Genomic DNA, 144,179 nt, shown 5'->3' with positions numbered 1-144,179 from the left:
AAACTTATGACATTTCATAACACTCTATGTAGTATTCTCATGGTGGGTCAATCCGATATAAAGTTACCCTTAACATTTATATCTATGTGAAGACTTGATAACTCATTATCCATGATCAGTGAGATATGATCATCAGTCTACCAACATAATAGTTTTTATGCTTTAACGTTATCCCATTTCACAATAAAGCTTGACTATGGATATGTTTAAGAATAGTGTTCTTATATTTAATGGAATCTCACGATTAAGTCATACTTAACGTTCCATAAGTGAACTGACTATTCTAGGGACTTTATCATTTTAACATATATAAAATTAATAAAGAAAAGCCTTTTATTTGATAAGTAAATTATTCAATACATTTATTGGCCTCTAGGGCTTACACCAACATTTATCTAGCCTTATCATTCAATTATAAGTTCTAAACATATATAATCGTATACCAAATCATCAATTAACAATTATTACACTTAGCAAAGTATGTGTCACATATCACTTATCACATAATGCACACATAACCTAATGCAATTCTAATGCTTCAACTTCATGAATGTCATCCTAGACATCTCTAATGCATGTGGTACCATCTTCTTTATTAGAGTATCTCACCTGTAATATCCTTATTTATCAGATAAATATAATCCGATATACTTCTTTATTGGAATATCCAATATCCTATTTAATTCATGAATGCATGTATGTTTTTTCATGAATTCACTCACAATTAGTTAGCATAAAGCTCTTCATTTACAATGTGGAACACTGTCCAACATTCTTCATCATTAAGATTAAACAAAACCTTAATATTCTTCATTTATAACTTCATACATGATCAACAATCATCAACGATTAGCAATGAGCATTATAGGCATCAATAAGCATTAGCAATCATGTAAGAATACCATTAAACCATGTTACAAGTGCCTAATTGCACTTAAAAACATCAACAAAAGTTGCAGTACCAGTGCTGTTCACTGAGCGAATAGTGGCGAGCCACATCAGGGAAATACTGGTTCATGGCGAGCAGTGGCGAGCTGTTCGCTGAGCGAAGGCCTGGCGAGCAGTGGCGAACCACACGAGGGGAACACTGGCTCCTGGCGAGCAGTGGCGAGCTGTTCGCCACCCGTTCGTTGAGCGAAGGCCTGGCGAAGGCCTCCCGACAGGAATGCTCAAACCTTGCATTTTTCCCTCCAAATCACCCAAAAATCCCATTTTTCATGTTATAAACCCCAAATAAGTTTATATTCGAGTGCAACAAACATATGTAAACACAAAAGGATGGTTTGTTTCATAGATCTACATCATAATCATCAAAAAAGTAAAGATTCATCACTTTTACTCAAAACTCACAAAAACACAATGTTCTTGAGTTCAAACATCTACAAATTCCGTTTTTACTCATTAAATTCGTTCATACATCATGCTAAGAGTATATTAAACATGTCATGAACCTTAGATTCGATTTCCATTAAGAAAAACTCATCCAAACTAAAACGAAAATGGGGTGGAGAAAGTTCGGGTAAGGAGAAATCGACATTCTCCCCTTCCTCGTGTCACCCACGATTATGAAACCTACTCTCATTCCTGGATTCGAAGAAAACTCTGAGATTTGCTCTTGAATCTCTTCACTTTCCTATGCCCTAGCTCTTGAAACTCCCCCTTCTCTCTAACTTCTCAAGAACAAAGAGAAATGAATGTTTCTCTCTCTCCCTCTTAGGCCATATGGGCGCCCCCCACAAAGTTCACAAGGCCCATTGGGCCTCAAGCCCAATTGCTTGGCCCAATTCGCGTTAATACTCACTACTCGTTTAATAACTAAAGTATTCGATAAATAACTAAAGTTACTAACTTATTTAAAATGCCACGTCAATAAAATATTTTAAACACACAAAACTAATAAAATGAAAATTTGGTCGTTACAATCATTATCTTCCGCTTCCATTGTCTATACCGACAATCATTGTCTTCACGGACAATCATAATTATCATTGTCTATACCGACAATTAAATTATCATACTTCACCATAAAAAGTACGCTGCACTTGGAACTAAACCATCCAAGAATTTTCTTCACTTGGAACTAAACCATCCCAAGAATTTCCTTCACTTGGAACCAAGCCATCCCAAGAATTTTATCTCGAAACCTTGCTGAAAATTTATGGTGCAACTTCCATGTTGGCTTTCTCCGAAAGTTCATCAGCCATCGAGATAAACGTGTACCTTGCATCAATGCCAACCAATGCCCGCACGCTATCATCACACACCTTGCATCCATGTCAACCGATGCCCATGTGTCACCGGAACAACTTCAAACTGCTCTGAAACCACCTTCAGACCATTGTTAGGCTGCAACTAAACTCATGTCACTAACAAGTACCCACCCGAAGATCCACAATTTAACCAAAACATGAGAATTACCACTAGTAACCGATGTATAACCAATAATAGTAGAACTATCTAACAAGTATCTACCTACTATCTATGCATCAAAGTTAAGAAAATACCTCGCATCGTGTTATAAGAAACTCACCCATACCTTGAACCTTACAAGTTTTCCCGTCTCCAAGATGAACAACTCCACCTTCAACTAACTCTAGGGATTCAAAAGTATTTCTTCTTCAAACACATGTGATAGGAGCTTCCAAAGTCCATGGCTCAACACTCCACCGATTCCCAACTTTCACTAGCACCTCCGCATCCTCATAATAAGTTGTTGTTTCAGACGTAACCCGAGTATTCTTAGCACCGCCTCTCCAGACTGATGTTGAGTATTATTACCACCGCCTCTCCAGGCTGACCTTGTGTAACCCTGATTGCATCAGCACATCCTTGACTTGATTTTCCACAAGCCAAACATGATTATTCCATCAATTTTCTCTAACCTAAACTTCACAGCGGAACTCCTCCTCCCTTAATCAAACCAAAAGCTCTGATAGCAGTTGTTGGGAAAAACAGGCATAGAGAAAATAAAAGAATGCAATCAACAACACAAGAATATAACGTGGAAACTCCAAAAATCGGAGAAAACACCACGACCGTTGTCAAAACCAACAACCAGAGAATAAACACTATGTGAAAATTATTACAACACATAGACTTCACTCTCATCCACCCATGCACCAGCACACCCACACTCTTCAAAGTAAATATTTGAACTACATCTCAAATACTCTTAAACAAGAGCATAAGAGAAAAGAAAAAGACACAAATATAAACTTAAAGTATTTACAAGTGCTACTGCTCGGTGTATTGAAACAAGGAACTTAAGGTCTCTATATATAACATTGAGCTCACCCACTCTTCACTTTTTTAACCAATGTGAGACTTCTCAAAAATAATTTCCTTAACCTTTTTTTCCTTTATTAGCAATGTGGGACTTACATTGCAATCAACCCCAACACCTTGCAAGCGGCGATCCAACAGAGCAACGGCAGAGTAGGTTTAAACGGGATGGATGATTGGACACCGGAAAAAGATATGCGAAATCGAAAACTACTAATAAGTTATGTTAAGTTGTAAAAAAGTAATTAAAAGTGCATTAAAAATTGAACATAATATTTATAGATTTCTTAAACAAAGTCGTTAGAACACTCCTTATGATACATACTACTAGTAATATTATGTAGAGTATTGTTTTGCCTTCCTAATTTTTTAAAGGGGCAACCTAGCAATAATTGAGATCCTAGGTTAAGAGGGGACATTATTATTGTGTCTAAAATTGAGAGGCCTAGCTGTAAGCCACAATCGATTCATCGTAGGTTGCTAGATAGATGATATGATAACACCAAATGCCTTCAAATAGTATAATCTTGCAAGATCTTCCAAAACATATGCTGCAATCGAATACATTAAATAATAAAATAATTAAGCAAATGATACTCAAGTCCACTATGATGATTGTTTTGATAATAAAATAACAGGCTATGTTAGAGTATCCACAATGGAGCACTCTAACTTTGAGTATTTAAATGGGTCTCACATGAAAACATCACTAATTTATTATTTTTTAATAATAGTATCTAATATGTATTCAATCCCTCAAATGAAGCACTTCTTAATTATATATTTTATAATATAAATTGATTGAATGATAAAATTACAAAATTAGTTCCCCTTGGATTAGTCGGTCCTAAGGCCGGATATCAAGTTTTCAAAAAAAAAATTACAAAATTAGTATGTACTATTTTTTTTTATAATTCGAAAAATAATTAAAATTCAAAATTTAATTTAAAATAATATTGCCAAATTTTAAGAATCACATAATTAAAAAATAATTTAAAATAACATTACATAATTTTAAAAACAATTAATTTTGTTGATCATGCCCAAAACGTTGCCAAATATGCTCGACAAGATCATGTTGAAGTTGAAGATGAGCTCACCTATTTTGAATTTGTGCTCTTCTTTGAAGGTATGGTGCGAGATTTGGATGAGGACCATTATGTCTGTCACTTGTTGAAACATCATTGTTGGGGGCTGAACATAAGAATAATTAAAATGACCAGCATACGTGTGTCGTTCGTCTTCCACAATCATGCTATGCAATATAATGCATGCATATAATATATGTTTAATTGTATCCATATGCCAATTACATACCGGGCCACATATAATTGCGAATCGAGATTGAAGCACTCCAAATGCACACTCCGCGTCCTTTCTTGATGCTTCTTGATGTTGGGCAAACAATTTTCTTTTATCTCCTTGTGGCATTGGAATTGTCTTGACAAGTGTAGCCCATTGTGGATAAATACCACCGGCTAAATAATACCCATATTATATTGGGTTCTATTTACCGAATATTGCACCAACGTCTATATGGTTGGCATTAAATTTTTTTAGAGGCATGCCAATTCAAAAATTGTGCTTTTGTGATGTACAAAAAAAAATTGTGTTTTTGTACCATTAATTCAAATTGAATATATAAAATAAAGTGGACCCATGAAAAGAATATTTTAATGAAAAATAAGGTGGGTCCAAGAGGAGAGAGAGGGTTCTTATTTTAGAAGTAGTACCTAATAGGCACTCAAATGAGTGATACTCCAATGGTAGTACATAATAAGTACCCTAAGTACCTAATAGGTACTACACCATTGGAGATGGTCTTATTGGGCCTATTAATTTAGAGTCCATTAGGTTATATATATATATATATATATATATATATATATATATATATATATATATATATATATATATATATATATATATATATATATATATATATATATATATATATATATATATTCTCAAGTAATGCAATTGTAATGTTAAGTTATTGGTATTCTATTGAAACCATAGCCGTCTCTTTCTCTTTTTCGTATTTGTATCTCTGATTCTAACATGGTATCAGAACCGAGTTAAGGACCGCAGTGTGGGCATTTGACCCAGGACCACGTTAGGCGTGAGGGTGGGTGTTGAATGTATTGTTGTGTTGTTGGAGATTGTTTGAAGTCTCACATTGCTTAGATTCCCGAGATGTGAAGTGTATAAATATGTGAGGACAACCTCACCCTTTGAGCTAACTTTTGGGGATGAGATCCTAACATATTTAACATTGTATCAGAGTTTGTTTCGATCCGCCTTGAATTTGTTTGTTATTGTTGGATATGCCTTGAAATCTCAGTTACAAGAAGTCAGAAATATCTTTGTTGAATCTTTTTGCATCTTTGATGTTTTGAAGATTTTTTGGGAAAAAAAATATATATATATATTTTTGGAAGATACTTTGACTTGGATTTGTTTTATTTTAAAACAGATTTGTTACTAGTTTTTTGGCATATATTTTTCTATAAATAGGGATCACTTTATTCATAGAAAAATAAGAGAGTGAAAGGAACAATAAGGATTTGCCACCATCAAAGGCTAGGGTTTTAGAGAGAGAACAAAAGGGTTTTCTTTTGGTATAATTCTAGGGCAAATGTTTATTGTTTGCTTTGTTCACCTTGGGTAGACTAGGTCAAATTGAGTTTCTTCATCACGGGAAGGAATTCGGGATTTGGGTAGAGTTAGGGTTTGCTAATTCTTGTAACCCAAATTTGGGAATTGCTTGTAAGTGACTTATTTGATTCTAGTGGAACGGAGGGCTGCTCTCTCCCCCAGACTAGGTTATTTTAACCGAACTGGGTAAACAAAGATTTGTGTCTCTTCTCTCTTTTATTTGTTTACTTGCTTTTGGATTATTATTATCATCATCTCTATCAACTCTTTGATATTGGTTGCTTGACTCAATTGCTCCACACATCAAGTTTCGTATTGGTGTGATTTTATTAACGAATTCACAACAATTGGCGCCCACCGTGGGGCCAGGATCATTCGATAATCAAGTACCATGGGTTCGAAGTTTGATATTGAGAAGTTCACTGGTAGTAACGACTACGGGTTGTGGAAGGTGAAGATGAGGGATGTTTAAGTCCATAACAAGTGTGTTGAGGCCTTGAAGGGGGAAGCACGGATGCCGGCGAGTCTCTCCGCCGCGGAGAAGGCTGAATTGAATGATAAGGCAGTTAGTGCTATCATCTTGTGTCTCGGAGACAATGTGTTGAGAGAAGTTGCAAAGGAGACCAACGCTGCAGCTATGTGGGCTAAGCTTGATTCATTGTATATGACTAAGTCGGCGGCACATAAGCAGTTTCTGAAACAAAAGCTCTTCTTTTACCGAATGGTGGAGACGAAATCCATGACGGAACAACTGGCGGAATTTAATAAGATTATTGATGACTTAGCCAACCTTGAGGTGAACCTAGAAGATGAAGATAAAGCACTACATCTACTATGTACGTTACCTAAGTCCTATGAAAGTTTCAAGGATACCATGCTCTACGGCAGGGAAAACCCTGTTACCTTGGAGGAAGTTCAATCGGCCTTGAGGTCGAAAGAGCTAACTAAGTCAAACAACTTGAAGGTGGAGAGCGGTGTGGATGCCTTAAACGTTTCAAGTGGGAGATGTGGAGGTAGAGGTAGGAAGGCTAAGGGAAAGGGCGGTGACAAGTGGAATTGTTTCCATTGTCAGAAGAAAGGTCACTTCAAAAGGGATTGTCCGGAGTTGAAGGACAATAATTCTGCTCATGTTGTTGAAGGCTCATCGGAGTATGAGGGTTATGAGTATGGAGAGGCACTAGTGGTGCCTGGTGATGATGCTCGTGATGGTGGAGAGTTAGGAGATTTCGGGGTGGCTGTTTCAGAGGAGTTGGAGAGGTCTTGCTTGTTACAAGGTGGAGATCATGGTGGGTATACTTTGGTGGAAACTCAGTTTGAGGTGGAGTCTTCCAATAGTGGTAGACAATCAACATTAACCCTTGGCTATCTAATCGGAGATAGGGAGGAGGGTGGTAGTGTTGAACCAAAGGGGGATGACCATGGAGACCTTGTGGGTTATGTTTCAATTGTATCTGAAGAAGTGCAAGACCTTGAGAGAACCTTCAGGGAGGCAATTGAAAGCAACGATGATCAAACTAGGGAACTTGTAGGACTGCTGGAGGTAGTTGGATGCAAGGGGAGTTTGATGTTGCAGCTTGTGGAACCGCCTAAAATTCCAGGGTGGGTTCGGAACCAAGCAATACTTCGAGAGGACGGAAGGTGTAACGCCCGTTTATTTTATTTTTGGTAGAGTTTAGAGTCCTATTTAATTGATTTATGTGATTATGTGATTTGTTTATTTAATTAAATGGTTTTATTAATAGTTAGTAAGAATAAGATAGGAATTAGAATATTTTAGAATTAAGGGGGCAGATGTGTAATTAAGAGGAAACAAAAGAAATTAGTGGGAATTAATCAAAATTAATTAGAATGAAGGAGGTTAAGAAAAGGATAGTCAGTGAAAAGAAAAATCATTTTCACGTGAAAACAAATAAGTTTGAGAAAAAAAAAGGGAAAAACCAAGAGCAAGAGAGAAGGGGCAAGAGAAGCTAGGACCTTTGTAATTCAATCAAACCAGGTAAGGGTGGGGTTTCACTTCTCTAATTAAGGGCTTAATTCTTCATGTTTGATTAGTGGTTCATGAGAAAATGGGTAGAAATGAGTTTAGGGTTTAATTTGTGAATTACCATGAAAATTGATGAATTGTGTGTTGTTACTGTTAATTTTAATGTATGAAATGCTGCTTGATTATTCTATAATGATTGGTGTCAGAATTGTTGAGAATGATAGAGTTTAGAAAGGATAGGGTTGTTGGTAAAAAGAATAATTGATGATGAATAGAACTAATGAATTGTGCATGAATTGGAGTTGGATTGTTGTGTTTTGTGTTGTATTAAGTTAGGTTATGTAAGAGTGAACTATAGGGTCAAGTTTGGTGAAAATCGGAGTTAAAACGAAGTTTTTGGGTGGAGAATGTCATTTTGCCGAGGGCTGCACAGTGACAGCATCCCCTGTTTCATGTTCTTGCGCTTTTTCAGACGTTTTCTGTTTTGAACTGGGTTTTGGTGTAAACATGAAAGTTGTAGATAATTGTGTTAGCTTTTTAATGGCTTTGGTTTGACTTCAAAATCATTCTTAGAACTTGAGTTATGGTCAGATTACTACACGTAGGTCACAGTGAAATTTCAGTTTATGTACCCGAATTTGAAATAAAAACTGGTATTGATCGGTACAGAATTAGCCTTAGTTGAAAACACGAAAGTTGTAGATAGTTGAATTGTCTTTCCAATGGCGTTGGTTTGACACAAAAATACATTGCGAGTAATTTTATATGAATTTATGAAGTTATGTGACGAATTGAGAATATTGTAGAGAGAAGTCCTTGTCAACGTAAAGGTCATCGAGTCGTAAGACATTGTTGTCTATGTTGTAAACCATGTTGGCCTAGTTTTGGGCATTGAGTTGTTGTTGTAAAGTTGTTGTTAGTCGTCGTGTCGCATATTGGACGTTGGGGGCTTGATGCTCCGTATTCTAAGATGGGGGCTTGATGCTCCGTTTTTAAGATGGGGGCTTGATGCCCTGTAGCCGAATTAAGGCATTGGAAGTTGGGGGCTTGATGCTCCGTTTGGTACCACATGCGTAAGAGTCTTGTATAGTCGAGTCGAGTCGTGTTGTTGCATTTGTTGAGTCAAGTCGAGTCGTGTCATGAGATGAGAAGATGGATTTAATGAAGGATAATATGATGAAGCTTAAAGCTAATTTTTATGATTTTGTTGAATACTGAATTATGAACTATTGATGAGATGATGATTATGTTGTTAAGTTGATTTATATGTTGCATGATTTATTATGCTTTTAATTATTGAATTGTGATCTCACCCTTCTGTTGGAATTGCCGCCTTGTGGGCAAGTGCAGATTTCCAGGACTAGCTGTTGATGTGAGTGGACTCCTCACGTGTCTAGGTGCTCTGATACGTAACGGGGCGGGCTTTGATTATTGGATTTTCCTTGTTACGTATTAGTTTTATGATTTTATGTTGAAAAACAATTATGTTGATTTTACTTACTACTATGAATCAAGTTGAGACCTTAGTGCAAAACTTTGATGGAACAATTGTTGAATAAATATTGTTATATTTCCGCCGCGATTTCAGTGAATATCGTTGACAGGATTGTTTTAAATAAATAAAAATTTTCCTATTTATTACTTGAATAAAATAGTAGCGTAATACTCCATTTTTTTTTAAGTTACTCTGATTTATCTTTCCGTTGCGATTTTTGGGAAACGGGGTGTTACAATTGGTATCAGAGCAGGTCGGTCTGTCCGGCCAATTAGAAGAGTCTGCCGTGTCGCGTGACGACTAATTTGTGTCATTTTTGTTGCTTATCTGTTGGTTCTTGTTGTAGAACTTTGCTAAGATGGCTGGTAGGGGTGGACGTAACGATGCTGCGATTGCTGCTGCACTTCATGCTGTTGCCCAAGCTGTGGGTCAACCTCAAGTTGTTGGTGCGGGTGTGAATGACGGTGTGAGGATGCTGGAAACGTTCCTGAGGAATCATCCGCCTACTTTCAAGGGCAGGTATGATCCCGATGGGGCTCAGAGTTGGTTGAAGGAAATCGAGAGGATCTTCCGGGTGATGGACTGTAGTGAAGCGCAGATGGTGCGTTTTGGTACGCACATGCTTGCTGATGAGGCCGACGACTGGTGGGTGGGTATTCGCCCAATTCTGGAGGTTGGCGAGGAGGTTATTACATGGGCTGTATTCAAGAGGGAGTTCTTGAACAAGTATTTTCCGGAGGATGTTCGAGGGAAGAAGGAGATAGAGTTCCTGGAGCTGAAACAGGGAGACATGTCGGTGACTGAGTATGCTGCGAAGTTCGTGGAACTTGCCAAGTTTTATCCTCACTATTCAGCTGACACCGCAGAGTTTTCAAAGTGTATCAAGTTCGAGAATGGTCTGCGTCCTGAGATTAAGCGGGCCATTGGGTACCAGAAGATACGCGAGTTTTCTGATTTGGTGAGTAGCTGTAGAATTTATGAGGCTGATACTAAGGCTCATTATAAGATTATGAATGAGCGGAAGAGCAGGAGCCAGCCGAGTCGTGGGAAACCTTATAGTACTCCAGCTGATAAAGGGAAGTCGAGAGTGAATGATGAGAGGAAATCTGTTAGGAAAGCTGTGCCTAATGAGGTTGTCTGTTTCAATTGTGGTGAGAAAGGCCACAAGAGTAATGTTTGTGATGTTGATGCAAAAAGATGTTTCAGATGTGGTAGAAAGGGTCATATGCAGACAGAGTGCAAGCATTCTGATGTTGTTTGTTTCAACTGCAAAGAGGAGGGACATATTGGGTCTCAGTGTACAAAGCCTAAGAGGGCGCAATCTGGGGGAAAGGTGTTTGCATTGGCTGGTACGCAAACAGCGAGCGAGGACCGTTTGATCAGAGGTACTTGTTTTATTAATCATATTCCTTTAATCACTATTATTGATACTGGTGCTACACACTGCTTTGTTGCTGCTGATTGTGTGTCAAGGTTGGGTCTTAAGTTGTCAAGCATGAATGGAGAAATGGTTATTGAAACTCCAGCTAAGGGTTCAGTGACTACTTCTCTTGTGTGTTCGCGGTGTCCGTTGTCTATGTTTGGTAAGGATTTTGAAGTGGACTTAGTCTGCTTGCCGTTGAGTGGGATGGATGTGATTTTGGGTATGAACTGGTTGGAGTACAACTACGTTCATATTAACTGTTTTAGCAAGACGGTACGTTTTTCTTCTGCTGAAGAGGAAGGGGAAGTGGAGTTGGTGACTACCAAGCAGTTGAAGAGGTTAGCGCTTGAGGGGAATCAGTTGTTTTCTTTGATGGCGTCCTTGTCGATTGAGAATCAGGCGGTTATCGATAAGCTACCCGTGGTATGTGAATTCCCTGAAGTTTTTCCTGATGAGATCCCTGAGGTGCCACCAGAAAGGGAGGTTGAATTCTCTATTGATCTCGTTCCGGGAACGAAGCCTGTGTCCATGGCTCCTTATCGTATGTCAGCATCTGAGTTGGCGGAACTGAAGAAGCAGTTAGAGGAGTTACTCGATAAGAAGTTTGTGAGACCAAGTGTATCGCCGTGGGGAGCGCCAGTGTTGTTGGTAAAGAAGAAAGATGGTAGCATGAGACTGTGTATTGACTATCGGCAACTGAACAAGGTAACGATAAAGAACAGGTATCCATTGCCAAAGATTGATGATTTGATGGATCAACTAGTCGGTGCACGTGTGTTCAGCAAGATTGATTTGAGGTCAGGTTACCATCAGATCAAAGTGAAGGATGAGGATATTCAAAAGACGGCGTTTAGGACACGATATGGACATTACGAATATAATGTGATGCCTTTCGGAGTCACTAATGCGCCAGGTGTGTTTATGGAGTATATGAACCGAATTTTTCATGCTTACTTGGATCTTTTTGTCGTTGTGTTTATAGATGACATCTTGATTTATTCTAAGTCTGAGGAAGAGCATGCTGAACATTTGAGAGTTGTGTTGCAAGTGCTGAAAGAGAATAAACTTTATGCTAAACTGTCGAAGTGTGAATTCTGGTTGTATGAGGTGAGTTTTCTTGGGCATATTATTTCGGGTAATGGTATTGCAGTGGATCCTTCCAAAGTTGATGCTGTATCACATTGGGAGACTCCGAAGTCGGTTACAGAAGTTAGAAGTTTTCTGGGTTTGGCAGGATATTATAGAAGGTTTATTGAAGGTTTCTCCAAGTTAGCACTTCCGCTAACGCAGTTGACTTGTAAAGGTAGAGCATTTGTATGGGATGTTCATTGTGAAAGAAGTTTCAACGAATTGAAGCAACGTTTGACGACCGCTCCGGTCTTGGTTTTACCTAAGGCTGATGAACCTTTTGTGGTGTACTGTGATGCGTCCAAATTGGGCTTAGGTGGTGTGCTTATGCAGAATGGCAAAGTGGTGGCTTATGCATCACGACAGTTGAGAATTCATGAGAGAAATTATCCTACTCATGATCTTGAGTTGGCTGCAGTGGTTTTTGTGTTGAAAATCTGGAGACACTATCTGTATGGTTCTCGATTTGAAGTATTCAGTGATCACAAGAGTCTGAAGTACTTGTTTGATCAGAAAGAGTTGAATATGAGGCAGAGGAGATGGCTTGAGTTACTGAAAGACTATGATTTTGGATTGAATTACCATCCGGGTAAGGCTAATGTTGTTGCTGATGCTTTGAGTAGAAAGACATTACATATGTCCGCTATGATGGTGAAAGAATTTGATTTGCTTGAACAATTTAGAGATTTGAGCCTTGTTTGTGAAGTTACTCCGCGGAGTGTAGTTTTGGGTATGCTGAAGATTAATAATGAATTTCTGAATAGTATTAGGGAAGCCCAGAAAGAAGATGTAAAATTAGTGGATTTGATGAATGGTATTACTCAGACTGAAGGTAGTGATTTCAGAGTGGATGATCATGGAGTGTTACGGTTCAGAGATAGAATTTGCATTCCTGATGATGCAGAGATGAAGAGATTAATTTTAGAAGAAAGTCATCGTAGTAATTTGAGTATTCATCCGGGTGCTACCAAGATGTACCATGATTTGAAAAAGTTGTTTTGGTGGTCTGGGTTGAAGCGTGATGTGGCACAATTTGTGTATTCTTGTTTGATTTGTCAGAAATCGAAGATCGAGCATCAGAAGCCAGCTGGGTTGTTGACGCCATTAGATGTGCCAGAGTGGAAGTGGGACAGTATTTCTATGGATTTCGTGACGAGTTTGCCGAGTACCCCGAGTGGTTTTGATTCGATTTGGGTGATTGTCGATAGATTGACGAAGTCTGCACACTTTATTCCGATTAACATCAGTTTTCCTGTGGCTAAGTTGGCAGAGATTTATATTCGAGTGATAGTGAAACTGCATGGTGTCCCTTCTAGTATCGTTTCGGATAGAGACCCAAGGTTCACTTCTAGATTTTGGAAGAGTTTGCAGGAGGCATTGGGTTCTAAGTTGCGGTTGAGTTCAGCTTACCATCCGCAAACAGATGGTCAGTCAGAGAGGACGATTCAGTCGCTGGAGGATTTGCTGAGAGTTTGTGTACTTGAGCATGGTGGAGCTTGGGATAGTCATCTTCCATTGATTGAGTTTACTTATAATAATAGTTACCATTCTAGTATTGGAATGGCACCGTTTGAGGCGCTCTATGGTCGGAAATGTATGACTCCTTTATGTTGGTTTGAGTCTGGTGAAAGTGTGGTGCTTGGACCTGAGATTGTTCGTCAGACTACGGAAAAGGTTAAGCTTATCAGAGAGAAGATGAAAGCGTCGCAGAGTCGACAAAAGAGTTATCATGATAAGCGCAGGAAAGATCTTGAGTTCCAAGAAGGTGATCATGTGTTTTTGAGAGTCACTCCGGTGACGGGTGTAGGACGAGCGTTGAAGTCAAAGAAGCTCACTCCGAGGTTTATTGGTCCGTATCAGATATCAGAGAGAGTGGGAACAGTTGCTTATAGGGTGGGTTTGCCACCGCATCTTTCGAATTTGCATGACGTGTTTCATGTGTCTCAACTTCGGAGGTATGTTGCGGATCCTTCTCACGTGGTTCCGAGAGATGATGTGGAGGTTAGGGACAACCTTACGAATGAGACTATGCCAATAAGGATTGAAGCGCGTGAGGTGAAGAAACTGAGAGGCAAGGAGATACCTCTTGTGAAGGTCGTGTGGAGTGGAACGACTGGTGAAAGCTTAACGTGGGAATTGGAAAGCAAGATGCGGGAGTCGTATCCTGAGTTGTTCGCATGAGGTACATTTTCGAGGACGAAAATTCTATAAGTTGGGGAGAGTTGTAACGCCCGTTTATTTTATTTTTGGTAGAGTTTAGAGTCCTATTTAATTGATTTATGTGATTATGTGATTTGTTTATTTAATTAAATGGTTTTATTAATAGTTAGTAAGAATAAGATAGGAATTAGAATATTTTAGAATTAAGGGGGCAGATGTGTAATTAAGAGGAAACAAAAGAAATTAGTGGGAATTAATCAAAATTAATTAGAATGAAGGAGGTTAAGAAAAGGATAGTCAGTGAAAAGAAAAATCATTTTCACGTGAAAACAAATAAGTTTGAGAAAAAAAAAGGGAAAAACCAAGAGCAAGAGAGAAGGGGCAAGAGAAGCTAGGACCTTTGTAATTCAATCAAACCAGGTAAGGGTGGGGTTTCACTTCTCTAATTAAGGGCTTAATTCTTCATGTTTGATTAGTGGTTCATGAGAAAATGGGTAGAAATGAGTTTAGGGTTTAATTTGTGAATTACCATGAAAATTGATGAATTGTGTGTTGTTACTGTTAATTTTAATGTATGAAATGCTGCTTGATTATTCTATAATGATTGGTGTCAGAATTGTTGAGAATGATAGAGTTTAGAAAGGATAGGGTTGTTGGTAAAAAGAATAATTGATGATGAATAGAACTAATGAATTGTGCATGAATTGGAGTTGGATTGTTGTGTTTTGTGTTGTATTAAGTTAGGTTATGTAAGAGTGAACTATAGGGTCAAGTTTGGTGAAAATCGGAGTTAAAACGAAGTTTTTGGGTGGAGAATGTCATTTTGCCGAGGGCTGCACAGTGACAGCATCCCCTGTTTCATGTTCTTGCGCTTTTTCAGACGTTTTCTGTTTTGAACTGGGTTTTGGTGTAAACATGAAAGTTGTAGATAATTGTGTTAGCTTTTTAATGGCTTTCGTTTGACTTCAAAATCATTCTTAGAACTTGAGTTATGGTCAGATTACTACACGTAGGTCACAGTGAAATTTCAGTTTATGTACCCGAATTTGAAATACAAACTGGTATTGATCGGTACAGAATTAGCCTTAGTTGAAAACACGAAAGTTGTAGATAGTTGAATTGTCTTTCCAATGGCGTTGGTTTGACACAAAAATACATTGCGAGTAATTTTATATGAATTTATGAAGTTATGTGACGAATTGAGAATATTGTAGAGAGAAGTCCTTGTCAACGTAAAGGTCATCGAGTCGTAAGACATTGTTGTCTATGTTGTAAACCATGTTGGCCTAGTTTTGGGCATTGAGATGTTGTTGTAAAGTTGTTGTTAGTCGTCGTGTCGCATATTGGACGTTGGGGGCTTGATGCTCCGTATTCTAAGATGGGGGCTTGATGCTCCGTTTTTAAGATGGGGGCTTGATGCCCTGTAGCCGAATTAAGGCATTGGAAGTTGGGGGCTTGATGCTCCGTTTGGTACCACATGCGTAAGAGTCTTGTATAGTCGAGTCGAGTCGTGTTGTTGCATTTGTTGAGTCAAGTCGAGTCGTGTCATGAGATGAGAAGATGGATTTAATGAAGGATAATATGATGAAGCTTAAAGCTAATTTTTATGATTTTGTTGAATACTGAATTATGAACTATTGATGAGATGATGATTATGTTGTTAAGTTGATTTATATGTTGCATGATTTATTATGCTTTTAATTATTGAATTGTGATCTCACCCTTCTGTTGGAATTGCCGCCTTGTGGGCAAGTGCAGATTTCCAGGACTAGCTGTTGATGTGAGTGGACTCCTCACGTGTCTAGGTGCTCTGATACGTAACGGGGCGGGCTTTGATTATTGGATTTTCCTTGTTACGTATTAGTTTTATGATTTTATGTTGAAAAACAATTATGTTGATTTTACTTACTACTATGAATCAAGTTGAGACCTTAGTGCAAAACTTTGATGGAACAATTGTTGAATAAATATTGTTATATTTCCGCCGCGATTTCAGTGAATATCGTTGACATGATTGTTTTAAATAAATAAAAATTTTCCTATTTATTACTTGAATAAAATAGTAGCGTAATACTCCGTTTTTTTTTTAAGTTACTCTGATTTATCTTTCCGTTGCGATTTTTGGGAAACGGGGTGTTACAGAAGGCATTCCGGGGGTCGAAGGATGGTGAAGCTTGTTGGGCTATCTAAAACGCCGGTGATAGTGGGGAACAAGCATTTCTTCAGGAGGACGGACTTAGCTACTCCGGGGGCTGAAGAGGGTGCGGTGAATCTTGTGGGTGCTACCAAACATCCTATGGTAGTGGGAGGCAAGATCTTCATGAGGGCGGAAGGCATTCCGAGGGATGAAGGTGAGGTACAGCTTGTGGGAAGCAAGTGGAGGATGGTGCCTAGGTCAAGGTTCAAGTGGGACTTGGACTTGGCCGGTGATCTTGAATAGAGGTTCAAGATGGAGAGAGCAGCACGGTGGTTGATGGGATCACCATCGATTTAAAGGCAAGGTGGAGAATTGTTGGATATGCCTTGAAATCTCAGTTACAAGAAGTCAGAAATATCTTTGTTGAATCTTTTTGCATCTTTGATGTTTTGAAGATTTTTTGGGAAAAAAAATATATATATATATTTTTGGAAGATACTTTGACTTGGATTTGTTTTATTTTAAAACAGATTTGTTACTAGTTTTTTGGCATATATTTTTCTATAAATAGGGATCACTTTATTCATAGAAAAATAAGAGAGTGAAAGGAACAATAAGGATTTGCCACCATCAAAGGCTAGGGTTTTAGAGAGAGAACAAAAGGGTTTTCTTTTGGTATAATTCTAGGGCAAATGTTTATTGTTTGCTTTGTTCACCTTGGGTAGACTAGGTCAAATTGAGTTTCTTCATCACGGGAAGGAATTCGGGATTTGGGTAGAGTTAGGGTTTGCTAATTCTTGTAACCCAAATTTGGGAATTGCTTGTAAGTGACTTATTTGATTCTAGTGGAACGGAGGGCTGCTCTCTCCCCCAGACTAGGTTATTTTAACCGAACTGGGTAAACAAAGATTTGTGTCTCTTCTCTCTTTTATTTGTTTACTTGCTTTTGGATTATTATTATCATCATCTCTATCAACTCTTTGATATTGGTTGCTTGACTCAATTGCTCCACACATCAAGTTTCGTATTGGTGTGATTTTATTAACGAATTCAAAACAGTTATTGTTCCGATGTTAAGTTCCCAATGGTAGGGAATTTGTTCGATTTATGTTTTGAAGGATTGGTTGAATTTTGTGCTACCGCCGCTTAAAAAAAAAAAGAAGATCGCATATAAGGGTACTTGAATTGTTTGTCTTCTGATTGTTGCTTTTTCAAGCCTTGCAAAATATTATCGATATTGGTTTTCCATGGATGGGAATATTAGATTGGTTGGTATGTTTCAGAATCAAAGCTTTGCGTCCAAGCAGTTGAAGATTTGGTGAAGTTCTATTGATATAAATATGATTGTGTCCAAGTTTGTACGTTTGGCATATTAAAATAAAAGAAAGGAAATATTTTTATTTTTATAGTAATTTCATTGGTTCCTTCTTGAATTTCGGTGCAGTGTGGTGTTTGTTTGATGATCAGTGCTTCTTTGTTTGGATTTGTTGGTTCAATTTGATTTTGTTTGGTTTGGTCAGTTTAGCTTGGTTCAATTTGTCTAATTGATTCCATATTGATTCTTCTTCTGGTTGCATTGCACTTCTCTCTGCCTTCTTCTGATTGATTGCACTTCTTCCTGGCTTCTTCTGATTGCATTGCACTTCTCCCTGGCTTCTTCCGATTGATTGCACTTCTCCCTCTATTGGTTGATTCTTCTACTGAATTCTTCTGATTGATTGCACTTCTCCATGGCTTCTTCTGATTGCACTTCTTCCTGACTTCTTCTGATTGATTGCACTTCTCTCTGGCTTCTTCTGATTGCATTGCACTTCTCTCTGGCTTCTTCTGAATGATTGCATTTCTTCTTGGCTTCTTCTGATTGCATTGCACTTCTCTCTGGATTCTTCCGATTGATTGCACTTCTGCCTCTATTGGTTGATTCTTCTGTTTGGTTTGGATCTGTTCGTTTAATTTGTAACAAGTTTAAAGCTTAGTGTTTGAAGTTTATAGTATTTAGTATGTTTTTCGTATTTTGTTTGAAAAACTCACAATGCTTCTTGTTGATGCATCGTGAGTTTGAGAGTAGGTGTTAGATAATAAAATAATAGGCTATATATTGGGCCTATTAATTTAGAGTCCATTAGGTTTTATATATATATATATATATATATATATTCTCAAGTAATGCAATTGTAATGTTAAGCTATTGGTATTCTATTGAAACCATAGCCGTCTCTTTCTCTTTTCGTATTTGTATCTCTGATTCTAACAATGATAACTTTATTGGATTTTTGTTGGGGACTGCTGCAATATAATGAAAGTTGAACAAATAATTTTGAAAAAGTTCGATTCACCTTCACGAATTGGGTAAATTGGAGAATTTTCGTCGTGATACTTCAGAAACTTTTACATATATTGCTTCAAAATAAAATAAAATGAATCAATGATAGTTTACAGAATAAAATTCTCTTAATTGTTCTCGTACATTAGAAGAAAATAAAAATAACTTAGAAATATTTTGATAAATTTTGACTCATAAACTCATAATTTTTTTTCCACCTATAAAATGTCTCTATTTATATAGAAACATTAAAAAGATCAAGAACAATGGTAAGAGAAGAAAAAAATTACACATCAAATTTTTATAATATGGTAAAATGTGGGGTTGCAAACCAAGAGTGATGTAAGAAGTAAAATTAATTCCTATATTACCTGAAATTGACCGGGTTTGTTTACTGGGATGACGAGATCTAATACTCTAAGATCTTGCTTGTCGTCTTGGTTTGCCAAATACGCAATGGTGCCAGCAGGAAGTTTAATGGTATCACCGCGCTCAAGGTTAAAGGATTTTCTATCATTGGAGTTCAACACTGTTAGAATGGCTCTCCCTGCAAATTCCAATTAACATTAAATTTTAATTTCAAGGTATGAAATGTTTGTTCTTCGCAAAATTTCTTTATCTATATAAAATCTTACATCGTATTCAATAGAGTATGATATTTAAACGGCTTAATGGCATTTTTAGTCCTCCTATTTTATCAAACTCACAAAAATAGTCTCTTTATATTAAAATCGAACTTTTTGATCCTCTATTTTCATATTTGTTGCAATATATATTGATCTCACCCTATATTTTTAGGACTAAAAATTGTGATTTTTGGCATTATAAAAGGTAATTTATTGTCTGCGACATTGAATCTAAAGATAAAATATCACATTTGAGCCTAAAATTCATTTTTATTGCCATTAAAAGTTGTAATTTTCAAGGCAAAAAAGAAGAAGAAAAAAATGTGTTAGAATCAAAATTGCAACAAATATGAAGATACGGATCAAAAAGTTCGATTTTAAAATAGAATGACTATTTTCGTAAGTTTGATAGATTAGCGGGACAAAAATGCAATTAAGTCTATTTAAACCTTACATAATAATTTTACTACATAATATAAAATAAACTACTTGAGATAAATATTTCATTATCACTTAGAACTGCAAGGATAAAGTCAGCATCATTATGTTGTGGAAGAAAAAGTGTGTGAGGCTTAGAATTATATTCCAAAAGACGATAGTTTTGAAGATTCTCAAATATCTCGGAACGTTTGTCGAACCTTTGAAGGAGACGGATGTGACCATTTTCATTTTCGAAAAGAGTTTGAAAACGGTTATACTTAAACAAAAAAGGGTTAGGGTTTTCTTGATCATGTCTAGAAGAGACAGAAACTGAGGAAGCTAGGGAAATAATTCCCAACAGCATCAAAAGTTGAAATGGAGCTTTGATTGCCATGTTGATTTTGAATTAATGTCACTTATAGCTTGGATAATGAGATGATGGAGTACACTGAGATATTCAAAGGTATTTATAGCCATAGAAATTAAAGATATATATTGTGATATATGAACATTTGGCCATGGTGTTGCATGCATGTTGACGAGTGTTTTGAATTGAACAAAATTGAGGTGGCAAAATGAAAAGAACAGTGTGGTACTGAATTTGGGTTGTGGACTTTTGTTTGAATTTGATGAATTTGGACATTCTTTTGGTTAAGGGGATGCTTTATATATATATTTGTCTTCATCACTGACCAATTGTTAGACTTGGATTTTCGATCATGCATATATTAATTAAGGATGCAGACCGTATTAAAGAAAAAAAATGAAGGATGTGATGGATTATGGAACTGCTTGTTGGAACAAAATTGATTTAAAAATGTTTGCCCATAAATCTATTAAGGTTTTGATGATAACAAAGTATTAATATACAATTGGAAGGACTAAAAATTTATTTTAAGTGTGCAGAACTTAGCTTCAGACAAGCTCTGAAGAAAGCTCAGAAGACAAGTCCTCAGAAGTTCGCAAGAACTCAGAAGATAAGAATCTTCAGAAGTTACTTACATCAGAGGATGAAGACATCAGAACTTACTAAAGTCTGAAGTGAATCAACTCTGAGGTATATCTTGAATGGAGTGAAGATTCGAATTTGAAGGTCAACTCTCTTACCTATGAAGAAAAGGACCTCTCAACCTTGATCAGAACAGCTACTTACATTTTGTCTGTCCACAATGGAGAACGTGGGCTATCAGACTTATTAGCTGAATAAGGAAAGTCTTCTCTGCACATGGTCAAAGTGTCTGAAACTCTTACTCTATTTTGGAAACGACCAAACTGCATCAGACAAGTTGCTTGAAGACAAAAGTTTATCTTCATCAACGGTCATCTTTGCAACGACGCTTTCTCAGTCCTATATATACTAGAAGAATCAAGTTGCAAAGTAATCAACAATCTTACACGCGCTCGAACAAACTCTGATTTGCGAATACAAGCTCTGAACCTCTGAACTAGTGTTTTTAACTCTTAGTCCAAATACTTTGTACTCATTGTATTTGCTTATTAAGGTTCTCTTAAGAGCAGTTGTATTCTTTCAACAACTTTATTATCTCTATTATTTGAGAAGTCTTAAGCTTGTGTGCTTAAGTGAGAAGTCTTAAGCTTGTGTGCTTGAGCATTGTTGTGAAGTCTCTTGCTTGTGTGCTTGAGCATTGTTGTGAAGTCTCTTGCTTGTGTGCTTGAGCATTTGTAATCTTGTGTGATTATAGTGAAATCCCTTGGAAGTGCAAGGAGACTGGACTACTCTCGTTTTGTGAGAGGAACCAGTATAAATTGCTTGTGTGATCTCTCTCTCTCTTATCTTGTTTTATTTGTGTTACTTATCCGCTGCTGTTGTAGTTAAGTTAAGAACTTTGAAAAAGTTTTAACTTGGCTAAAACACAATTCAACCCCCCCTTCTTGTGTTTTCACACCTTCAATTGGTATCTAGAGCACTGGTCTGTTACTTTCACTTAACAGTGAGACAGTAAAGATCTTGTGAAAGCACTATGTCTGGAGGAGACGATAGTACTAGAACAACTGGTGAGGCCAGTGGTGCTGGTGGTGGTCCTAGAAATGCTTTTTGTTTTGACTACTTAAGTAATGAGTCACATGAACATAGTGGCAATAGAAAAACCCCTATATTCAATGGTGATGCATCATTATTTGAGTGGTGGAAGGAAAGACTGTATAGCAATATTACTGCTATTGATCATGAGTTGTGGGATTTGGTTGAGCTGGGAGTAACTTTTAAAAACTTAAATGAACATGGAAGGTTGTCCATTGAGCACAAAAAGTTACTCTCACCAGCTAACCTAAAAACCTACACCAAGCATCACAGAGTAAAGGACATTGTTGTTGGTGCTATTAGACATGAAGATTATGTCAGAATAGAAAACAAGTCATCAGCTAAATCTATCTTTGACTCTATGTGTGCTACCTATGATGGTAATGAAAAGGTTCAAGAGGCTAAGGCTAGTCTCTTGATAAGGCAATATGAACTCTTCACCATGCAGCAAGATGAAAGCATTGAGACTATGTTTACAAGGTTTCAAATCCTTGTATCTGGTCTTAAAGCTCTTAAGAGGAGTTACTCTACCTATGACTATGTTCAGAAGATTCTGAGAAGTCTTCCTATTGCATGGAGACCTAAGGTCACTGCAATAGAGGAAGCTCAAAATCTCAAGACTCTGAGTCTTGAGGCTCTGATAAGCAATCTCAGAAGCCATGAGATGGTTCTGAATGCTGATTCAGAAGCTAAGAAGAAGTCCAAGTCTGTGGCTTTACAGTCAACTAGGACTCCTTCTAAAGCTCTTAAGACTCAGCTTCTTGACATTGAAGAGGAATCTTCTGCAAATGGTCAAGAGGAAGAAATGGGGGAAGACGAGTTTGCCTTATTCACCAAGTTTCAGCAATGGAACAGGCTTAACAAAAGAAACTTCAGAGGAAACAGCTCAAGAAATTTTGTCAGCAAAAAGGATGATCAGAAGAACTGCTTCAACTGTAAGAAGCCAGGACACTTTATTGCTGACTGTCCAGAAATGTCTGCCAAAGACTAAAGCAAAAGATACAGCTCAAAGAAGCAACAATTTAAGAGCAAATTGAAAAAGAGTCTGATGGCTACTTTTGAGGAGCTATCATCTGAGGAGGAAGTTGAGGAAGAGGAAGAGGCAAAGCTAGCCCGAATGGCTTCAACCGACTCAGATGCAGATTCAGAGGATGAATCAGAATCAGATTCAGAAGTTACAGATGAGGTATTTTCTGATTGCTCTAAACCTCAACTTATAACTGCGCTTAACAAGGTCATTGAGAAACATCTCAGAGTGTTAAGCAAACAAAAAGCTTTACAAGAAAAGCTTAATACTCTGACTGAACAGGAAGGTCATTTTCAAGGTCTATATCAAGAAACTCTGAACAGAGTAAATGATCTTGAAAAAGGCTGTGTTGTGTATCACAAACCTATTGATGAGCAGGAAATGGCTCTTCAACAGTTTATGCATCTCAACCTTGGGAAGAGCAAGGCTGCTAATTGGATTTATAATGTCATGAGACATAGAGGAGAAGGAGTTGGCTATGAATATGGTAGAACATATTCAAAGCTAAAGACCTTTGCCAAAAAGGTTGGAAAATCTTGGGTTTATTATGTTGTTCCACAAAGTGAAGAGGGAAAGAATTTTGGTACTCTGGGAAATGAGGATGATGATCTGAGAAAATTAGAAGCTGACAGCTCAGAGGAACCAAGTTCCTCAGGATCTGGGAAGAAAAGTTCAGAAGATAGGAGTTATTCAGAACCTGAGAATATTAGTTCAGATGTTCTGAAAACTTCAAAATCTGAGACTTCAACTTCTAGAACCAAAGGAACTTCAGTACCTGAGGCAAGTCAATCTAAAAGCTCAGAAGTTTTTAAAAGAAAAAATTCAAACTCCAAACCTCAGAGGCAATACAAGACTCAGATTATTTATGATTCTAGAGTCAGTAGATATAACCAACCAGAACAAAGGATTGGTGATAAATACAAATTCTGGAATCATAAACAATCCAAATCCTGGAATAATAACAACTCTCAAACAAAGAAAAAGTTCCAAAAGAGTTATTATTCCAAATCAAAATCTTTCTCTAACACTCAGCAACATAGTAAGCATTTGTGGACTAACAAGCGTGGACCCAGAAGAAAATGGGTACAAAAAGCTGAAATAATGTACCATTCAGATTTACCAACTAGGAAAGGATATGTCCTACCTAAAGCATGGAAACAAGTCCAATGCAGAGGAAGAAGGGCTTATGTCCTAGACAAATGGCTGACAGGTTCTCAAGTTTGCAATCAGAACTTGAGAAATGAAGAGAAAGAATACTGGGATGACTTTATCATTAACTGTGATGAAGAATTCTACCACAATGATTAAGTTGTTTCTCTTACAGCCTACCACTCAAGGAAGTATCATGAATCACTCATGGTATCTGGACAGTGGATGCTCAAGGCATATGACTGGTAACAAACAACTATTTTCTAAGTTGACTCTGAAAGAAGGAGGATCTGTTGGCTTTGGAGGCAATCAAAAAGGAAAAATAATAGGTACAGGTACAGTAGGTAACTCTTCTCTTTCTATTAATGATGTTTGGTTAGTTGATGGACTCAAGCATAACCTATTGAGCATAAGTCAATTTTGCGACAATGGTTATGTAGTTGACTTTAATAAGGAATCATGTACTGTGTCTAAACAATCTGACAACTCCATTGTATTCAAAGGTTTGAGAAAGAACAATGTTTATAAAATAAATCTTTCTGATTTGAATGAACAAAAAGTGGTGTGTCTTTTGACCTTGAGTGAAGAAAAATGGATCTGGCATAAGAGGTTAGGCCATGCTAACTGGAGGTTAAACTCTAAGCTTATCAAGCTTGACCTTGTGAGAGGTTTACCAAAAATTAAATATCACTCAAACACACTTTGTGGTTCTTGTCAAAAAGGAAAGATTACAAAATCTTCTTTTAAACCCAAAAACATTGTTTCTACCTCAAGACCATTGGAACTTCTTCACATTGATTTGTTTGGGCCAGTTAACACTGCCTCTATCAATGGAAAGAAGTATGGATTAGTAATTTTTGATGATTACAGTAGATGGACTTGGGTAAAATTCCTAAGAACAAAAGATGAAGCTTATGATGAGTTTAGCATCTTCTGCAAACAAATTCAAAATGAAAAAGGCTACACTATTTTAAAAGTTAGAAGTGCTCATGGTGGAGAATTTGAAAATGAACCTTTTGAAAACTTTTGTGAAAAATATGGCATCTTGCATGAATTCTCTTCTCTTAGAACTCCTCAACAAAATGTGGTTGTAGAAAGGAAAAATAGAACTCTGCAAGAAATGGCCAGAACCATGATGCATGAAACTAATGTAGCACAGTTTTTATGGGCAGAAGCTGTAAACACAGCATGCTATGTTCAAAATAGAATCTATATCAGATCTAAGTTGAACAAAACTGCTTATGAATTGTTCAAAGGAAGAAAACCTGACATTTCTTATTTTCATCAGTTTGGATGTACTTGTTACATTTTAAACAACAAAGTCCATCTAAAGAAATTTGATGCTAGAGGTTATAAGGGTATCTTTATAGGATACTCTGAACGCTCAAAAGCATACAGACTGTATATTTCTGAAACACATATTGTGGAAGAAACAATGCATGTCAAGTTTGATGACAAAGAGCCTGACCAAGTGTCAGAGCTTGTGGAAGGTTTGTCTAGATTTCAGGTATCAGAGGATCAGTATTCAGATATTCCAAACTACTCAGAACATCCATTCTCTGAAGAACCTCTGAACATGACAGTTCCTACAGACCCTGAACATCAAAGCAATGAAGCAACTGCTGAACCTGCTGTTGATTTGTCTGAAAATGATGAACCCCCTAGAAACACCTTCAAATACAAATCATCACATCCAGAGGAACTGATCTTAGGCAACAAAGATAGTCCAAGAAAGACAAGATCTCAACTGAGAAATGAGGAATCTTTAGTTGGTCTTATTTCAATGATGGAACCTTCAAAGGTTGATGAAGCTCTGAAAGATGATGCTTGGATAGTAGCAATGCAAGAAGAGCTGAATCAATTTCAAAGGAATGATGTATGGACTCTAGTGCTCAAACCTTCACACAAGAACATTATTGGAACAAAATGGGTATTCAGAAACAAGCTAAATGAACAAGGTGAAGTGGTAAGAAACAAGGCTAGACTGGTTGCACAAGGTTATAGTCAGCAAGAGGGGATTGACTATACTGAAACCTTTGCACCAGTAGCTAGACTTGAAGCTATCTGGTTACTTCTATCTTATGCTGTTAATCATGGAATAACTTTGTATCAGATGGATGTTAAAAGTGCCTTCTTAAATGGTTTTATTTCTGAAGAAGTGTATGTTAAGCAACCTCCTGGTTTTGAAGATGTCTCAAACCCAGAACATGTTTTCAGATTAAAGAAATCACTGTATGGTCTGAAACAAGCTCCAAGATCTTGGTATGATAGACTCAGTAATTTCCTTCTTGAAAAGGGTTTTGAGAAAGGGAAGGTTGACTGCACACTCTTTAGAAAAACAACCAAAGAAGATATTTTAATCATTCAAATATATGTTGATGATATTATTTTTGGTTCAACTAATGCTTCCTTGTGCAAGAATTTCTCTAAGATAATGCAGGATGAATTTGAAATGAGCATGATGGGAGAATTGAAGTTCTTCCTTGGAATTCAAATTAATCAGAAGAAGGAAGGAACTTATGTTCATCAATCAAAATACACCAAAGAACTTCTGAAGAAGTTCAACATAGATGATTGCAAGATTATGAACACTCCCATGCATTCAACTACCAACATGAGCAAGACAGAAGATGAAGGAAAAGTAGACCAAAAAGTCTACAGAGGTATGATTGGTTCCTTACTCTATCTGACAGCCTCTAGGCCAGATATTTTATTCAGTGTTTGCTTATGTGCAAGATTTCAGTCAGATCCTAGAGAATCTCATCTTACTACTGTAAAGAGAATCTTTAGGTATCTGAAAGGAACAACTAATCTTGGACTTCTCTATAAGAAATCCAATGATTATGTGCTAAATGGATTTTGTGATGCTGACTATGCCGGAGATAAAATTGAAAGAAAATCCACAAGTGGAAATTGTCAATTTGTTGGTGAAAACCTTATCTCCTGGGCTAGTAAGAGACAAACTACTATAGCTTTGTCTACAGCAGAAGCAGAATACATTTCAGCAGCTAAGTGTTGCACACAACTACTCTGGTTAAAATATCAGCTAGAAGATTATCAAGTAAGCAGTCACAATATTCCTTTATATTGTGATAATACTGCAGCCATTCATCTTTCTAAAAATCCTATTCTTCACTCTAGAGCCAAACATATTGAAATTAAACACCATTTCATCAGAGATTATGTTCAGAGAGGCATTATAGATATTAAGTTTGTTGATACTGAAAATCAATGGGCTGACATATTTACTAAAGCCTTACCTGTTGAAAGATTTGATTTTATAAAGAAACATCTGAACATGTTTTCAATCTCTGAATAAAATTTTTTTGGCTTCTAAGGTGTAAGAGGTTATGTATCTCAGAACTTCTGTTTCAGAACATCTGAACACATATGATCTGAAGTACTTGACTCTGATAGAATCTTTTCAACTCAGAGGCTCTGACCTTTCTAAGTGGAAAACGTTCAGTATTCGCTACTGAACAGTTAATCACTAAGTTGGCAATTACCAAGTAATCTTTTGCACGTGGCTCATGTGTGTCAGGTAGTTGGTGGTTAATGATGACTTTTGTTATTCAAATTTTTGTCAATAAGCGTAACTTCCCATGTTTGCCATTTTTGTGTTAACTGTACGCATTTAAATAAACTTACACAATACACTTGCACACTTTTCACTCTCACAACCTACACCTTTATTTCTCTCTAAACCTCCAACAAAAATCTTCTTTCTCTCTCGTTAGTTCCTACCCTAACCCTAAACTTCATCATGGCCGCTTCTTCTTCAACTTCAACAACTAAGATCCCTCCGTTCATGTTCAAGAATCTTCAAATAGTTCGGAACGAGATGGAATTCCCTGAATCTCAATTAACTCTACTTCCTGAGAAGATGGTCGACTTCGAAAGTTTAAAAGCAAATGGATTTGATGTAAAGCCATACTTTTCTGCTCAAGGCTGGGATAGATACTTTGAGATGCTAAATGGTCCTATCTACCCAGATCTTTTGAAGAAATTCTGGATGAAAGCAAGAGTGTTTACTAAGGTCGAAGCTAGGCAAGAAGAACTTGCAGCTATTGAAAGGGATCCTAGCATGAAGGGTAAAACCAGAAAAGAAACGAGTCTTTTGGAATTTACTGGTACACATATTAGGTCTAATGTCTGTGGTATCAATCTCACCTTTTCTAAGATTCATTTTAACGCTCTTCTGGGTTTGGAAAACTCTGGGTTGGTCTTAGACAAGTATGAGAAGGATACAAGGTTTAGAAAAGATCTTCTGCATAGGATGTGTGTGGATATGGAGCTGAAGGGAAAGGTTAAAGGTTTGACGGATGAATGCAGAGTTTTATTCAAGATAATTTTGTCCTCTATCAGTCCAAGAGTGGGTGGTACTGATACTATCTCCTGGACTCATCGTCATCTGATATACTTTCTTCTGACTGAAAAGAAAGTAAATCTGGGAGATTATTTCTTTGAGAGGATCTGTGAAGCCATCTTCTTAAGCAAGTCTCAGAGGAAAACAACTATTGTTTATCCTAGACTGATTTCAGATCTTCTCTTTCAAGGTCACATCATAGAAAATCTGAAGAAGTTCTATCCAGAACTTGTGACTTGTAAGATTACTCCAGAAGTTCTGACTGCCAGTTTTCTGACTAAGATGCATCTGATCAACACTAAAGTGGTTCAACCTGCACAAGAATTCTCATTTCGTCTTGATGATAGGTTGTATGTGGATGGTTATCCTCTAATCTCTGAATTGGATGCTGAGCACATTATTTAGGATTATCTGAAGGATCTACAAGCTGAAGGTTTTGAAGTCACTAGGGGAATGATTCCAAAGGCTCCAGTGAACATGTACAATCCTAAGCAGAGGAAATCCAAGAGGAAAGCTGATACTCAAGAGGATCAAGTTAAGCCAGATCTTCTTGCTCAGAAGAAAGTCAAGGTTGAGCAAACTCTTGCTGAGCAAAGAACTAAGAAGAAGCATGAAGCTGCTGCTGACAAGTTTGCTGAAGCATCGTCTAAAAAGCCAATCATTCTTGATGAGGAGGAAAGTGAATCAGATGAGACTCAGTCTGATGAAGAGACTCAGTCTGATGAGGAAACACTTGGTGCCAGGCTGCGAAAGAAACAAGTTCCTGATTCTAAAGGTAAGACTCCTAAGTATGTATTCAATGAAGCTGAAATTGGAATAGGTTTTACCAAACCCCTTAGAACTATCCATCCCAAACCCATCAATATTTCATCTTCTGACAATTCAGAAGAAATTGCTTGTTCTTCTGATAAATCTCAACAGAAGGGTAAACAAGTTTCTTCTGATAATCCTCTTTCAGAACTAGAAAAACACCTAAGCCCTGACCCCTTAAATAACCATTCTTTTACTCACGAAACCAACAAATCATTATCACCTCCCAAACCAAAATCACCACCAAATCAACCATCATCTGAACCTCAACCAGATATCTCTCCTGCACCCATTAACTCTCCCACCAAACAACCCTCTCCCAGCAAATCTCCTGAACCAATCTCTGAACCCGCTCCATCTGAACAACTTCATGAGCTTAACCCTAACTCAGGTGCTGAACATGTTTCTCCTGAACGTGTTCACACTTGTGCTCCAAGACCTTCAGAAGTAGATGTTGTTCTGGTTGACAACTCTGCTCCTGAATCACCAAAACACTCAACCATTCCCTATATCTCTCCCACACCTTCTGACCTTTTTAGCAACCTATCCAATCAGCTTTATGATGATCTTCTTAGGTTGTCTAATATTATGAACAGGTTCTTGGTATGTCTTTCTGATGTGGATGTTGAAGTATCTTCTATCAAGGCCAAGGTTTTTCATGCTCTAGACTTGGTTGGTAAGGATATCAAGGCTGTGATTAGTAAGAGGGATCTGGAGGTTGTTAATCTGATGAGAGAAGATCTTGCAAGGGTCAGTCGAAAGAGGTTAACCATGTTCAATCATGAGGAAACTTAGCTTGCTAGGATTGCTGCTTTGACTGCTAGGGAAACTGCTGATGAGTTGCTACTGAATGTTTTCAAGAATTGCTGGGTGGATTCCAAGTTGTTCAAGAGTTTAGACGATCAGAGGATTGAATCTGAACGACTTGCTCAAGAGACTGAGAGGATTGCTCAAGAAGCTGTGATGCTGTCTCAGGAAGATGTTCTCATGCTTGACTATTCAGAGGATGGTGGATCCTCCTCTGATAAAGGAAAGGCTCCAATGGAAGCAGATCAGCTGAGTGTCTTACAGGAAGCTAATGAGCAACAAAGGGCTGATCATCAGAATCTGGAATCCAAAGTGGACAAGCTGGATTCTAAGGTGGACAATCTCAACGACAAATTCGACATCATCATAGCCCTCCTCAAGAAACCCTAGGATTCTAAGCACTGATTATCTGTTGTTTAAATTATCTTTTGTTTGTTTTGTTTATCTCCTTCTGAACATTTGATTTTAACTTTTATGGTTTTAACTTTGGTTTTGTTTATCATGTTCTTGCTTATTTTGCGTGTTTGTGTTTTGATTCTCTTATCTTTTCAAAATTTTTGTTACAACTTATTTATAGACAGAAACATAAGAACCAACAGAATTTAAAGAATTTTTTTTTATTAAAATCGCTGAATATGCTCTGAATACATTAGCAAAAGAAAAAGACAACCTAATCCTATTCAGATAGACTCTCAGAGGAAATCTCAGATTTCGCCTCAGAATCACCTGAAGAAATTTCTATAGGCTCTGGGCTTTGTTCTTCGTCTTCTTCTTCTTGTTCCTCTTTAGGAACATATCCAGCTAAAAACTCAGCATAGTCCGCATCTATCTCATCCTCTTCAGATTCAGACTCTGAAGAAATTATGATAATTTCTGCTTCTTCTGGTTTCTTGTCATCTTCTTTCTTTTTCTCCTCTCTTTCACGTTCCTCATCTTTCTTTCTGCGGAACTCTGCGATACGAGCACTAAATCTCTTCATTCTTCTTGATTTCTTTTCTCTGAATATTGTTTGCGTTTTGTTGTGAAGAATGTTTGTCAAACTTGTGCTCTATTTATAGTCTTTTTGGCGCTTTGGTTTTTGTTTTGAAATAAATTTCACCTCCGTAACAACCAATTTCTATCTTTAACTGTCTTGGTTTCCTAACTTTTTGCTTTTTACTTTTTGATAATGACAAAAGGTGGAGTAGTTACGCATTAATTGATATGTTTCAAAACCTGAAACCACGCTTTATACGCTTTATGTTTGTTATGTTATTAAAGTTGTTAGCAAATAAATTTGTTTTATTGTGGAGACTGAGTACTTTAAACTGAAAATAAATTTCATTAGTAAGGATAAGTTAAGAGTGCAATTTTAACTTAACCTTATGAGACTCAGGGGGAGAGCTTACAAACCTCTCGTTCTGAAGAAAAATATGAAATTTAATTTTACTTTAATTACTTAATCTTATACTAAATTAAAATATCATGGATAAATCTTAAAGCTAAGCTTTATGGAATATCAATCTTAGGGGGAGCTTGCAAACCTCATAAACCTAAGAGAAACATGATAAGTTAATTTAACAACAATTGTCAATTAATACTTATGTTTGTCATCATCAAAAAGGGGGAGATTGTTGGAACAAAATTGATTTAAAAATGTTTGCCCCTAAATCTATTAAGGTTTTGATGATAACAAAGTATTAATATACAATTGGAAGGACTAAAAATTTATTTTAAGTGTGCAGAACTTAGCTTCAGACAAGCTCTGAAGAAAGCTCAGAAGACAAGTCATCAGAAGTTCGCAAGAACTCAGAAGATAAGAATCTTCAGAAGTTACTTACATCAGAGGATGAAGACATCAGAACTTACTAAAGTCTGAAGTGAATCAACTCTGAGGTATATCTTGAATAGAGTGAAGATTCGAATTTGAAGGTCAACTCTCTTACCTATGAAGAAAAGGACCTCTCAACCTTGATCAGAACAGCTACTTACATTTTGTCTGTCCACAATGGAGAACGTGGGCTATCAGACTTATTAGCTGAATAAGGAAAGTCTTCTCTGCACATGGTCAAAGTGTCTGAAACTCTTACTCTATTTTGGAAACGACCAAACTGCATCAGACAAGTTGCTTGAAGACAAAAGTTTATCTTCATCAACGGTCATCTTTGCAACGACTCTTTCTCAGTCCTATATATACTAGAAGAATCAAGTTGCAAAGTAATCAACAATCTTACACGCGCTCGAACAAACTCTGATTTGCGAATACAAGCTCTGAACCTCTGAACTAGTGTTTTTAACTCTTAGTCCAAATACTTTGTACTCATTGTATTTGCTTATTAAGGTTCTCTTAAGAGCAGTTGTATTCTTTCAACAACTTTATTATCTCTGTTATTTGAGAAGTCTTAAGCTTGTGTGCTTGAGCATTGTTGTGAAGTCTCTTGCTTGTGTGCTTGAGCATTTTTAATCTTGTGTCATTATAGTGAAATCCCTTGGAAGTGCAAGGGGACTGGACTACTCTCGTTTTGTGAGAGGAACCAGTATAAATTGCTTGTGTGATCTCTCTCTTATCTTGTTTTATTTGTGTTACTTATCCGCTGCTGTTGTAGTTAAGTTAAGAACTTTGAAAAAGTTTTAACTTGCCTAAAACACAATTCAACCCCCCCTTCTTGTGTTTTCACACCTTCACTGCTGCCTGCATAAAATAGAGATATTAAAAATACATTAGTTGAAGATCATCTTTTAAGATAACAATGAAACAATGGAAGGAAGGCATTACTCTGAACTTCAGAAGCTCGTGGGGGTACAGGAAATCTTTAGGGGGATCATATACATTACCAGCAACTGTTAATTATCGATAATACTCTTAAGAAATAAAAATTCATAATATTCATATAATTTACGGTTTAAACTGTAACTCAATTGATCACGGTATAATACCTACTTATACATATTTGTTTGTTGTTTTATTTTAAAATTTTAACGATTATTAACCAATAAATCTAAAAAACATACTCAGGAGAAAATACCAACTCAAATGGAATGGATTCAAAACGATATTACTATATAGATCCGTCCTAAAATATAAGAAACAATTAGTAAAAAAAAAGTATATATATTTAATTATTTTTACTTATATTTTAGAAATAAGGGGTGTCGTTTATATTTCCAACATTTTTTTCGCATAATATATATTTGAATTGAATTATTCTTAGATGGTCACGTGACCAAATATAATTTCTTGGATTACTCACAAATTTAAATTTTTTGTCTCATTCTTTTAATTATTTCATAAATATTCAAAGAGAGAGAGAGAGAGAGAGAGAGAGAGAGAGAGAGAGAGAGAGAGTTACACAAAGACGAAAAGAGAGGGAGTAAACGGAACAAAGGACAATTTGATTGACGTTTTACAATTTTTGAGTGTATTTGCCTATTTCCAAATTTCAGGGAACGTATTTGACAAATTTTGAAATTTGAGGAGAGTATTTGACATTTCACTCATTTTATTTTTCTTTGAATTCTATATATTAATTATTTAGCTGCAATCCCGGTCTTCTTTTTTTTCTGGTAAAGATTCATTAGGTAAGTCTTCATTCTACGGTTCAATTTAGTCTCATAAAAAATAAATACTAGAATTGATAAGTGATAATAAAGTGTTGTGAATTATTTAATATCACACCAATAATCTTGATGTGTGGAGCAAATCGAATAAGCAATCAAAACGTGGAAATGACAATAATAATCACGAACAAAAGATAAGCGATAAAACTGTAAAGAACACGAAGCAATTGTTTACCCAGTTCAGTCAAAACCAACCTACTCTGGGGGAGAGAGACTCTCGATAGAAAAACTTGATTACAACGAGATCTCAATACAAAAGAGTTGCAAGAATTAGACTTCAACCCTAATTCTACCCTTTTCCCAAGGTGATAGAATGATTCCCCAAACCTAGAGTCTTCCCAAGATGTTACTCTTATAACCCTAATCTATTTGTTGGCCTTAGAAACCCTAAAAACCTCTTACAAATATCAGAAAACGTGTTATATTTATAAACGTGCGCAATTTTTTGCCTGAGGCACGAGATTTTCGCCTGAGGCACGAAAACAGAATCTTGCCCCTTTCCCTGCTGAAATTTTCGCCTAAGACACGGGTTTTTCGCCCGAGGCACGAAAAACAACAGATTTGAGTTTTTTCACGTTTTCAAGGCAATTCCCAACATAAAGCATAAACAGTACTTGCATATCAAGATCTAGAAAATCATTAAATTATTTTAACGATATTGAGAGTAAATTGTATGATGATATTGAGGGTAAAGCACTTGATATCATTCGGGAGACGGGGTTAAGATTGGGCGCCTTGTTTTGAATATTCGGAAGACTGACATCTTTTGCCTATAGGTTTTGGAAATAAACTTTGTGATGGATTGTTTCCTCCGTACATTGGGAGACCGAGGGTGGGGGTGACCTTGCTTGCGGGGGCTGTTAGTTGAGATAGAGACTTTATCGCAGGGGTCGGGTGGCTATGAAGAGAGCTCGTCAAAGTTGTTGAGCTAATGCATCTTCTTCCTCAATAATTAAAGGCTCCCCCAAACTGAGCTCCTTTTACTTCGATCATGCATGGGTATTGCCAAAAAAAAATTCCTGTCTAGGATGTGTCAACCGATTTACATGGAGTTGAAGACATTGTGGTTGGTGAAGGTCCTTTCTTTGAAAACTTTAAATGGAGGTTAGCTTCCCTACCTATTAAGGTCGTAGGACCGAGTTTGTACTCTGCAGTAAATGCTGCCTCATATGCTTTTGTGGCTTCAAAAACATAATCTTGGGTGTTACAAGATCATATATTGAGTGGGGTATGTGGTATCGACTCTGATTTTGTCAGTGCTTTGAATAGTCTTCGTGAAATGATTCATAGTTTTGACTTGAGCAGTTTTACTATGAAGGACATTGTCCCCTTAAAGCCAGAAATGTTTTGGTCGTGTTTTGTTTGGTAAATTTCCAAGCTTGGGATTTGGTTGTTTTCAAAATTTTAAGTTTAATATAACCACAAGATAGAAAGCAGTTTTTGGGTGTTTGGAAGCAGCACATGTTCAGGTTTTTCTTCCTGCTACTCCTATTGATGAATTAGGCCATCATATGTCACCAGTTGAGTATCGTATGATACTTAAGTATTGCCTCATGATTCATTTATTTCTCATTGTTGACGTTTTCCATGTTTGCTGGAAGGCATGATTGGATAAATTTTGGTAGCACGCAGTACATTGTAGAGAGCTTTCAAGCTTAAAATACAGGCACGACTGTATCCGAGATGTCCTTTTTGATATTTTTAGGCATACAAGAATATTTGTGAAAAAAGATGTGCTTGTGAATTTTTTGACCGACGCACACGAAGACCGGTCGACTCTTAGACCAACGAATGTTATGAAATATGTGTGGGTAGGCGAAAAGCATGAATGTGTGGATTTGACTAGGGTTTCACCACTTGTTGGATTGAGGGGCGAAACGTTTACTGTGGGTCAGGCCACCCTCAAAGTTGCTTTATGTAAAGTGGCCAAACATGAGAAAGCATATGTTCTGACAATCAACATGCTTTCATACCATTAGCATTTGACATTTTTGGCTTCGTAGCACCAGAGGTCGTGAGTCTTCTGCAAAGAGTTCAAATGGTTATGAATAACAATGTTGTGTCCCCTTGAACTATGAATGTTGTTTTTAAAAGAATTGATTTTTGTCATTCAAAAAGCGTTAGCGGCGCAGCTTATTGCTCGTTTGTCTTTCATTCATATGTAATTATCATATATTTATTAAATTAGTATACGTTATCAAACATGTCTGGGCTAATTTAGGACATGGCTAACATAGATAGGGTGAATTCTTTTACTCCTCATGTATCCAAGAACAAGAGTGCAAATACTAATTACTCCTTCCGTCCCTTAATATAAGTCCCTATTGAAATTTTTCACGCATATTAAGAAATGTTGATAGTGTAATAAATGTGGACTTTTTGGTATTACAATTAATAAATTGTCCTTTGTGAAAAGATGTATTTGTAGTTGACTTTTTGTATTCCAATGTAAAGTAGGGTTATGTTTGAAAAAATAATAAGGGTTAAATATGTTTTTGGTCCCTATAGTTTTCCAGAATTTTCATTTTAGTCCCTGAAGTTTTTTTCATCAATGTTTTTAGTTCCTACTTTTCATTCAACTCGTGTATACTTTCACATTTTTGACTGATTTTTTGTATTCATGTTTTTAGTCCCTATTTTTGGTATTACAATTAATAAATTGTCCTTTGTGAAAAGATGTATTTGTAGTTGACTTTTCGTATTCCAATGTAAAGTAGGGTTATGTTTGAAAAAATAATAAGGGTTAAATATGTTTTTGGTCCCTATAGTTTTCCAGAATTTTCATTTTAGTCCCTGAAGTTTTTTTCATCAATGTTTTTAGTCCCTACTTTTCATTCAACTCGTGTATACTTTCACATTTTTGAATGATTTTTTGTATTCATGTTTATATTATTGTAAGAACAACTCCGGTAAAAATTTAGAATTTTTAACATAAAATGAATTATTTGTGAATTTTTATGTTCAAAAAACTAAAAAATTCACATTTATTTAATCTTTTGTTAAAAAAATTTAAAATTTTGTAACAGAGATTCATATAATGTACTGTACTAAACATGACCGCATAATTTTTTAAAAAAATTTCAGATGGTATACACGAGTTGAATGAAAAGTAGGGACTAAAAACATTGACGGAAAAAACTTCAGGACTAAAAAGTGTGAAAAAAAATCTTCAAGGACTAAAATGAAAATTCTGAAAAACTATAGGGACAAAAAACATATTTAACCCAAATAATAATAAATGTGTCTAGGGAATTGAAAAGAGAGGCTTATATTTAGGTACAAATTTTATCTTTAAAATGGTACTTATAATTAGGGACGGAGGGAGTATAACACTCGATCGGAGGAAGAATATACATTGCACTCTCTTTATCGGGTCGGAAGCGTGTCAGTTTTCTTCGGCCCGATAAAATCAAGTGGCAGGACGCGAGAAATACTTTGGAATTTTTTTTCTTTCTATAACAAACATTCTTTAAATTTATTCTTTATTAAATACAAAATTTCATTTGTACCCATATTAAATAAAATTAGATAATTCATTCCAGTCTATTAATTAGAGAGACTTATTTCTCATACCAGTCCAAAGTTAGTTGTGGAATAAAACATAAAATGTACCGGTACATATCCACATAATATGCGTACCGAATAATTCACCATAATTGAAAAGTAAAATGTATTAGTACATTAAGTCTTTAAGTTAATAGTTAATAGTTAAATGGTTATTTTGTCCCCGTAAATTTAGTTCGAATCCTGGACATGCCACTTATTTATTTTAAGGGCTGAATTTTAAGTCACTTTACTACTTGACAAAAAAAAAGATAGATCGATATTTTCAAATTAATGTTTCCTTTTTTTTTACGCACATGTTTTCCTATTTTATTTCTACAAAAATTACCCCTCAATATTATACTTTATACTATATATATATATATATATATATATATATATATATATATATATATATATATATATATATATATATATATAGTAAATTAACATTGACACATCAACATTTTTATTAGCCACGTCAGCGGTTTAAACGGAGTTAAGTTTAAGTTTAACAGAAAAAACTAACTTATCCTTACGTCAGAAACGTAACAGATCAATTTGAAACATTCAAGAGACCAAATTTAACTAAAATAAATGTAAGTGATCAAATGTGTAGTTAAGCCTAGAATAAACACGGTGGACGAGGTTTTTTTTGCTAGTAGCCATTGCCAAGAGAGATCCGTTTAATTTTCTCTACCGCTTCCGAGACATCATGTGTTTTTTGAGAGAAAATTGAGTCATTTCTTGATCTCCAAATGACCGTTTGCCAAAGCATTTCTATCCCCTTGTGAGTCTACTCCGCCCTATAATTGTATATATTTTTATCTTTTTTCATTAATATATATGAACACTTGACATAGGATTAGGGCTTACTAGAAGGGTCAATATAGTTGGAATGCCTACTATTTTCTTTGATGTCATTATTCTCTTAATTTACAAAAAAACAAAAAAAAAAAAAAACTTGAATTTTGTTTTGGTCAGAAATTAAATTGGGACGTTAAGGAGGGTCAACATAGTTGGAATGCCTACTATTTTCATTATTTTCGTAAAGTCTCCAATATTATTTACAATGGAAGTAAATTTATAATCACAATAACTAAAATATAAGCTTATTAATTGAGTCAAAAAATTAGTTTAACGACATGCATCAACATTTATGCTTGTTTTAAGTTAGTCGTACTTTTTTAGTATAAAACGAAATCGTCGTTTATATTTATACTCGAAGAGTTTCAAATAAAACAATGAGGAGATTCAAAAACTTATTCTCAATTGATTTATTTATTCATGGTAGAAAAGTAGAACTCTAGTTATTGCTACAAGAAAAGCCGTTTTATTTTTTTTGCTCACTATGAGCTAGTAGTATAGCTCTTTATAGCATACATTCATATTATTTGATCACTCATTGAAAACTCCCTAAATTGAAGATACATGACCCCTTTTCCTCTGACTTTCTTCCTTTCTTTGTTGAGGCTGGGCATTTGCAAAGTAAGATTGCTTTTGATTCTTTAATAGTCTATCAACTTGTTGAGCAGATCCTGGGAATGCAAGCTCTTTCACTGGTCTATGTATCTGGCTTATCACATTGTCCTCCTCACCTTCAAATTTTCAATCACAACCAAAAAACTTAATTAGCTTTATCTCATTCAATAAAGTAGAATAAAATATTGTAATCAATGTTAAAATATCATGAGAAATATAAATAATATTATTGAATATAGTATACCTGCGAGGAAGTTTCTCTGATTGTTCTCAGCATTGATACCAAATCCAACTAAATAGAGATTTGAAGAAGCACTCACAGCAACTGGATGACCTGCTGGAATCACAAAGACATCACCTGGAGACAATCTAGCTCTGTACCTTTGCACTTGTCTGCTTCTGTCTTGTCCTTCTTCTTCCTCTTCCTCATCTTCTTCTCTTTGCTCCTGTTGATTCTCATTTCTTTGGCCCACAAGTTCAAATTCTCCTTTTCCTTCAACAGCTGCTACAATAAGTGTGGCCCTTGAATTGTAGTGTGGCAACAAAAGAGATCCCTAGAATTAAATTTCAAAAAAAGAATGATTAATTTTTTTAGCTATATATATGTTCTCTAATTAAAGCATGTTATTGTATATACATATATATTATAAATTAATTTTGTTATACCTCTTTAATCTCCACTGCATTGACAAGTATACCTAAGTCTTGTAGTTGTGGATTTTTCTCTGGGGTGATTTCAACGAAGTTGCCAAACTTGTTGGAATAAATAGGGTCGCGGTTTCCCAAGTTGAATGGTTCAGATTCAGAAGATGCACTTTTTTTGGAGCTAGACTTAGCATTTTTGCTCAATTCCTCAATTTGTTCCCTTGATACTTTGACTATTACATTTGCTTCCGAGCTTTGATGTCTCCTCCTATCCCTAAGGTCTCTTCTGTGTTGTGGCTCTTTCTCTCGCTCTTCTATAAGGACCCTCTCTATCTCCTCATAATCAGCCTATATTTATAATTAATAATATATACAAGTACATATTAAATATCTACATAAATTAAACAAAATGAATAAATAAATGGTGTGTTGTATGCTTACATTGAAGGAGGCCTCTAGAATGTTCTTGCTGAACCCAGATAAGAAGGATTGTTCGTTTTCACTTCCGGAAAGTAAGAAAGACTGTTAAAAAGATCAAGAACAATGGTAAGAGAAGAAAAAAATTACACTTCAAATTTTTATAATACGGTAAAATGTGGGGTTGAAAACCAAGAGTGATGAAGTAAAATTAATTCCTATATTACCTGAAATTGACCGGGTTTGTTTAGTGGGATGACGAGATCTAATACTCTAAGATCTTGCTTGTCATCTTGGTTTGCCAAATAAGCAATGGTGCCAGCAGGAAGTTTAATTGTATCACCGCGCTCAAGGTTAAAGGATTTTCTATCATTGGAGTTCAACACGGTTAAAATGGCTCTCCCTGCAAATTCCAATTAACATTAGATTTTAATATCAAGGTATGAAATGTTTGTTCTTTGCAAAATTTCTTACATCTTATTCAATAGAGTATGATATTTAAACGGCTTAATTGCATTTTTAGTCCTCCTATTTTATCAAACTCACAAAAATAGTCTCTTTATATTAAAATCGAACTTTTTGATCCTCTATTTTCATATTTGTTGCAATATATATTGATCTCACCCTATATTTTTAGGTCCAAAAATTGTGATTTTTAGCATTATAAAAGGTGATTTATTGTCTGCGACATTGAATCTAAAGATAAAATATCACATTTGAACCTAAAATTGATTTTTATTGTCATTAAAAGTCGTCTTTTAAGGCAAAAAAGAAGAAGAAAAAATGTGTTAGAACCAAAATTGCAACAAATATGAAAATATGGGATCAAAAAGTTAGATTTTAATATAGCATGACTATTTTCGTAAGTTTGATAGAATAGCGGGACAAAAATGCAATTAAGTCTATTTAAACGTTACATAATAATTTTACTGCATAATATAAAATAAACAACTTGTGATAAATATTTAATTACCACTTAGAATTGCAAGGATAAAGTCAGCATCATTATGTTGTGGAAGAAAGAGTGTGTGAGGTTTAGAATTATATTCCAAAAGACGGTAGTTTTGAAGATTCTCAAATATCTCCGAACGTTTGTCGAACCTTTGAAGGAGACGGATGTGACCGTTTTCGTTTTCGAAAAGAGTTTGAAAACGGTTATACTTAAACAAAAAAGGGTTAGGGTTTTCTTGATCATGTCTAGAAGAGACAGAGAGTGAGGAAGCTAGGGAAATAATTCCCAACAGCATCAAAAGTTGAAATGGAGCTTTGATTGCCATGTTGATTTTGAATTAATGTCACTTATAGCTTGGATAATGAGATGATGGAGTACACTGAGATATCCAAAGGTATTTATAGCTATAGAAATGAAAGATATATGATTGTGATGCATAAACATTTGGCCATGGTGTTGCATGCATGTTGACGAGTGTTGAAATGAACAAAATTGAGTTGGCAAAATGAAAACAACAGCGTGGTAGTGAATTTGGGTGGTGGAGTTTTGTTTGAATTTGATGAATTTGGACATTCTTTTGGTTAAAGGGATTCTTTATGTTTGTCTTCATCACTGACCAATGGTTAAGAACCTCAACATGCAGTCTGTAAAAATAGAGGTATACATTAATTGAAGATCATTTTTATCTTTTCATAGATAATAAATTTAAGGAAAAAGCTAATCTCGGGCATCAGTACGTTAAACTTATTAATAAGCAAATTTTATTTTGGAATTTGTGTATTTAATATTATAAAAATATAAAAAGTTATCTTTTTAATATTAATTTTATCTTTCCTGAAAGAAAAGTGGTGTGGAGAGGTTCCTTTTCGACATCTCTTTCCTAATTTATTTTGTAAGGAATCTGATCCTAATGTTGAGGTAGCTAAGCGGCTGATTGGTAATAACACAAATAGACAGTGGTGTTGGTCTTGGTGTGGTGAATTAACGGCAAATGAAGAGGAGGAATTGCAGGGTTTGCAACATTTACTTCTTGATGTGGCGCTGGTGGGAGAAAGCAAGGATAAATGGAGATGGATACCGGAAAGTTCTGGACAATTTTCTGTAAAATCTGCTTATTCTTTGATGATGGATGGGAGAGTTATGCAGGGTTTAAACCCTTCGGTGTTAACAACTTTGCAGTCTCTTTGGGAAAATGATATACCTTCAAAAGTAGGTGTCTTTGGCTGGAGATTGCTACTCGAGAAATTACCTACAAGAGCAGCCCTTGCTTCTAGAGGTATTTTAACTAATCTACATGAGTTACCTTGTGTTTTTTGTTTCAATGAGGTAGAGGACTGTCCACATCTCTTTTTCAAATGTCATTTTATGCAACAAGTTTGGAGAAGAATTTTTAATTGGTTGGGATGTGCTTTTTATCATTATGATGTGGGGTGGAAGCACTTCAATTTCTTTGGAGATATTGTGAAATCTAAAAGGGGATTAAAAGTAAAACATTTGATTTGGCTCGCGACAACGTGGTGTGCTTGGAAGTTAAGAAACAACATTGTTTTTAGGGGAGCTATAGCAGATTTGGATTTGTTAGTAGATCAAATTAAACTCATTTCTTGGTTTTGGTTCATAGGCCGTTCGGGTAGATTTAGCACTTTCTTGTATTATGATTGGTGTGCTAATCCCTTAGAATGTATTCTTAATATCTAAGGGTTTTTCTTTGTATTGTAAGAATTTGAGTACTCCTTATACTCCTTATTAATACAAATTTTGATTATCAAAAAAAAAATAAAAAATTTATCTTTAATTTTTTTATTAATAAGAAAATTAATTTCTTTAGTCTATGTGATTTTTTAAAAGTATTCCTCGTAAAAAGAATTCCCAAAAACGAAACCCAAAAACCAAATGTTAGTTGGTGTCATGACCCTGCCCAGCCCATGAGGGGCTCCGCCCCTGACCACATCTTCTACAAGATGAATAATAGAAGAGAAAATAACATAATTCCTAATTTTATTTTATTTTTATACAAAAAAGGGCCTTTCTCAACAGGACAATGATTCATATACGCGCAGTCCCGGACCCGAGAAACTAAATATAAATCACTCTAGGGGTAGCAATTCCCATTACATCCGAATGCAATAAACTACTTAAAGCAACAGGACAATGATTCATATACGCGCAGTCCCGGACCATGTTCACATCCCATGTTAGCAAGAGCATCTGCACAAGCATTTGCTTCCCTGTATGAATGGCAAACAATAATCTCCCAATCCAAAGCTAAAAGCTTCCAAATTTCTTGTACAAGTCTCCATCCAGAGACACTAGATTAGGGTTATTCAGTGTCTGAACCACAACTCTATAGTCCACTTGAACCTTAATCTTTGTAATACATTGTTCTCGTGCAAAGCGAAGTCCATCAAAAACACCTCATAGCTCAGCTATATAAGCGCTACATCTTTCTAAATGGCGTGAGAAGCCCGCCATCCATTGACCATTAGAATTCCGAAGCAAACCACCACAACCAGCTGCTATATACCTCCTACTCGCTCCATCCGTGTTGAGAACAACCCAATCCTCTTCTGGCCATTGTCAGGCTATGTCTACCTCGACCTTATGCCTAGCTGGAAGCGCTATATTGCTAGCATAAGCTGTCATGTACTGCATGATGCAGTCCAGAATGTAATGCCAAGCATGTGTAGGTTTCAACCGAGCATCGTCGTGCATCTCTCTATTCTGCCAAGTCCACGGAAATGACAGCTTGTTGCCCACACACAACACCAAGTCATGTTCAAATCTCGTCCTAACTCTTGCTTCAAATTTATGTGAGTCCAGTGTCGAAGGTCTGCAGCAAAGAAAGGGACTCGAGCATCATGATTCAATAAATTACACCAGACACTCTTAGCTAAGGGGCAATCCCTCAAAACATGAAGTATATATTCAACAACATTAATACATTACTTGCACCAAGGCTCTCCAATGTGCATTTTGCTTTTTCGGTAATTTGTTATTAGTCGATCATGCCGAACAAGCCACATGAAACTCCTTATACGCTCTGGAACTTTGAGTTTCCAGATATTGAGCCACTCTATTTCCCAATTGTCATCACTGAACCTGCATAACAAATTGTAGGTTGAAGCAATTGAAAATTTCCCATTAGCAGTGCCGCTCCAGGCCTTCTGTCATCATTATCGCTGTCATTATAAGGTGGTAAAAGTGCATGCATTTTGCTAATAATGTTAACATGTAGCCAAGTTTCCAGCATATCAAACTTCCAAACTCCATTAATATCAACTAGATCTTTAACCATTAAGAACTGCATGTCTGCCGGAACTGTAATGCCAATATCTATTATAGATTTTCCTGGAAATAACCACTTGTCAGTCCAAGCACGCACACAATCTCCTTTGCCAATGTTCCAGAAATCATAAAGGTCAAAACAAGTCCAAGTGTTCACTTTGATTAAGTCTTCTAATGCCCAAACCTCCAAGACCCGATATAAAGCCAAGTGTTCACATTTTCCCATCTCACTGCATGGTATTTTTTACTATTATTGTCATTACCCGATATAAAGCCTCTTTGAATTTTTTGAATCTCATTAAGACATGTTTTAGGGATTGCCGTTGTCATCATGGGATAATGGGCCATTCCTTCCCGCTCTCATTGGTCTCCACTTTTGTTCATGCACTTCTTGCGTTATTAAATGATAAAGTTTATCCATGTATATTACAAATAAGTAAGGTGAAATAGGATCACCTTGTCTTATACCTCGTTGTGGATGAAATATTCTGCTCTCGCTGTTCCACTTCACATTGGTACGAACACTAGTGACTGATGTCATAACCACATCAATCCACTCCATTGGATAACCCACCTCCATAAGGGTATTGTAAATGAAGCTCCAATTAAGTCGATCATACGCTTTGGACAAATAAACTTTAATAGCAAAATAGCCCACCTCCCCCTTCATCTTACTTATATTGTGGGCCATCTCTTGGGCTAAAACAATGTTTTCATGGATGCTCCTATCCGGAATAAAACTTGTTTGGTGAGGAGATACAAAGAGATTGGTCGGAATTGCTGAATATATTCTGGATGATCAACTTTAGGAATTAAGCAAATATCAGTGCAATTAAACTCCCTGATGATCAAGGGGCTCAACCAGACCTTCTTGACAAAATCACATACGCTCTTACCAACTATACTCCAAGACTTTTGGTAAAAACCAGCAGGGAAGCCATCCGGTCCCGACGCTTTCCAAGGGCTCGTGCTAAAGACAGCTCTAAATGTCAACATCCTCCATGGAACTTCGTATCCGCTGTATCTCATCATCAACTAAACGTGAGTAAGTTATTTTGGTCTGGAACCAACTAACCTCATTACCGTTATTTGAGAAAAGATTTTTATAGAAGTCATTTGCTCGTTGTTTGAAAACCTTTTCTCAAATCACGATGCATTAAGCCTCAATTCTCAACTATTTTGTCTATTTGAAAAATCACGATGCGTTAGTGAAAATCACTGTTCTCAAACCGTGATTCTATTCATTTGAAAAACCTCAAACTCAAACTCGTTCTCCTATTCTAAGGATCGGAGGGAGAATTATTCTTTCATTTATTTATACATTTTTAACATATGTCGCAAGACCGGATAAATAAGTACTCCCTCTGGTCCTATATATATATAAGAAAAAGTTTAGTTTTTAGATTCATTGTAAAGTTGATAAATCTAGACAAGTCTAAATACATCAATCAACTTTACAATGAATCTAAAGAGCAAACTTTTTCTTATATATAGAACCGGAGGGAGTACTTATTTTAATGAGTAATAATTTATTTTTCATTCGCAAGTTGTTTTCTGTCCCTAGCATTACATGATTATAGTTTGTCTTTGTCCACCATGTAACGCGATGTTTCATGTGTTACTCTTATATCCCAATTAAATTGATTGATGTATGTTGTCTTGAGTGAGTGGCAAGGAGTATATTTTGTCACCTTGTTACCCTTAATTAACACCATGTCTCACTTTTGTCCTTATTATCCCATTAAATTAAATTAAATTAAATTGATCGATATATGCTTGTTCTTTTCTCTTTTGTTGGCAAAAATTGGCAAACATGATTTGAACTCACAACCTATATTGATTGGTGCTTGTTGTCTAAGTAAGGAGGTTTTTTTTTTTTTTTACGAATTAAGAGTTGAATAATATATAATATTATATATTGATTGGTTTAGAACGTGTCAAAGTTTCCAGTGTTGAATCTGATAAAGGAGCTGTTACCCGCGGTTGAAACTGACATAGGAGTAGTTACTCCCATATAGCATGTTGGAAAAATATGACATAGAATTATTATCTCATATAAAGAAATAGTAGTACAAATAAATATGATGCATAGTAAAATAAAATTTTGAAGAACAAATGGTTATCGAAATTGACTGAGGCGTGCAATGTACTGGACATAAGAGTATATCACGACTACAGGTAAGTTACCCGGTTCAGTTTGTCTCATAGCTAAAACTCTCAAGGATACAACAGTCACTTCTTGCTAGCACGACACGCGAATTAGCAATGTCTCATAGAACTACTTTTGGATGGTGAAGCGAGCTTATAATTTATGAATCACTCATCATTTTTCTCTATATATTTCTCTCATTCTCAAACCCATATATATATATATATATATAAAAGCAACTAAAAACATATTGGTGTAATTAGCAATGCGCACCTTTTCTAATATGACAAAAAATCCTTGATATTTACTTATGGGTCATGCTAAACAGTGCCCTTAGGGCACTAGTTAAGACATGTTGGTGTAAATTTGCAATGCGCACATTTTCTAATATGACAAAAAAATCCTTGATATTTACTTATTTAACACTAGGAAATTTGGGGTTAGTTAGGTAAAATTTATTAAATAATGTGCACTCATTTGCTAATTTACACCCAAACAATTATAAATATATACAACCATAATAAATACAAGACAACCTAGGAAATAAAAAAAAAAAAAACAACTTGAGAAAACATATACAATCCAAATTCATCTTTTATTCAAGTTCAAAAAAAAAAAAACCTGAATATTCAAGTTGATGGATTAATTAAAGCCATTAATTTATGTGAAGTATACTTAATTTATTTTTTCATGCTACAGAATTTTTTTTTAATTCACGTAAAGTGACTAAATTTTCAATATATATGATCCATATTTTCACTATAACATGAATTCCATTTTTTCACTATACATGCTCCAGCTCCGTAAAAGAAAAAAAAAACTCCATTTTTTTTAATTCACCGAATGCTGCTTCGATGCTTTTTTTATACTATAATTAAACAAGTTTGACTATTATAAAAAAAGAAGTTTTGTGCAATATTTCTATGATTTCCATTTTAAATCTATTACTTGCAGGATCAAACTAATAAATCATAGGATATATTTGTGCAATATTTCTCAGAAATGTTTGAGTGTCATCGTGTTAGTAGATTTGAATTAATATGAAAAAACTTTAAAGAAAAAACATTCAATTAAATGATTTAAAGACTACGGTGTACAAAAAATCATACATTTGTCTTGAAGAACTCGTTTCTCGTTTTGACATGGACAATTTGAGTGTTTTAAGGTTTCTATGATGATTTGTTACACTTAATCCTTACTAAATAAGAAATAACTGAAAACAACTGTCATAAACAAGATATTTAACTTGTCGGTAATTAATTGGTTTTTGATAAAAACTTTCTAAATATATGTCTTTTTAAATTGTAAATACTAGATTATTTTTACTCTTTTTAAAAGGAGATTAAATTATTTGATCATTTTCTTGCATTTCAATTAGTAAATCACAGTTTTATTGTGGCTAATAAATTGCAGTCTTGTACAAAATTGCTCCAGACATCTGGCACATTTGTTCATGATTTGTCAAATGAAGGAATAGCAATATCTCTATATCATTGATTAGACCCTAGAGCTACCACTTCATTAAATCATTCCCTGTTAGTGTTTTTTTAGTAGATAGATGAAAATAAGAAACTATATTTAAACTCACATGCATAAAGTGCTCGAATATTTGAAATTTAGTAATTTCAATATTTTTACTAATTAAAATAGAATTTGTTTACATCATTCCCTGTTATTTAGTATAAACCAATATGTATAACACAACCGAACAAATGTTGCACCTTAGTCAGTTTCTCCAATTGTGCAATTTATTACTACCCGCAATTTTTATTTTACTAAAATAAAAATTGAAAAACTTTAGTGTGGATTAATGAAATGGGTTTTTTTCACTCTCAACATGAGTTTAGGATCTCTTTATTTAACTAGAGATCGAACTTGGATTCGAATCCATCCTTGGAAATGTAGCAATGTTAAATTGTTTTGAAGGAGAATTAAAATGAAGTAAACTTTTAAAATATATGAAGTTTTTCACAAGTTGAAGGGTAAAATGTAGTAACCGGTAGTAGATTAATTAGTCTATAGAATGTAGTTGAATAGTGCAAAAGATTTTAGTTGATAGTATAGTAGCGTGAAAATCACTTAGAGCAAGTCTAAATATATATATATATATATATATATATATATATATATATATATATATATATATATATATATATATATATATATATATATATATATATATATATATATATATATATATATATATATTATGAGAATGGTAAACATATATGAGAATATGAGAATGAATTTCAGCCTTTGGATTGAAAATACATATATTAGATTAAAATGATGACTCACATGTCATTCTCTCTCTTTTTTTATTTTTCTTTCTTTCTTTCTTCTCCGTACTATCTCTTCTTCTTTTCCTTGTTTAAAAAAAAAAAACTCTTATTCTTCCTCTCCCACTCCCACCGTGCAATTCTTCGGCGCTTACTACTGGGTCATCGTCCTTATTCCTTCGCTGCGTCTTTCTACCCTTCTCTCGCCGTTCTTCGTTGGTGTTCTCCGCCGTTGTTTGGTTTCCGTTTTTTCTGCATCTCGATCCCTACCTCTGTAACGCCCCTAAAATTAGAATTCATTTTATTTTATTATTTAGTTGTTGTAGTGTTGATTGACGGTGTTTATTTAATTATTTTGTGTGGCGAATAATTAAATGGTTGATAAATAAAAATAACGATGTTGCTAATTAAAAAATAAATATTAAAAGAAAATAAGTAGAAAATAAAATAAAGAGTTGTTGGAAGCATAGAAGGGGTGTAGATAGGAAAATGGTAGAGAAAGGAATAAAGAAGAAGAAACATAATTTTAATTATCATTAAAACATTTTAATAATAATAATAATGTCATATTTTAATAATGATAATGTAGTTGTCTTTGGACATTAGTGGATAAAAGAAGAAAAATTTCAGTAGGATGATTCATAAAAAAAACAAACACACATAAAAATAGTGCAAGGATGGGAGAAGAGAGAAAGCTCGTGGGAGAGTGAAGAGAAGCAAGGGAAGGAAGAGTTTAACCTCAATATAGGGAATTCACTGCAATCCAAGTAATGAAGCTTTATATACTCTTGAAATTATGAATTCAATAGACATACTTGTGTATTCATTATGTGTGTGATTTAAGTTGTTGCTGTTATGCTTCCTTTTCCCATTATGTGATGTTGTTGTTGTTTCTATACTTGTTCTTAATTTTGATTTCATCATCTGGTATGATAATGATTCTATGGTTCTGTTGTTGCTGCAAATTCGTGTTCCGATGTTGAGTAAATAAAATTGTGGATTGACGTTGTGCTTGAGAATTAACATAAGGGGTATAATGATTTTTTTTGGGATTTTGATGATAATTCAAAAGAAATAGTTTCATAAAGTGTTGACCATCAAATGCAATTCTAAAGCAATTCTGAGATTTTATGGGTTGAGAGAATGTCAAAACTGAAGCTTTTGAACAACCATCAATGGAGTTTTTTGTCAAAATTCGTGTGAAGCTTTTGTTATGTAAAACATTCGATTCGATTGTCATTTCTAAAAATAAATACCGGATATCTTCCTAGAATTGAATGACGATCAAAACGATATAAAATACGTCAAATTCTGTTGAGAAATGAGGGAGAACCGACCGGGTCAAATTGCGGGTCGTCGCGACCCGTTTTCCTGCAACCGGGTGAAGGAGATGATGAACAGTGCGCGAGTGGCCTCGCCCACTCGCAGCACCGGCGCGTGCGGGAGCGTGTGAGGGCATGGAGGATTCGTTTTTAAAAATTGTTTTTACAGAAAAATAGTAAATAATTTTCTTGAAATTATGGTACCTTTTTGGAAATTGTTGGACACCTGTAGCTATTTTTAATTAATTATATGATGTAATAAGGTGATTAAAAATATTATAATTTTATAAAAGTTTCCCAAAATTTTATGTAGAGTATTTTAAATATTTTGGAACCCTCTGGTGTAGCTCACTCTCCCTGGTTTTATATGCTATTAAGATTTGAATTTATTTCTTAATTTTTATTAATTAAATTGACTTAAAATTCGTACGTTTCGTCAGTAAACTAAATCAACATGATTTGGTTTATGGGTACTGTTAAAAAGGAGTAATAGGTTGTTGTTTTGGAGAGGAGTGAATGATTAATTGAGTTATGGAGTTTTAGTTGGTGTTGTAATCGAAGTTGCTAATAATTGGTGTGTATCGGTGTTGTTTTAAGTCGTTGCTCGTTGATAGTAATTGTGTTGTTTGAATTGTTGTTTTGTTGAATAATGACGTTGAGCTACGTGGTTATAACGATGTTGAATTATCTATTTTAATGATGTTGGAGTTGTGCCGAAATTATGATGTTGTAATTTATGTTGTTGTAGATGTTTATGGACGTTGTTTATTGATGTTGTTATAATGATGATGAAGTTGTCTATCGAAGTTGTTAAATGATGTTTCCTATTGACGTTGCTTATTATAACATGACATGCATTCATTCATGTGTTCAATGACGTTGCTTATTAAAGTGGTATAAATGATGTTGAAAATGACGTTGCTTAATGAAGTTGAAAATGATGTTGTTTATAATGATGTTGATCCTCCATGATGTAAAACTGGAAATGACGTTGTTATCGGTACCACATGCGTGTAGCGAGTCTAGGCGCATTGCATGCATTTTAATTATATTGGTCATTTAAATGATGTTGTTTATTTCTCTTTATTTAATTGTTAATTGATGATTGTGGTTGACTGATGAATGTGCATGGCCATCCGCTTAGGTGGTCTTGTTGTTGTTTATGATGTTGCTAATTATTACGTTGTTTTAATTCAGTTACTTTCTTGATGTATTGTCGCTCACCTTTACATTCCCCCTTCTGGCTTGGCCCTACGGTGTGCAACCGTAGATTTTCAGGTAGGAGATGAATCATAGCTGATGTGTTCGGATAGTTGTTGTTTTGCTATTTATTTGGAGTCGCTTTATTAGGATGTTGTTGGGGAGAAACTTATTTAATTATGCTACTAATTCTTTATTAACAATTGGACTAAGTCAATTGATTAAGTATTTTCAATTCGGACCTTGAAACATATATTATTTTGGTTTAATTTGTATTCTCCGCTGCATAATTTCTAATAATTCGACGACATAGTTATGTTGAGTAAGTGTGACATCCTTATTAAATAAATGAAATTAACTATTTTTGAAAAATAAAATAAAGGAGTAAATTAAGGGTGTTCCAACCTCTCTCTGTGATCAAATCAATTTTTGATTTCATGAATTGGAGTTTGTTTGTTGTATTTTGCAATCAATCAACAAGTAAATTAATAGAGAGAGAGAGAGAGACGAATATGGTGGGCAGTGGTGACCGGAGCGGAGATGGTTCGAAGGTCGTGAACACTTTGCTTGGTCGGTGTGGGTGAAACCGTGTGAACTGATTTTTTTGTTGTATTTGCAGTCTCAAAGAAGAAGAGGTGAGATGATACATTAATAAGTAATCAAGTTAGTGTAGGAGGAGAGAGTAATAGTGTGTTGAAGCGTCAATGTTGTCATTGCATCTCAAAGGCTTAAGTACAATTGTACATAAGATTTAATTATAGGTGTGAGAGGTATATTATGGATATTAAATTCTAAAATTTTCAGGATTTTTTCTATTACATGTGTGGTATTGATTTATTCTATGCAATACTAAAGTATTCTAGAAGATTATAAACCTGTATATCACTACTTAGTTATTCTATAAATTACTAATGTGTTTTACAAACATATCTAGAAATGTACATCATATTTCAACGCACCCTAATGAAACATGGCAGGGGCAGCTCTTATGCAGGTGCCGCATGTGCCATGACATATATATATATATATATATATTGTTAAAAGTCCCATATTGGTTGAGAGATGGCCTGACTAAGTGTTTATATACTAGAGGCAATCCTCACCTTACATGCCGGTTTTGTAAGGTTGAGTTAGGCCCAATACTCATTTCTAAGATGGTATCAGAGCCTCTCCACGATCCGTTGGGTCACCTGTTATCAGGTTTCCGTTATCGGACCATCTACCGTTTATATCCACGCACCAAGCCCAATAGTGCTGGGCGTGAGGGGGTGTGTTAAGAGTCCCACATTGGTTGAGAGATGGCCTGACTAAGTGTTTATATACTAGAGACAATAATCACCTTACAAGCCGATTTTGTAAGGTTGAGTTAGGCCCAATAGTCATTTCTAAGATATATATATATATATATATATATATATAATGGGGGCCTTAACAAAAAATTATATGATAGTAGTATTATAGTAAATGAAAGGTACAAAATCGGGGATTGTGGGATGCCAGTATTTGAGATTCTCTTTATTCTAAAACGAAAGATTTATTAGTTACAAAAGGTCATAAAATAGATTGATTGATTTATTGTGAAGGGTACTGAGGATAAATTTTCTAGACGCTTTATAGCTAATTGATTTACTATAATTTGCTCAAATAGAGAGACGTGTGATAGAGATTGACTTGTTTATCAAACTTTTCTTATGTTAGTGACAACATTCTGACATTATTTTTTATATATTATTGATGTTGCTTAGAATTTAAATCGAGAATAATTCTTTTTATTTTTTTACTTTTTTTTATTAGAGTCTATTTTTAATATTCCCGCATGACTCGAAGAATCGTAAACGGCCTTAAAAAATAGGTTTTAAATTGTTTTGCCCAAATTAAAATTGGCCATAAAGCAAGCACACAATTACAGGAAGTAACATTGGCCTACCCCAAGTAATTAAGGACAAATTCTATTCTTGTGGGGTGCAGATAAAAGTTACTTACCTTTTAACAACCAATAGGGTTCAACTAATCACTACTAAACCATGTAGTCAAACTTATTGAAGACAGGAGTACTTGTGAATTTCACTGGCGAAACACAGTAAACACTTTTCTACCCACCGTGTCGAGATCATGATCAAAACCATGTATGAAATGTATGTCCCGCCTCTACTAGTTTAATAGCCATTTTTTTCTAGTATACTCCAAAAAATAGATTATATACCAGTATATATTGAATTTTTCATCATCAACAAACTAAAATATGTCTTTTAGTTGGACCCAGATTCCATGCATTCGTTTTTTGGTGCAGTCGTGCAGTAACTTTATTTATAGCCGTTCGATTAAGATCGGACGATCATGATTTAAAATTCATTTACTGATTGCATTTATTTAAACCGTCCGATCATGATCGGACGACTTTAAAACGACTGCATCGAAAATTCAATTGCACCTAATCCATTTCCCTTTTAGTTCCATGTTTTGCCGAAGCCAAATAGTAATTTAATTTATTAATCTTTTTGAACTTCACTAGTGTGCATAAATTAATGGGTCATGCTAACATATGCCCTAAAAACACATGTTAAAAATATAAAAATAGTAATATTCTCTAAAAGTTTGTCCATTTAACTTATGAAAAATTTAAAAGTTAATTAAATACACATATTTTAATAAAACATTACTTTTATTATCGTGTACTCTTTTTCCTAAATGAATTTACAACAATGGTAGAAATTGGGTTAAGTTTTTGACAAAGTCTATTAAAGCTCTTACAATTGAAGAAGTGTTAGAATGTTTTCTACTCAATTATAATGTTTTCTACTCAATTGTCATTCTAATGAAAAGTATGGTCTAAGAGTTAGGGCCGTTTAGATTAGTTTTATTTTTGAAATTATGCGAATAAATAAATTTTTATGTATTATTATAAGTTAGTTTATGATAAAATAGCTTATAAAAATACAATTTTCACTAGTGGAAACTTCTAAAATAGCATAACACCTAATTTATATTGAATAAACTGTTTGCATAAGCTGAAAAATAAGCTAATCCAAAAGGACTCTTAGCTTTTCAACGTCTATTTTGATCGTTGACTTTAATTGAAATATCATTGAAGTGTAGTCAAGTCATTTGGTTCGTTTCCTCTTATCTGAGATTACTTGGTTTAATAACTGAACTTCTCGGATACAGTGTGAAATCCAACACTAGTAACAGAACTTGAACTTAACCACATCAATCCACTCCATTGGATAACCCACCTCCATAAGGGTATTGTAAATGAAGCTCCAATTAAGTCGATCATACGCTTTGGACAAATAAACTTTAATAGCAAAATAGTCCACCTTCCCCTTCATCTTACTTATACTGTGGGCCATCTCTTGGGCTACAACAATGTTTTCATGGATGCTCCTATCCGGAATAAAACCTGTTTGGTGAGGAGATACAAAGAGATTGGTCGGGATTGCTGAATATATTTTGGATGATCAACTTTAGGAATTAAGCAAATATTAGTGCAATTAAACTCCCTGATGATCAAGGGGTTCAACCAGACCTTCTTGACAAAATCACATACGCTCTTACCAACTATACTCCAAGACTTTTGGTAAAAGTCAACAAGGAAGCCATTCAGTTCTGACGCTTTCCAAGGGCTCATGCTAAAGACAGCTCTTCTAATTTCAACATCCTCCATGGAACTTCGTATCCGCTGTATCTCATCATCAACTAAACGCGAGTAAGTTATTTTGGTCTAGAACCAACTAACCTCATTACCATTTTTTGATAAAAGATTTTTATAGAAGTCATTTGTTCGTTGTTTGAAAACCTTTTCTCAAATCACGATGCATTAAGCCTCAATTCTCAACTATTTTGTCTATTTGAAAAATCACGATGCGTTAGTGAAAATCACTGTTCTCAAACCGTGATTCTATTCATTTGAAAAACCTCAAACTCAAACACGTTCTCCTATTCTAAGGATCGGAGGGAGAATTATTCTTTCATTTATTTATACATTTTTAACATATGTCACAAGACCGGAAAAATAAATTATTACTCATTAAAATAAATACTCCCTCCGGTTGTTTTCTGTCCCTAGCATTACATGATTATAGTTTGTCTTTGTCCACCATGTAACGCGATATCCCAATTAAATTGATTGATGTATGTTGTAAATGTCGAGTGAGTGGCAAGGAGTATATTTTGTCACCTTGTTACCCTTAATTACCACCATGTCTCACTTTTGTCCTTATTATCCCATTAAATTAAATTGATCAATATATGCTTGTTCTTTTCTCTTTTGTTGGCAAAAATTGGCAAACATGATTTGAACTCACAACCTATATTGATTGGTGCTTGTTGTCTAGGTTTTTTTTTTTTTTTTTACGAATTAAGAGTTGAATAATATATAATATTATATATTTATTGGTATAGAACGCGTCGAAGTTTCCAGTGTTGAATCTGATAAAGGAGTTGTTACCCGCGGTCGAAACTAACATAGGAGTAGTTACTCCCATATAACATGTTGGAAAAATATGACATATAATTATTATCTCATATAAAGAAATAGTAGTACAAATAAATATGATGCATAGTAAAATAAAATTGTGAAGAACAAAAGGTTATCGAAATTTGACTGAGGCGTGCAATGTACTGGACATAAGAGTATATCACGACTACATGTAAGTTACCCGGTTCAGTTGGTCTCATAGCTAAAACTCTCAAGGATACAACAGTCACTTCTTGCTAGCACGACACGCGAATTAGCAATGTCTCATAGAACTACTTTTGGATGCTGAAGCGAGCTTATAATTTATGAATCACTCATCATTTTTCTCTATATATTTCTCACATTCTCATATATATATATAGGGTTTCTAATTTAAAACCAACTTAAAACATGTTGGTGTAAATTAGCAATGCGCACCTTTTCTAATATGACAAAAAAATCCTTGATATTTACTTATTTAACACTAGGAAATTTGGGGTTAGTTAGGTAAAATTTATTAAATGATGTGCACTCATTTGCTAATTTACACCCAAACAATTATAAATATATACAACCATAATAAATACAAGACAACCTAGGAAATCAAAAAAAGACAACTTGAGAAAACATATACAATCCAAATTCATCTTTTATTCAAGTTCAAAAAAAAAAAAAAACCTGAATATTCAAGTTGATGGATTAATTAAAGCCATTAATTTATGTGAAGTATACTTAATTTATTTTTTCATGCTACAGATTTTTTTTTTAATTCACGTTAAGTGACTAAATTTTCAATATATATGATCCATATTTTCACTATAACATAAATTCCATTTTTTCACTATACATGCTCCAGCTCCGTAAAAAAAAAAAATACTCCATTTTTTTTAATTCACCGAATGCTGCTTCGATGTTTTTTTTATACTATAATTAAATAAGTTTGACTATTATAAAAAAAAAGTTTTGTGCTATATTTCTATGATTTCCATTTTAAATCTATTACTTGCAGGATCAAACTAATAAATCATAGGATATATTTGTGCAATATTTCTCAGAAATGTTTGAGTGTCATCATGTTAGTAGATTTGAATTAATATGAAAAAACTTTAAAGAAAAAACATTCAATTAAATGATTTAAAGACTACAGTGTGCAAAAAATCATACATTTGTCTTGAAGAACTCGTTTCTCGTTTTGACATGAACAATTTGAGTGTTTGAAGGTTTCTATGATGATTTGTTACACTTAATCCTTACTAAATAAGAAATAACTGAAAACAACTGTCATAAACAAGATATTTAACTTGTCGGTAATTAATTGGATTTTGATAAAAACTTTCTAAATATATGTCTTTTTAAATTGTAAATACTAAATTATTTTTACTCTTTTTAAAAGGAGATTAAATTATTTGATCATTTTCTTGCATTTCAATTAGTAAATCACAGTTTTATTGTGGCTAATAAATTGCAGTCTTGTACAAAATTGCTCCAGACATCTGGCACATTTGTTCATGATTTGTCAAATGAAGGAATAGCAATATCTCTATATCATTGATTAGACCCTAGAGCTACCACTTCATTAAATCATTCCCTGTTAGTGTTTTTTTAGTAGATAGACGAAAATAAGAAACTATTTAAACTCACATGCATAAAGTGCTCGAATATTTGAAATTCATGAAGTTTGATTTAGTAATTTCAATATTTTTACTAATTAAAATAGAATTTGTTTACATCATTCCCTGTTATTTAGTATAAACCAATATGTATAACACAACCGAACAAATGTTGCACCTTAGTCAGTTTCTCCAATTGTGCAATTTATTACTACCCGCAATTTTTATTTTACTAAAATAAAAATTGAAAAACTTTAGTGTGGATTAATGAAATGGGTTTTTTTCACTCTCAACATGAGTTTAGGATCTCTTTATTTAACTAGATATCGAACTTGGATTCGAATCCATCCTTGGAAATGTAGCAATGTTAAATTGTTTTGAAGGAGAATTAAAAAGAAGTAAACTTTTAAAATATATGAAGTTTTTCACAAGTTGAAGGGTAAAATGTAGTAACCGGTAGTAGATTAATTAGTCTATAGAATGTAGTTGAATAGTGCAAAAGATTTTAGTTGATAGTATAGTAGCGTGAAAATCACTTAGAGCAAGTCTAAATATATATATATATATATATATATATATATATATATATATATATTATGAGAATGGTAAACATATATGAGAATATGAGAATGAATTTCAGCCTTTGGATTGAAAATACATATATTAGATTAAAATGATGACTCACATGTCATTCTCTCTCTTTTATTATTTTTCTTTCTTTCTTTCTTCTCCGTACTATCTCTTCTTCTTCCTTGTTTAAAAAAAAAAACTCTTATTCTTCCTCTCCCACTCCCACCGTGCAATTCTTCGGCGCTTACTACTGGGTCATCGTCCTTATTCCTTCGGTGCGTCTTTCTACCCTTCTCTCGCCGTTCTTCGTTGGTGTTCTCCGCCGTTGTTTGGTTGCCGTTTTTGCTGCATCTCGATCCCTACCTCTGTAACGCCCCAAAAATTAGAATTCATTTTATTTTATTATTTAGTTGTTGTAGTGTTGATTGACGGTGTTTATTTAATTATTTTGTGTGGCGAATAATTAAATGGTTGATAAATAAAAATAACGATGTTGCTAATTAAAAAATAAATATTAAAAGAAAATAAGTAGAAAATAAAATAAAGAGTTGTTGGAAGCATAGAAGGGGTGTAGATAGGAAAATGGTAGAGAAAAGAATAAAGAAGAAGAAACATAATTTTAATTATCATTAAAACATTTTAATAATAATAATAATGTCATATTTTAATAATGATAATGTAGTTGTCTTTGGACATTAGTGGATAAAAGAAGAAAAATTTCAGTAGGATGATTCATAACAAAAACAAACACACATAAAAATAGTGCAAGGATGGGAGAAGAGAGAAAGCTCGTGGGAGAGTGAAGAGAAGCAAGGGAAGGAAGAGTTTAACCTCAATATAGGGAATTCACTGCAATCCAAGTAATGAAGCTTTATATACTCTTGAAATTATCAATTCAATAGACATACTTGTGTATTCATTATGTGTGTGATTTAAGTTGTTGCTCTTATGCTTCCTTTTCCCATTATGTGATGTTGTTGTTGTTTCTATACTTGTTCTTAATTTTGATTTCATCATCTGGTATGATAATGTTTCTATGGTTCTGTTGTTGCTGCAAATTCGTGTTCCGATGTTGAGTAAATAAAATTGTGGATTGACGTTGTGCTTGAGAATTAACATAAGGGGTATAATGATTTTTTTTGGGATTTTGATGATAATTCAAAAGAAATAGTTTCATAAAGTGTTGAGCATCAAATGCAATTCTAAAGCAATTCTGAGATTTTATGGGTTGAGAGAATGTCAAAACTGAAGCTTTTGAACAACCATCAATGGAGTTTTTTGTCAAAATTCGTGTGAAGCTTTTGTTATGTAAAACATTCGATTCGATTGTCATTTCTAAGAATAAATACCGGATATCTTCCTAGAATTGAATGACGATCAAAACGATATAAAATACGTCAAATTCTGTTGAGAAATGAGGGAGAACCGACCGGGTCAAATTGCGGGTCGTCGCGACCCGTTTTCCTGCAACCGGGTGAAGGAGATGATGAACAGTGCGCGAGTGGCCTCGCCCACTCGCAGCACCGGCGCGTGCGGGAGCGTGTGAGGGCATGGAGGATTCGTTTTTAAAAATTGTTTTTACAGAAAAATAGTAAATAATTTTCTTGAAATTATGGTACCTTTTTGGAAATTGTTGGACACCTGTAGCTATTTTTAATTAATTATATGAGGTAATAAGGTGATTAAAAATATTATAATTTTATAAAAGTTTCCCAAAATTTTATGTAGAGTATTTTAAATATTTTGGAACCCTCTGGTGTAGCTCACTCTCCCTGGTTTTATATGCTATTAAGATTTGAATTTATTTCTTAATTTTTATTAATTAAATTGACTTAAAATTCGTACGTTTCGTCAGTAAACTAAATCAACATGATTTGGTTTATGGGTACTGTTAAAAAGGAGTAATAGGTTGTTGTTTTGGAGAGGAGTGAATGATTAATTGAGTTATGGAGTTTTAGTTGGTGTTGTAATCGAAGTTGCTAATAATTGGTGTGTATCGGTGTTGTTTTAAGTCGTTGCTCGTTGATAGTAATTGTGTTGTTTGAATTGTTGTTTTGTTGAATAATGACGTTGAGCTACGTGGTTATAACGATGTTGAATTATCTATTTTAATGATGTTGGAGTTTTGCCGAAATTATGATGTTGTAATTTATGTTGTTGTAGATGTTTATGGACGTTGTTTATTGATGTTGTTATAATGATGATGAAGTTGTCTATCGAAGTTGTTAAATGATGTTTCCTATTGACGTTGCTTATTATAACATGACATGCATTCATTCATGTGTTCAATGACGTTGCTTATTAAAGTTGTATAAATGATGTTGAAAATGATGTTGCTTAATGAAGTTGAAAATGATGTTGTTTATAATGATGTTGATCCTCCATGATGTAAAACTGGAAATGACGTTGTTATCGGTACCACATGTGTGTAGCGAGTCTAGGCGCATTGCATGCATTTTAATTATATTGGTCATTTAAATGATGTTGTTTATTTCTCTTTATTTAATTGTTAATTGATGATTGTGGTTGACTGATGAATGTGCATGGCCATCCGCTTAGGTGGTCTTGTTGTTGTTTATGATGTTGCTAATTATTACGTTGTTTTAATTCAGTTACTTTCTTGATGTATTGTCGCTCACCTTTACATTCCCCCTTCTGGCTTGGCCCTACGGTGTGCAACCGTAGATTTTCAGGTAGGAGATGAATCATAGCTGATGTGTTCGGATAGTTGTTGTTTTGCTATTTATTTGGAGTCGCTTTGTTAGGATGTTGTTGGGGAGAAACTTATTTAATTATGCTACTAATTCTTTATTAACAATTGGACTAAGTCAATTGATTAAGTATTTTCAATTCGGACCTTGAAACATATATTATTTTGGTTTAATTTGTATTCTCCGCTGCATAATTTCTAATAATTCGACGACATAGTTATGTTGAGTAAGTGTGACATCCTTATTAAATAAATGAAATTAACTATTTTTGAAAAATAAAATAAAGGAGTAAATTAAGGGTGTTCCAACCTCTCTCTGTGATCAAATCAATTTTTTATTTCATGAATTGGAGTTTGTTTGTTGTGTTTTGCAATCAATCAACAAGTAAATTAATAGAGAGAGAGAGAGAGAGAGAGAGAGAGAGAGAGAGAGAGAGAGAGAGACGAATATGGTGGGCAGTGGTGACCGGAGCGGAGATGGTTCGAAGGTCGTGAACACTTTGCTTGGTCGGTGTGGGTGAAACCGTGTGAACTGATTTTTTTGTTGTATTTGCAGTCTCAAAGAAGAAGAGGTGAGATGATACATTAATAAGTAATCAAGTTAGTGTAGGAGGAGAGAGTAATAGTGTGTTGAAGCGTCAATGTTGTCATTGCATCTCAAAGGCTTAAGTACAATTGTACATAAGATTTAATTATAGGTGTGAGAGGTATATTATGGATATTAAATTCTAAAATTTTCAGGATTTTTTCTATTACATGTGTGGTATTGATTTATTCTATGCAATACTAAAGTATTCTAGAAGATTATAAACCTGTATATCACTACTTAGTTATTCTATAAATTACTAATGTGTTTTAGAAACATATCTAGAAATGTACATCATATTTCAACGCACCCTAATGAAACATGGCAGGGGCAGCTCTTATGCAGGTGCCGCATGTGCCATGACATATATATTGTTAAAAGTCCCATATTGGTTGAGAGATGGCCTGACTAAGTGTTTATATACTAGAGGCAATCCTCACCTTACATGCCGGTTTTGTAAGGTTGAGTTAGGCCCAATACTCATTTCTAAGATGGTATCAGAGCCTCTCCACGATCCGTTGGGTCACCTGTTATCAGGTTTCCGTTATCGGACCATCTACCGTTTATATCCACGCACCAAGCCCAATAGTGCTGGGCGTGAGGGGGTGTGTTAAGAGTCCCACATTGGTTGAGAGATGGCCTGACTAAGTGTTTATATACTAGAGACAATAATCACCTTACAAGCCGATTTTGTAAGGTTGAGTTAGGCCCAATAGTCATTTCTAAGATATATATATATATATATATATATATATATATAATGGGGGCCTTAACAAAAAATTATATGATAGTAGTATTATAGTAAATGAAAGGTACAAAATCGGGGATTGTGGGATGCCAGTATTTGAGATTCTCTTTATTCTAAAACGAAAGATTTATTAGTTACAAAAGGTCATAAAATAGATTGATTGATTTATTGTGAAGGGTACTGAGGATAAATTTTCTAGACGCTTTATAGCTAATTGATTTACTATAATTTGCTCAAATAGAGAGACGTGTGATAGAGATTGACTTGTTTATCAAACTTTTCTTATGTTAGTGACAACATTCTGACATTATTTTTTATATATTATTGATGTTGCTTAGAATTTAAATCGAGAATAATTCTTTTTATTTTTTTACTTTTTTTTATTAGAGTCTATTTTTAATATTCCCGCATGACTCGAAGAATCGTAAACGGCCTTAAAAAATAGGTTTTAAATTGTTTTGCCCAAATTAAAATTGGCCATAAAGCAAGCACACAATTACAGGAAGTAACATTGGCCTACCCCAAGTAATTAAGGACAAATTCTATTCTTGTGGGGTGCAGATAAAAGTTACTTACCTTTTAACAACCAATAGGGTTCAACTAATCACTACTAAACCATGTAGTCAAACTTATTGAAGACAGGAGTACTTGTGAATTTCACTGGCGAAACACAGTAAACACTTTTCTACCCACCGTGTCGAGATCATGATCAAAACCATGTATGAAATGTATGTCCCGCCTCTACTAGTTTAATAGCCATTTTTTTCTAGTATACTCCAAAAAATAGATTATATACCAGTATATATTGAATTTTTCATCATCAACAAACTAAAATATGTCTTTTAGTTGGACCCAGATTCCATGCATTCGTTTTTTGGTGCAGTCGTGCAGTAACTTTATTTATAGCCGTTCGATTAAGATCGGACGATCATGATTTAAAATTCATTTACTGATTGCATTTATTTAAACCGTCCGATCATGATCGGACGACTTTAAAACGACTGCATCGAAAATTCAATTGCACCTAATCCATTTCCCTTTTAGTTCCATGTTTTGCCGAAGCCAAATAGTAATTTAATTTATTAATCTTTTTGAACTTCACTAGTGTGCATAAATTAATGGGTCATGCTAACATATGCCCTAAAAACACATGTTAAAAATATAAAAATAGTAATATTCTCTAAAAGTTTGTCCATTTAACTTATGAAAAATTTAAAAGTTAATTAAATACACATATTTTAATAAAACATTACTTTTATTATCGTGTACTCTTTTTCCTAAATGAATTTACAACAATGGTAGAAATTGGGTTAAGTTTTTGACAAAGTCTATTAAAGCTTTGACAATTGAAGAAGTGTTAGAATGTTTTCTACTCAATTATAATGTTTTCTACTCAATTCTCATTCTAATGAAAAGTATCGTCTAAGAGTTAGGGCCGTTTAGATTAGTTTTATTTTTGAAATTATGCGAATAAATAAATTTTTATGTATTATTATAAGTTAGTTTATGATAAAATAGCTTATAAAAATACAATTTTCACTAGTGGAAACTTCTAAAATAGCATAACACCTAATTTATATTGAATAAACTGTTTGCATAAGCTGAAAAATAAGCTAATCCAAAAGGACTCTTAGCTTTTCAACGTCTATTTTGATCTTTGACTTTAATTGAAATATCATTGAAGTGTAGTCAAGTCATTTGGTTCGTTTCCTCTTATCTGAGATTACTTGGATTAATAACTGAACTTCTCGGATACAGTCTGAAATCCAACACTAGTAACAGAACTTGAACTTAACCACATCAATCCACTCCATTGGATAACCCACCTCTATAAGGGTATTGTAAATGAAGCTCCAATTAAGTCGATCATACGCTTTGGACAAATAAACTTTAATAGCAAAATAGCCCACCTTCCCCTTCATCTTACTTATACTATGGGCCATCTCTTGGGCTACAACAATGTTTTCATGGATGCTCCTATCCGGAATAAAACCTGTTTGGTGAGGAGATACAAAGAGATTGGTCGGGATTGCTGAATATATTTTGGATGATCAACTTTAGGAATTAAGCAAATATTAGTGCAATTAAACTCCCTGATGATCAAGGGGTTCAACCAGACCTTCTTGACAAAATCACATACGCTCTTACCAACTATACTCCAAGACTTTTGGTAAAAGTCAACAAGGAAGCCATTCAGTTCTGACGCTTTCCAAAGGCTCATGCTAAAGACAGCTCTTCTAATTTCAACATCCTCCATGGAACTTCGTATCCGCTGTATCTCATCATCAACTAAACGCGAGTAAGTTATTTTGGTCTAGAACCAACTAACCTCATTACCATTATTTGATAAAAGATTTTTATAGAAGTCATTAGTTCGTTGTTTGAAAACCTTTTCTCAAATCACGATGCATTAAGCCTCAATTCTCAACTATTTTGTCTATTTGAAAAATCATGATGCGTTAGTGAAAATCACTGTTCTCAAACCGTGATTCTATTCATTTGAAAAACCTCAAACTCAAACTCGTTCTCCTATTCTAAGGATCGGAGGGAGAATTATTCTTTTATTTATACAACTTTAACATATGTCACAAGACCGGATAAATAAGTACTCCCTCTGGTCCTATATATATAAGAAAAAGTTTAGTTTTTAGATTCATTGTAAAGTTGATATACCTAGACAAGTCTAAATACATCAATCAACTTTACAATAAATCTAAAGAGCAAACTTTTTCTTATATATAGAACCAGAGGGAGTACTTATTTTAATGAGTAATAATTTATTTTTCATTCGCAAGTTGTTTTCTGTCCCTAGCATTACATGATTATAGTTTGTCTTTGTCCACCATGTAAGCTTTAATTTGATGTATGTTGTCTTGATTCATGTATGTTGTAAATGTCGAGTGAGTGGCAAGGAGTATATTTTGTCACCTTGTTAGCCTTAATTACCACCATGTCTCACTTTGTCCTTATTATCCCATTAAATTAAATTGATCAATATATGCTTGTTCTTTTCTCTTTTGTTGGCAAAAATTGGCAAACATGATTTGAACTCACAACCTATATTGATTGGTGCTTGTTGTCTAGGTTTTGTTTTTTTTTTTTACGAATTAAGAGTTGAATAATATATAATATCATATATTTATTGGTATAGAACGCGTCGAAGTTTCCAGTGTTGAATCTGATAAAGGAGTTGTTACCCGCAGTCGAAACTGACATAGGAGTAGTTACTCCCGTATAACATGTTGGAAAAATATGACATAGAATTATTATCTCATATAAAGAAATAGTAGTACAAATAAATATGATGCATAATAAAATAAAATTGAGAAGAACAAAAGGTTCTCGGAATTTGACTGAGGCGTGCAATGTACTGGACATAAGAGTATTTCACGACTACAGGTAAGTTACCCGGTTCAGTTGGTCTCATAGCTAAAACTCTCAAGGATACAATAGTCACTTTTTGCTAGCACGACATGCGAATTAGCAATGTCTCATAAAACTACTTTTGGATGCTCAAGCGAACTTATCATTTATGAATCACTCATCATTTTTCTCTATATATTTCTCACATTCTCAAACCCATATATATATATATATATATAAAACCAACTAAAAACATATTGGTGTAAATTATCAATGCGCACCTTTGCTAATATGACATAAAATCCTTGATATTTACTTATGGGTCATGCTAAACAGTGCCCCTAGGGCACTAGTTAAGCATACTAAAAAAGGAAACAAATGATAAAGTTAATGATGAGAGAGAATAACTTTTCACATCATTAAAATATTGAATGCACAACTTACGAGATAAAACTTTTATATTTGTATCCTTACTTATTTAACACTAGGAAATTTGGGGTTAGTTAGGTAAAATTTATTAAATGATGTGCACCCATTTGCTAATTTACACCCAAACAATTATAAATATATACAACCATAATAAATACAAGACAACCTAGGAAATCTAAAAAAGATAACTTGAGAAACCATATACAATCCAAATTCATCTTTTATTCAAGTTAAAAAAAAAAAAAATGAGAATGTTAACTTGTGCCCTTAAGGGCACATGTTAAGAAGATAAATGTGGAAAAAAATTTATTGAACTTGTGGTGTATTCAATTATCTAAAAATTAAATTTTTTGTATTATTAAATGCTATATTTCTATTTATTGAACATGTATTATTAAATGCTCCAGATTTTTTTTTTTAATTCACGTAAAGTGACTAAGTTTTCAATATATATGATCCAGATTTTCACTATAACATGAATTCCATTTTTTCACTATACATGCTCCAGCTCCGTCAAAAAAAAATACTCCATTTTTTTTTTAATTCACCGAATGTTGTTTCGATGCTTTTTTTATACTTTAATTAAACAAGTTTGACTATTATAAAAAAAAGTTTTGTGCAATATTTCTATGATTTCCATTTTAAATCTATTACTTGCAGGATCAAACTAATAAATCATAGGATATATTTGTGCAATATTTCTCAGAAATGTTTGAGTGTCTTCGTGTTAGTAGATTTGAATTAATATGAAAAAAGATGAATTAAAATAACTATTTTGACCAAGTCGAAGTTTTGATCAAAAAATAAATGAAAACTTAAAGTAAAATGAAGTAATACAAACAACTTTAAAGAAAAAACATTCAATTAAATGATTTAAAAACTACGGTGTACAAAAAATCATACATTAGTCTTGAAGAACTCGTTTCTCGTTTCGACATGGACAATTTGAGTGTTTTAAGGTTTCTATGATGATTTGTTACACTTAATCCCTACTAAATATGAAATAACTGAAAACAACTGTCATAAACAAGATATTTAACTTGTCGGTAATTAATTGGTTTTTGATAAAAACTTTCTAAAGATATGTCTTTTTAAATTGTAAATACTAAATTATTTTTACTCTTTTTAAAAGGAGATTAAATTATTTGATCATTTTCTTGCATTTTAATTAGTAAATCACAGTTTTATTGTGGCTAATAAATTGCAGTCTTGTACAAAATTGCTCCAGACATCTAGCACATTTGTTCATGATTTGTCAAACGAAGGAATAGCAATACCTCTATATCATTGATTAGACCCTAGAGCCACCACTTCATTAAATCATTCTCTGTTAGTGTTTTTTAGTAGATAGACGAAAATAAAAAACTATTTAAACTCACATGCATAAAGTGCTGGAATATTTGAAATTCATGAAGTTCGATTTAGTGATTTCAACATTTTTACTAAATCAAATAGAATTTGTTTACATCATTCCCTGTTATTTATTATAAACCAATATGTATAACACAACCGAACAAATGTTGCACCTTAGTCAGTTTCTCCAATTGTGCAATTTATTACTACCCACAATTTTTATTGAAAAACTTTAGTGTGGATTAATGAAATGGGTTTTTTTCACTCTCAGCATGAGTTTAGGATCTCTTTATTTAACTAGAGAACGAACTTGGATTCGAATCAATCCTTGGGAATGTAGCAATGTTAAATTGTTTTGAAGGAGAATTTTGTCACCCTCCATTCCGACTCGACAGATCAGTTTCTATAGTTGCATGCAGAGGCTACCAACTTATAAATTAAGAAGTAAACTTTTAAAATATATGAAGTTTTTCACAAGTTGAAGGGGAAAATGTAGTAACCGGTAGTAGGTTAATTAGTCTATAGAATGTAGTTGAATAGTGCAAAAGATTTTAGTTGATAGTATAGTAGCGTGAAAATCACTTAGAGCAAGTTTATATATATATATATATGTGTTGCTCGCTCAACTGGGATATATATATATATATATATATGGGTAATGCTAGGATACACCCACTTCAATATTAGAAGGTGTTTATTAGCAATCAACACCATATCAATTGGACAAAATTATCCAAATTTTCCTTTTAGAAAAATTGAAGGGAGGGGGATATAAATGGAATTTCAATTTTATTTAATTTAAAAAATTCCTACTATTTTATTCTCTTTTCACTTCTCGGTAATATAAAAAAAAACTGAAACTGGGATTTTTTTTTGCAAGTTGTTCAGGTGAACCAGACGACTTGTGCCGTCGTCATCTTCCGACTTGCTTCACTAAAGTTATTGTTGAAGTAGAAAACAGAGCAAAACATCAATCGAGTCTACAAAATAATGTCAGATATCGGCGTTGATCACTTGGAACAGGGAAAAGAAACACTAATGAAGCTTTTTCCATTAAAAGAGAAGTAACAAAGCTTTTCTTCTTTTTCTTGTCGTACGTCAAACTGATTTTTGAACGTAGGAGAGAGAATATGATGAGTGTTGAGAAATTACTTTAAGAGACACACATTTATTCACAATAAAAAATAAAAAAAAGGGTATTTTTTGGTCAAAAGTAAGTAGGTGCTACATGCTAACAAACACCTTCTAATATTGAAGTGGGTGTATTCTAGCATTACCCTATATATATATATATATATATATATATATATATATATATATATATATATATATATATATATATATGGGGAGGGATCAAATTACACCGGTGTAACATTTGAGTAATGTTACACCGCTCAATAACGCTTTAACGAATACAAATTTTACAAAATCGACCGTTGGATTGAAAGCTTATATCTTATAGATCATCCATGTTAAATTTTACAAAATTCTAAAATCGTTTGATATGTTTTTTAGATAGATCAAGATTAACGGTATTCAATAAAAACGCTCAATAACAGCTTGAGCGCCAAAACAGAACAACAAACCACCACCCCCACTGCAGACCTGCCACGAACAAAAACACTACCTGCACCCTGAATAGAAAATACAGGAAATAGAGCACACACTACTGTCACAACAATTTCAAAAATTAACGCACAAAGCAGGTAGACATATCAAAACAACAATGAATATAAAATGTGTTAAGCACAAGCATACAACTTGCGAATTAGTATCAACTAAGAAACAATTAAAATACAATAACAATGGATTATTCACTTATGAGATTAGTACTAGTAAATCTATAAAGAGGGATGATTGATTACCTTTTGACACATAAATCCATGAACCTTACATCTTCACCAAAGTCTCTACAATGCTCTTAATTAAACAAGTAACATCGAGACGTAGGAAAAGGAAAACACCAAGTAAACACTTGTACCACCTGAAAAAAAACCAAGTACCCTCGGGACATATGAAAACACTATACTTATAAAGACCTTTGATTCTCTACTTCTGATCTTATATATTGTTCCTAAGACATACCTTAATCAAGAAATCAACTACAATGTTATTAAAAGTCAGAAAAATCTTGAAGTAGTACCTCTGAGATATTTACCCCCGACTTGCTTGAGCATCAGCTTCAGTGTTATGGCCCTTAAAACATTAAAAAACAGGCATTTGTTAAAATCATGAAACAGGGAGGTAAAATTATATGGACTAATGCCATTGATGCTAGTGATTTTCTATTCAAAGTAGTGGAACTAGTATTTTTAATTTCAAATCATACAGGTTTTGACCATTCAAGCATTTGATTCATATATGATTTTCAATAAAGATATATGCTAGTGATCTTTAGTAGTAGACAGATGTGCCAATTAAAAAACAATTTGAATAAGTATGATCATAAATGATTTTCAAATGCTAGATGAAAAAGTGAATACCCTAGGAACATGTTCGACAGTGACTGAGCCTCATTACACAGGCCACTTAAATTCTGGTTGTTCACTTTCCAGGAACCCTCAAACTGTTGCAAAACCAATAAAAAATGTGGTAAATTCGTTAGAAAAAATATGGTTATTAATAAGTAATAAGCAGAATGATCAGTAGTAATAATCTTCTTCAACTAACCATTGGGAATGATATGAATTAAATGAAGGGTCTTGTTAACATGTGTCTTAAGGGCACATGTTAAGATATATTAAAATAGAAATTTAACATTTAATGATACAAAAGTCAAAATGCACAAATTAGCATTTAATAATTTCTATTTTTGCTTTCTTAACATGTGCCTTAAGTGCACAAGTTAACATTCTCCTTAAATGAATCCTTACATTGTGTTTAATGTAGAAGAACAAAACTAATGAAATTTTTGTACATGATTTTTAATTTAACCACATATGATTTCCTCAATCCTCTAATCCATAATTTTCTCTTGTCCAATGTAGAAACCATATAATTGCTTATGTCACGAATATCGAGGCCTAACTCATCCTTACAAAACCGGCTTGTAAGGTGAGGATTGCCTCCTCTTTATAAACTCTTCTCAAGAGTCCTATCTATCTGATGTGGGACTAAATCCCACCGAGTGTTGGCCGCTAACAGCTTGTAATTTCAAATCAACATGCAATATTTTTGAAACAATTGGATTATGTGAAATTCTGGCACACTAGTATTAAGATGTTGTACTCAACGCTTCACCACTATAGTACACTTTTAATGCGTGAATCAATGATCCAACATCCAACCGCGCATACACAAGGAATAATAAACTAAACAAACTGAAAGTAAATTAACACAGTAATTTGTTAACCCAGTTCAGCATAAGCCTACTCTGGGGGATACCAATCCAGGAGTGAATCCACTATGATAGTATTAGTTTGAAGCCCTCAATAAACCTCCCGTTTATGACTTCTCACCTAATCACCACCCGTGCTATATCCTACCTAAGACACACCTAGGTATGAGAACCTCCGCTCACCTCCTCTTGACCACAGCCACTGTGATCGTACAATACTAGATTTAATATGTGAAGACACACTTCATAAAACACTCACACCACTTCCGTGCTTAAAAGCTTTGGAATGGTATACACACACTATCTCCTTACTTAGAAGCTCCAGAGATATTACAATGCACAAACACACAGTTCCTAGTCTAGTGGGAAATCAACACAAGACTTAGAACACAATAGACACAATACTAAAACCTAAACTCACGCTTTGTAAGACTCAAATCTGGTTTCAGTGAGTTGAACAATGGAGTCAACCTTCTTTAAATAACCTTCACGAGCTCAGGCTAGGTCTTCAATTAGGCTTCAATAGCTCAGCATGATTAATGGTCCCTTCAAGGAATATTCTTCAAAAATGTTTTGTTTCCTTAACTTGAAGATCTGATTAACAAGCAACACTTGATCACGAGATCCATTAATAATTATGCGTGACAACGCTCCTTATCACAAACGAACATTTATTGTGGATTCCATATTTAGAACTTAGGCGCGAGATCTCACCATACACAGGCCCGGCCTACTGGATGTGGTATCCAATGTTGAAGCATTGTACCGAACATCTTGCTTATACTGGATGATGGAAGCATGTAGTTCCACATCAGGAAAGATCACATGTTTTAGCAAAATGAGGCCAACTATACAACGCCAACAATCTCCCCCTTTGGCAATTTTTGGCTAAAACATCCTAGGATTATTTCAACCGCTCTAAAGGGATACACAAGCTACCTTTTCTTCAACTCAACGTAGGCACACAGTCATGAAGTAAAGTAGAACAATTTAACATGCTTGTTTTAATAATCCCTCATATAAAAATAGCATATTTAATATGTATCAATTTAGACCTTCAGAGGCATGCAACAGCGGAAGGATAAGCACAAGAGCCTCACAGGAATTTGCCAATAGAGAGTATAAGATTCTCATAAAAGAAACACTGGGGAAAAATAAATTCCCTCAAAGCTGAGAAAAATAAATTCTCAGGAACAGATGATGCTTCAACATGCAGTAGCACATTGTGTGCTAAACAGGAAATATTGCTCCCCCTCAAAGGTAGAATCGAGTACCAGGATCATGTTACTCCCCCTTAATTCATGCATAGGGTTATTCAGATGATCCAGCATCTGGTGGCACATCAAAGCCTCAGCAACCTATTATGGCATACAATAACTACTCCCCCTTTTTAGCCACAAAATAGACAAAATGGGAACTGCATAAAAAAATATCCAAACGCAGTGCAGATAGTAGCAGAACATAAAGTGCAGACAAAATATTACACACCATGCACACTAGGTGCTAAATTCAGGGCTCAGCCCACAGACATGCAAAACACAAAAATCCAAATAGAGAAACATCAGATTTAAACAGAAGCACTTGGGGAGGAATCACTTTCTTCTCCTTCAGCATCTGAGTCAGCTTCTTCACCACTAGAACCATCATCACCTGCATCAGCTGCTTGAGCTGCAGCCTCTTCAACCCTGAGAGCATGTATCATTCTTTCAAACTGCAGCTTCTTTTCATCTAGCTCTTTACAGTTTGCTTCCAGCATAGCAATCATCTCCTTCCTTGTCATAGGAGTGTCAGCAGCAGCATTTGATGGTCCAACAATATCTGGCGCATGCTGTTTACTATACAGCTTCTGATGAATGGCCAGAGGAGTTGCCCTTTTCTTAGCAGACTCATCCTCATGCCTTATATTCGGATGTTGGGACAAGATGATGTCACAGATCAAAGTTGGAAATGCAATGGGTTGCTTGGTGACAGAGGTCTTAGCATGCTGCACAACTTGATTGAAAATATATAGACCAGCATTAAACTTAGTACCAGTACCAATCATATAAATGAGCTTACCCAGATTTGTTGCAATATCAGATGCATGTGTTGTAGGAACCCAGTTGACAGATGCAATACGATTCAAGATGGCATACTTTTGGGTTAGCTTGACAGCAGGTACCTTTGCCTTCTTGGGCCAGGTTTTCACCTTTTCAGCTGTGATAGTTTTGCAGACCACATTGTCAGATACATCTATGTCAGGGTGAGGATCATCAACATTACCCAGCACCTTGTTGATCACACTTGGAGAAAATGTCACACATTTTCCTCGAACATATACCTTCTGAAATTCTTTGTCCAATGGATTGTCACAACCTATAGGGATGTTGACAACAAACTCCCTAACCAGCTTTTCATAGCAGGAGCCTAAGCCCCACACAGTTTTGATCAATCCAGCATCATTGATCAAACTCACAATCTCTTCACATTCCAGAATATCTTTGCCTAGTTCCCTTTCCAGAGCCAATCTTCTTTTGCAAATGATTCCCCATCGTTGAGCATAAGATGGAAGATGAAATGAAACATTGTCACAAGGAAAGTCTTCAATGTCAGGAGCAACAGACTGAGGCATGGCCTTCTTAGCAGACATAGCCTTCTTAGCAGGAGGCTTGATGCTTGAGTCATCCTTTTCAGCTTCAAATTCAGAGTCACTTGATGGTGCACTCTTCCTTTTCAGCACACCCTTATTCTTTTCAGGAGGAGGTATAGGCTTGCTCCATCCTTTCTTAGGACCATACTTGACAGGTTTCAGAGTAGTGTCCTTTGTTTTCTTGATGACAACAGGGGTAGTGGTAGCAGCAGGTGCAGGTGTAGTGGTTCTGCTTCTCAGTCTTCTCCCAATACCTTTTTGAGTGGGTGGAGGTTGCAGATCTTCTTCAGAGGGGACTTCATCAACATCCACTATGTCCTGTTCTTCATTGGTGGTTTTCTCAGAGTCCTCACCAGCTTCGTTCTCTGGCTCAGAATCAGCCACATCTTCAGGGGTACTTTCTTTGTTTACTTCCTCTTCAGTGGAAGCTTCAGTATTAGATCCACTGCCAAACGACCCAGTGGCAGTGTTAGCATGTGGGCTAGATCCTCCTTTGGATGCTTCAACATCCTTCTCAGCATCAGTTGGTATAGAGGATGGTTCAACACCGGTTCGAGCATCGGTTACAACAGCCTTTTCTTGAGATTTTTCAGTAACATTAGTTATGACATTCGTGGGAACTGTCATATTCTCAGGAACACTAGGATTATTGCTCACACCAACATTCTCAGCAATATTTTGGGTTTTTCCTAGGGTTTCAACAGTACTAGGGTTTTCCTCTACATAATTTCTTGATTCACCTTTTCTGACACAGATTTAACAGACGATTCAACATTCGCATTTTTGCCGGAGGCAACATCATGCGATTCCACATTCGCAGTTTCAGAAGGATCCTTATTCAAGTATAGATCAGACATGCTCAAACCCCTTTTTATGGGAGATTGGGGTTTCTTCTTCTTAGACCTAACAGAATCAGACTTAATAGAGATTGAGGGAGACGATTCACTTACTTTCTTAGTGGATTTTGCAGATTTCTTCTTCTTAGAAGTAGTTGCAGGAATACTTGATAAAGGCATCGCATCTACCACAACAGTTGTTCCTTCCTTCTTAGACTTTGATCTTGTTTTCACAGTGTCAGCAATTTTGTTTTTGATCTGAGCGGAACCGGAAGATTGAGACATTTTCTCAAAGAATTTGTTGAAGTTTTTGAAGTTTTTGATGATTTGAGATGATGGTTTGTGTTTGCAGATCGCAGCAAGGAGTTCAGAGGAAGTTGAAGGTTTTGGAAAAGAATAATGATGATATGAGAGTTGATAGCGTGTAATAGAGAAGTTATGGAAAGTTATTTTTGTCTTCCCTTGATTTACGTGCGCCAATAGACAAAATTTGGAGAAAAAAACGGTTGCGCGCACATAATGCCTTAACTGCTATAATTCCTCATATAGGCAAATTCCTAATTTGCCCCTAAGCCTTTCAAACTGATTTGCATCTAAAGCTTTGGTAAAAATATCAGCTACCTGTTCTTCAGTTGCAACATGCTCCAACTTCACAATATTTTCTTCCACCAAATCCCTGATGAAGTGATGGCGAATGTCAATATGCTTTGTTCTACTGTGCTGAATAGGATTTTTTGAAATATTTATGGCGCTTAAATTGTCACAGTACAATGTTAGAGCATCCTGTTCAACATTGTATTCCTTAAGCATCTGCTTCATCCACAATAATTGAGAGCAACTACTCCCAGCTGCAATGTACTCAGCTTCTGCAGTGGATAGAGAAACACAGTTTTGTTTCTTGCTAAACCATGAGATAAGATTTTCTCCTAGATAAAAACATCCACCAGAGGTGCTTTTTCTGTCATCTGCACATCCAGCCCAATCTGCATCACAATATCCCATCAACCTAGCATTGTTGGTGTGAGAATACATTATTCCATAATCAGAGGTTGCATTGACATACTTCAAGATTCTTTTTACTTGTGTAAGATGGCTCATCTTTGGCTCAGCTTGGTACCTAGCACATACACCAACAGCAAAGGTGATGTCAGGCCTGCTTGCTGTGAGGTACAGTAGGCTCCCTATCATGCTTCTATACAGGCTTTGGTCTACATCTACACCTTTCTCATCCTTGGTTAATTTTAGATGTGTGGCAGCAGGTGTTCTTTTGTGTGCAGCATTTTCCATGCCAAATTTCTTTATGATATTTTTAGCATACTTGCTTTGAGACACAAATATTGTGTCTTCCATCTGTTTCACCTGTAATCCAAGAAAATAGGTTAATTCTCCTACCAAGCTCATCTCAAATTCAGACTGCATCTGTCTCACAAAGTGTTGGACCATCGGTTCCGCCATCCCTCCAAAGACTATGTCATCAACATATATCTGTGCTATCAACAAGTTTCCATTCATTTCTTTGACAAATAAGGTCTTGTCATTTCCACCTTTCTTGTATCCTTGGTTAATCAGGAATTCAGTTAACCTTTCATACCAAGCCCTTGGTGCTTGTTTCAAGCCATACAAAGCCTTTTTCAGTTTGTAGACATGATCCGGATGATTTGGATCTATGAAACCTTTGGGCTGTTCAACAAATACTTCTTCATGAAGATACCCATTTAGAAAGGCGCTCTTGACATCCATTTGGTAGAGTTTGAGTTTGAGGATGCAAGCTACACCAAGAAGCAGCCTTATGGATTCTAGTCTTGCCACGGGAGCAAAGGTCTCATCAAAGTCAATTCCCTCCACCTGAGTGTAGCCTTGAGCTACCAGTCTTGCCTTATTCCTTGTTACTGTACCCTTCTCATCAGACTTATTCTTGTATATCCATTTAGTGCCTATGACATTTACTCCATGTGGTCTTGGAACAAGGTCCCAGACTTCATTTCTCTTGAATTGATTCAATTCCTCTTGCATTGCTTCAATCCAGAACTCATCAGTAAGAGCCTCTTTTATGTTTTTAGGCTCAAATTTTGATACAAAACAAGTGTTTGAGATAGCATCAATCTTTCTTCTGGTAGCAATGCCCTGGTCTGGATCACCTATGATTAGATCTTTAGGGTGATTCTTCTGTGTCCTAATAGATGGTGCTTTTGCTGGGGCAGGTGCAGAGTCTTGATCAGATTCATCACCTTTTAATTCAGACTTTTCACTTTGTGTCATCTCATCAGAGTTGTCAGGAGATGGTTCAACATCAGTTTCCACATCCGATGGTTGAGTGGATGGTGCATCATCAATCACAACATTGATCGTTTCCATAATGACTTTGGTTTTTGTGTTATAGACCCTGTAGGCTCTGCTATTCAAGGAATATCCCAGAAATATACCTTCTTCACTTTTAGGATCAAGTTTTCGTCTTGGTTCTCTGTCAGCAAGAATGTAGCATTTACTCCCAAAAATGTGAAAGTGTTTCACTGTTGGCTTTCTTCCCTTCCATAATTCATACAAGGTTGCAGATGTTCCCTTTTTGAGTGTTACACGGTTGTGTATGTAGCAGGCTGTACTCATAGCCTCTGCCCAGAACTGATATGGAAGACCCTTGGCATGAAGCATTACCCTAGCAGACTCTTGAATGGTTCTATTCTTTCTCTCTACTACACCATTTTGTTGTGGTGTTATGGGAGCAGAGAATTCATGTTGGATACCTTCTGCTGCACAGAAATCATAGAATTTGCTATTCTCAAATTCCTTTCCATGATCACTTCTGACCCTTATGATGACAGACCCCTTTTCTCTTTGAAGTTGTACACATAAGTTTCTAAATGTTTCAAAACTATCTGATTTTTCTCTAAGAAAGTCTATCCATGTAAATCTAGAGAAATCATCCACCATAACAAAAGCATACCTTTTTCCTCCAAGACTTTCAGTCTGCATAGGTCCCATCAAATCCATGTGTAACAATTCAAGTGTTCTGGTAGTAGATTGATGTTGAAGCCTTGGGTGCGCCACCTTGGTTTGTTTGCCTATCTGACATTCTCCACATATTGTTCCTTCGTCTATCTTTAGCTTGGGTAATCCTCTGATTGCTTCTTCAGCTATGGCCTTTTTCATTCCTCTCAGGTGTAGATGACCCAACTTTTGATGCCAGAGTTTGACTTCCTCATTTTTGCTTATGAGGCAGGTAGACATATAATTTCCTTCTTCAGACACCCACAAGTAACAATTGTCTTTGGACCTTACTCCCTTCATTATCAGTTTTCCTTCTTCATCTGTAACAAGACATTCAGATTGTGTGAAGTTCACCTTCATGCCTTGGTCACATAGTTGACTGATGCTAATCAAATTTGCTGTAAGTCCTTTTACTAACAGAACATTGTCTAAGTTTGGTAACCCATTATCAATTAGGTTTCCAATTCCTTTTATTTCTCCCTTAGCTCCATCTCCAAATGTTACAAAGCTTGTGGCATAGGACCTTAGGTTGGCTAGATACCCTTCCACTCCAGTCATGTGTCTAGAGCATCCACTGTCAAAATACCAATCTTGTCTAGATGATGCCCGCAGTGATGTATGAGCTATCAAGCTTACACCATCTTCCTTCTTCTTCCATTCTTTCTTGACATTCACGTTCTCAGATTTGGGTTCAAGTGGCCATGAATTCTGTGGATAGCCGTACAGTTTGTAGCAATAAGGTCTAATGTGCCCTTTCCTACCACAATAATGACACCTCCAATTCCTTCTTTTAGTCCTAGATCTTGACCTGTTGTATTGATGGTGAGGCGGGTGTTGAGGCATCGAGTTAGTCTGGACATGCTGCTTGGGTTTTAACCATGTGTCAGTTCCCTGATGTGTGGGAGGATGAGGAGGTAGTAACCCACCACTAACAGGAAAAGTTTTATCAATGGGGGTAGTGATTGTAGCTTTGTTGTAACCCATTTCTTGATCCACTATCTCGTAATCAAAGCCAATAGGTTTCTTACCAGCACTTTGTTTTAGCAGCATGGCTTGAAACTTTTCTTCTCCTGATGCAAAAACTCTAACTTGTTTTCTAGCATGCTCCAAGTCTTCATTCAGCTTTTCAATCTCTTTGTTGAGAGTCTTAATTATATCCAGACATTCATTCTTCTCAGCCTGAAGTTGACAATTTGTCTCCTTTTGTTTTTCCAAGGCTTTGCAGAATTCATTGCTCCTGATGAATAAGTCCTTATAGTTAGCCAGAAGTTCTTCATATGATGTTTCATCGCATGATTCAGCATCAGATTCATAGACACCTGTCAATGCATTGACAAGTTTAGCAGATTCACCTTCATCTTCTTCTGAATCATCCTCATCTGACCAAGTAACAGCAAGACTCTTCTTCTTCTTCAGAAAAGTAGGGCATTCAGATTTGATATGACCAAATCCTTCGCACTCATGACACTGAACTCCTCTAGATGAAGTACTTTTGTCATCACTTCTGGTCCTCCTTTGACTAGATACAGGTTTGTTGAAGTCAGATTTGGTGCTTGGACCATTGAACTTATTGTTGAAGTCAGATTTGGTGCTTGGACCATTGAATTTATTTCTTTTATCCATCCTCTTCATGATACGGTTGAACTGTCTTCCAAGTAACACCATGGCTTCAGATAAACTTTCATCACTCTCCATATCTATCTCATCATCTTCTGCAGTATTAGAAGTAAAAGCCAAACTTTTGGTTTTCTTCTCTTTTCTTTGGTTTATGCTCATCTCATAGGTTTGAAGTGAGCCTATTAGTTCATCCACTTGAATGTTGGCCAGATCCTGAGATTCTTCTATTGCTATTACTTTCATGTCAAACCTCTTAGGTAGAGATCTGAGGATTTTGCTCACCAGTTTTTCATCTGATATGGGTTCTCCCAAGGCATCAAATGAATTTGCAAATTCTAAAATATTCATGTGAAAGTCATGAATAGTCTCTTCTTCCTTCATACTCAGATTTTCAAAATTTGTGCGAAGCATCTGAAGTTTGGACAGCTTTACCTTGTTGGTTCCTTCATGTGCTTTCCTGAGTATTTCCCACGCCTGTTTGGCTACAGTGCATCGTTTAACAAGTCTGAACATGTTGATGTCCACCCCATTGAATATGGCATTCAAGGCTTTTGAATTTCCCAGAGCTAGGTCATCCTCGTCTTTGGAATAGTCTTTATTAGGCTTGATTTCACCTGTTACCTTTCCATCCTTATCAATGACCATAGGGGGTTCCCATCCATTTTCTACAGCTTTCCATGTTCTGCTATCAATGGATTTAAGAAATACCATCATCTTAGCTTTCCAGTAGTCATAGTTCTCAGGCCCAGTTAGCAGTGGTGGTTTAGAAACCGTTCCTCCTTCCTTGTCCATCTCACCAGAAATTTCTGTCCCTGAAGCTCACCCTGAGTTTCGAGCAGGGTGCCTGCTCTGATGCCAATTGAAATTCTGGCACACTAGTATTAAGATGTTGTACTCAACGCTTCACCACTATAGTACACTTTTAATGCGTGAATCAATGATCCAACATCCAACCGCGCATACACAAGGAATAATAAACTAAACAAACTGAAAGTAAATTAACACAGTAATTTGTTAACCCAGTTCAGCATAAGCCTACTCTAGGGGATACCAATCCAGGAGTGAATCCACTATGATAGTATTAGTTTGAAGCCCTCAATAAACCTCCCGTTTATGACTTCTCACCTAATCACCACCCGTGCTATATCCTACCTAAGACACACCTAGGTATGAGAACCTCCGCTCACCTCCTCTTGACCACAGCCACTGTGATCGTACAATACTAGATTTAATATGTGAAGACACACTTCATAAAACACTCACACCACTTCCGTGCTTAAAAGCTTTGGAATGGTATACACACACTATCTCCTTGCTTAGAAGCTCCAGAGATATTACAATGCACAAACACACAGTTCCTAGTCTAGTGGGAAATCAACACAAGACTTAGAACACAATAGACACAATACTAAAACCTAAACTCACGCTTTGTAAGACTCAAATCTGGTTTCAGTGAGTTGAACAATGGAGTCAACCTTCTTTAAATAACCTTCACGAGCTCAGGCTAGGTCTTCAATTAGGCTTCAATAGCTCAGCATGATTAATGGTCCCTTCAAGGAATATTCTTCAAAAATGTTTTGTTTCCTTAACTTGAAGATCTGATTAACAAGCAACACTTGATCACGAGATCCATTAATAATTATGCGTGACAACGCTCCTTATCACAAACGAACATTTATTGTGGATTCCATATTTAGAACTTAGGCGCGAGATCTCACCATACACAGGCCCGGCCTACTGGATGTGGTATCCAATGTTGAAGCATTGTACCGAACATCTTGCTTATACTGGATGATGGAAGCATGTAGTTCCACATCAGGAAAGATCACATGTTTTAGCAAAATGAGGCCAACTATACAACGCCAACATTATGTTTTTCTTTTTATCATCATTCATTTCATTCAGATGCAAGTTAAGTAGTGAAATATAGACCAAGATTGGTCAATGCATACTCTCTCTAAGGGAACTAACCTGGTTGCAAACAAGCTGAGAGTCACCTCGAACACAAACACGATCATATCCTTGGTTGGCTACTTCTTTCAATCCCAAATTTAAACCTTGATATTCAATAGAATTATTTGTTTGAGTGCCCAGTCCTTGACTAAAGCGCTGAACCTGTAAAGAGACCCAAGGGTTACTAGATTTGATATATAGCATATAGCTTTATAGTACAAATATGAATATTGATGCATAGAGTAGACACCTGGTTCCCAAAAGGCAGCACAGCTCCTGCTCCAGACCTTCCAGGATTTCCACTATATGCTCCATCGAATTCAAGGATACAAGAACGCTGCAAGATTTAGTTGATGCTATGTTATCTCATAGATAAAATAGAGTCACGACTTAGGATATAAAACCCAGGAGTTGAACATGCATGTCAACACCTTCTACTAGATTTCAATTTTGCAGAACTTATATTTCCAAAACTATACATTACCACAACGTTTGAAGTGTACAAAATATCATAACATAGACAAGCAAATTAACATCTAAAGTTAAAATATTAAAACTAAGCTTAAATTTAAAATTCACAAGTTTAACTAATTACAATCATCTAAGTCTAAATGCAAATAATCTAAGTCTAAATGCAAGTAAATAGATTAATTGTATAACATGTTTGAATGATAGTTTTCTATTTGCCAGTTTCTATTATCATGGAGCTTCAATGTAAATTTCAATAAGAGATTAAGTCTATAAAAACATACAACACAAATATCAATAAGAGATAAGGAATATGAGTGAAAATGCTTCTTTATAAAATCATTAGAAACTGGATGGAGCTCTTGTGAGCTTCCAAGGTATTGAGATGGGAGAACACTTTACCCCACGCCTCGAACACGTCCTGGATGTTCTTTTCGAAAAACTGTTTACCCCACGCCTCGACCGGAAAAGCGGCGGATGGCAAGGAAGTGCTAAATCCCTGATCGACTATAAAGAGGGAAACGTGATTCAGATTTATGTTTTCATAAATGAGTGTTCTGACTGAGCGAAAGCAATTATAGAGATCATAGCGCGCGTGCAATCTTAAAAGCAAACAGGGGCGGTTTGAACTGCGGTGAATGTTGAAAGCGGCGACGGATATTAGCCAACTGCAGCTAGTTGGCCGCCACTATATTCCTTTTTTCTTGTAGTGTTACTTGGATTAATAATTGAACTTCTCGGATACAGTCTGAAATCCAACACTAGTGACAGAACTTGAACTTCACTCATTCAGAGTCTTCACCTAGTTCAGAGTCAGAGTCTCGCTTCGTTCAGCGTCCTTTATGTGAGGTCTTCCAGCATCTTCAGATACAACTTTTAAATATGAATTTTTTTAGTTTTTTTGCACATAAAAGTTCATTAATAATCCATCTTATGTTAAAAAATTCTAAATTTTTATCGGAGATGTTCTTATAATATTATAAACATGAATACAAAAAATCATTCAAAAATGTGAAAGTATACACGATTTGACTGAAAAGTAGAGACTAAAAACATTGACGGAAAAAACTTTAGGGACTAATAAAATATAAAGGTGATGCTTAACTCTCGTTCTCACATCCGCTAATAAAATATTCTTTGAAAAGCAATATAATTTAATTAACTTTAATCCCAACTCTCGTTGCGAATTAGAGTTAATGTTCAGTTTTTACTATCTAGTAGAAATCTCACGCTCTCGCTCTATTGATTTTTACTTTAATTAATTCTCACTCTCGTGACGAATTATAGTCAACGTTTAATTAAAAACTGCTTAAGAAAATAAAACAGTCGTCAGTTTTCAATAATTATATTTGATTTAAAAACACTAATCTCAGCTCTCGCAAATCTTGACTAGCGCTATAGTTAGATAAAATAAATGCTCTGCTCTCACGCGCTCACTTACCTATATAAGTACCTTTGAAAATCAATATAAAACTCATCAATCCTAAATAGCTCTCGCGGACTTTAGAACTAACGGTCAGTTTTAACTATCCGGCCCTAAACCTCAACTTTCGTCAATGTTGGTCTATTGCCTTTAAAACAATCCTCACTCTCGTGACAAATTGTTTGAAAACGTATTTATTTAAAACTGGTGGTTGAAAACTATTAAGCACGAATTAACTACCGAACCCCTATTAGCTATTAACTACACATCCTAGCAATGCTAAATTTAGCTAGACATAACTATAACTAAAGACATAAAAATAAAATAAGCAAATAAATAAAAGACATAATAAAAATAAAAACAAAAATTAAAAGCATAAAATAAAAGCAATAAAATAAAGACAAGAAATAAATATGACAATAAAATAAAAACCTGAAATAAAAAGGCCGAAAGTACGGACGCCGGAAAATAAAATAAAACTAATCTCTCAACTTTAGAGAAGAAAACTTTGTGTTACTAAGCCTAGTTCTCAATTCTCCAAGTAGTGTTCTCTTTACAAGTGAAGAAAGCTAGTCTATTTATTCTAAAATACAATTCGGGGAGGGGAAATCTGTCCAATGTGGGACTTTGTGTGGTGTGGCGAGAGCTACACGATTTGATCAAAAGGGAATGGCCAGGATCACAAGCTGGCGGTTGCCATTTGCTCCCTGCTGGCGAGCGGCAGGCCTGTTTCATGGGCTGGCGTGTTTGTTTTGTGTGGGCTGCACATGTGTGGCCCAATTGGCTGCACATGTGTGACCCTTTTTGTCCATTTTTGCTCTTTTTTAGTCTGTTTTCGCTTCTTTCTTCAACTCGAATGATATTTATCTGATAAAATAAAATACCAGGAATTTATAACGATTTATTATATAAAGTTACAAAATAAAAATAAAAATAACTGAATTATTATATTAATTTAACTAAATAAATAATGCATTTTCCGGTATTTCAACAGTCATGTCAATAATCACCAAAAAAAATATTGACTCTAAAAGATTCTTCGGGTTGTTGGTGGTTTGATTGGCTACATTTTGCAAAAGCCAACCAGCCAGATGCTGGACTGAGATGTTGTAGCATTATAGTACATCATACTGAAGCTCTGTTTTCGTGCAGAATTTTTATTTCAAATCTGAGTCAAGATTTGCTTCAATTATATACTCAAGCACGTGCGCCTGGGCAAAACGAGCCTTGCTCAGCAAGTTTTATTAAAGTCGGCTGAAGGAATGTTATTTAAAACAAAAATATAATTATATTATATTTTTGCGTTTTTTTTTTGTTTGGTACAACATGAATTATATTTCTGAAAATAATTTAGGGTTTGCCACAATTCCTACAGCTGTATTTGTCTGAAGACCTAGCTTGCCCATCAAGACAATTGAAGACTATAAATATGTGAAGCCTCAAGCTATTCAACTCATGTATTCTAAACCGTGTTCTTTACAAAGTGTGAGTTTTTAGGGTTTAGAGTTTGTGTCTTTTGTCAGCCTTTCTTGTGTCACTTTGATGCAAGTTTAGGACTGTGTTTGTGTTGTTTATTGTAAGCTGCTCCTAAGCTTTGAAGCACGGAGTTAGTGTGTGTGATTCACTCATAAGCTTTTAAGCAAGAGTGTGGTCTAGTTTCTAGGAGAGTGTCTCCATCTTGATTATTATTATTGACAGCAACATGGTACGTGTTGTTAGAGGGAATTTGGGACGGGGTCTCATTATCTAAGAGGTTCTTAGGTAGGATTGCACGGGTAGTGTCTAGGTGATAAGTCAAGTACCGGGTGTTGGTCGAGGGCTTTGAACTAGAGCTATTATAGTGGATTCATTCCTGGATTGGTATCCCCCAGAGTAGGTGACGTTGCACTGAACTGGGTTAACAATTACCTGTCTTATTTATTATTCTGCAAGTTATTTATTTATTTATTGTGTTCTGCGACTGTCTTGCTGCAACGTGTGCTATAGCATCTTGTGCAGCATTGTGTTCACTGCGTGCCAGATTTCAATTGGCATCAGAGCAGGCACCCTTTCTGGTTATAGGGTGAGCTCCAGGGAGAATGTCTGGCAACATTGAAAAAGAAGGAGGGCTTGTAAGCAGACCACCGCTTCTAGTTGGTGTCTCCAACTATGATTATTGGAAATCACGCATGATTGCTTTCCTAAAATCTATGGATAGCAAAACTTGGAAGGCTGTTCTGAAAGGATGGGACCCCCCTGTGGTCATGGACAAGGATGGAAAGCCAACACTTGAACTAAAAGCTGAGGAGGACTGGTCTAAAGAAGAGGATGAGCTTGCTTTGGGAAACTCAAAAGCATTATATGCATTATACAATGGGGTAGACAAACACATCTTCAAACTGATCAAAAAATGTGTCTCAGCAAAGGAAGCTTGGAAGATTCTTGAAACTGTTCATGAAGGTACTCCTCAGGTAAAAATGTCTAAATTACAGATTCTTACTACTCAGTTTGAAAATTTACGTATGAAGGAGGAGGAAACAATTCAAGATTTTCATATGACTATTCTAGACTATGATAATCAATTTGATGCTTTGGGAGAGAAAATTCCCGAAGAAAAGTTAGTAAGAAAAATGCTTAGATCACTTCCAAAGAAATTTGATATGAAAGTCACAGCTATGGAAGAAGCCAAAAACATATCTCAGATGAAGCTGGATGAACTGGTTAGATCACTCCAAACTTATGAAAGTGTTGCAAATGGAAGAAGTGAAAAGAAAAATAAGAGCATTGCCTTCTCATCTAAAAATAATGAAGAAGAACTGGAGGATGAAGAAGAATCTAATGAGAGTATTTCTGAGGCCATGGTGTTATTGGGAAAACAATTCAACAAAGTTCTGAAACGAATGGATAAGAGACCCAGGTCAAATTTCAAAAACAATGCTCCAGGCACTATGTGCAGCAATGAAAATCAAGGAAAACCAAAAAGTGAGGAAAAATCAAGCTTAAACAGAAACATTCGATGTCATGAATGTGAAGGATATGGTCACATCAGACCTGAGTGTCCAACATATCAGAAGAAAACAAAGAAAGGGCTAACTGTCAGTTGGTCTGAGGATGATGACTCAGAAGATGATACAGCATCTGTAACTGCTAAACATATCTCAGTCTTAACAGGTATTGTTACATCTGATACAGAATCTGATGATGGAGAGGTAACCTATGAAGAGCTTGCTGCATCCTACAAGGAACTTTGTCTTAAGAGTGAAGAAATCTGCAGGGTTATTGAGAAACAAAAGGTAACCATCAATGAGTTAAAAGCAGAAAAATCTGAGAATATCTCAAAGATGGAGGAACTTCAAAAGAAGGTAAATTATCTATCCTCTGATCTTGAAATCTGCAGGGTTATTGAGAAACAAAAGGTAACCATCAATGAGTTAAAAGTAGAAAAATTTGAGAATATCTCAAAGATGGAGGAACTTCAAAAGAAGGTAAATTATCTATCCTCTGATCTTGAAGAAGCTAAGGAAGTCAATGAAAAATTAAATGCTGACATTTGGCGGCTGAGAAAATTCTCTGACATGTTGTATAAAGATGATGAGCATCTTGACAAACTTCATAAGGCTGATGGTCAACTGGAGGAAATCTTAGAGAAAAATGTTCGAAAGCCTAGGAATATTGGGCTTAGCTATGAGAATGTCAACAAATTCAAAAAATATAGTCCTGACCTCATGTACATGGATCCTAGAGAAACTCAAAAGCAAAGGATGCCTTATCAAAAGCCGCAGCATCATCAGCAGCATTCCATGTCAAGAAATAGAAGAAAACACCATGCTTGGAGATGTCATTACTGTGGTAGAAAAGGGCACATAACGCCTTACTGCTACAAACTATATGGGTACCCTAACAGACGTCCTCAGCATAAACATGTTTCCACAACTGCCTCTACTCAACAAGAATGGAAACCTAAAGGTGAAAATGAGAAGAAAAGTGATACAACTCAACCTGAAGAAGAGACTACTGCTCTGATTGCTCACACATCACTTAGAGCTTCATCAAGGGAAGACTGGTACTTCGATAGTGGCTGTTCAAGACACATGACCGGAATAAGTAAATTTCTTGTTGGTATAAAGTCTTATTCAACCAGCTTTGTAACCTTTGGTGATGGTGCAAAAGGAGAAATTGTTGGGATAGGGGAGCTCAGAAGTAATAGCTTGCCTAAACTAAACAATGTGCTGTTAGTTAGAGGATTGACTGCAAATTTGATAAGTATTAGTCAACTATGCGACCAAGGAATGAAAGTAAACTTCACCAAGTCTGAATGTTTGGTTACAAATAACGAAGGTGAGATTTTGATGAAAGGTGTCAGATCAAAAGACAACTGCTATCTATGGGTTCCCCAAGAAGAAGCAAATATGTCAACATGCTTAATCACTAAAGAAGATGAAGTAAAACTATGGCACCAAAAGCTTGGTCATCTTAATCTAAGAAGCATGAAGAAAGCAATATCTAAAGAAGCCATCAGAGGACTGCCAAATCTCAAAATTGAAGAAGGTAGCATATGTGGAGACTGTCAGATTGGGAAACAAACCAAGATGCCACATCCAAAGCTGCAGCATCTTACCACCACCAGAGTTCTTGAACTTCTACACATGGACTTGATGGGTCCTATGCAAACTGAAAGCTTGGGAGGTAAAAGGTACGCATATGTTGTTGTTGATGACTTTTCTAGATACACCTGGATAAATTTTATTAGAAAGAAATCAGAAACCTTTGATGTGTTCAAAGATCTATGTATTCAACTTCAAAGGGAGAAAAACAATGTTGTATTAAGGATCAGAAGTGATCATGTATTGTGAAGATGTCTATAGTCTTTCCTACACTAATGTGTGACATTATTCTAGCTCAACATCCTGACATTTGTACTAAGGCTGGTGTACCTAGTAAGAGAGGTTGTGATTTGTCTTTTGATTTTAGACTGTTTGAGGGTACACATGCTGCAGACTGTGCTGCATCATCTGTCAACCAGTCAAACTGATGTTTTGCCTAGGAAGCAAATGACTGTTGACCTCAAGGTGTTTTTTCAATGTCAATCCTGGTGTTCTAAATGATATTGCAGGTGGTGATACTGAGGTAGAGGAGGAGGACTCTGACGCAAGTCCTTCTATGTGACCTGCTTATGCTTTATTTGCATGTCCTTTTGGATTTTAATTTGTTGGGCTACGCCATGATGCTCTCTGGATTGTAACATGCATAATCCATGTCTTTGGGTCCGATACTCCAGGTTTTCCTTGCCATGATGGTTTGTATATGCACTTTATGAGTTCCTATGCTCTGATTCTCTCTGCACTCTATGTTCTCTATGATCTGATAACTCTGTGGAAATATGTATTTTGCTCCTATTATGTGATACTGACTTTATTTGTCAGAATTTATGGCTAAAAAGGGGGAGTAATATGTTGTGCATGATGTGATCCATAATGCTATAGCATCTAGTATAGCATGTCTGTTCTATGTGATATGCAAGTTTTGAGGGGGAGTGAAGTTTATCTAGTATAGCATGTCTGTTCTATGTGATATGCAAGTTTTGAGGGGGAGTGAAGTTTATGTATATATTGAGGGGGAGTAGGTAGAATTTATTTTTCTACTACTTATGATATCCATGCTTATATAGGAATTTATTTTTCCTATTCTCTGTGGCGTTGCTTAAATTTTAAGGAGTTTATTTCTCCGATCTTGAATCCACTATGTGAGAGTTTATTTCTCTCTGTCTGTACTTTGAGGCTAAGATGTGTTATGTTCCGCTGTTGCATGCCTCTGATGCTTACGTGCTAGCTATCTATTCATCTGATGAATTTCTTTACTCTCTTTCCTAGTTGTGTGCGTATGTTGACTCGAAGGAAAGTTTAAATAGCTTAGCATCGTTCTACTTTCTTTCCTAGTTGTGTGCTTATGTTGACACGAAGGAAAGTTTAGACTGTATCTCTCTATGCACTGGCCTAAGGTTGTTTTAGCCAAAATTTGCCAAAGGGGGAGATTGTTGGTGGTTTGATTGGCTACATTTTGCAAAAGCCAACCAGCCAGATGCTGGACTGAGATGTTGTAGCATTATAGTACATCATACTGAAGCTCTGTTTTCGTGCAGAATTTTTATTTCAAATCTGAGTCAAGATTTGCTTCAATTATATACTCAAGCACGTGCGCCTGGGCAAAACGAGCCTTGCTCAGCAAGTTTTATTAAAGTCGGCTGAAGGAATGTTATTTAATACAAAAATATAATTATATTATATTTTTGCGTTTTTTTTTTGTTTGGTACAACATGAATTATATTTCTGAAAATAATTTAGGGTTTGCCACAATTCCTACAGCTGTATTTGTCTGAAGACCTAGCTTGCCCATCAAGACAATTGAAGACTATAAATATGTGAAGCCTCAAGCTATTCAACTCATGTATTCTAAACCGTGTTCTTTACAAAGTGTGAGTTTTTAGGGTTTAGAGTTTGTGTCTTTTGTCAGCCTTTCTTGTGTCACTTTGATGCAAGTTTAGGACTGTGTTTGTGTTGTTTATTGTAAGCTGCTCCTAAGCTTTGAAGCACGGAGTTAGTGTGTGTGATTCACTCATAAGCTTTTAAGCAAGAGTGTGGTCTAGTTTCTAGGAGAGTGTCTCCATCTTGATTATTATTATTGACAGCAACATGGTACGTGTTGTTAGAGGGAATTTGGGACGGGGTCTCATTATCTAAGAGGTTCTTAGGTAGGATTGCACGGGTAGTGTCTAGGTGATAAGTCAAGTACCGGGTGTTGGTCGAGGGCTTTGAACTAGAGCTATTATAGTGGATTCATTCCTGGATTGGTATCCCCCAGAGTAGGTGACGTTGCACTGAACTGGGTTAACAATTACCTGTCTTATTTATTATTCTGCAAGTTATTTATTTATTTATTTATTGTGTTCTGCGACTGTCTTGCTGCAACGTGTGCTATAGCATCTTGTGCAGCATTGTGTTCACTGCGTGCCAGATTTCACGGGTGATTGTATTCCTCATCATTATCATTTTCGTCACATTGAGTTTCCCTAATGCTACAATGTTTTGTTGGAAGTGTCAACTCTATACATATATATAAAATGCAAGACTTTTGACAATATTCATGCTAGATGGAAACTCTCTCAAAGTAAAACATTATACCCTCCACTTTTTTTCATTATTATTATAACTCCAACGCACGTTTAATTTAGATTGCAACTTCTTAGTATATATCATTGTAAATATAAATAATTATTCCTAACGATGTATTATTTTAAATATAAATCTAAAATATATTTAAATTTAAAATCTTCAAAATCTATTTAGGCATATTATTTTTAACCGTTAAATAATTTGGTATTTAGGATAGGTTTGGAGTAGCTTATTTTTTATATTATACAAAACAACTTATGCAAATAAATAAGTTTTTATTATGTTAATTTATAAGTTCCAACTAACATAAATTCTATTTTTATAAGCTATCTTTTCATAAACTTCCTTGACAAATTTATAATAATACATAAAAAATTTATTTATTTATATAAGTTGTTTTGCATAAACTCAAAAATAAGTATTTCAAACGGGCACTTATTTATTTTATTTATTTTAGCATATATAATATTAATATACTCCTAAAAAACTATTTTGGGCCTAATTTACAGGGTCTAGGGCCTATTTTAGCTAAATCCAAAATAAATTACACCAAATGTTTTCCTTTTTCTGTTTTCAAAATAAAAATGTTTCCTTTTTTTTACGGAAATGTTTTCCTATTTTATTTCTACAAAACTTACCCCTCAATATTATACTTTATACTATTTAAATATAATTTATTGATATATATATATATATATATATATATATATATATATATATATATATATATATATATATATATATATATATATATATATATATATATATATATATAGGGGTTTTCTAACTTAGACCCTAGTTAGGTCTAAGTTAGCAAGGTGCACCTTTTGAGTTGGACAAAAATACCCATTTTTTTTTTTTTTGAAACAATAGAGCAACTGGGGCATGTATGTAATTTGCATCATAAAAATACCTTTTTTTTTTTTTTGAAACAATAGAACAACTATTACATTTTTTAAATTTCTTCTAAATTTCGACCTCATTTTACGTGCGAATCGAACGCCGATTTAAAAAACTAATACCGGAAACCTTTGTAAAATTGAAAAACGATCAAAATCCATATAAGGAACGTCGAGTTTCGTTGAGTATTGAGGGAGATCGAACCGGGTCAAAAACCGGGTCGCACGACCCGTTTCTGCATAAAACGGGTGGGAGGGAACGATGAACAGTGCGCGTCGCCCACGCCCACTCTCACCGGCGGCGCGTGGGGGCGCGTGCGACCTTAGGGAGGCTCTATTTTTTTTTCTATTTTTTCATAATAAAATAGTAGATAATATTCTGAAAATTTTGGTATATTGTATGAAATTTTTGGAGACACGAAACTATTTTTAGTTAATTAAATGAGTAAAAAGGTAATTAAAAATATTATAATTCCATAAAAAATTTCCAAAATTTTATGTAAAGTACTATGAATTATTTAGAACCCTCTTGTGTACCTCACTCTCCCTAGTTCAAGTCATGAAATTATTTTCACAAATTCCGCTGATTATTTAAAACCATTTAACAAATAATAATAATAATTTCATAGATTTGTACTCTGAAACCAATTGTTTTTTTATTTGTTTCTAATAAAATATTAGATAATATTCTGGAACTTTTGGTATATTTTATGAAATTTTTTGAGACCTGAAACTATTTTTCGTTAATTAAATGAGATAAAACGGTAATTAAAAACTATTGTTTGCTTCTGAAACCATTTAGCTGGAAGAATGGTTTCAGAGAGTTATACTGTGAAACCATTCTAGCAGTAAAATGGTTTCAGAAGCAAACAATTAAAAATCAACTCCCCTGAAACCATTCTATCAGTGAAATGGTTTCAAAGTACAACGCTCAGAAACCATTGTACCAGCTAAATGGTTTCAGAATGGTTTCAGAAGCAAACAATTAAGAAATTACTCACTGAAACCATTCTACCAGTAAAATGGTTTCAGAGAGTTATACTGTGAAACCATTCAGAGAGTTGACACGTGTCCTGCTTTTTTAAAATGAAATTTTCTCTCTCCAGGCGCAGATCTAGTGTGGTGCACGCGCTGGCTTATCATGGAGATGGATGATCTGGACTGTCTGATTGATCCGACAGCCATGATGAGATCATCTCTTGGCCGTCTGATGGAAATCAACGGTCTGTAACGGTGGTCCTGCGGTAGGCGCGCGACACTGGATCAGCGCCAATATGTTTTTTTTTTTTTTTTTTAAAAAAAGAAAGGGTATTTTTGTCCAACTCAAAAGGTGCACCTTGCTAATTTAGACCCAACTGGGTCTAAATTAGCAGCCCCCATATATATATATATATATATATATATTCTCTTAATTCTCTTAATTCACAAAAAAAAAATAAAAAAAACTTGAATTTTATTTGGTCAGAAATTAAATTGGGACGTTTAGGAGGGTCAACATAGTTGGAATGCCTACTATTTTCATTATTTTCGTAAAAAAAAAAAAAAAAGTCTCCAATATTATTTATAATGGAAGTAAATTTATAATCACAATAACTAAAATATAAGCTTATTGTTTGTTTCTTGAGAAGTCGCTTGGTTGACAATTTGTTCTGCAATTTAGAGATACTCAGTTCAAGACCCGACACCGAGAAAAAAATATAAGCTTATTAATTAAGTCAAAAAATTAGTTTAACGACATGCATCAACATTTAAGTTAGTCGTACTTTTTTAGTATAAAACGAAATCGTTTATATTCATACTCGAAGAGTTTCAAATAAAACAGTGAGGAGATTCAAAAACTTATTCTCAATTGATTTATTTATTCATGGTAGAAAAGTAGAACTCTAGTTATTGCTACAAGAAAAGCCGTTTTATTTTTTTTGCTCACTATGAGCTAGTAGTATAGCTCTTTATAGCATACATTCATATTATTTGATCACTCATTAAAAACTCCCTAAATTGAAGATACATGACCCCTTTTCCTGTGGCTTTCTTCCTCTCTTTGTTGAGGTTGGGCATTTGCAAAGTAAGATTGCTTTTGATTCTTTAATAGTCTATCAACTTGTTGAGCAGATCCAGGGAATGCAAGCTCTTTCACTGGTCTATGTATCTGGCTTATCACATTGTCCTCCTCACCTTTAAATTTTCAATCACAACCAAAAAACTTAATTAGCTTTATCTCATTCAATAAAGTAAAAGAAAATATTGTAATCAATGTTAAAATATCATGAAAAATATAAATAATATTATTGAATATAGTATACCTGCGAGGAAGTTTCTCTGATTGTTCTCAGCATTGATACCAAATCCAACTAAATAGAGATTTGAAGAAGCACTCACAGCAACTGGATGACCTGATGGAATCACAAAGACATCACCTGGAGACAATCTAGCTCTGTACCTTTGCACTTGTCTGCTTCTGTCTTGTCCTTCTTCTTCCTCTTCCTCATCTTCTTCTCTTTGCTCCTGTTGATTCTCATTTCTTTGGCCCACAAGTTCAAATTCTCCTTTTCCTTCAACAGCTGCTACAATAAGTGTGGCCCTTGAATTGTAGTGTGGCAACAAAAGAGATCCCTAGAATTAAATGGTGTGTTGTATGCTTACATTGAAGGAGGCCTCTAGAATGTTCTTGCTGAACCCAGATAAGAAGGATTGTTTGTTTTCACTTCCGGAAAGTAAGAAAGACTGTTAAAAAGATCAAGAACAATGGTAAGAGAAGAAAAAAATTACACTTCAAATTTTTATAATATGGTAAAATGTGGGGTTGCAAACCAAGAGTGATGTAAGAAGTAAAATTAATTCCTATATTACCTGAAATTGACCGGGTTTGTTTACTGGGATGACGAGATCTAATACTCTAAGATCTTGCTTGTCGTCTTGGTTTGCCAAATAAGCAATGGTGCCAGAAGGAAGTTTAATGGTATCACCGCGCTCAAGGTTAAAGGATTTTCTATCATTGGAGTTCAACACTGTTAGAATGGCTCTCCCTGCAAATTCCAATTAACATTAAATTTTAATTTCAAGGTATGAAATGTTTGTTCTTCGCAAAATTTCTTTATCTATATAAAATCTTACATCGTATTCAATAGAGTATGATATTTAAACGGCTTAATGGCATTTTTAGTCCTCCTATTTTATCAAACTCACAAAAATAGTCTCTTTATATTAAAATCGAACTTTTTGATCCTCTATTTTCATATTTGTTGCAATATATATTGATCTCACCCTATATTTTTAGGACTAAAAATTGTGATTTTTGGCATTATAAAAGGTAATTTATTGTCTGCGACATTGAATCTAAAGATAAAATATTACATTTGAGCCTAAAATTCATTTTTATTGCCATTAAAAGTTGTAATTTTCAAGGCAAAAAAGAAGAAGAAAAAAATGTGTTAGAATCAAAATTGCAACAAATATGAAGATACGGATCAAAAAGTTCGATTTTAAAATAGAATGACTATTTTCGTAAGTTTGATAGATTAGCGGGACAAAAATGCAATTAAGTCTATTTAAACCTTACATAATAATTTTACTACATAATATAAAATAAACTACTTGCGATAAATATTTCATTACCACTTAGAACTGCAAGGATAAAGTCAGCATCATTATGTTGTGGAAGAAAAAGTGTGTGAGGCTTAGAATTATATTCCAAAAGACGATAGTTTTGAAGATTCTCAAATATCTCGGAACGTTTGTCGAACCTTTGAAGGAGACGGATGTGACCATTTTCATTTTCGAAAAGAGTTTGAAAACGGTTATACTTAAACAAAAAAGGGTTAGGGTTTTCTTGATCATGTCTAGAAGAGACAGAAACTGAGGAAGCTAGGGAAATAATTCCCAACAGCATCAAAAGTTGAAATGGAGCTTTGATTGCCATGTTGATTTTGAATTAATGTCACTTATAGCTTGGATAATGAGATGATGGAGTACACTGAGATATCCAAAGGTATTTATAGCCATAGAAATTAAAGATATATATTGTGATATATGAACATTTGGCCATGGTGTTGCATGCATGTTGACGAGTGTTGAATTGAACAAAATTGAGGTGGCAAAATGAAAAGAACAGTGTGGTACTGAATTTGGGTTGTGGACTTTTGTTTGAATTTGATGAATTTGGACATTCTTTTGGTTAAGGGGATGCTTTATATATATATTTGTCTTCATCACTGACCAATTGTTAGACTTGGATTTTCGATCATGCATATATTAATTAAGGATGCAGACCGTATTAAAGAAAAAAAATTAAGGATGTGATGGATTATGGAACTGCTGCCTGCATAAAATAGAGATATTAAAAATACATTAAGAAATAAAAATTCATAATATTCATATAATTTACGGTTTAAACTGTAACTCAATTGATCACGGTATAATACCTACTTATACATATTTGTTTGTTGTTTTATTATAAAATTTTAACGATTATTAACCAATAAATCTAAAAAACATACTCCGGAGAAAATACCAACTCAAATGAAATGGATTCAAAACGATATTATTGTATAGATCCGTCCTAAAATATAAGAAACAATTAGTAAAAAAAAAGTATATATATTTAATTATTTTTACTTATATTTTAGAAATAAGGGGTGTCGTTTATATTTCCAACATTTTTTGTGCATAATATATATTTGAATTGAATTATTCTTAGATGGTCATGTGACCAAATATAATAGAGAGAGAGAGAGAGAGAGAGTTACACAAAGACGAAAAGAGAGGGAGTAAACGGAGCAGAGGACAATTTGATTGACGTTTTACAATTTTTTAGTGTATTTGCCTATTTTCAAATTTCAGGGAACATATTTGACGAATTTTGAAATTTGAGGAGAGTATTTAACATTTCACTCATTTTATTTTTGTTTGAATTCTATATATTAATTATTTAGCTGCAATCCCAGTCTTTTTTTTTTTCTGGTAAAGATTCATTATTAGGTAAGTCTTCATTCTACAGTTCAATTTAGTCTCATAAAAAATAAATACTAGAATTGATAAGTGATAATAAAGTGTTGTGAATTCTTTAATATCACACCAAAAATCTTGATGTGTGGAGCAAATCGAATAAGCAATCAAAACGTGGAAATAGCAATAATAATCACGAACAAAAGATAAGCGATAAAACTGTAAAGAACACGAAGCAATTGTTTACCCAGTTCAGTCAAAACCAACCTACTCTGGGGGAGAGAGACTCTCGATAGAAAAGCTTGATTACAACGAGATCTCAATACAAAAGAGTTGCAAGAATTAGACTTCAACCCTAATTCTACCATTTTCCCAAATCTCTTCCCGTGACCAAGAGATTTAATCAATAAGAGTTTCCCAAGGTGATAAAATGATTCACCAACCCTAGAGTCTTCCCAAGATGTTACTCTTATAATCCTAATCTATTTGTTGGCCTTAGAAACCCTAAAAACCTCTTACAAATATCAGAAAACGTGTTATATTTATAAACCTGCGCAAATTTTCGCATGAGGCACGAAAACAGAATCTTGCACCTTTTCCTGCTGAAATTTTCGCCTGAGGCACGGGTTTTTCGGCTGCGGCACGAAAAACAGCAGATTTGAGTTTTTCCACGTTTTCAAGGCAATTCCCAACATAAAGCATAAACAGTACTTGCATATCAAGATCTAGAAAATCATTAAATTATTTTAACGATATTGAGAGTAAATTGTATGAGGATATTGAGGGTAAAGCTCTTGATATCATTCGGGAGACAGGGTTAAGATTGGGCACCTTGTTTTGAATATTAGGAAGACTGACATCTTTTGCCTATATGTTTTGGAAATAAGCTTTGTGATGGATTGTTTCCTCCGTACATTGGGAGACCGAGGGTGGGGGTGACCTTGCTTGCGGGGGCTGTTAGTTGAGATAGAGACTTTATCGTAGGGGCCGGGTGGCTATGAAGAGAGCTCGTCAAAGTTGTTGAGCTAATGCATCTTCTTCCTCAATAATTAAAGGCTCCCCCAAACTGAGCTCCTTTTACTTCGATCATGCATGGGTATTGCCAAAAAAAAATTCCTGTCTAGGACGTGTCAACCGATTTACATTGAGTTGAAGACATTGTGGTTGGTGAAGGTCCTTTCTTTGAAAACTTTCAATGGAGGTTAGCTTCCCTACCTATTAAGGTTGTAGGACCGAGTTTGTACTCTGCAGTAAATGCTGCCTCATATGCTTTTATGGCTTCAAAAACATAATTTTGGGTGTTACAAGATCATATATTGAGTGGGGTATGTGGTATCGACTCTGATTTTGTCAGTGCTTTTGATAATCTTCGTGAAATGATTCATAGTTTTGACTTGAGCAGTTTTACTATGAAGGACATTGTCCCCTTAAAGCCAAAAATGTTTTGGCGCGTGTTTTTTTTGGTAAATTTCCAAGCTTGGGATTTGGTTGTTTTCAAAATTTTAAGTTTAATATAACCATAAGATAGAAAGCAGTTTTTGGGTGTTTGGAAGAAGCACATGTTCAGGTTTTTCTTCCTGCTACTCCTATTGATGAATTAGGCCATCATATGTCACCAGTTGAGTATCGTACGATACTTAAGTATTGCCTCATGATTCATTTATTTCTCATTGATGACGTTTTCCATGTTTGCTGGAAGGCATGATTGGATAACTTTTGGTAGCACGCAGTACATTGTAGAGAGCTTTCAAGCTTAAAATGCAGGCACGACTGTATCGGAGTGTCCTTTTTGATATTTTTAGGCATACAGGAATATTTGTGAAAAAAGATGCGCTTGTGAATTTTTTGACCGACCCACACGAAGACCGGTCGACTCTTAGACCAACGAATGTTATGAAATATGGGTGGGTAGGCGAAAAGCATGAATGCGTGGATTTGACTGGGGTTTCACCACTTGTTGGATTGAGGGGCGAAACGTTTACTGTGGGTCAGGCCACCCTCAAAGTTGCTTTATGTAAAGTAGCCAAACATGAGAAAGCATATGTTCTAACAATCAACATGCTTTCATACCATTAACATTTGACATTTTTGGCTTCGTAGCACCAGAGGTTGTGAGTCTTCTGCAAAGAGTTCAAATGGTTATGAATAACAATGTTGTGTTCCCTAGAACTATGAATGTTGTTTTTAAGAGAATTGATTTTTGTCATTCAAAAAGCGTTAGCGGCGCAGCTTATTGCTCGTTTTTCTTTCATTCATATGTAATTATCATATATTTATTAAATTAGTATACGTTATCAAACATGTCTGGGCTAATTTAGGACATGAATAACATAGATAGGGTGAATTCTTTTACTCCTCATGTATCCAAGAACAAGAGTGCAAATACTAATTACTCCTTTCGTCCCTTAAAATAAGTCCCTATTGAAATTTTTCACGCATATTAAGAAATGTTGATAGTGTAATAAATGTGGACTTTTTGGTATTACAATTAATAAATTGTCCTTTGTGAAAAGATGTATTTGTAGTTAACTTTTCGTATTCCAATATAAAGTAGGGTTATGTTTGAAAAAGTAATAAGGGTTAAATATGTTTTTGGTCCCTATAGTTTTCCAGAATTTTCATTTTAGTCCCTGAAGTTTTTTTCATCAATGTTTTTAGTCCCTACTTTTCATTCAACTCGTGTATACTTTCACGTTTTTGAATGATTTTTTGTATTCATGTTTATATTATTGTAAGAACAACTCCGGTAAAAATTTAGAATTTTTTAACATAAAATGAATTATTTGTGAATTTTTATGTGCAAAAAACTAAAAAATTCACATTTGTTTAATCTTTTGTTAAACATCACCGCAGAAAAAAAATTTAAAATTTCAGATGGTATGCACGAGTTGAATGAAAAGTAGGGACTAAAAACATTGACGGAAAAAACTTCAGGACTAAAAAGTGTCAAAAAAAATCTTCAAGGACTAAAATGAAAATTCTGAAAAACTATAGGGACAAAAAATATATTTAACCCAAGTAATAATAAATGTGTCTAGGGAATTGAAAAGAGAGGCTTATATTTAGGTACAAATTTTATCTTTAAAATGGTACTTATAATTAGGGACGGAGGGAGTATAACACTCGATCGGAGGAAGAATATACATTGCACTCTCTTTAGCGAGAAATACTTTGGAATTTTTTTTCTTTCTATAACAAACATTCTTTAAATTTATTCTTTATTAAATACAAAATTTCATTTGTACCCATATTAAATAAAATTAGATAATTCATTCCAGTCTATTAATTAGAGAGACTTATTTCTCATACCAGTCCAAAGTTAATTTTGGAATAAAACATAAAATGTACCGGTACATATTCACATAATATGCGTACCGAATAATTCACCATAATTGAAAAGTAAAATGTATTAGTACATTAAGTCTTTAAGTTAATAGTTAAAAGGATATTTTGTCCCCGTAAATTATACTTTATACTATTTAAATATAATTTATAGGGGTTTTCTAACTTAGACCCTAGTTAGGTCTAAGTTAGCAAGGTGCACCTTTTCAATTGGACCAAAATACCCATTCTTTTTAATTAATTAACCAAAATACCCATGAATAGACGCGGATCAAGTGTCGCGCGCGTACTGAAGGACCATGGTTACAGACCGTTGATTTCCATCAGACAGCCAAGATCTGATCTCATCAAGACTGTTTGATCAATCCGACAGCCCAGATCATCCTGATCCATCAGATTCCAGCGCGTGCGCCACACTGGATTACACCCTGGAGAGAGAAAAATTTGCTTTTTAAAAGTAGGACACGTGTCACACAATGGTTGGCTGGATGTGATTTTTGTTCATTTAATACTTTGAACTCAATTATTTCTTGTAATTTAATTTTTTATTTTTTTATTTTTATACCAAAATTCATAATTTTTTTTTCTACAAATAGAGACTTGGTTCGTTTGATTTGGACACCGAAAAAAAATGCAATTTTTCACTACCTTAATCTCATTTTTTGTCTACTAAATACGTTACTTGTGTGTTGTAATTTAACACGCACCACTCAACCAACTCACTGAAACCATTATACCAGGAAAATAGTAGATAATATTCTGGAACTTTTGGTATATTTTATGAAATTTTTGGAGACCTGAAACTATTTTTAGTTAATTAAATGAGATAAAACGGTAATTAAAAACTAATGTTTGCTTCTGAAATCATTTTACTGGTAGAATGGTTGCACATAGTTGTATTCTGAAACCATTTTACTGGTAGAATGGTTTCAATGAGTAATTTATTAATTGTGTTTGCTTCTGAAACCATTTATCTAGTACAATGGTTTCAGAGAGTTGTAATCTGAAACCATTTTGCTGGTAGAATGGTTTCAGTAAGTTGATTATTAGTTATTTGCTTCTGAAACCATTTAGCTTGTAGAATGGTTGCACATAGTTGTACTCTGAAACTATTTTACTGGTAGAATGGTTTCAGTGAGTAATTTATTAATTGTGTTTGCTTCTGAAACCATTTTGCTGGTAGAATGGTTTCAGTAAGTTGATTCTTAGTTATTTGCTTCTGAAACCATTTAGCTGGTAGAATGGTTTCAGAGATTTGTACTCTGAAACCATTTTCCTGGTAGAATGGTTTCAGTGAGTTGATGTAAGGTAGTGAAAAATGAGATTAAAGTAGTGAAAAATTGGGTTTTTTTTTCTGTGTCCAAATCAAACGAACCAAGTCTCTATTTGTAGAGAAAAAAAAATTATGAATTTTGGTATAAAAATAAAAAATAAAAAATTAATTTACAACGAAATAATTGCGTTCAAAGTATTAAATGGAAAAAAATCACGCCCAGCCAATCAGACAGCGACACGTGTCCTGCTTTTAAAAAGTAGATTCTTCTCTCTCCAGGGTGTAATCCAGTGTGGTGCATGCGCTGGAATCTGATGGATTCGGATGATCTGGGCTGTCTGATTGATCAGACAGTCTTGATGAGATCAGAGCTTGGCTGTCTGATGGAAATCAACGGCCTGTAACCATGGTCCTGCGGTACGCGCGCGACACTGGATCCGCGTCCATTGATGGTAATTTGGTTAATTAATTAAAAAGAATGGGTATTTTGGTCCAACTGAAAAGGTGCACCTTGCTAACTTAGACCCAACTGGGTCTAAGTTAGCAGCCCCCTAATTTATATATATATATATATATATATATATATATATATATATATATATATAGAAGTAAATTAACATTGACACATCAACATTTTTATTAGCCACGTCAGCGGTTTAAACGGAGTTAAGTTTAACAGAAAAAACTAACTTATCCTTACGTCAGAAACGTAACAGGTCAATTTGAAACATTCAAGAGACCAAATTTAACTAAAATAAATGTAAGTGATCAAATGTGTAGTTAAGCCTAGAATAAACACGGTGGACGAGGTTTTTTTTGCTAGTAGCCATTGCCAAGAGAGATCCGTTTAATTTTCTCTACCGAGTATCGCTTCTGGGACATCATGAGTTTTTTGAGAGAAAATTGAGTCATTTCTTGATCTCCAAATGACCGTTTGCCAAAGCATTTCTATCCCCTTGTGAGTCTACTCCGCCCTATAATTGTATATATTTTTATCTTTTTTCATTAATATATATGAACACTTGACATAGGATTAGGGCTTACTAGAAGGGTCAATATAGTTGGAATGGCTACTATTTTCTTTGATGTCATTATTCTCTTAGTTTACAAAAAAACAAAAAAAAAAAACTTTGAATTAGGGCTTATAGCAAACCATACACATAGCGTCACACAAACGCCGAAGCTACTAGCGTCTGCCGTATACCTGTGATTGTAGCTTCAACATAGCATCTACTTAGACGGACGCCAAATAGCGTCTACTGGACGCAACTGTCTAGCTTCAGGCGTTTAAGTGTCCACCATGACCTGGACGCTAAGCAGACGCTAAATACCTTGTAGCGTCCGTTTTTTGCCATTTAGCGTCTAATTTTGGCCGACGCTCCAGAACAGTTTTGTTGTAGTGTGAACACTTGACATAGGATTAGGGCTTACTAGAAGGGTCAATATAGTTGGAATGCCTACTATTTTTTTTGATGTCATTATTCTCTTAATTTACAAAAAAACAAAAAAAAAAAAAAACTTGAATTTTGTTTTGGTCAGAAATTAAATTGGGACGTTAAGGAGGGTCAACATAGTTGGAATGCCTACTATTTTCATTATTTTCGTAAAGTCTCAAATATTATTTACAATGGAAGTAAATTTATAATCACAATAACTAAAATATAAGCTTATTAATTGAGTCAAAAAATTAGTTTAACGACATGCATCAACATTTATGCTTGTTTTAAGTTAGTCGTACTTTTTTAGTATAAAACGAAATCGTCGTTTATATTTATACTCGAAGAGTTTCAAATAAAACAATGAGGAGAATCAAAAACTTATTCTCAATTGATTTATTTATTCATGGTAGAAAAGTAGAACTCTAGTTATTGCTACAAGAAAAGCCGTTTTATTTTTTTTGCTCACTATGAGCTAGTAGTATAGCTCTTTATAGCATACATTCATATTATTTGATCACTCATTGAAAACTCCCTAAATTGAAGATACATGACCCCTTTTCCTCTGGCTTTCTTCCTCTCTTTGTTGAGGCTGGGCATTTGCAAAGTAAGATTGCTTTTGATTCTTTAATAGTCTATCAACTTGTTGAGCAGATCCAGGGAATGCAAGCTCTTTTACTGGTCTATGTATCTGGCTTATCACATTGTCCTCCTCACCTACAAATTTTCAATCACAACCAAAAAACTTAATTAGCTTTATCTCATTCAATAAAGTAGAAGAAAATATTGTAATCAATGTTAAAATATCATGAAAAATATAAATAATATAATTGAATATTGTATACCTGCGAGGAAGTTTCTCTGATTGTTCTCAGCATTGATACCAAATCCAACTAAATAGAGATTTGAAGAAGCACTCACAGCAACTGGATGACCTGATGGAATCACAAAGACATCACCTGGAGACAATCTAGCTCTGTACCTTTGCACTTGTCTGCTTCTGTCTTGTTCTTCTTCTTCCTCTTCCTCGTCTTCTTCTCTTTGCTCCTGTTGATTCTCATTTCTTTGGCCCACAAGTTCAAATTCTCCTTTTCCTTCAACAGCTGCTACAATAAGTGTGGCCCTTGAATTGTAGTGTGGCAACAAAAGAGATCCCTAGAATTAAATTTTAAAAAAAGAATGATTAATTTTTTTAGCTATATGTTCTCTAATTAAAGCATGTTATTGTATATACATATATTATAAATTATTTTTGTTATACCTCTTTAATCTCCACTGCATTGACAAGTATACCTAAGTCTTGTAGTTGTGGATTTTTCTCTGGGGTGATTTCAAGGAAGTTGCCAAACTTGTTGGAATAAATAGGGTCGCGGTTTCCCAAGTTGAATGGTTCAGATTCAGAAGATGCACTTTTTTTGGAGCTAGACTTAGCATTTTTGCTCAATTCCTCAATTTGTTCCCTTGATACTTTGACTATTACATTTTCTTCCGAGCTTTGATGTCTCCTCCTATCCCTAAGGTCTCTTCTGTGTTGTGGCTCTTTCTCTCGCTCTTCTATAAGGACCCTCTCTATCTCCTCATAATCAGCCTATATTTATAATTAATAATATATACAAGTACATATTAAATATCTACATAAATTAAACAAAATGAATAAATAAATGGTGTGTTGTATGCTTACATTGAAGGAGGCCTCTAGAATGTTCTTGCTGAACCCAGATAAGAAGGATTGTTGGTTTTCACTTCCGGAAAGTAAGAAAGACTGTTAAAAAGATCAAGAACAATGGTAAGAGAAGAAAAAAATTACACTTCAAATTTTTATAATACGGTAAAATGTGGGGTTGAAAACCAAGAGTGATGAAGTAAAATTAATTCCTATATTACCTGAAATTGACCGGGTTTGTTTAGTGGGATAACGAGATCTAATACTCTAAGATCTTGCTTGTCGTCTTGGTTTGCCAAATACGCAATGGTGCCAGCAGGAAGTTTAATGGTATCACCGCGCTCAAGGTTAAAGGAGTTTCTATCATTGGAGTTCAAGACGGTTAGAATGGCTCTTCCTGCAAATTCCAATTAACATTAAATTTTAATATCAAGGTATGAAATGTTTGTTCTTCGCAAAATTTCTTTATGTATATAAAATCTTATATCTTATTCAATAGAGTATGATATTTAAACGGCTTAATTGCATTTTTATTCCTCCTATTTTATCAAAGTCACAAAAATAGTCCCTTTATATTAAAATCGAATTTTTTGGTCCTCTATTTTCATATTTGTTGCAATATAAAAGTCGTCTTTTAAGGCAAAAAAAGAAGAAGAAAAAAATGTGTTAGAACCAAAATTCATTTTTATTTCCATTAAAAGTCATCTTTATTGCCATTAAAATTCATTTTTATCACATTTGAACCTAAAATTCATTTTTATTGCCATTAAAAGTTGTCTTTTAAGGCGAAAAAGAAGAAGAAAAAAAAGAGGGATGCTATATGGCACGACACCCTCCAAGCACGAAATTGCACGACCCGCACAAACTCTATGCAATATACTCATTTGATAAGCTCAATGCTGGTTTATCTGATTAAAACTAAATAACAAACTAAACATTGTTAATATACCACCGTCATCGTCATTAGATACAGTCCAAATCAATGTTTCTAGTATGGAGCAGAGGTCAAATACCAAACTCTTTAACCGCAAGAAGCTACACGTATCAAAGCATCACTTACTAGGAAAATAAATCATGAGCTAGCTAGGATTAATATGTAGTGTAGAACCATTAGAAAAATAATCATTTTAATTCAAATCAAATAAAAGAAACAAATAGAATAGTATAGAAAACACTCATCGTGCAATTTGGACGACAGATCTTGTCGTGCACTTTATCTTTTCCCGAAAAAAAATGTGTTAAAACCAAAATTGCAACAAATATGAAAATATGGGATCAAAAAGTTCGATTATAGGATGACTATTTTCGTAAGTTTGATAGAATAGCGGGACAAAAAATGCAATTAAGTCTATTTAAACCTTACATAATAATTTTACTGCATAATATAAAATAAACTACTTTTGATAAATATTTAATTACCACTTAGAACTGCAAGGATAAAGTCAGCATCATTATGTTGTGGAAGAAAGAGTGTGTGAGGTTTAGAATTATATTCTAAAAGACGATAGTTTTGAAGATTCTCAAATATCTCAGAACGTTTGTCGAACCTTTGAAGGAGACGGATATGACCGTTTTCGTTTTCGAAAAGAGTTTGAAAACGGTTATACTTAAACAAAAAAGGGTTAGGGTTTTCTTGATCATGTCTAGAAGAGACAGAGAGTGAGGAAGCTAGGGAAATAATTCCCAACAGCATCAAAAGTTGAAATGGAGCTTTGATTGCCATGTTGATTTTGAATTAATGTCACTTATAGCTTGGATAATGAGATGATGAAGTACACTGAGATATCCAAAGGTATTTATAGCTATAGAAATGAAAGATATATGATTGTGATGCATGAACATTTGGCCATGGTGTTGCATGCATGTTGACGAGTGTTGAAATGAACAAAATTGAGTTGGCAAAATGAAAACAACAGTGTGGTAGTGAATTTGGGTGGTGGAGTTTTGTTTGAATTTGATGAATTTGGACATTCTTTTGGTTAAGGTGATGCTTTATATTTGTCTTCATCACTGACCAATGGTTAAGAGCCTCAGCATGCAGTCTGTAAAAATAGAGGTATACATTAATTGAAGATCATTTTTATCTTTTCATAGATAATAAATTTAAGGAAAATGCTTATATAAAAAAAAATTAAGGAAAATGCTAATCTCCGGCGTCAGTTAAACTTATTAATAAGCAAATTTTATTTTGTAATTTATCTATTTAGTATTTTAAAAATATAAAGTCATATTTTTAATATTAATTTTGTGTTTAATTTTTTTTTTGTATGCTTAACAAATGTTTCGGGACACTGTTTAGTAAGACCCATAATTTAATACAATTTTTCTTTGTGCCAAATAAATTTTTTTTGTTGCCAAATACCCTAGTGGCTCCAAATTCTACTTTTAAGGTGTATAAGTGAAGCAACCAGAGTTCGAATAATCCTTTATAAAATGTAATGTCACTTAAGTAAGCTCATGAGAATAAATGAATAAATAATAAATGGTTAGATATACATTGAAAGAATCAAAATTTAGACTTTACAATACAACTTTCAGAAAAGAAAAAAAAAATCTAAATTAGCTTGTACAGTTAATTAGCGCTCACTGAGCACCGACGCATGGGTATTCCATTTTGGACAGAGTACCGGTACCGGGTACCGGTACGCGTATGGTACTCCCTCGGTACGCACCGACGCCGTACCTAGTATTTAATTCTATGACTGTTGTGTTTGTGATTGATTGTGGATTTGAATATTTGGTTGGTTTTTGATAAAATGAATATTTGGTGTGGTTTAAAAGAGAAAATTGATTTTGATTTAATCTTGTGGAAGTAGCGATGATTTTAAAAGAAAGTTTGTATATTAAGTGCCAAATAAGACGATTGAATAGTTGTGTATATTAAAGTGTGTATATGAAGCATAGCATGGCATATAGTTGATTCATAGGTGCCAAATGGGGCGATTTGTTATTATGTACCAAATGGGGCGAATACGCTACTTGAGGCGTTAAATTCCAAGTGCCAAATGGTGCGATTTGTTATTATGTGCCAAATGGGGCGAATATGCTACTTGGAGCGTTAAATTCCAAGTGCCAAATGGGGCGATTTGTTATTATGTGCCAAATGGGGCGAATACGCTACTTGGGACGTTAAATTCCAAGTGTCAAATGGGGCGATATCCGGATCATGGTCTAGTTGCATTTCATGCATTATTAGTTTGTATAAATTGTTATTAAAAAGAGTTTCTTGCATCGATTTTATTCTATTACTTTTTATGGCCGAGTTTTTATTTTTAGTTTATAACATTTACCTTCCGTTCGACATGATTCAATTTGGACAAGAAAATTGACCCTTACATTAAATATGGTTGTAGGTACCAAAGGTGAAATATGAAGTGATGTGTTGCTTGTACGTGCGCGGGGCTAAACAAACCTGAGTTTTATAAATTTGTAATTTAAATGAAATATTCTTTTTATTGTATAAAAATTATTTATAAACTTAAGTAATTATTATTCTTTAGAAAAAAAAAATAGTCACACCTTTTTAAAGAAACGAAGTTTTTTTTTATGAGTAAATTCTTTATTAAAAATCCGCATTTTTTTAAAGAAACAAAGTTTTTTTATGAGTAAATTGTTTATTAAAAATATGGGTTGTTACAATGACCATGGCACCATGATTTCATTGGCAATTTGGCTCCATGAGTTCATTTCATTGACAATGATTTCCTATATTCATTGGAAAACTGTCAACTACATAAGTTTAGATCATGTAGTGAGAAAACCTAGATAAAGATATATCTTATTTAATTTCTGAATTGTATAACTTGTATTAGTACTATTAATTAAGCTATGCTTTTGATGGAGTATTAGCAAACTTCCATGAGCACTTAACATAAATATCAGTAATCCGATCGCCTGCCACCTCAGATATTGGGATTGAATCTGTAATCTCCCTCAAATCATCTTTGCTAAGCTTCACTTCAAATGAATCCACATTACAATCTACATTCTTTGTTTTGGTTGTTCCTACAATGCATATGAAAGATTCTATATATGTTATTTGCTAGCAATGGAAAAGAAGATATAATTAAGGTGAATTTTTCGGTTCACATATTATTTGGATATGTATTGGACAATCGGTACGCGTACACCGCTGAGGTGGATGATTCTGATAGGTTCATAAATAGTGTTTATTAATTTATGGACTTATTAAAATTATTCACCTCAGCGGTGTAGCAGTACATATCCAAATAAGATGTGTACCGAAGTGTTCACCTATAATTAATGGTAAAAAAAAATGCACCGATTAGATTCTCTACTTTAGCAAACACACATTTATATGTATTAACTAATCTTAGTCATTGATTTGAAATCAATAAGCTCAGATTATACCTTCACCAAATTTATTTATTTCTTGGTTGGTAGAGGAAGTGACAAACATTACCTAAAATCAGAGACACAATTGGGAGATCCAAATTTTGAATCCCAATAAAGATATTCATTCTAACAATATCAGTTGTGTCAATTGAACTAGACCTTACACAGTTACTTTCAGCAAATTATATATAAATAATATACGTACATCTTTAATTTAAAATCAGACGGTCCAATTAATCATTGCATCACACATTTACCCTTCATGTATATTCAAATTACACTTAGGAGTTAGGAGTAAGATTCACACATATTTAATAAGGCAGGTTGCAAAATGGAAGAAGAAAGAAAGAAAAAAACTAACCAGGGATAGGTACCACATAGTCTCCTTGATGAAGAATCCATGCAAGAGCAAGTTGTGAAGTTGTACATTTATGCTTCTCTGCCAACTTTTCTATCCTAGAATATAAGATCTTGTTCTTGTCAAGATTCTCTCCTTGTAACCTTGGATGGGAAACCTAGTGAAAAGATATGTTGGTGAGTTATGAACAATGAGAAAAGTCAAGAAACTAACATCATAATCCAAAGGATTAAGTCCATACAAGAAAACTATTTGAAGGTATGCTTTCAGTGACAGCCTTGCCCGCAAAAAATCCACGGCCAAGAGGACTGTATGGTACTATTCCAATTCCAAGTTCCCTGAAATTATTGTTGCAAGAGTCATGAAGGATATATAATTAAGAAAAACTCATGTTTCATTTTGAAAAGAGACAAGGCTTGAAAATGTTTATAAATAGCGTGCGACATCTCTCATTTTACAAACACTAGTTTTATAAGAATAAGTTAGACACTTAGACTCAATATAAAAATCAAAGATTGTATAAAATAAAATAAAAAAAACTACTCTCTCTAGTCCTTTTTATAGGAGACATTTCACTTTTTAAAATTCATTGAATAAATTGTGTATGTGGTTTATAATTAGCCTATGATTGAAACCACGGTGGGACAAGGCCGCGTCTCCCAAACTCTAGAAAATGTGGCTTCTTGTTTTCACGTCAAATTGTCTAACAAACGCACAGTTTTGACAAATCGAAATGTATCCAAACATATGCTTAATCCTAATATTTCTCATACTAAATGCACCAATTTAATCTAGAAAAAGAAAATCATGCAGGTAGATGAAACAAATTCTGAAGAAGTACCTGCAAAGTGGAACAATATCTTGCTCAATTTCACGAGTCCAAAGGGACCATTCCATTTGAACAGCAGTAATAGGATGAACAGCATGTGCCCTCCTGATTGTGTCAGGACTAGCTTCAGATAATCCTATGTACTTTATCTTTCCCTCTTCAACCAACTTTTTAACCTCTCCCATCTATGATTCAAAGAAAATCAAATACAACAAGCAAATTCACAACACAATTATGGAAGTGGATTCAATGCGGTCAAACTGCACGCAGTTAGTGAATACGGACCATCTGATCTGGCATTGGACAGCTCAGATGTACGTAGTCGAATGTAGTGCAGTCAAAAAACATTGGCTGCAATCAAACCTGGTCCCGCAACTACACGTCAAGGTTATAAATAACGTTCTCCAATTGCAATCACTATGACACAATGATTTTTATAGTTGTCAAAATTGTAACGCAAACGCGATTGAGGGTGCATTGACCGCATTTGAATGTGATTCTTTATAATATCAAATATCGCAATGCGTCTACAACCATTACTAAATCAAGGTTTCAAATAAAGGTATGCAAGTGCAATCTAAACTATGACATAATGATTTTTATAGTTGTCAAAATTGTAATGCAAACCCAATTGAGGGTGCATCGACTGCATTTGAATGCGATTCTATATAATATCAAAGATCACAATGCGACTACAACAATTACCGTGTCCTCAATGGGTACTGTGGTGTCAACTCGGTGTTGATAATAGAGATCGATGTAATCTACCCCAAGGCGTTGGAGGCTAGCTTCACAACAAGATCGAACATATTGAGGTGTCCCATTTACTATGACATTATTTGGTTCCATTTTCACAATTCCAAACTTTGTGGCTATCTGAATTTGATCTCGTGGTAAGTCCTTGAGCGCCTGAGAATTCAAATATCATCACTCATCATGTTAGTTGAATATCAATTTAATCCTTAAAATAAAATATACTTTTTATTTTCATAAAATTGGTATATCGTTATTTAATTCTAAACAAATTTTCTATTCATTTCAACAAACCAAAAAATACAATAAAATTTCAAAATTAGATATAGAAAATATAACATTTTTATGCATTCAATCATATCTCATCAAGATCTAAATAATAACATTGATTTGATAACTATCTAAAACAAAATTATTATTTTTTTCACAAAAATTGAATTTTGTGTAACATTGTTCGACTTCAAATTTAGACTTCAATATAATTTCGGTCCGTATACACAATATCTCCGTTTAAACATGTTAAATAAAAAATTAAGTAATTTAGTTCAAGTGGTTAAATGAACTTTCTTAAGACGAATCGTTCGGAATAGCTTGAGTTCGACTTCTGATCGAAACAATTCTTAGTCAAATTTTACTTACCTCATCACCAAACTCTAAATTTTCAGAGTCACTTTCCCCCAAAAATCTAAATGACAAAGAAAGAACAGATCTATTATCTATTATACTAGTTAAAATAGAAAGTTATGAGTGAACCTTTCCAACAATGATTTCATTGGCACCATGAAGTCCATAAACATCAGCTGTGTCAAAGAATGTGATTCCTTTGTTGAATGCATATTTGACTAAAGAGATGGCAACCTCTTCTGAAATAGAAGAGTAATACATTCCAGTGATGCCAGAGCAACCAAATCCCAACTTAGAAACCTACAACAACCATAGTATAACATAAATCAACAAATTATTAGTATTCAAAACATAAAGTATGAATGATGATTAAGGATATACTTGCCTCTAGGCCTTGGCTTCCAAGCTTCACTCGAGGAACATCTCCCATTTTTTTTGTTTCTTTACACTAATTCTCTCTCTCTCTCTCTCTCTCTCTCTCTCTCTAGCTATGAGAGTCTTTGATCCTCTTCAAATGGTGTAGATCATAAGAATCACATGCTTGTTCCCACTAACAATTTTTTATTCATTGATCTTGATAAAGAATGACTATTTTATTTTGTATCGTGAGACTTATTTGACTTTGACCAAGATAACATATAGTGATATATTATAATTGAACTTCATAGCCAAATTAATTCCATAAATAATCATCACTGATCAAGAAATTACAAAATTAAACTAAACTCATTGTTATTATATTTTTTGAACTTTCTTTTGCAAGAAAAACTCAATAAATTCTCATTGTCCATATATTGGGTATAGTCAGGAAACGAAATTAGACGTGATTGATCACTTTTTATCCTTAATTATATAAGCTTATGACATTTCGTAAACATAAACCTAATTACCAAACCTAATTTTTTCCATCTCTTTTTTCGGCAGTCCACACCATGTCAATCAACCTTAATCTATGCGTATCATTAATGATCGAAAGAGATTTAAAATAATTACTATATATTTGTACCTTCTTTTTTAACAGTTTAGCTAATGGTGAACTTCGTTCGGTGGTTATCATTGATAGGGGGTGAGCAACTGAGCATCCTATTTACAGAACAACAATTATACTCATTACTCAAGCTTCTGCTGAAAATTCAGTTTTGAGTTTTTATTTCTGCAGGATGATTGGATCAGATGAATCTTCGACCAACCCTGGCAAAATTCCAGATGGCCTTGACCTTGCTCCAATTTAACATTCATTAATGGTCATGGATTTTTACTTTCCTAGCTACCTTCCCTCCTTTTCATGATACATTTCAACGTCTGAACTCTTCTTTCACAGTAGAAAGAAAGGAAGGATCATTATGAAAAGTCTTAGTAGTAGCCTAAAGTGCAATCCAAGTCAGAGACATGGTATAAGTAGTTTTAAAATTGTTAATTTGGAAATAATCTGAATCTTCTTATTTGAGTGTGAATCCCCCCAATATTAGATGGGGATGATGTTGTTTGATATTATGCACTCCTAAAAGTTGCTCAGTTTGAAAGTGTATGTCGCATTCGTAGCAGATGAATCTTGCCGCCATTGTCACTCGGTAAAGAAAACAAAATGTTTCCTAAGTGAATGACTCATCTGCGTAAATTAGAGTATAAAACATATTTAACAAGACAAGATGAATAACAATTTATATTGGCACACAAGCAAATAGGTCATGCTAAAAAGAAGTAATTGAAATATAATTTCACAAATCCACAAGTATGTGATGATGATTTTGTCATTGCAGGCTAAGAGAATCGAAAATTGATTGGCCTGATCATCCTCATTCCTTCATACTATATTTTATTCCATACCTGCCCTGTAAAGTTTCAAAGTACAGAAGTTGCCAAAGCCACCAGTTTTGGAAATTATATGAAAATGTGTATTGATGCTATAGAGATTAGCGAATGTAAGGTGACGAGATAAAGCCCTCAACCCTTAAGGGCAAATAACACAAAACCGACTAAGATGGATAGTAGAAGGATGACACCAGCAGCTACAACACTAATGTGACCTGGCTTCACAAGTTTATCACTAGAACTCTCTCCTCTGCTATCAAGTTTCATCTTGTCCTCCAAGAGATGAATTTCTGAATAAAAGGGCACTGCTACATCCCAGAAAGATTTAGTTTTGAAAGATATGACTTCTTTTTCTGGCTCCAAAATTGTAGGGACCTCAGTTGGAGCTTTCATGGATAACAACTCCATACAGTGATCTTTTAAAACCTAACAACAAATCACAAGTAATCGACCTTAAAACCAAATCACACACATGCAAACAAAATTCACAAGCAGATAGAAACCAAACCTCAACAGTCTCAGAAGGCTGCAAGTAATCACACACATACGTCCCTGCTAACCATGGTGCGAAAACTCTTCTAGGAAAAGGAAGATTGCATTCTTTTCTGCCAAAAAAAGAATACTAGATTTATTATTATTTAACCAAATATGGTATTAGGGTTCAACCGTTAAAGAATATAGTCAGAGCAAAATAAATGATGAATCACCGAGAATCTATTTTACGCCAGGGTAGTAACATCGTAACTAGGTACCAAGAATAAAATGTCTCAATTGATCATGTAATCAGGACTCAGGATCAAGCATATACACTAGGTACAGATGTCTCGGAACAGAAAATTGGAGTATATCAATGAGTGATAACATTACAAATTACACTTTACCTCAATAAATGCAGCACAAGTTGGGAAATGGGCTTTTCAACTGATACATCATCATCACCTACTTGCCTTCCAACATCGTGATGGTTACCTGAATCAACATCCGTCTCATCACAGATTATATCCAATCTACTTTGCAGGCTCGTAATGATATCTCCCTACGCACAGAATTGTGATCCAAGACAATATCAGAAAAGATCAGAAAATCAGTGAAGTTATCACTTCATCACTCTAAACATGTGAGAGGGTGTATCACCAAATAACAATATTTCAGGGGAAATATTTACGAACAAAATGCCAAGCTTAAGACAGCCCTTGAATAAATAAAGCAGAAATATCATCATAAATAAAATCATGAATAGAGTAAATACGAATGGCTATTTACTCACCTTTATATCAGTAACAGCTTGTGAAATTGGCTCTTTTGAATTCAGATACGCAAATGAACATATTGTGCCACTAAAAGAAAGAATACCAGAAACATCTCTTTGGCTGTATGCTTTATAAGATATTAACAATCAATGTTAGAACATAAAGTTTTAAACCAACTGGAAAAATAACAAGAGCTATTATTGTAAACAGAATATTCTTATGTGATATAAAATTGAAGGAAAATTTACCTTCAATAAAACTATTATTCGAAAATGGTAGAAGCAATTCAACTTCATGCACACCATCGGACGAGCATGGTTCACTATCAAGAACCTAAAGTGGTAGCGAAAATAAATAAATTTTAATAAAAATATTGATAACAGAGAAATGTCTTGTACTGTTAAATAAAATACAAGTGCACAAATACTAAACTATGATTATGATTGATCATCAGATGATACATAAAGATTTAGCACTAACCCCTACTCATAGGGATACAGTACAAGACTCCTAATCCCTATCAGAGAGCTAAACTTAAGAGAAGAAAAAAATCCTATCAGAGAGTAGTTCATTATAATATCAAGATATCATATGATATTTTCTTATACTCTAACAACTGCAGGATTTCACTTGCACAGATCGATGTCAAATGTTGCTCTTATTGAATATTCAAACTAAATCTGATAACAAAACCATTTTGGGCATGCAATATTCAGTTCAGAAATCCAGGGTATCACAGTACAAACACATATTATAGGAGCTAAACACATTACAACCAGGGAATTAACGACTTTGCTGCTCATAACAATTGAAAAACACCAAATTGTTCTTACTTCTATTATGACTTATGACAAAATAATAGCTGCAAATTATAGGTGAAAAGATGAAATAAAATTGGGGAGTGGAATAGTTTACCAATTTACCATCGATCAGGGATTTTGCATCTGAAAGCTCTTTGGCATGAACCGATATTGCATGATGAAGAACGTCACTCAATGTCTGAAACTTGGATGAACCGTCATGCAATATGGGTAACCTTGTAAGATATGATACCATATACAAAAACTCAATTTAACGGCAGGTCTAGTCAGTAAATAGAAGAATATCCCAAATTTGTGAGGTTGTTACCTGATGTTAAAGCTGTGCATACACCTAAAAGTTTGAAAAGAACTTAAGACCTTCCCCATTTTAAAATCACACGGGCGTAGACTACTAGATGTAATATTTGAAGATAGTGAGCAGTTTCTACAATTCCACCTGCACAAAATAGTAATAGAACAAACACGAAATCACACCACAAACAAAAATATATTATCAGCTAAACGAACCATTTTGGGAGTGTAACGAAATACTAGAATTTAGGTTACCTTCTCGGGCCATAACAAATTTGAAGAAGCAGCCTTTCACACCAATTAACCTCCAAAATCGGAGCTGCTTCAGCAACTCCCTTAACAGTCTGCAAGGGAGCAATAGGGGAACAAAATTATTGAATACCTACCTAACCTAGAGATCTAGGTAGCGCCAACATTACGGATTCGACACTCACAGTGACACATGAGGTTATGTTCAACAACTTTCATTTTCATAAATTATATTACTATCAGTGTCTATGTGTCAATGTCAGTGTTGGATTTGATATCCAACACGATATTCATGTCTATGACAATGCTTCATAGCTAGAAAGTAACGTAACATATAGACGCTCGCTAGCGACCAAGTTAACTTAAATTCGATAACATATGTATACCTGGCAAAGCATTATGGTTGAATTCTTGAAAGCATTATCATTAACCCAAACATAGACACCAACAACCTTAATGCCACCGACTAACATTCTAGAAACCTTGATAATAACAAAATTGAAATCAAAATTAGCATGTGCAAACAAAACAACAAATAATAATAGTTATGATTGAACAAAGTGGAGAAAATGAACCTGACGAGCGTGTTCGGAAACCCAATCCTTATCAATGAACAAAGAAGAAGAATCAGGGGTTTGAGATTTTGATTTGGAAGCGGTTTTCTTGTCAGGTAGAGTGATGGAAGAAGCGGGTTCGCCGGAATCATTGTGAGGAGTTGGAATCAAATCGAAGAGAGAGACACGATCCAATGCAGAGCTGAATTTTCCTATCAGTAGACCCACCTGCAGCGAAGTTGGTCAGTTAGTTAGTTGAGAGAGGGGGAGAGTGTGGAGAGAGAGAGAGAGAGAGAGAGAGAGAGAGAGAGAGAGAGAGTGCCTCAGCTGGAGGGGAAGATTTGGTGAGACGATCCTCGACAGATTGGAATCGGGTTTCTTCTCCAACAACGCCTTTCACCATGGCTGGCATTTCATTGGGTGTTGAGTTCAAAGATTTTTCCAACCTGATTCCAAGAAAATTATTCTATCAATAAAATAAAATAAAAAAAACTATTGGGAAAATTACACCGACCTCCCCCTCAGGTCTTCTTAAATAACACAAACACCCTCTCTAATTTTTAACTATACATAAACCTCCATTATTTTATTATTAAATTAGCAAACACCTCCCTTAAAATTTAACCCCGTTAACATCCATTAAGTCCATCACCTTTTTATTTTTTGGTGAGCTGTTAATACCTCCCGTTTTACTCAAACTACTATGAACTTTTTCCCTTCATTGTTGACATTTTTGCTTCAGAGTTCCACTTTATGATTTTTCCGAACACAAAATCCCTCACTATTCCTCTGTCAAAGTGGTTTACTTTTGAAACTTTAATGCAATAAAATTGATATATCAACCCACCAAACCCCTTCTATTTCTCCATATTATCGTTTACTCTCTTTTGCAGTTGTCGGTGTTTAGATATATCATCTACCCTTAACTCTCTTTTGTAATCTTTTGTCATATAATGTGGAACGCAGAACATAATATCAATTGAGCTCAAATATATTATTATAAATATAAATCAGAATCCATAAAGACAAGAATGTTCATCATATCCCAAAACTGTAAATTAAAATACTCAAAAAGCATGTGGATCAAAAGAGACGAGTCTAAAATCAAACTAGCAAAGCAAACAATGAGAATGAAAAATCACATTTGTGCTTCAGATCTTGTGTGTTGTTTCCATGGTGGTAGAAATGTTTTGTGGCGCTGATTTCTTTGAGGAATGAAAAGGAAGTTTATTTCAAAACAAAGCAACACATGCATTCTAATTTTCAAAAGAAAAAAAAAAAAATTGACCGAACTGTCACGGTTACATTACAAACAGTAGGGGAGGTTAGTGGTGAGTGAATAAATAGAGGGGATGTGAGTTATAATTGTACATACCTCACCTCAGGGGAGGTGAGTGTATTTTTCCAAAAACTATTACTCCCTCCGTACCAAATTATAAAAAATTTGTACTAAATTATAAATCAGCTTAAAATATCAATGAAGCAGTTAATGTTATTTTTCGAGTAAACCACCATTTTTGGTAAAATATCAATGAAGCAGTTAATGGTCAGTTATATGTGGCTCAATCTAGAGTAACATCAAGGAAAGGACTCAAGTTGCTAATTTTGAGTGAAGATGGGGAGGTTGTTAAAGAAACAGTTAATGTAGTTTATTGTGAAGTATTTGCAAATGTGTAGTCTGCATAAATTATTGATTTGTACTATTTATCGTGAAGGTTGCTAATGTTAAGTTTAAATATTTTAAATGTGAAAAGTAGAATTGATATGCCATTGAAGCTAAAGAGAAAGCTTGATCAAAGAAGAAGAAATGGTTTAGGCGTGGAATGAGCATAAAACCAGTAAAATTGTTATATCACACTTAGTTCTTACAAAGAGTCTAAGCTACTTATATACACAATGAATCTAATAACCAACTAACTAACATTCAGTTACAATGTAAAACTAACTAAAATGCCAGCTAAGCATAACAGAAAAGTGATTAACAACTAACAACAGTTAACTTGTTATGCAAGTCATTGTGAAATTGCTTTGTTTTCACTATCTTCAACAGTCCCCAATTTTTTTTTAATTGAAGTTTTATTTAATTTTGGTTTTTGGATACACACACACATTGATTTTCTACTTTTTGTACTTCATGTTAATTGGATATTAATTCCCAAATTAACTAATATATTATACCAATCAAAATTTGTGTATACAAAATATCTAATTGGTATTAGCAATTAGCAAATACTCATGTATATAAGTCTCAAGCACAGTTTCAATCAATACACGGAACAAAATTTGGGCTGTGGAGGTTCCCTAGGTGTCAATTACTTATGTGGTACTAATTTGCCCTATTTGTCTTACGTCAACGGAATAAATAAATCACACCTTAATGCAATGTCTTAAAGTAAGTTGTATTTGGTTCGGCTCTAATCTAGCAATTAATTTATCTAGAACTAACATACAAGTCCAAGACTGGCTCTATCATATGATTGATAATGCAACCAAAGCAACACTAGACTATATTGCTACGCTTATCTATAGCACATGAAACAGCCGAACCAAGGTGTTTAACGATATTTACGTACCCGAGGAGATAACCATCAAGAGAGTGTCTGGCTGGCAAGCTCAAGTTAATTCCTTTGTGAAATGGGATGACTTCAGGCTTCAATGACCCCTTGGTTGCTCAATCAATGGTGATGCACACCGCGATGATTTAAAAGAGTGGCTTTTTTTTTTTTTCTCAAAGCAGAGTATGAATCTGATTGCATGAAAACTGAAATTGAAATTTTAATTAATCATAAAATTAGTGCTTCCTTAATCACTAATCAGAAAACGAATTCTAAAACAATGGCTGACTTACTGAATCTATAAGCGTATGCTTCGAAAGACAGCAATCTTAATTTGTTAGCGTCATGGTTTCGGAGATCTGGATTGTCTCCAGCGCGCAGATCCAAATCAGAGAAGTTGTCCCGTCGTGGGAGGCGGAGAAGGTAAGACGAACGGCAGACGTAGAGACGGCGGTACGGCAGACAGTGGTAAGGTGGTGTGTTGGCGAGATGTTGATGTCGAGAGGTCAAAAAGAGGGATGTCAAAGTAACGGTCGTTGTTCTGTATCCAAAGAAAGAAAGAAAAAAAAAAAAAATCGATATAATCGGACAGAGTAAAACAAACTTTACACACTCAACCGATAAGAATATTTCAATTTTCTTTGTCATATGAAAAAGAGTTTAATCGTTGTGCACTGTCGGTGTCAATATTATTTACACATTCATCCAATGATGCGTTGCCACATCATTTAATGAACGTGACACGTCATATGTTTTTAAATATCATACATGATGTGTTGATATATTATTGGACGCATGTGTAAAATAATTTTACACTGACGGTGCATATAAATTAAATTCTTTTAGGTTATGTTTGGATTGGTGGTAAATGATGAAATGGAATGGAATGGAATAAAGTGGTAACTAACTAAGTTCCATTATTTAGATTTGCAAAAAATGAATGGAGTGGAATGAAACACAATGGAACTCATTCCATCTCATACCATCCAATCTTCTAATTTTCTTTCCCCTCCAAATTGGGATGTATGCAATGGAATGAATATTTATAAAATATATTCAAACAATGGAATGGTATCTTTACTCCATTCCGCTCCGTTCCCCTCCATTCCATTATGTTTCATTCCGCTCCATTCCATTTTGTACCACCAATCCAAACATAGCCTTAAATACCATATATGACGTGTCAGTATATTATTATTGGATGCATGTGTAAAATAATTTTACACTGACAGTGCATTTAAATTAAATTCTATGAAAAAGGTTGGTTAAATGGTATGACATGGCGGAATTGTGATTAGTTGAGTGTGTAAAGTTTCTTTACTCTGTCTATTTTTTTTTTTGTTACATTCTTTACTCTGTCTATTATATCCATTAAAAAAAAGAGAAAAATGAATATGAATCGACAATGTTAAATAATTTTACACTATCAATCAATGACAACCATGTATTTCGCCACGTAACCCCACTTAATCCCACTTTCTTTATATTACATGGAAGATTAACGGGTTCTTATTGGATGACCGTGTAAAATTATTTTACACCGTCGGTGCGTCTCCATTAAACTAAAAAAAAAATAGAATGGTTGTTCTATTTTTTTTTAATAATAAATGGTTTTCTATTTTTGGACTCAAAAGGAGCATCTCTTCTTTTAATTTTATGGCATAATTACACCTGAGGTCATTTATGTTATTTATTTATTTGTAAAAGATTTATTCTTTATTTTTTGTCACATATAAGTCATTTATCTTTACTAGCGGGCTAGGCAGTGTGTCTAATTTATGTAAAATTAAAAAAAAAAAAGATATATCTCAAGTTATGGTGAGTTTGTTAATAAAATATTTGTTCTGCTAAAAAAAAATGTCTCTTTTGTTATAGTAACTTTGTTAATAAAAGATTTTTGTTGCTACTAAAAAAATTCAAGGGTATTGTTGGTATTATGAGAAATTCACATCAAAACTCATGTATTCTCTTTATACTAAAGGGTCATGTGTTCCGCGTCTGTCTGTGTCTAACTTATGTCAAAAAAAATGTTACGGTGAGTTTGTTAATAAAAGATTTTTTTGCTAAACAAAAAGATGTGTCTTATATTATGGTGAGTTTGTTAATAAAAGATTATTGTTGTTGCGGAGTACTAAAAAAAATCAAGGGTATTGTTGATATTATAAAAAGTCTACACCAAAACTCATGTATTCTCTTTATATACAACTAGCAGGTTGTGTCTAACTTATGTCCAAAAGAAAAAAGACACGTCTTCTGTTATTGTGAATTTGTTAATAAAAGATTTTTGCTTGCTAAAAAAAAGATGTGTCTTATGTTTTGGTGAGTTTGTTAATAAAATATTTTTGTTGGTACTAAAAAAATCAAGGGTATTGTTGGTATTATGAAAAGTCCACACTAAAACCTCATGTATTCTTTTTAGATATAGTATAGATATAGAATAGATATAGAATAAATAGCGAGTCAGGCAGGCGCCGCCCTGCCTGTTTCTAACTTATGTAAAAAAAATATTGCTTATGTTATGGTGAGTTTGTTAATAAAAGATTTTTGCTGCAACAAAAAATTTTGTCTTATCTTATGATGAATTTGTTAATAAAAGATTTTTATTACTATTAAAAAAATCAGAAGTATTATTACTATTATTAAAAGTCCACGTAAAAACTCATATATTCAATATAATACATGAATGAAATTAATTGAATTTGCTTAGGTAAGAAAAAAAAATTAATTAATTTGGTGAAAGTGGTCATGCCAAAACGACATCGTATATAGACACAATTACCAAAATCCCACCATCTTCTAACAGCACCGTCTTTTTTCAGAACCACCGTTTCGAAAAGAATCGCTTTTATTCTCCATTCTCAAAAAAAGCCTAAACAAGTGAAAAAAAGCGCGGCGAGAAAAAGTTGAAATTAACGTTACTGCATAACAATGGCAGAAAAACCCCAACCTGTTCGTGTATTATACTGTCAAGTTTGCAGTTTACCTCCTGAGTATTGTGAATTCGGATCCGATTTCGAAAAATGTAAACCCTGGTTGATCCAAAACGTTCCTGATTTATACCCTAATCTTCTTAACGGTATCATGTTAATTCTTAATTTAATTTGATTTATTCATTTTTATTTTAATTTCGATTTTTTTTTGTTTTTTTAATATGATTTATTCTAACATGATGATTGATGGTTATTGTTATTGTTTTTGTGTAGAGGCTAATGTGAAGGAATCTGATAAAGTTGCTGATAAGCTACAAGGGACTGGTATTTCTGGTTCTAGTGATGGTGCTGCTTCATCAGGTTTGTTTTTTTGTTTGTTTATTTTTGCAATTGAATGTTGTTGAAGAAAGGTAGTTATGTAAATTTAAGACCTAATTTGTTTTATTTTTTAGAGCAAGACCTAATTTGTTATTGTAACCATGATTTTGTGTTTTTTTTAAGAATTAGATTATATTTTATTAATTTCAGAAATGTTATTTGAGTGTCAAATAAACAAAATTTGATTATGTCCGTGTGAGCATAGCTCTGTTGGTATAGACATTGGAATATGCAGGGGCCGGGGTTCCAACCCAAGATTCTCCGGTTATTCACCTTATGGGGTGAAATTGTGGCTACTAGGCTACTTAACAAAATCAAAAAAAGAAAATAAAATTCAAAACGTAGTTCACAGACTTGGTTAATAGATATATCAAGTGTCGCAACTTATTTTGATATTTCATGTTTTCATATCTAGATGTAGTTGAAACACCCGAAATTGGGGTTAATAATGTTCTAATTTGAGGTTGATTAGCTCAATTGATGGTTAGTTAGTTATTTAATCTTGATATATCCGTTAACCATACATTGAACTTTGTTAGCCATGTGTTTGAACCGTGTTAATGATTAAAAAAGTTGTTGAATTTTGTTGTCCCAAATTGATGTTTGAATAACATTCCTGATTGTGAAATGAATGCTGTTTATCTGTTTTTTAATCTATTGCTTGCTAATTATTTGTAATTTAATTCCCTGTTTTGATATTTTATCAGGAAAACCAGAAGAGGTCAAGCGTCTTCCAGGTGGAAAGATAAAGAAAAAGGTATCTTTTGGAATTCTTGAATGATGTTAGACGTTCATGATTACAATTATTTGATTGATATCATATGTCGTATTTGCTTTTCAGGACAAGCAAGAGGTTATTATTGAGAAGGTTGTACGTAACAAACGAAAATCTATCACCACTGTGAAAGGCTTGGAACTTTTTGGTGAGTTGTATTTTTCCTGCTCTTGGGTTTTGTTTGGATATCTAATGATGATAGTATAATTGATTGAAAGAAATAAAAATTTTATTCCATTGTTTGGAAGTGAAATCTACAAATTGAGTTTTTTTTTTTGGAGGATGGAGGATCAAGATTTTAGATGGAATTGAAATAAATAGATTCCGAGGTTCCACCCAAAATCGGCAATTAATCTCATTCCATTTTTCTCTATTCCATCATGTTTTAACTATATTGCATAGGTCTAGGTATATTGGAGTACAGGGTTTCCCAAAAATCTAGGTATATCGCGTTTTGTGCTGAATTGCTATTCTGTCACTTGAATCTGAAATTAGGGGAGGCGATATTTACATGGGAAAAAATAAGGTAATTTGTATAGTTGGAAGTAGGAAAAGAATCCAGTAGGTAATAGATAAAGTATCAACATTATCGACAAAAGTAATGGAGAAAACCTATTTTTTTTTAGTAAACGACAATGTTTTTACATTTATTAGGCCGCGGCTACAGGTTATTTTGTACGTATCCAAATGATTCCCTGATGTTCGTAAGTTTTATACTCAGTTTTTGTTTTCTTGCTTAAAATTAATTTTGGAACATACTTGATACGTGTATGTATCCATGTGTACCCAATGCATATTGGGTACAACTACCTGCCCGTTACATGTGTGGCTTTAATTTTATAGTACCTTTGTTAATAGTTTTTTATTAATGCAAACATGGCCTTGAGTTATCAATACATACGTCTTCTTGGTATTTAACTAAAACACTTTTATTGCATTTCAGGTGTAAAGCTCAGCGATGCTTCAAAGAAACTCGGGAAAAAATTTGCTACAGGAGCCTCTGTTGTCAAGGTTTATTTCCGTATACATATACATAGTGGACATGTGCAGTTGCTTATTAGTTGGATATAATTGTCTGATACTATTTTTGTTTTCTGGAATCAGGGCCCAACTGAGAAAGAGCAAATTGATGTTCAAGGGGATATATCTTATGACATTGTGGAGTTCATTACAGATACATGGCCTGACGTGAGTGATTTTTGCTGTCTATTGTTTGGCATTATAATCTAGCTTAATATATATCTCTGATAAATATTCAAAGATACTGTATAAAAAATGTAGTGTTGTAATTTTTACGTAATATAATTTATGGTCTATTTTGCTTATTCATTTGTGGAAGAGATACCGGTAGATGTTTTATTTGGGTTTTAGAAACTCAGCTAGGAAAACATATATAAAGAAGCAATCTATCTTTGACACAGACGGACCTATGTGATTTAGGGAACATTTCATTATTGCAAGATATAACTGCTGAATGGAGCAATTAGTAATTTTAGATTGTGTCGGATTTGTTTGTAATTGTAATATTAAGCCAACAAGAAACACATCCAATGTTCCATCTTTCATGGTCTAATCTGTTTCATAACATATTTGCTTTGTTTATATTATGCATGTCATTATTGCAAGATATAACTGCTGAATGGAGCAATTAGTAATTTTAGATTGTGTCGGATTTGTTTGTAATTGTAATATTAAGCCAACAAGAAACACATCCAATGTTCCATCTTTCATGGTCTAATCTGTTTCATAACATATTTGCTTTGTTTATATTATGCATGTCATGTCACTGGTTATTTATAATTAGTTCTCTTTATCCCAAAACCATAGAACTTTTATATGATTGAATGTCTCTCTTCCTTATGCAGGTTCCAGAAAAAGCAATTTTCTTTATAGAAGATGGGAAAAAGGTTCCAGCTGCTTGATTTTGACTATTTATAAGAAGACTTTGGACTGGTGGCTAGAATCAGCTATTTTGCTGTATTTTGAAAGGAATGGCTGATAAATTTGGTATTTAATGTTTTAACACTACTTTTAGCCATTAAAGCCCCTCTATCCCTCTCCTCTGTCCCAACAAAACATATATTAGGGCATGGTCCAATGTGTATTTTCAGTTAAACTATGTTCTCAGTTAATTGTGTGCTTATAGAGGCAAAAGGATGAAAAAGGTTTATTTGCTTCAATTTTGTACTATCATAGTAGCATTAATTAATCTTTTACGTCTGTAAAGAATGATTTAGGAGTTACGCTTGAAAAAAAAGTTCTACTTGCATAACTAGACAACATTTTGAAAATGAAACTAGAAGTTCTTTAAGGACAACTTAGATGGTATAAGGTTGTAGGGACATTTGATATGTTGGGGTATTGGTTTGAATATGCAATTTTTCACTTCTCTACACTTAGTGTGTGTGTTTTTCTGTGAGGCTCTTCGAAACTAAAAAAAATGAAACTAAAAAATGTAAATAAAGTATTTTCTGATACAAAACACATATTACTTTCCTATTTGCTTCGTGCATAATTGCCAACTTTAACTCTACATATTTTTAATCTGCCTTGTGGTTGTGGAATATTTTTTTGAACAAGGCCTTGTGGAATATTTATCAGTAAGCTCTTTCAATTTTAATCAGTTTCTTAAAAGATTTTTCATGGGGAGTGTGTGTCTCATGTGGCTTATTCTTGTCTCATGTGGCTTATTCTTATTGGTTGTTGGGTAAATTATTCCAATTTTTCAAGGGGTAATGAATATCTCCCCCGTGAAAAATTGAACTTAGATTGAGGCCATATCATATTCTTTATGCATTTATCATCAGTGTTCAATGTATCTGTTGTCATTTCTGGAAAGACAGTGCTGTTTTATCATCAGTGCATACATGTCATTCTTGCATGCTGTTTCTGATAGATGCATATGCAAGGAAGACGGTATGGGGAATGAGTGTGAAGAGAGCTCATTCAATGGATAAAGAGAGAAGGAGAGAGAGACAAGAAAGATGTTGGGTTGGGATTGAGAATGAATTCTCAGTTTTTTCCTTTTTGTTTTCAAATTTTCAATCTCCATTCTCATTCTATTTCATTATAAAGTATTTCTCTCTGTTCTATGATAGAAGGTGGGAATGAAAAAGAGGTGAAGATTTGTAGGAGGGTTTGTGATGTCCCGGTCAAAATTCAGGTTATGTTTTGAGGCTCGTTCAAGACCGGTTGGCAACAAGAGTTGAGAAATGATGGGTATCATCTTATTAATTTTCTTGTGTTGTGTTGTTCTTATCATGAGACTTGCAACCAGGTACTTATTTGTTCATTCTATTTGGACCGTTATTTATAGTTGGGTACTTATCATATATGGATGGAATTCGATACTTGTTGCAAAATACTAGTGCTATACAAAGGGAAGACGTTGGAGAAAGATGAGTGGATGGCGGTGGTGTGGTCTATTTGGTTAATGAGAAACAAAACATTCTTTTAATTTAAAATGGAAGGATTGGATTGTAAATGGTCTGTGCCTTTGGTGTTGGTTTGTCCGTAGAGCGGATGGAAAAGTCGATTTAACTTGCTCAGAAAAGTCTTGTATTGACTTGTGGGAACAATCAACAATTCTAAAAGTAGTCTCGAGTGGTTACCATATGTTTCCCTTGAACTCTCCGAAACTTGTTTTTTAAGATGCAAAAGTTTACTCTAGCACCCCACCCCCACCCCCCCCAAAAAAAAAAATAAAACCATCGAAGTGTTTTTTCAAGGTATGCAGCAATCATCAAATCTTCATCGGAGACATCTATTTTGAGGCATGTTGGATCTTCATCAACAATAGTCAAAGCCATGTTTAGGAGAAAGTTAAGGTTTTCGTTAGAAGACAATCTTTCAAAAGTCACCTTATGTGATCTCATTCCTTCTTCTATTATATCGACTCACTTTCAATTGATCTATTGTGAACTTTCTTTTTGTTGTGATGGACTTTGTCCGCCTCTTTTATCCCATTTTCTCCTTTGTCTCTTCTTCACCCACGCCATTTCCTTTCATTTCCTCCCATACAACTCAACGAGCAAAACCATGGAGTGTTTTCCTTTTTTGGGAGTTCTATAAAAAAACGAAAATGCAATATGCTACTTCTATTCTGATACGCTAAGACACCAACTAATGACAATCCTCTACAGCTCTACTTCAATTTCAAAAGACCTTTCGATAACTAGCATTTTGCAACAAGTGTCGAATTTCATCCATATGACAAGCACTCGAAACACACAATCTCAAAATATTGATTGTTCTTACTTCCATACTTTATCAGAAACTTTTCAGAAGATCATCCATCTCATAATTACAACTCATACACACTTAACTACAAAGTTTTTATGTTATGGTCTATTTCCTTGTCCTAATGCTTCTACTTGTCAGCTAATACTCCGGTTAGGTTTTCTTTTCGAGTGAACTTGATCAAAACTAAAACTTAAATTTATTTTGGGTGTTAACAACTTAAAACCAAAACAACTAAAATTAATTTACGAATATAATCAAACGCAATTAAATGTATGATAAGTGTGAACCATAATCAGTTCCAAAACTATTCAACATCTCAATACAACTAAACTAAAAAAACTAGCAACATAAGTTTTATCAACCTGCAGAACAAAACGCAATATACCATTTTTTTACAAACAACAAACTAGCTAGGCCAACTCATTTCTTATGTGGTTTGCCATTGCAACTTATGGTGAATAAACTAAAGGGATTAATGGAAAAACACGTTCTGCTTCCTTTTCCAACCAAACTAGACTTATATTTTTGTTCTCTCTTAGACATGTTATATTCTCATCAGTGTCTATTAAGTATATCCCTATAACGTAGAATGGAATCAAGTCTTTCCATTCTTAGTTGCTGCTTAAACCTTTTTATAAAATCATCAGCCTTTGCATCCACTTCTTCCTCTTCTACCCTTTCTCTCAACACATCCTCCCCCTCAGATTCCAGTTCCACTTCGGATTTTGGTTGCTTCTCCTCCTTTATCGAATCCAATCGACGAAAATTCCCTGACATCAACCGTTCCAAGAACGACGGAGCTCTAGGCAGAGGATTCCGGGTCAAGTCATCTGGGCCTTTATTAATTTCTGTTTTAGAAAGGCCCATGTCATTTGACTTGACTCGGTCCAACATGGTAGATGGTACGGCCCGATCGAACTGAGGCACGTCACAACTATCAATCGGTTCGATCTGAGTTTCTAATGGAATTGTTGTTGTTGCTGAGCATGCTGGTTTGTATTTACAACAACTGAGACCGAAGGACGTGACTCGTCCAAGAAACGACGACGTGGAACGGACGAGTTGCGGTGGCGAGTCCCCTTTTCGTTGAGCGGCGAAACGGGAGGTAATAGCTATGGTGCCAATAACAAGGTTGACAACTAAGAATATACAAGAGGGTGTAAACCAACTTGTCATCACATCATATGCTGAAATTGAAACTGAATCTGCTTCATCCATATTGATCATAAAGTAAATTTTCTTAATTTGTTCAATGATTTTTTTATCTCTATAATAAATGAGAGTTACTACTCTATGGAAATTAATGGTGATGTTTTGCTATTGTGAAGTGTGTGTCTTTTCTTTATATATGAAAAAAGTTTATATAAAAAAATGTTTAGCGATGTGAAATGTGGTTATTATAAAATGACATTGACGTTTAATTATTTTATTAGCTGTTTCTTTTTGATCTATGTGTTAAAACGTCATTGGTTTCATAATTGCGTGTTTGTTTTATTGTTTAGCATATTATTACTATTATTAATGTGAACCAGAATAATTTAATGGAACACGTTCGTTGCTTCTTGAATGGCTAACTGTTCTTTCTTGCAATGTGTGAACTCAGTTTCCTGTCTTAACCTATTGATTTTTATTTTTTTTTGAAGACAACCTATAGTAACTTGATAAATTTGTGTTAAAATTATCGATCGTGGTAATGGTTGCGACTACAGAGTATCGAGATTTAGACTATGTATTATAAAAAATTTGATTTATAGTTGAAAAATTAGCTGATATAGGATGAATATATATGGTGATTGTGTGATCGGTATCTATGATCACTGGTCATATTGTGGTCGTAAAACTAGAAAAGTTAAAAATTTTAATATCAAGGTAGCATACTTTAGAAAGAAAAAAAAAAGTGAGGATGCATGCTACTACCGATCACCAAAATCAGACGACTCTTATTTCAATTAAGTAATTTGAGTCAAAATATATAGTTTATAGAAGTAAATTGTTTGATTTTATCTATCTATAAGTACAATAAATGCATAAAATGATCCCGACAAAATTGCAAAGAGGGAACCAAAATATTAGGCTCAAGTGGTTAATAAATTTCACTTATGATGAATCGTTTAGCAAAATCAGAGTTTGATTCTTGATGAGAATAATTCTTGATCAAACTCCAAACTCTGAGTTACTCGACCATTTCTTTTGACAACCGTGGACGGTTTGGCGGGTCATGTTGTGAATCATCTCGATTTTTTTTATTAGAAAATCAAAATTTGAAATTAGTATACAAATATATAACTTATACTCTTATAGTAAACCCTATTTCAACCACCCCGCAATTTTAACATTATTTTAAATTTACATGTGTTTTTTAATCAAACGTACTCATCTGAATAGTACCATATTAATATAACAATATATATTTTAATTTTAAACTAACTTATGGATGGCTTAGTAGCTATCTATTAGTAATTTTTAATTATGGGGATGGTGATTTTGTTTATCATTGTTAATTTCGTCGTGCTTTCCTTGCAGACGTCAAACCTGACTACAACAATGTTAATTGAATATTGGTGATTTGAAATACAGTACACTACATGAATGATAGATTTTTTTTGTGTAATGTTAGCGAATAGCGAGTGTTGTTTTACCTCCTTAAAAATAATTGATTCTCCCCTAAATGTTAAGCCTCCATTTGTTACGGATTAATAAAATAGTGATTTTGATGTCAAATAATTTAGAGATTAGATTTTAAAAATTTTATAGAAAAGTAGAATTTGTTATGTGTTTGTTTATTATAATAAGAATCACTAAAATAATTTTTAGTTTGTTTGGATACAACATGTAAAAGTAATTTTTTTATGGACCAAACTTATGTACAGTTCCATATACACAGTTTTTACTGTGCTACATACATGGGGGAAGTTATTTTTATTTAAAACCAATTTTCTTTTTCTTTTTTTAATTAAAAAATATAAATAACTACTTTTTTGTGAGAGGAACAGGAAAAACTGCATCTAAAGAAATGCATATAAGTTTTGTCATTTTTTTATTACAAAATAAGTTTCACCTCTTAATATTTGTTTTCTCTCTCCTTTTTAAAAAAATCTATTATTTGAGAAGCTCCTCTTAGCGGCTTCTCATTTTTAACTGTTTTCTTTTCTTTTACCCCCTCATTAAACATCTTGGCAAGTGACTATACCAAATTGGTGACGTGGCACATTGAATTGGATGTTTTAATTATTTTTCAATTATATGAATTTCATTTAGCTTTTTTATAATTTATTTAAAAAAAATACAAAAATACAAAAAATAATATTAAAATTCATCTTTATCACTCATCTTCATAACCACAACCACCATAACTATAAATAAACGAAACACTGATGCCACAAGTAGTCATTGTTATGCTGATTATGGTGATGAAGATGAATTTTAATATATATTTTTTGTATTATTTTTGTTTTTTTTTAAAAATTATATAAAAAAAAAGCCAAGAGGAATTAATATAATTGAAAATTGATTAAAAAATCCAATTCAGCGTGTCAAGTCACCTATTTGGTACAGTTACATGCTAAATTGATCAAGAAGAGGGTAAAAGACACTACAAGAAATTAGCCAGTTTGCGACGGTTCTGCAAGCAGTTAGCGGCGGTTTTGAACCGTCGCAAGAGTATGTTACGACAGTTGATGAAAGGTCGTGAATCCTAGCGTCGGTAGTACTATACAGCGACGGTTTAATGAACTGCCGCACAAACCGTCGCATTTCGTGTAGCGTCCATTTAGAACCGTGGCAAAATTCGTTTAAACCGTCGCAAAATCGAAGGTGTTGGCTAATTTATATCACCCTTTTGCGGCAGTTTAGAACCGTCGCCAGTGTGTAAATTTTGATTTACCGACGGTTTTAAACCGTCGCAACTCCTTTTTTTATTAAAAAAAATTATGTTTTTTTTTTAGCTTATAGCTTTCCTTTTTTTTTTTTTTTTTTTTTTTTAGTTTATAGCTTTTCCTGTTATTAAGATTGAACTTGATATGAAGGAACAAGAGGATACTAAGGCCTTGATTGGATAAACAACTTTTTTTTTTAAACAACTTAATTAAGCACTTATAGCATAAATAAGTGCTTATTTATAAACAATAATAAAACAAGTCAATTTGCCCCAAACCACTACATAAATCAAATCATCAAAACGTATTAATCATTAAGAAACTCCAATTCAAAAATTTTCTAAGCAATGACAAAATGGTTGAGTAGAGTTGGTGTTGACCGCTCTTACGCGGTGGAGTTGTTCAAAACTAGTAATGGCTGTGAAGTTTTGAAAAGTCGGTAGTGACATCTCTGCAAAACTCCAAAAAGAGAAAAGTTAGAATAGAACAAATTATTTACACTCAAGATAGTATATAGTCTAAAAAATGTCCTCTGTTGAGCCTGCACTCAAGATACATGTAAACTATCAAATTGAAGAACATATAATTTACACTGTATATAAATTATCAGCCCCATGAACATAAACATAAGAATACCTTGGATATGACATCCAAATTCATCATTACCGAAACAAAAATAGTAGTTAATTAATGCCAGCATGAAAACTAAGAATAGAACAAATTATATAAATGGATTGCAATGAATTAGAAACCAAAGATGTTACATGTAAGCATATGAATATTTCAAACCAAAAGAAGATACAATACTCGACACACATTCATGTGCAAAAATAGTTATGAGAAACAAAAACCTTGGTCAAGAGGAATGCATATTTCTCCTCAAAACCATTGGTTAGATGCTTTCCAACTGTCTTTTCGTTCAGGTGATTGTCCATGCTATTCACAAAGCCATCTTGAAACTCAAACACATGGATCAGTTACTACAATGTGTGGATAAGTGTAGCTAACATTATGAACAGGGTATCTATCAGAAAGGTGTTCTTAGTTCAAGCTTTTGTGAATCTGAACAAGAATATTGGATTGGAATTAAAGGTTTAAGTAAAAGTACTAGATTGATAATATTAATATTAAACACAGTTGCATCTAGTAGAATTATTCTAAGTTGTTGAAAAAGGTCCTTAACATTCATTCACAATTCACTTTGCATTTCGACACTTTCACTTTCCAATCATTCTCATATAAAGATGTTATTCTCATTAGAGATTAGCCACCGAAGGAAATTAGTCAAACATGTTTGAGCATTTTGGTCATATTACTAATTTTCGTCAAAAGCTTATAGTAATGTCGGTTGATGTAATCATGTGTTAGTCTATGCTTGTTCATAACATGAAGTTTCCTTTTCCTATTCAATGTTGGTTTTGGCTCATTCTAAAGCTACATCTTTATCAGAGAAATATCTAACTCTTATAAATTTCAAATACCAATCCTAAGCATTTTAAGCCTAAGTATTTCAGATAATCCTATTTCTTCTAGCAGGAAGCAGTTTGCAATTTCTATTTCAAATAATCCTATCCTTTTTTCAATTTATTAATCAGAAAGAACAAACATGTTCACAACCTGCCAAACCAGAAAACTTCGGTACTGTAAAACCAAAATGCAGCAAGCAAACCTTATTCATGATCAAGCCAGACTAATTAATAGCACAATAGCGTCAGGTAAAAAAGAACAGCTTACCCAAAATGAAGCACTCCTTTCTCTGCATAAGTCATTGAATTCTTACGAGGTCCTATCTTTGTACTACCGCTGCTAAACTTAAGGAGTGAAATTAAAGTGAATGGAAGCTCAAAAGAAAGTATCATATGCTAAACTCTGAAGTTGAACGATGCTGAAATGAAGGATTTCTGAGAAACTGAATCGAAGCTTTGTTGAAACTAGGGTTGAACGATTTTGAAACTCAATTGAACAATTCAAGTTGAATGATGCTGAAATGAAGGATTTCTGAGAAATTGAATCGAAGCTTTGTTGAAATGAAACTAGGGTTGAACGATTCTGAAACTCGATTGAACAATTCTGAAATGAAGGATTTCTGAGAATGATTTATTGTTGAAGGATCGAACGATTTGTGAATGGAAGCCAAATTTGTGAGTGCAAAAAAAAAGAAGAGGGAACAAGAAAAGGGTAGCGCGTAATATTCAGATATGACGACGACGGTTTAGAATGAACAGTCGCAAACTCATGAAAACAAAATAGCGACGACGGTTTTAGTAAACCGCCCCTATCATTCTGTCGTTATTCACAAATTTTTTTGTAGTGAGAGAAGAATCTTGACATTACGAATTTACGTGGGGGAACCGTATTTTTTACACGGGGTAAAAGAAAACTCGCTAACATTATAGGGAGGAAAAATAACTATATATTAACCCCTGAAAATATTCAAGGGTTGTGTTCCTTCATCAAGTGACACAATATATATATATATATAAATAGAGACAATTTATATGTAGAAGGTACATACCAATTTGATACTTGTTTGTGTCAAAATTCTTTCGAAAATATTTTTAAGTCATTTTTTTCTCTCTATACAAGACAATGCATTTGCAGGAAACATTGGATAGCTGAAAGATATTCTTTTTGCATCCCAACCAATGTAAGTTTTTTAAATTTGAATTTTCCACTCCTTTTTTTTTTATTTCTAATTGATATATATATATATATATATATATATATATATATATATATATATATATATATATATATATATATATATAATAACGCTTTAACGAATACAAATTTCACAAAATCCATCGTTGGATTGAAAGCTTATATCGTATACATCATCCATGTTAAATTTTATAAAAATCTAAAATCGTTTGATATGTTATTGAAACCGATGAAGATTAATGGTTTATGTATTTTTATTGAATATTGTTAATCTTGATCTATCTCAAAAACATATCAAACGATTTTAGATTTTTATAAAATTTAACATAGATGATCTATACGATATAAGCTTTCAACCCAACGGTGGATTTTGTAAAATTTGTGTTCTGGTAAAAACTCTAAGGGGGTTATATTATTGATGAAATGATGTTGATTACACCTTAGTTCAATCCCAACACCCCTGAGAGTTTTATAAGTCAGAATTCGATCCTTTACAAATGAAAGTGTGCAACTATTTATAGAACGCTCAGTCTTCTTCTCCAAGCTAAGATTCCTAGAAATCCGGTCCTTAGCATCTTCTTCGGTGATGTAGCGTGAGGATAGGAATGATAACCTTGGTCTCCAAGTTATGGCGGTTATGGGAGGTCGATTTCTTCTTCATTAAGCTGGCAGTTGACATAGGGAAGGAGAAGATATTTATAACAGTACAGAATCTACCTTTCTTGGCGTTGCCTCGTTGCTATTGGTCACGCCCTGGCTTCTTCTCGCCTATTGGGTATTTAGGGTTTACTCGATTTGGGCCTATTATCCTTCTTATTCTAATTGGGCTTAATGGATATTTCCTTAAGCCCATTGCCCAGTCCACAGCCCCCCAAGCACGAAGTCCAAAGGAGTGAAGTGCTTGAATGTGGTTCGAATCTTTACTCTCAGTGTTTTGGCGCGAAATAATTTTCATCACGTCCCTTCCCACTTCCTTGCGCACGTTCCTATATTCCTATGCAGTATTCATCAACCGTCTTCCCACTTACTGCTGCCACGATGAGATTTTTCATCTATAAATGAAGCATCCGGTGACATGATCAACTCACCCTTTCCTGCTCAACTTTAAGATTTCCTTTCAGAGTTATGTCTCCCAAAAATCCTCCCTTTGAATGCGGTCAATCTCCCGCTTCTCCCGTCATCAAGCGACTCCGGCGTATGCTGACCATAAGTACGGAGGACTTGATGGAGGATTTCGGTGAATTTTCAGAATTCGTATAGGAGCTTAATGACTATTCCTGGAGATTGACCAAGGAGGAGAAGTGCTTTCTCGATAGTGTCTTACGTCTGGAAAGGGAGTTAAAAGATAGTGCCTCTTTTGTGATTGCTGTTGAGAACGTCAAGGATTGCCATTCCGAAGTAACTGAAGCTGTTGATAGTCAGATTGAGATTACGAAGGAAACCATGGGCGTGCAAGAGGAGATTCTGGGGATATGCTTTAATGAAGAGCGGAGAGTGGATGACCGCTTGCTGATGTTAAATAAAGAAATGAAACCGCTCTTGAAGAGGAAGAGGGCTCTTCAAGGTGAAATTAGGGACGATGTTACTAAGCTGATTTCCAGGCGTCACTCTCTGATGGACCTGTTGGACAAGCAGAGCGAGCTGAGAGAAGATTTGAAGCCTATTGAAGAGAACATGGTGACGGCGAAAAGGGTGAAACGAGCATTGGAGGAAATGCATCGTATCACCGTCGCCGATGCCGGTGAACTGGGGAGTTCTACCATGCCATGAAGTTTTTGCTTGCTCGCCTTTCCGTTTATGCCTTTCCCTTTTGTGTTTGTAGTTTGTTTCTGTATTTGAAACTTTTGTTGTTTTCTCTTCGTATCTTTGCTTCCGTTGTATTCCTTTTGTAGTAATTTGAATTTCAATCATTTCTTTTCCATTATGTGCTGTTCTTTATTTTTCCATAGTACCGCCCCTCTTTTGCAGTCTTCGTTAGCTTAAATGGGTCAAACCTTGACTCCTTGGAAAAATAAAGATGACGCTTTTCGAGACAGTCAAACCAAAGTGGTTATGACCGTCCAAGCATTAATTACGACCGTTAATAACGATGCTAGGGTTAAGCATAATTGGCTATAAATATCAACTGCTAAACTCATATTTTCATCAACTTGCTCTGAATCCTCACGATGGAAAGGAAAAATGCCAAAACACCCATTGCTGAGAAGTCCCAATCTCAGCGAAGGAAGAAAAAGGTGGAGGTAACCACTTCTAACTCCACTCGTTCCCGAAGGTCTAAAGAGGTCAAAGAAGTGGAGGTTATTATTCTCTCTTCTGATACCTCTGATTCTGATAGCATTGATAGGGATTATGCTTCGTTCCTGGAGACATACGTTCCTCCCGAGCTTTCTTCTCGTGCTTCTTCATCGGGTGAAGAAGATGGATCCCGGATTACCGTGGAATCCAAGATGACGCTTCCTGAGCCTGCGCAGAAGGATTCAAAATCTGATTGATAGGATCTAGGATTAGCCTTTTTATCTTCCTTTGTAACTTTGCTTTCCATTATTGTACTTTTACTTTTCAAAATTAATAAAGATTTCTTTTCCAGTCTAGGACTGAGTTTATTGTTCCTGTGTTTTGCTTTCCTCTTGATCTTGAATTCTTTCTTTTGGGCGTTGCCCTTTTTAACTTTTGTTACGCCTTAAAAGGCAAGGTTCGTATTTTTCGCGTGGTCATTTCTGAGGCGTCGTGTACCTCGAGGTAGTAATTAGGCGAATTCAACTTCGCCTTTAGGCGTTGTCGATAACTGTTTGATGATAAATCTTCCAAAATTTATTCTCGAGATACTCGCTTTTGACACGTATATGATCCGACGACGCGTGCGATGCTACCTGCTCCAACTTTTGAACTTCGATCAAACGAAAGGGTTAACCCTTTATAAGTAGTATTTTCGTCCCTTATTTCCTTTACTTATTTCTTCTTGCGAACTAGTATCTCCTATCACATACCCTTCTCCAATTCTCCAGCGAGCCTTTGTTCAACGCTTCGTGTCGGGACGCTTCCAGTTTCTTGCTCCAAGCTTTATCAATTTCTTAAGGTATTTTACTTTATACCTTACTTCTTTTCGCTAATTTGATCCTGCCCTAGGTAAGAACCCTAATAATCTCTCTGATTAGAAAATAGAATGGTTATTTTGAGGGAACTAGATGACAATGAGGGGAAAGTGCCTGTTTCTTCCCCGGGTTATCTTGAGTGGGCGCGACAAGTTCGCGCCCATTACACTAGGGCTAACGGCGTACTTAACCACCGAGGATTTTACTCAGAATTGTGGGGTTTTGATGTAGGAAGTAGTAGTAGTGACGATGATAGTGATAGTGATAGTGATAGCAGTAATGACAGTGAGTGCGTCATAATCTCCCCTTCCTCTTTCACAGGAAAGCGGAAGAACCCTTGTCGTGATTTGGTCGGTGCTGGTTATACTCCCGTCACCATGGAAGTCTCCTCAAAGTATACCAGTACGGAAATGGTGAGAAGCTTTAGGAAAGTCGTCAAACTCTCTGATCCCTCTCATGAAGACTCTATCATAACCGAACCCGTCGGAGAGAACGAGTTCGTATTCACTAGAAATAACACCCCGCCGGACTATTTCTATCTTTATACCAATGTAATCCAGCCTCTCAACATCTGGTTACCCTTTACTACCTTCGAGGCGGAGATGTTGAAGGTTCTTAATGTCGCCCCCACCCAACTTCATCCTAATAGCTGGGCCTTCATTAAAGCCTTTGAGGTGATGTGTTTAGGTTTTAACCTAGAGCCCTCAATTGGCATCTTCTTTTCCTTTTACCAAATAAAGAATTTAAAAACTCAATCTCTAGTTTCCCTTAGCAGTCAACCTAACCGTCGTCTCCTCAGTTTATACGCCTCTAACTTTAAAAACTTTAAGGATTCCTTCCTTCGGGTTCGCTGTGGCGAGCAACTCCCGGACTTGATGTATGACGAGGTTGACGATCCTCTGTTTCCCTTCTACTAGACTGATAACCCTAGACTTATCAAGGGAACCATCTTTGAGACCTTGAGTGACTTTGAGAAAGACACGGTCAATTTTCTTGATTCTTATGCCCTCATGGATTCCGCTGAGATTCTTAAGTATGAGGGTAATAGTGAAGCTCTGGAAGAGTACTTACGTAAGTGATAAATTTTTATTCCCTTCTTTTGTTTAATATTTATTTCGCGTTATTGCTAATTTGTTCTTTTTGCCTTCCTTGTTTTTGTAGAGAGGATGAGGACTATCTCAAATGAGGAGAGGTTAGCATTCCTGGCTAAAGCTCGTCAGCAGAAGGCCAACCCTGCCGTTGCTGTTGACGACCCCTTGAAACAGCTACAAGTGGAGGAAGCTGTTTCAAAGGAGGGGCGGAGTAAAAAGAAACATGATGGGCGGATCCACATTGCCATCCCTGGGAAAGAGAATCCTGCTGCTGAGGTACCGGAGAACGAGGTCGCCGCCCCGCCTCCTGCCAAAAAGCAAAAGGTCACGGATATTTCTCAATCTGCTGGAGGTGTTGCCAAAGATAAGGGCGTGGCTTCTAGCTCTTCTCAGCTCCCTAGTGGTGACGCCGCTACTGCTGCTCCCCTCTCCTGGAGCTGTTTTGATCCTTTCGAATTTATCGAGAGGGGAGTGACCATTGGTATGTGACATGACTCGCTTCACCAACACTTCAACGGAGGATTTGAGAAAGAAAGCTCTGGAGTATGAAGTCAAGGGTACTCTTCTCAACTATTTACTGTCAAATCGCCAGGAGCAGGAAGTTCTGGAAGCAAGGCGAAAGGTGAAGACATTTGATGATAATCTTGCTGATATCGAGAAGAGATATTCTGAGACCAAGACAAAGTTGGAGGAGGATATCCAAAAGATGAAAAACGACCAAGAGGGCGAGGCAGAGAGGCTGAAGAAGGAGTATGAAGAAAAACTGGCCAAGGTCAAGGAGAGCTATGCCGCTTCCGAGACCAAGCTCAAGGAAAATACTGCTGCTCAGGATGAGAAGATTTCAAAGCTATCCAAGGAGCGGGATGAGGCGGTATTCTCTGCGGGAACCTTGGGCGATGAAAAGGCCAGGTTGGAGACTGACGTTGCCGAGCTTCAACTCTATGCCGCCAACCAGTATGATGAAGGTTTCTCCTTTGCTCTGGAGCAAGTTAGGTTGCTATTTCCGGATTTAGATGCTGGGCGCCTAAGCAAGGTTGATGCGATGAACCAGATTATTGATGGGAAGCTCGTCCCTTATACTCCTCCTGAATGAATGCTTCTTCTTCTTTTGTTGTAACGAATTTGTCATGCCCTTGTGGCTTTTGTAGTTAATTTGTACGCCCTTTTGTGGCTTGAACACCTTGCCCTTCATAGGGTCTTTATTAACTTCTTTACTTATTTACTTTCCTGTCTTCATAATATTGCGGATAAGCTTCATACTACGTTGTGAGGTAACGCCTTCTATCATTCTCGCCTTTGAAACTTTTCAACCTGCACCTGCGATGTCTTTGACTCTAAATATAATTATGAATCATTTGTGAATAACTTTATACCTGTTGCCTTTTGGCGATTGTAACTAATATGATACGTCGCCTTATTTTGCTGCATGTAGAATTTTTCTGCTGGCGTTGCAAAAGATTTGACTTTGTCTTCCTCGCCTTTAATAACTTATGGTTCAGAGCTCACATCTGAGTTGATCTTTGTTAAGATTCAGAGCTCAACTTCGAGATAACCATTTTTCTTTTTTATGGTTCAGCGCTCACATCTGAGTTGATCTTTATTAAGATTCAGAGCTCAACTTCGAGATAACCATTTTTCTTTTTTATGGTTCAACGCTCACATCTGAGTTGATCTTTATTAAGATTCAGAGCTCAACTTCGAGATAACCATTTTTCTTTTTTCTTTTTTTATTTTTTTTTATTTTTTTTTATTTTTTTATTTTTTTGAATGTGTGTGGTTAATCTTTTTTGGCTCAGATATTCTGACCATGAAATTAGACATGCACATTGGTTACGAAAAACTACTTGTGATATTTTGAAATTCAATGAGCCTCAATAAAAACTCCTGCTTTCACGGGAGAAAAGAGTGTCTCATTGTTTTTATTTATTGATGGAACTAATTCTAGTACATCAGAATTTTAAATAGTGCTAAAAAAGACTAGAGTTTACTTCGCTTTATCATCAATGGTGTGACGCTCCAATGGCTAACTGTAGTAGAACTTCAAGTTTGCTACATTCTAAGTTCTGGGCAGAACCTTTCCTTCCATTGTTTCTAAACGATATGCTCCTCCCTCGAAGGCTTCTTGCACGCGAAAGGGACCTTCCCAGTTTGCAGCGAATTTTCCCCCTTTGTCTCTTCCCATGGGTCTTTTCAAGACTAAATCGCCTTCTTGAAACTTTCTTTGTCTAACTCTGGAATTGTAACGCCTAGCTGCTCTTTGCTTTATGGCGAATTCCCTGAAATGTGCTCTTTCCCTCTTCTCTTCAATCATGTCTAGATTCTCCTCCAAGGCTCTATTGTTTTCTTCTTGCGTTATGGTTTCTCTGCGCCAACTAGGAGGATCTATCTCGACAGGGATCATTGCATCTGAACCATAGACCATTGTGAATGGTGCTTCTCCTGTTGATGATTGGGGGGTAGTGTGATATGACCAAAGAATAGGCAAGATGTGGGCTACCCAGGCCTCGCCTTTGCTAGCTAACCTCCTTTTCAATGCCCTTAATATAACCTTATTAGCTGATTCCGCTTGTCCGTTAACTTGAGGATGCTCAACCGATATGAAGGTATTTTGGATTCCTTTGCTTTGACAGAACTCTACGACTCTTTCACTGGCGAACTGGGTGCCGTTATCCGATACAATATACTTGGGCAATCCGAACCTGCAAATGATTTTCTTCCAATAAAAGATTTTAACCTGTTCCGCCGAAATACTGGACACTGGCTCTGCTTCTATCCACTTTGTAAAGTAATCCACGACGACGATGATCCATCGTGCTTGTTTGTAACCAACTGGAAATGGACCAACGATGTCCACGCCCCACATGAAAAAAGGCCATGGGGATAACACTGACTTCAGTGGCTCTCCTGGTACGTGATGTAGATTAGCATGTCGCTGACATTTATCGTAGTTCCTTACATACATAGCAGTATCATCATGTATATCTGGCCAGTAAAAACCCGCTCTTAATATCTTTCCTGCCAAAGCTCTTGAACCAATATGGCTGCCGCACGAACCTTCATGCACTTCAGACATAATGTGTTTTGCTTCCTCCTTGCTAACACACAGAAGGAGGGGGGAAGCGAATCCTCTTTTGTATAGCTTATCCCCAACCATGGAGTACCATGCCGCCGTCTTCTTTAATTTAAATGCTTTTTCTTTTTCTTTGGGGAGTTCGTCCTTTTGGAGGTACCGGATTATAGGCGGCCTCCAATCTTCCTCTTCTATTACCATCATCAGATCCTCTCCGCTAATGCTGGGGGTTTTGATGGTTTCTTGGATAACAGTTCTATGACTTCCTGGCTTTTTCGTGCTCGCCAATTTTGACAATAAATCTGCTCTCATGTTTTGCTCACACGGAACATAAACTAACTCAAAAGAGTCGAAGTATTTAGCTAGATTTTGTACCCCTTCCACATACTTGATTAACTGTGGCTCCTTCGTCTGAAATTTCCCTGATACTTGGTTGGTAACCAGTTGGGAATCGCTCATGGCTTTCAGATCCTTGACTTCTATATCCTTCGCTAGCTTCATTCCTGCTATCAAAGCTTCGTATTCGGCTTGATTGTTGCTAGCTTTAAAGGCGAAACGTAATGATTATTCTATCATAACGCCATCTGGCCCCTCTAATACTATTCCAGCCCCACTTCCCCTTACGTTGGATGCTCCGTCAACCGATAGGGTCCAAGGCGAGGTTTTTAAAGTTATTGGCGGGGTAGACATTTCCAACACAAAGTCGGCTAACCTCTGAGACTTGATGGCCCCTCTAGGTGAGAAGGTGATGTCAAATTCTAACAACTCAACGGACCATGCTACCATTCTTCCCGCTAAGTCTGGCTTTCTAAGGACATTCTTAATAGGGTAATCTGTCCTAACGACTACTTTGTGGCTTTGAAAGTACTGTCTTAACTTCCTGGCCGTGACGACTACCGCGAGAGATAGCCTCTCGATCCTTTGGTATCTTATCTCCGCTCCTCTAAGGGTTCTACTTACAAAGTATATGGGTTTTTCCTCGCCCTCTACCTCTTGGACTAGTGCTGAACTTAAGGCTCTATCAGAAACTGCAAGATAAAGGTAAAGAGTATTGCCTGGTAATGGACGCGTCAAGATGGGAGGAGATGCCAAGAATTCCTTTAGTTGTTTGAAAGCCTCCTCGCATTGGGGTGTCCATGAAAATCTCTCGTTTTTCTTCAGAGATGCGAAGAAATGGAAACCTTTCTCGCCTGCACATGACAGGAACCTGGATAACGCCGCTATTCTACCTGTCAGTGTCTGAACCTCTTTTACGGAAGTAGGACTTCTCATGTCTATTATGGCTTGACATTTTTCAGGGTTGGCTTCTATCCCTCTGTTGGTGAGCATGAAACCTAGGAATTTTCCTGCTTGTACTCCGAAGGAACATTTTGCTGGATTTAACCTCATGTTGTACTTTCTTACTGACTTCAGGATGTCTAAAAGATCCTCGCCATGCTGGTTCTCTTCGGAAGTTTTTACTACCATGTCATCTATGTACACCTCCAAGTTCTTTCCTATTTGTTCAGAGAATACCCTGTCCATCAGCCTTTGATATGTTGCTCCTGCATTTTTCAGCCCAAAAGGCATAACATTGTAAAAGTAATTGCAAGTGTTAGACATGAAGGCTGTGTGGCGGGCGTCTGCGGGATTCATCTTTATTTGATTGTATCCGGAATAGGCGTCCATGAAGCTCAGCATCTTGCATCCAGAGGCGCCATCTATCAACCTATCAATGTTGGGCAACAGATATGGATCTTTGGGACACGCCTTATTCAAATCCGTAAAATCTACGCACATCCTCCATTTTCCGTTGGCCTTTTTCACCACGACAACATTTGCTAACCATGACGGGTATTTTATTTCTTCAATGAATCCAGCTTCCTTTAGCTTCTCTACTTCTTCGGCTATCGCAGCTCGCCTTTCTTCTCCTACCTTTCTCTTTCTTTGAGAGATTGGTTTAGTGCTGGGCGATATTGATAGCTTGTGGGTAATCACCCCTTCATCTATTCCTGGCATGTCTGAAGGCTTACACGCAAATAGGTCAGCGTTATCTTTGAGGATCTTGATAATTTCCTCTCTCTCTTGGAGTGATAACGCTGTCCCTAAACTGGTTGTCTGGTGTGGGTGTTCGCCAATTTGAACTTGCTCCAAGTCCTCTATGGGACTTACTCTCCTGTCTTGGAATTCTTCTCTGGGATCCATATTTGAATTCTCGATGATATTTATGCCACCAAGAATTATGGCTTGTCTTCCCCCAGATACTACACTTGAATTGGAAGTTCTATGTCTTATCTTCAAACTGGATTCGTAGCACTTTTTGGCGAGTATTTGATCGCTTCTAACCGTTCCTACTTCTCCATTATCTAGGGGGTATTTAATCGCTAGGTATAGGGTGGACATAGCCGCGCCCAAAGTGTTGAAAGCTGGTCTTCCTATGATAATGTTGTAGGAGGTGAATGGAGTCTTGACTACCAAATATCGCACCTTGATAGTCTTGGCGTTATTCCCCTCTCCAAAGGTAGTGAGTAATGAGGCGTAGCCCATCACGTCTACCTGTTCCCCGGAAAATCCAACCAAAGTTCCGGCGTATGGTTGTAACTGTTCTTCGGCTAATTGCATGGCCTTAAAGGCCTCCCAATACATAATATCTGCTGAGCTTCCTGAGTCGATCAGGACTCTCTTTACATCGCAGTTCAGGATTTGGACTTGTTTTGCCCTTTTTTTTTAAAAAAAAAAAAAACTGCAAAACCGCTTGAACCACCCGGCCGGTTCAACCCGGTTCGACCCCGGTTCACGCGTTTTTTTGTCGGTCGGTTTCCTATCCGTTTTTTGCTCAAAACCGAACCGTTTTCATGACCGGTTCACGGTCCGACCGGTCCGGTCCGGTTTTGATAACCTTGCAAAAAAAAAAAAACGTTGACATAGGCTATGAGAACGGTTTCAGGATGTGGTGTACTGACGCGTTCTCTTAGCCTTTCTCAATCGTTTTTGAGACAGAGAGAGTACTTCTAAATCCATCAAGGTGTTTATTTACCTATTATGTCGATCAATGCACATAAAATACATTTTTTTATTTAAATGGAAACTAAAAGTATGCAAAAATTGAATTGAATAAAAATCACATTTTTATTAAAATCATTGTTTACGGTTTAAATATATGTTAGCAAAATAGAAAATATGGACCACACAAACGGGCACGGAACGTGCCCGTTTGGCCACTAGACCATCCTTTGCTGTGAATGCCAAATCCGGGATGGCGCGTGATTGTGGTTGTCTGACGAGGTATATCTCAGAGATTGCGCGGCGCACATATCGCTTCCTCGCCGAGCTTGATTCGCCTCCTCCTGAGAATCCCCCCGCTATTGTATTCACGGAGATCCTTCCTTTGGGAGGTTCCTTACCCGGCCCAGGCGTATTCCGTGGCTCTTGCCTGGGAATTTTAGGTACGACGACTCGCCCCTGTGCGGCGTCTTCAATGAACTTCCGGAGATGGCCGCTTTTAATCAATTCCTCGATCAGATCTCTCAGGCGGAAACAATTCTCCGTAGAATGACCTCTGCATCTGTGGTAGGAGCACCAAGCGTTGTCGTCGAGCCCCATGGGGATGATGGTGCTTCTCTTGGCGGGAAGATTTGCTAGCCCGCTGGTAAGAATTTCCTCTAACACGTAGGCCTTGGAAGTATTTAACGGTGTAAATTCTCCCCTGGTGGGATGGTTTCTGAACTCTCCCCTTGGTGGTGGATGATAAGGCTTACCATGGAGCCTTTGTCATGAGTCTCCTTGGTGACCTCCAGCCTTTTGTCGCTGGTGATCAGGCGCTTTCGTAGTACGACTCACATATTCTTTCTCCTTGGCGTCTCTTTGCCTCGTCTCGGCGTTGCTTTCCTCGCCCTTTATGTAACACTCCGCTCTCTTGTTTACCTCCTGCATTGACGATGCTGGTTTTTGGGCCAGGGATTCGTTGAAATGCCCTGCCCTCAGTCCATTGTGGAAAGCCGCTACGAACATTTCTTGATTGGGATTTGAAACCTTAATGGTGGCCTCGCTGAATCTGGCGAGATAGTTGCGTAACGATTCGCTATGGTTTTGGCGAATGGAAAAAAGGCTAGTTGACGTGACTTTCACGTGTTTCGATCCAGCGAATTGGTGGATGAACTTTTTGTGAAAATCGGCGTAACTTTCTATTGAATTTCTTGGAAGGTTCATATACCAGTGCAAGGCTACGTCTTTGAAGGTACCGGCTAGTAGTTTACATTTTAAGTGTTCCGGAGCGTTAATTATGGCAGTTTGTGTTCCTATCGCCATTAAATGCTCCCAAGGATCCGTTTTTCCATCAAAGGAAGGAAGGTGAGGAACCTTTATTGCTTCTAAGACTTGAGTATCCCATATGGCACTCTCTCCTTCCTCCTCTTCTGAAATCATCTTTGCTTTTTCTTTCTCATGTGCCCTTTCAGCCTCAATGGCCGCAATCTGAGTTTGTAGACGCCGAATTTCCACGACGGCGGCTTGCAAAGTGTTGGCACTAGAATTATCGTTATTTCCGTGTTCTCCAGCCATGTGGAGATGTTTAATTTTTGTCTAGTTTGATGTGGTAGGCTGGGACAAATGTTTTTACCGCAGCCCCACGGTGGGCGCCAAAATGTTCTGGTAAAAACTCTAAGAGGGTTATATTATTGATGAAATGATGTTGATTACACCTTAGTTCAATCCCAACAACCCTGAGAGTTTTATAAGTCAGAATTCGATCCTTTACAAATGAAAGTGTGTAGCTATTTATAGAACGCTCAGTCTTCTTCTCCAAGCTAAGATTCCTAGAAATCCGGTCCTTAGCATCTTCTTCGGTGATGTAGCGTGAGGATAGGAATGATAACCTTGGTCTCCAAGTTATGGCGGTTATGGGAGGTCGATTTCTTCTTCATTAAGCTGGCAGTTGACATAGGGAAGGAGAAGATATTTATAACAGTACATAATCTACCTTTCTTGGCGTTGCCTCGTTGCTATTGGTCACGCCCTGGCTTCTTCTCGCCTATTGGGTATTTAGGGTTTACTCGATTTGGGCCTATTATCCTTCTTATTCTAATTGGGCTTAATGGATATTTCCTTAAGCCCATTGCCCAGTCCAATTTGTATTTGTTGAAGCGTTATT

At 35.1% G+C, this 144,179-nt stretch overlaps 9 protein-coding genes and 3 long non-coding RNA genes across 14 annotated transcripts; 4 read left to right on the top strand and 8 right to left on the bottom strand.

The window, feature by feature from the left end:
* Nucleotides 1–7,590: 7,590 nt before the first annotated feature.
* LOC123882889 lies at nucleotides 7,591–9,576 on the top strand. Its single transcript, XR_006800021.1, has 2 exons — nucleotides 7,591–7,936; nucleotides 9,275–9,576. It is a non-coding gene; the product is annotated as an uncharacterized LOC123882889 (long non-coding RNA).
* Nucleotides 9,577–14,158: 4,582 nt separating this feature from the next.
* LOC123882890 lies at nucleotides 14,159–16,120 on the top strand. Its single transcript, XR_006800022.1, has 2 exons — nucleotides 14,159–14,550; nucleotides 15,889–16,120. It is a non-coding gene; the product is annotated as an uncharacterized LOC123882890 (long non-coding RNA).
* A 2,409-nt stretch (nucleotides 16,121–18,529) lies between these two features.
* On the bottom strand, nucleotides 18,530–20,030 carry LOC123886060 (vicilin-like). Its single transcript, XM_045935401.1, has 3 exons — nucleotides 19,728–20,030; nucleotides 18,962–19,138; nucleotides 18,530–18,553 (listed from the first exon to the last, which is right to left on the bottom strand). The coding sequence occupies exons 1-3, from the start codon at nucleotides 20,028–20,030 to the stop codon at nucleotides 18,530–18,532; spliced, it is 504 nt and encodes a 167-aa protein (XP_045791357.1).
* Nucleotides 20,031–38,252: 18,222 nt separating this feature from the next.
* On the bottom strand, nucleotides 38,253–40,814 carry LOC123882888 (vicilin-like). The gene is made up of 6 exons (XM_045931534.1): nucleotides 40,494–40,814; nucleotides 39,748–39,923; nucleotides 39,545–39,625; nucleotides 39,125–39,451; nucleotides 38,703–39,012; nucleotides 38,253–38,574 (listed from the first exon to the last, which is right to left on the bottom strand). The coding sequence occupies exons 1-6, from the start codon at nucleotides 40,795–40,797 to the stop codon at nucleotides 38,393–38,395; spliced, it is 1,380 nt and encodes a 459-aa protein (XP_045787490.1). The 5' UTR covers nucleotides 40,798–40,814; the 3' UTR covers nucleotides 38,253–38,392.
* Nucleotides 40,815–58,056: 17,242 nt separating this feature from the next.
* Nucleotides 58,057–60,227, top strand: LOC123882887. The gene is made up of 2 exons (XR_006800020.1): nucleotides 58,057–58,203; nucleotides 60,029–60,227. It is a non-coding gene; the product is annotated as an uncharacterized LOC123882887 (long non-coding RNA).
* An 8,375-nt stretch (nucleotides 60,228–68,602) lies between these two features.
* Nucleotides 68,603–81,413, bottom strand: LOC123886059 (uncharacterized protein Mb2253c-like). The gene is made up of 6 exons (XM_045935399.1): nucleotides 81,381–81,413; nucleotides 80,760–80,864; nucleotides 80,140–80,226; nucleotides 79,908–80,051; nucleotides 69,016–69,098; nucleotides 68,603–68,728 (listed from the first exon to the last, which is right to left on the bottom strand). Exons 1-6 carry the CDS (start codon nucleotides 81,411–81,413, stop codon nucleotides 68,653–68,655), a joined length of 528 nt encoding a protein of 175 aa, XP_045791355.1. The 3' UTR covers nucleotides 68,603–68,652.
* Nucleotides 81,414–91,705: 10,292 nt separating this feature from the next.
* LOC123882886 (vicilin-like) lies at nucleotides 91,706–93,746 on the bottom strand. The gene is made up of 5 exons (XM_045931532.1): nucleotides 93,443–93,746; nucleotides 92,678–92,853; nucleotides 92,471–92,551; nucleotides 92,131–92,440; nucleotides 91,706–92,002 (listed from the first exon to the last, which is right to left on the bottom strand). Exons 1-5 carry the CDS (start codon nucleotides 93,744–93,746, stop codon nucleotides 91,821–91,823), a joined length of 1,053 nt encoding a protein of 350 aa, XP_045787488.1. The 3' UTR covers nucleotides 91,706–91,820.
* A 7,609-nt stretch (nucleotides 93,747–101,355) lies between these two features.
* On the bottom strand, nucleotides 101,356–104,225 carry LOC123882885 (vicilin-like). Its single transcript, XM_045931531.1, has 6 exons — nucleotides 103,905–104,225; nucleotides 102,707–102,882; nucleotides 102,504–102,584; nucleotides 102,084–102,410; nucleotides 101,668–101,977; nucleotides 101,356–101,539 (listed from the first exon to the last, which is right to left on the bottom strand). The coding sequence occupies exons 1-6, from the start codon at nucleotides 104,206–104,208 to the stop codon at nucleotides 101,358–101,360; spliced, it is 1,380 nt and encodes a 459-aa protein (XP_045787487.1). The 5' UTR covers nucleotides 104,209–104,225; the 3' UTR covers nucleotides 101,356–101,357.
* A 1,854-nt stretch (nucleotides 104,226–106,079) lies between these two features.
* Nucleotides 106,080–109,902, bottom strand: LOC123882883 (perakine reductase-like). The gene is made up of 7 exons (XM_045931530.1): nucleotides 109,791–109,902; nucleotides 109,535–109,705; nucleotides 108,734–108,937; nucleotides 108,041–108,213; nucleotides 107,441–107,537; nucleotides 107,203–107,356; nucleotides 106,080–106,490 (listed from the first exon to the last, which is right to left on the bottom strand). Exons 1-7 carry the CDS (start codon nucleotides 109,833–109,835, stop codon nucleotides 106,312–106,314), a joined length of 1,023 nt encoding a protein of 340 aa, XP_045787486.1. The 5' UTR covers nucleotides 109,836–109,902; the 3' UTR covers nucleotides 106,080–106,311.
* Nucleotides 109,903–111,087: 1,185 nt separating this feature from the next.
* Nucleotides 111,088–117,534, bottom strand: LOC123882882 (protein odr-4 homolog). 3 transcript variants are annotated; one of them, XM_045931528.1, is made up of 14 exons: nucleotides 117,231–117,521; nucleotides 116,956–117,143; nucleotides 115,035–115,171; nucleotides 114,705–114,828; nucleotides 114,404–114,610; nucleotides 114,215–114,310; nucleotides 113,835–113,923; nucleotides 113,596–113,724; nucleotides 113,383–113,503; nucleotides 112,716–112,800; nucleotides 112,485–112,594; nucleotides 112,099–112,253; nucleotides 111,726–111,822; nucleotides 111,088–111,643 (listed from the first exon to the last, which is right to left on the bottom strand). In XM_045931528.1, exons 4-14 carry the CDS (start codon nucleotides 114,792–114,794, stop codon nucleotides 111,350–111,352), a joined length of 1,473 nt encoding a protein of 490 aa, XP_045787484.1. In that variant the 5' UTR covers nucleotides 114,795–114,828; nucleotides 115,035–115,171; nucleotides 116,956–117,143; nucleotides 117,231–117,521; the 3' UTR covers nucleotides 111,088–111,349. The 3 variants fall into 3 exon arrangements, with proteins under 3 accessions (XP_045787484.1, XP_045787485.1, XP_045787483.1); XM_045931529.1 differs by lacking the exon at nucleotides 115,035–115,171 and having other exon boundaries at nucleotides 117,231–117,534; XM_045931527.1 differs by lacking the exon at nucleotides 115,035–115,171 and having other exon boundaries at nucleotides 116,956–117,128.
* Nucleotides 117,535–119,732: 2,198 nt separating this feature from the next.
* On the top strand, nucleotides 119,733–123,200 carry LOC123882881 (translation machinery-associated protein 22). Its single transcript, XM_045931526.1, has 7 exons — nucleotides 119,733–120,013; nucleotides 120,141–120,227; nucleotides 120,953–121,002; nucleotides 121,087–121,168; nucleotides 121,964–122,031; nucleotides 122,125–122,208; nucleotides 122,886–123,200. The coding sequence occupies exons 1-7, from the start codon at nucleotides 119,866–119,868 to the stop codon at nucleotides 122,940–122,942; spliced, it is 576 nt and encodes a 191-aa protein (XP_045787482.1). The 5' UTR covers nucleotides 119,733–119,865; the 3' UTR covers nucleotides 122,943–123,200.
* A 2,313-nt stretch (nucleotides 123,201–125,513) lies between these two features.
* On the bottom strand, nucleotides 125,514–126,593 carry LOC123882880 (pathogen-associated molecular patterns-induced protein A70-like). The gene has a single exon (XM_045931525.1). It carries the CDS (start codon nucleotides 126,487–126,489, stop codon nucleotides 125,818–125,820), a length of 672 nt encoding a protein of 223 aa, XP_045787481.1. The 5' UTR covers nucleotides 126,490–126,593; the 3' UTR covers nucleotides 125,514–125,817.
* Between the last annotated feature and the right edge of the window lie 17,586 nt (nucleotides 126,594–144,179).

The sequence above is a fragment of the Trifolium pratense genome, linkage group LG5, assembly GCF_020283565.1.
Source record: "Trifolium pratense cultivar HEN17-A07 linkage group LG5, ARS_RC_1.1, whole genome shotgun sequence".
NCBI lineage: Eukaryota > Viridiplantae > Streptophyta > Magnoliopsida > Fabales > Fabaceae > Trifolium > Trifolium pratense.
The sequence above is the reverse complement of the archived record's forward strand: the minus strand, read 5'-3'. Positions and strand labels throughout refer to the sequence as shown.

Coding starts and splice junctions, on each gene's coding strand:
- LOC123886059 (XM_045935399.1), bottom strand. CDS start 81,413: ATGTTTTTAGTCTCTACTTTTCAGTCAAATCGT. Junction 80,865..81,380: donor CTACTTTTCAGTCAAATCGT/GTATACTTTCAC, acceptor CCCTCTTTATAG/TCGATCAGGGATTTAGCACT. Junction 80,227..80,759: donor GGACGTGTTCGAGGCGTGGG/GTAAAGTGTTCT, acceptor TAAATCTTGCAG/CGTTCTTGTATCCTTGAATT.
- LOC123882880 (XM_045931525.1), bottom strand. CDS start 126,489: ATGATCAATATGGATGAAGCAGATTCAGTTTCAATTTCAGCATATGAT.
- LOC123882883 (XM_045931530.1), bottom strand. CDS start 109,835: ATGGGAGATGTTCCTCGAGTGAAGCTTGGAAGCCAAGGCCTAGAG. Junction 109,706..109,790: donor TTGGAAGCCAAGGCCTAGAG/GCAAGTATATCC, acceptor TGGTTGTTGTAG/GTTTCTAAGTTGGGATTTGG. Junction 106,491..107,202: donor CTATGTGGTACCTATCCCTG/GTTAGTTTTTTT, acceptor TATGCATTGTAG/GAACAACCAAAACAAAGAAT.
- LOC123882881 (XM_045931526.1), top strand. CDS start 119,866: ATGGCAGAAAAACCCCAACCTGTTCGTGTATTATACTGTCAAGTTTGC. Junction 121,003..121,086: donor GTGGAAAGATAAAGAAAAAG/GTATCTTTTGGA, acceptor TTTGCTTTTCAG/GACAAGCAAGAGGTTATTAT. Junction 122,032..122,124: donor CAGGAGCCTCTGTTGTCAAG/GTTTATTTCCGT, acceptor TTCTGGAATCAG/GGCCCAACTGAGAAAGAGCA.
- LOC123882888 (XM_045931534.1), bottom strand. CDS start 40,797: ATGGCAATCAAAGCTCCATTTCAACTTTTGATGCTGTTGGGAATTATT. Junction 39,924..40,493: donor TATCCTTGCAATTCTAAGTG/GTAATTAAATAT, acceptor TGGAATTTGCAG/GGAGAGCCATTTTAACCGTG. Junction 39,452..39,544: donor TTCTAGAGGCCTCCTTCAAT/GTAAGCATACAA, acceptor TTATAAATATAG/GCTGATTATGAGGAGATAGA.
- LOC123886060 (XM_045935401.1), bottom strand. CDS start 20,030: ATGGCAATCAAAGCTCCATTTCAACTTTTGATGCTGTTGGGAATTATT. Junction 19,139..19,727: donor TTATCCTTGCAGTTCTAAGT/GATAATGAAATA, acceptor TTGGAATTTGCA/GGGAGAGCCATTCTAACAGT. Junction 18,554..18,961: donor ACAAACCCGGTCAATTTCAG/GTAATATAGGAA, acceptor ATTATATTGCAG/CAGTCCCCAACAAAAATCCA.
- LOC123882882 (XM_045931529.1), bottom strand. CDS start 114,794: ATGCCAGCCATGGTGAAAGGCGTTGTTGGAGAAGAAACCCGATTCCAA. Junction 113,725..113,834: donor ATTTGTTATGGCCCGAGAAG/GTAACCTAAATT, acceptor TATTTTGTGCAG/GTGGAATTGTAGAAACTGCT. Junction 111,644..111,725: donor AGCCTTCTGAGACTGTTGAG/GTTTGGTTTCTA, acceptor ATTTGTTGTTAG/GTTTTAAAAGATCACTGTAT.
- LOC123882886 (XM_045931532.1), bottom strand. CDS start 93,746: ATGGCAATCAAAGCTCCATTTCAACTTTTGATGCTGTTGGGAATTATT. Junction 92,552..92,677: donor ACAAACCCGGTCAATTTCAG/GTAATATAGGAA, acceptor TCTTTTTAACAG/TCTTTCTTACTTTCCGGAAG. Junction 92,441..92,470: donor TTCTAGAGGCCTCCTTCAAT/GTAAGCATACAA, acceptor ATTTAATTCTAG/GGATCTCTTTTGTTGCCACA.
- LOC123882885 (XM_045931531.1), bottom strand. CDS start 104,208: ATGGCAATCAAAGCTCCATTTCAACTTTTGATGCTGTTGGGAATTATT. Junction 102,883..103,904: donor TATCCTTGCAGTTCTAAGTG/GTAATTAAATAT, acceptor TGGAATTTGCAG/GAAGAGCCATTCTAACCGTC. Junction 102,411..102,503: donor TTCTAGAGGCCTCCTTCAAT/GTAAGCATACAA, acceptor TTATAAATATAG/GCTGATTATGAGGAGATAGA.